The 144,179-nt window shown below is 44.6% G+C and overlaps 2 protein-coding genes, 1 long non-coding RNA gene, 1 other non-coding gene and 2 pseudogenes across 4 annotated transcripts; 4 read left to right on the forward strand and 2 right to left on the reverse strand.

The window, feature by feature from the left end:
• Positions 1–231: 231 nt before the first annotated feature.
• Positions 232–46,825, reverse strand: SPTLC1 (serine palmitoyltransferase long chain base subunit 1). The gene is made up of 15 exons (XM_010986586.3): positions 46,718–46,825; positions 44,060–44,167; positions 41,399–41,493; positions 32,980–33,073; positions 32,331–32,403; positions 25,318–25,450; positions 23,182–23,311; positions 19,657–19,746; positions 15,030–15,137; positions 12,834–12,929; positions 12,382–12,478; positions 11,215–11,269; positions 6,537–6,654; positions 3,433–3,506; positions 232–1,666 (listed from the first exon to the last, which is right to left on the reverse strand). The coding sequence occupies exons 1-15, from the start codon at positions 46,772–46,774 to the stop codon at positions 1,573–1,575; spliced, it is 1,422 nt and encodes a 473-aa protein (XP_010984888.1). The 5' UTR covers positions 46,775–46,825; the 3' UTR covers positions 232–1,572.
• A 515-nt stretch (positions 46,826–47,340) lies between these two features.
• On the reverse strand, positions 47,341–48,038 carry LOC105094546 (profilin-1-like; annotated as a pseudogene).
• A 431-nt stretch (positions 48,039–48,469) lies between these two features.
• LOC135320049 (uncharacterized) lies at positions 48,470–54,305 on the forward strand. Its single transcript, XR_010379188.1, has 4 exons — positions 48,470–48,641; positions 49,900–50,234; positions 53,691–53,883; positions 54,027–54,305. It is a non-coding gene; the product is annotated as an uncharacterized LOC135320049 (long non-coding RNA).
• LOC116149928 (U1 spliceosomal RNA) lies at positions 53,244–53,406 on the forward strand. Its single transcript, XR_004133545.2, has one exon. It is a non-coding gene; the product is annotated as a U1 spliceosomal RNA (small nuclear RNA).
• Positions 54,306–64,409: 10,104 nt separating the features above from the next.
• LOC116149902 (serine/threonine-protein kinase MRCK alpha-like) lies at positions 64,410–102,627 on the forward strand. Its single transcript, XM_064482542.1, has 17 exons — positions 64,410–64,662; positions 66,890–66,983; positions 67,408–67,538; positions 68,957–69,021; positions 71,611–71,687; positions 79,131–79,241; positions 81,934–82,017; positions 83,619–83,724; positions 85,296–85,432; positions 86,074–86,213; positions 88,076–88,157; positions 89,800–90,016; positions 91,157–91,219; positions 93,867–94,463; positions 99,502–99,599; positions 101,063–101,147; positions 102,497–102,627. The coding sequence occupies exons 1-17, from the start codon at positions 64,592–64,594 to the stop codon at positions 102,625–102,627; spliced, it is 2,289 nt and encodes a 762-aa protein (XP_064338612.1). The 5' UTR covers positions 64,410–64,591.
• On the forward strand, positions 72,008–75,352 carry LOC135320077 (fibroblast growth factor 2-like; annotated as a pseudogene).
• Positions 102,628–144,179: the final 41,552 nt, after the last annotated feature.

Consider the following 144,179-nt stretch of genomic DNA (forward strand, 5'->3'; position numbering starts at 1 on the left):
CCTTATCTGCTTATAAAAATAATAGGTCTAGTATTTTTACAGTCGGAAGTGGCCATGGCTTAAATCAGTGGGAACCAAGGAATTCAGATACTATACAAAGAAGAAAGGCACTAAGGAATTAAATTAGTATTTTCTGAACAACACCTCCCTCCAACACAGTACTACCCTAGGTCTACAGAATTTAAAATCAAGACTCTTCTGTTGAACACACTGCATGTGCAAATAGACTGATTATCAGGAATGTAGGTTTATTTCATTAAAAAACAAAACAGATCCATCCCCCAAAGAGTACTGGATTCTTTAAAGCAGCAGCAATCACAAGGCACATACGTACAAAATACCTCAAGCAAAATAGAAACTAAACATTAAAAAATATACGTTATTTAAAAAGATGGTGAAGACCATTTGTTAATATGAACATAGATTATAAAAATGACTTTTTCTTTTTCTTTACAATTTTATTTCTTTACCTTTAATAACAGAAGGAATACCAGTATGACATTTGTCTGCTGTCTCGTGGCACGTGTCACACACATTTCTACCACCTAACCTGGTTTGCTAACGAAAAAACAGCTAAAGCACAGCTTAAAAATTTTATTTTTAGTGCTTTCACATCTTTTTTAGATATCTGGAGTTTCATAAGCTGAAAAGAAATAAAGGTCTTGTTTTTCCTTAGCTTAGAAAAAGCCTGTAGTTGTGTGCCTCTAAGCAAACCCACTATACAAAAAAACAGTACGTTCAAGATCTTCTGAACTATCAAGGACACGGTTTCTGTTTTGGGATCATTACAATAACCCTCTTCCAAAAACAGATTAGAAGTCAACACATAATAAATGTAAAGGTCATTATATTAAAATAAAGTAGTATTTGATTTACATTATTGCTCACTTAGAAAGTAAAACAACTGTCCTCCGGTCAGGGTGCTAGGACTCACTGCTACAAACGGTGTAACATCAGTATTTAGTGCATATAAAAATTCCAGGAGTCAAATATATTATAATGAAAGTCTATAATAATCACACAAAAAGTGTTCCTTTATATATTAGCCACCACTGAGCTTCACAAGACGAGGACTGAACGAGGTGTGGCTGAATTAGACCTTGAAACAAAAGAACACACTTTGTTTCACATACGCTGCAGCGCCTGTAAGCCTTCGCGTCGTGGACACGGTTCTGTGAAGTATTACGGGGTGCTTGCACTGTCTTTGCTATTAGAAGGGGAAGAAGATTAACTGATGCTCCGCTTCTTAAACAATGACAACAAAAGCAAGAATATAAAATGCTAGTGCTAGTAAACCATTTAAACAGTACTAAGTGCACAATTTAAACCTCAGCTGTGTGCTGTCATCAGTTTTCCTCTTAAAAAAAAAAAAATCAGTTCTTGGGCTTTTAGATGTGTTTTCTTTTAAAAAGTAACCAGCACCCTTCTCGGGGTCCTACCACGAGCTGGCACCCACGCCGTCTAGCGACACCCCGTCCAGCGCCCGCAGGCCCCCTTCCGGCTCGCTCCGCAGGGACCTCGGGGCCGGTCTGCGTGTCGCGTGGCGAGCGGCCGCCAGGCCCCGGGCGCGGACTAAAGCAGCACGCTCTGGGCCACCTCACTGATGGTGGCCGCGGCTTTCTCCAGCTCCTCTTCTGTCTGTTCCACCGTGACAACAACCCTAATGCTGAGAGGGGATAAGGGACACACACAAAAGTATTGTCAAATGAGAGTCTGTATCAAGGGCCAGTTCACTACGTGCTGTTGCGAATCGAGCTCTGCTGTTACGCGGCCCCCTGTCCCCGCCGCCCTCTCACCGCTACGGGACGGCCCGGCTCTTGTGGCGGGGACCTGCTGTCCCGTGAGCCCACAGCACGTGCCACCTGGCCACTGCCCGAGCCTGCTGTTCCCCGCCTGGACTGCCAGCGAGCTCATCAAAGTCACCTGCAGCAGGGCTCTGCCCGGGGACGGCAGGGAACTCTGCCCTTTAAATAATCCACCGCTGCAAGCGGTGCCAGGCCCAACGCAGGGGTTCAGCGTTTCTCAAGTTAACGAGGGCACGGCCGTTCACCACTGAATTCAGTAAGTCACACGGAAGTTCTGCAATACTGTGATGCAAGGCAGAAACTTTCAAGTTTTTTTTGGAAACTGAAGACAAGAAGCACCAGCTTGACAGGGCAATGCTGCCTCTGCCCCCCTCACTCCCCTCTGCAAACATCCGCACTGTCCACTGGACACACAGTCACTCCTGGGCGTGGAGTCCCGAGGGCACAAAACGAGGGCGGCCCCTGTCCCTGTGAAACACAGGACACAACTTCGGGTGGATGCAATCAGAGCTGAGGGAGCAGGATCTTTAGGGCACATCCGAGCTGTTGCCAGAGCGCTCTTCCAGGCCCCAGCCTGGTGGTCCACGCCTGCACAGCACTGCCTCCGACTCTGTGTGCTCCCCTGGGTCTTCCCTGGCCTCCCCCGGACTCCGTCTCCATGGTGCTCGCACCTGTGCTCCAGGCCCCCCAGATGCACCCAGAGGTCTCCACGCCACTGGAGACCCTGCTGGAGGTCCCGACTGCCCACCCAGCTTGGCTTGTTGGACCCACGCGATTTTCCATGCTCAGCTCAAGCATCGCCTGCTGCCGGAAGCCTGAGTCCCTCCTGGGCCAGAACTAACCACACCCTCCTCCTCCGGGACCTCCCGGCCCTGTGTCGCGACCCTGAACACTCACGCTCTGGGTGTCTACCTCCTTCGACTACACCGTAAGTGCTTTGGGGCCGAATGAGAAAGTTCTGTTGAGTAAACACCAATTTTATTATCTATTTATCCATCTGTCTGTCTGTCTATCTATTTTTGTTGGAGGGGAGAGGTAATTAGTTTTATTTATTTTTAGAGGAGGGACTGGGGACTGAACCCCAGACCTCGTGCGTGCTAAGCATGCGCTCTACCACTTGGGCTGCCCCGAACACCAATGCTGAATCATGCGTTGAGGCACCGTCTCCCAGAGGGGGGCCTGAAGCTCCCTAGATTTCCTCCACCATCACTTTGCTTTTCCTCGGGTGTTTAACAAGCCTTTGCCAGATGAAGACCGCACAGTGCCTGGGCTGGGACACCGTGCCTCCCGCAGGACGCGGGGCCGCCCGCGTGGAGCGGACGGCTGGCACGGCTCTGCAGCGCAGCGCAGCCGCGGGGCCTGGCCGAGGGGAGCCTGGGCTGTCCCAGCTCGTTGCGGGGCATCTCAGCTCTTCCTTAAGTTAACCGGCGGGGTACGCAGTCCTGAGGGGCTTTTCAGTTCAAACTGGAAAACGCCCAGTTTAAGCCCAGAAACAGGTTTCTCTACCTTTTAATGATACACATTCTTCCTTCCCCTGTGATAGTTTTCCAACAAAATTTCAAAACGTAATATATTTCATACAGACTTGAAAGCAGAAAACAGCAACTCAGGTCGCATTTTAACCAACCTCGGAGGCGGGAGGTGCTTCTCTTCTTTCTCCAAGTAGCGCGCCTGAGTTAGCGCGACGCCTCTGTCCATGCACTGGAAGAAGAAAAGGAATGTGCTCACACCCCGCGCTGCAGACGCCGGCAGTTACAACGGGAAGGGACGCTGAGGTGCTACCCTCAGTGGTAGCTTTAACTCACTTGTCCAGTCGTAACTGCCGGAAGGCAGAACAAAATGCAGCAAGATCATCTCGAGCAGCACTGTCCTCTAGAACTTTCTGCGTGGCGGAGGTGTTCACCCTGCGCTGTCCAGCACGGCAGCCGGGACCCGAGTGGCCCTCGGGCCCCCTGAGATATGGCTGGTGCACCGCGATGCTGGCCTTTCAATCTGACTTACACAGTCATGGGTAACGAGTGGTTACCCTCTTAGGCAAAGCAGAGTCAGGACAAGGGGGAGCAGCACCAGCCAAGCCTGCAGGCTAACCCAGAGCCGGACGTCTAACGCCAGAGGAATCGTTTCAGAGAGAAACTGCTCCCATGTCAGGCATCTGCAGGGCATCTGACTCCCGGGGGCTGCACCTGGGCCTGCTGCTACCAGGCACAGAAGAGTCTGGTGGCACTTTTGCTCAGCTTTCCCATATATGAGCCACTTGTCAACGTTTTTAAAAAGTTAAAAACATTCACTATCAAAACAGAGAAGGCATCAAGTTAGACCAAGGGGATGGTTTATGGAAATTTCTTTGGGGTGTGAAATGGTTTGGAATTAGACTGTAGACTCCTTGGGAGGATTACTAAAACCACTCAGGTGGAGACTCTAAAAGAGTGAACTTCATGGTATGTGAATGGTACTAAAAAACCCAAAAACCCCCAAAACCCAGTGTATGGCAGTGCAGGCATTTGCCCGAAGAGGGGCCACTCTGGAAGCCGCATGGCAGGAAAAGGTGGGAACCACCACCAGGCAATGGCTTTTGCTGACTGTAGACTCTGGAAGTGTCCCTGGAGAAGCTAATTCCTTCTGAAAACGTCTGGACGGGCTGTTTCTAGTCTTGGCAGCCAGGAAACAGAAACCATAGCTCAGTTTGTGAAGACAGTTGTTTTATAAAGCAACTCAACAAACACTTGGCAAAACCTCTCAGTCCTACAAAGCTTAAATTAAACAAGAGCAACGGGACCACCATTCTTTTTTTCTCTTTCAAGTACTGAAAAGAAAAAGCAAAGAGGAACAGGACAGAAAGCCTCTAAGATGGAAGCTGTGACGATGCAAGGAACCTGTGAGGCCTCTGTTCTCCCTTCTTACTCGGGGAGTGTCCTGTTCCCACCCCGAGACGTCCCCCTCATCCGACTCCCAAGATGACTTCCCGAAGGCAGCCGGTCCCGAGCGCGGCCCAGAGACATCTTTTTGGGACCGTGAGCCACCACACAGACTCTCCCACTCTCCCCTTTCGTCCTGAGGCCAATCCTGGAAGCGCAGGCTCCGGCCCCTTCCTTGCACGGCCCCTGCTCGGTCTCCCCCGGAGCAGAGCAGCAGGAAGGGCGCACTGCTGCTCCCCAGGGAGAGGAGAGCAGGAGGGGAGCTGACGCGCAGCCGGCGCCCCGGCAGCCTGAGACACGAGGGGTGTGCAGACCAGAGGGGCCGCCGGGGGGGGCCGAGGGTGTCACCACGGACACTGGGGGGCACGCTCTGCCGCGGTCGGCACTGGCCACACCACCCGGCAGCTCAGTTCAGAAAACAAACGCAGCTGCCATGCGAACACGTGTCATGCGTCTTTTACTAGGCCTGTCCGCTGGGCTTGTATTTAACTTATAAATCTGCCTTGGTATCACATTGTGTAAGAGCCCTAATGACAAGGACGCTATGCTTCGTCTTGTATCTGTTCACACTGAAGCGGAATCACAAAAACATCGAGGCAGTAAAGGAGGTCTGTGGGGCGCCTTGCCCTTTAAGAATCTGTCTCTTTTCGTGTCCGCAAAGCTGTACCTGAGGGGACACCTGTGACACTCAGCAAGAGGCCAGAGTCACTCCGGCCTGATCACTCGGGACCCGACACGTTTCCTCAGTTAGGAATCTCAGATTCTGGGTTGGCTTTATTTTTTATTGTAAGACAGCTGGCTCCAGAAGGCCACAGCTGCGAGCGGCTCTCCATGAACAGACCGCTGCAGGTGACGTGGCTCGCACACCGCAGGACACAGGATGGTGGAGCGAGCCGTGAAGGCAGAGGCTGGCTTCGCACCCCCGTCTCCACGCGGAGGGGCCAAGTGCCTGACCTTGCTGCGCCGCAGCCTGGCGAAGGCAGCACTATCACTGTCACCCTGACCCCTGGCAGCACGCACTTGGGGCAGGGGCCTCCAGAAAGAATCATCAGGACAAGGAAGCAGAATGAAGCCTGTGTTCATTCTCACATACAAACGGCGTGTATGTCAGATTCAAGCACGAGGCGGGCACGCGTGCCCCGTGCTGCAGGGCCACCTGACAGCCCCTCACAAGGGGGAGAGTGAGGGCAGAGGACCTGGGGGAGCGCAGCTGAAAAGGCCAAGTGACCATCCCCAGTGACGCGTTTCTTAGTTAATAACTAAGGTACAGTTAGTAGTAAAGTGACTTTCAGAAGGTAAAGACACTTAAATCAGCCTCCCAAGGCAGGCATGGTAACGAAGTGGCTTTTCTTTCTTCTTTTCTGGTGACAAGAGTATTGTGACCTGTTCCGAGCTAGGCTGAGGGTTCAGCCCCAGGCAGTCAGCTGTCCAGTGCTGTGTGTGACTGCCGCACACAACACTGTCCCGCCTGCACGTACAGAAGCCTGGCTCTGTACGTGGTGAGCAAGGGGGTTTTCTGGAAGACTGATTATTCAGAGTGGAAGCGAGGTGTGGCACAGAACATAGCTTCAGTGTGAGCTGACAACTGACCCAATGGGATAATCTGCAGCCGGCCAGCAGAGGTGTGCCCGGGGCAGGGACACATGCCGGGGAGGCTGGGCATTAGAACAGCTCCATGTCGCCAGAGGGGCGACCAGCAACTTCTGTTTTCCTATCTCCTGGGGCAAAGAGACGGTTCTTAAAACTGACATTAAAAACCGCCTGGGTTCAGGGCAGAAGGATCTGAGGCGATTCACAGGAGTGACTGGATACTTACTTGGTCGACAATTTCCTGAAGTAGCTTAACATCTTCTTCTCGAGACCCAGTGCTCTCTTCCAGCTGGAGGTGAAATGCTGGCGAGATGGACTCCCCCACCACCTTCAATCCAGGGATGCTGGAATGGGGGACACGCGCACAAGCCTAAGTCCAGCCCAGCCCAGACTTCTCGCATGTAAATGATTTTAAAATAAAGCCTGCATGAATGAACGTAACAGGAACTCGGGGCTTCAGTGGGAACCAGCACGTGGTGGAAGTCCAAGTCGGAAGCAGCCAGGGAAACATGCCTGCTCTGCGCAGCGCTTCCGAGTCCAGGCCCCTGCGGGGCTGCTTCTGGGAGCTTGGTGCCACGAGCCAGTGGACATGAGGGCTCCCGTTTCCCGTCGTCCCCAGCCTCCCCGCAGGAGGTCCGCGGGCCTCACCCAGCTTGGCTGGGGTGGTCCCTCCTCACACGGTCCCTCGCAGGCCCACTGGACCCTGCGCCGTGGCCCCGTCGCCTCCTCTCCTCATCCACTCTCTCCCGTTTTTCGACTGCTCCACGTGTGCTCCCAGCCCCAGGGTCACTGCCCGGGGGCCTCCCTCATCACCCATTTTAGGCAAGCCTCTGCACCACCGTTTTCTGTTACTGACTCTGCTTCCTTCAAGGACTTATTCTAATTGATATGGCTGCTTCCTTGCTAATTATCGAAATCTTTGGTTTGCATCTTGTCATTCATGGAATTACAGGGATGATTTCTGACATTAAAATTTTATATCATGACCACCAGTAATATATTTTGATTGTGAAGCTGCATTCTTCTTTGCATGTTAAATTTTCACTTTTACTTAAATTATTATTTTCTCCTTTCTTAGGGAGGGGGAGAGATTTCCTTGGGGGTGAAATCCTGTATTTTCAAATGTTTATTACAGACGTCATGAGAAATACAGGCCATGTTATTTAAGCAGGTTCATTTAAAGTCCATTTTTATCCTATAATAAAAATATGGCTGGATTTTTGGACCTATCTCCTAGGACAGAAATGTCTATTTGATATTGGACTAAATTGTTTGTTTGTTTATTTATTTATTTTTATCTTATCTTACTTTATTTCATTTATTTTTTATATTGAAGTACAGTCGGTTACAATGTGTCAATGTCTGGTGCCCAGCACAATGTCCCCATCATACATACACATACATATATTTGTTTTCATATTGTTTTTCATTAAAGGTTACTGCAAGATACTGAATACAGCCACCTTCCTTGGGCTAAACATCTCAGACTGCTTTCATTTAGCCTGCTTTACCCAGAAAGACCTGCTCTTCCCTTAGCATGAAGCGAGCACAAAAGGCACTTGGTAGCATGTCCCATCCCTCAGACGTGTTTCGACTCAGCACGCTTTACCGTGTGGCAGCTGTGGGACAGGCACCAGGGGCGGTGGGGAAGCTACGCTCGCCTGCCTCCCAGGCTGTCCCTGAACATCACTGACTGTGTGTGTCTCTTTTCTTTCAATGCAATACGTCGTGCTAGGATCTCTCAAAGAACCAGGCTGCAGGTCTGAGTCACGGAAGCTTAGAATCTAGGGCGTCTGGCATGTAGGGGAACCTTACATAGATTAGTTGTTTTACTCATGTAGAGACTAAAAAATATGCTTTCCAACCCATTTCCTGGGTGAATCCTGAATGTGCTGAACTTGTACACAGAGAAGTATCAGCTGTTTTAGGTCATGTACTCCCGGGGAGAACTTAAAACATGGACTTAAAACTTTTCAAGTAGCATTTCACTTGAATTAAATGGATTTCCCTTGATACATACAAGGCACCTGCAGCCTAATCCAGCTTGTTATTTGACACCTGGGCTCACCTCGCATGGGCGGAGCAAGCTGGTGGGAGAAGGGATGAAACAAAATGTCCCTTTTCTGGCTCCCTGGATGCTGAATGCCAGATTAAAGTTTAACTAAAACCACGTGGACACAGAATCATAACTCGAGTTCAGACACACAGGAGCCGTGTTTCAAAGCCTATTATTCTTTAAACAAAATTTTGGAGAACATATTATTTACCATATTATTTTACCAAATTTGTAATTACTAGGCACTGGTCTGGGTCTTGGAGACGTACAGTCAACAGTTCAGCCGTGGTCTCCAGCACGTGCTTACAGTGCCGGGAGAGCATGGACAGCAACAACTACCTGTCAGGATTTAGGGAAGCTTCGAGACTCCAGCAAGGAGGCAAACTAGCACAGACTGCTGATTTCCTCTCCTAAATGCAGCCTCCGAGATGGCAGAGGCAAATCACAGGTTAGAGGAGACCAAAAAAAATTTATGTAGAACTCAACATTGAAAATACTGCCCTTGAAAATGTTTACCTTTAAGGTATTTACTGGAAAATAATAAAACCAATAACCTAAATGTAAAGGTCTTGAAAAATAGCAAAAGCGTAATTCAATGAAACAAGAAAGTAGAAAAATAAGTTAGAAACCAATAAAAGAAAATAAAATATGAGTAAAAAACAAACAAAATTGAACTTAAAAAATTGTGCTAGGCAAAGTCCTGGAAAGAGTATCATAAAAATGAAAATGACAGGACAAGGCAGAGGGGAGGGGACAGCTCAGTGGCAGAGCTCATGCTTTAGAATGCATGAGGTCCTGGGTTCAATCCCCAGTACTTCCATTTAAAAAAAGAAAAGAAAATGACAAAAATAAAAATAGGAGGAATAATACAGCTACAAGAGAGCTGATCCCAGACTACAGCAAATCCAAAGGCCCCGGCCTGGATGGACGCCCCCACCTCCCCGCTCCTGCCACAGAGGCCGCCTCAGTGTCCTGTTCCTGCTCCCCCTTGGCCCTTGCACAACCCGCAGCCACTCCTCTCCTGCGCGTCTGGTACGAGGGGCTGGGGAGGAAGCCACAGGATGGGACACCGGGAGCCCAAAGAGGGAGCGACTGGAGAAAACCATTCTTTGAGGTGCCTACACACGGGTGTCACGAAACGATCTGTAACTCCAGGTGCGGAAGACGGCAATTCTCCAAGAAGGTAAGAGAGGAAGGAGGCGCAGGGACTAAGCTCTAGCGAGAGGGATGGTAAGAGAAAGCCTTCGGAGGAGCCAAGGTGAAGCAATTCAAAGAGGCCGGAGAAGCACCGGAAGTGCGGTGCGAGGGAACCCAGGGAGGGCGGCCGCTGCGCCGGGAGCCACCGCGCTCGGCAACACGGGCCCTGAGAGGCCGGCACGCGGCCTCCGCGGCGCGTCTGCTCGCGCGGGAGCGGAGGCGGGACTGCGGGCGCCCCACGCGTGCGCGAGCGGCGAGGGCACAAACAGCGCCGGAAAGACTGGCCACGAAGAGAGGCAGAGCATTGGCCACCTGCCAGAGGGGAGTGTGGGGTCACGCGAAAGCGGGATTCAAGGCAAGAGAGGACAGAGTGTCCCCGAGTGCGAATCAAATGACTCAGGAAAGGGGAGAGACGGGAGAGAAAGAAGAGGGGACACCCAAGGGCAGTCGGTCCTTCAGGAAGCAGAGCTGTGATGGATGGAGGAACATCTCTTTGGCTGAGACACAAGGGACAACTGGTTCCGATACCGCAGGCGTACAGGTTTGTTAGGAAAATGAGGGCGTTCCCAAGTGACAGCACCAAGCAGGCTGTCAGCTAAGGGGGGGTGGAGAGAGACGGGGTGAGGGATTCTGGAGAGAAAAAAAGGTGTGAAAGAACTGGGAAAAGTAGAGAATTGGACTTAAACATACTAATACTGCTAGACAGAATAGAAGGCATCTGAGGCAGATGTTACTGAATTTATAGTGTCTCCAGTGTGCTGTGCTGGTCTATTAATATTTCATAAACCAATGTAACTGGAAACAACCATAATCTCTCTCTACCATAAATCATGTAAGAACTTTCATCACGATCGTGAAGTCAGACTCAGACTTTAATTACTTCTGCCTTTAACTTTATCTGGAACATCTGTGACCTACTTATTTATCAACTGTCCTTTTCTTTTAGAAAAGTTTCTAGTTTCTGTATCTGGCAAGAGAAAACAGGTCTTCCGTGACTGAAAAGGCAGGTTTCACCTTGGAAAGGCAAAATGAAGTGGGTAAGGCGAGATCATTTGCTGTAAGACCAGAAATCTGCCTGAAGACGTCACCAACAGTTTCCTTCTCAAGAGGAACCTAAAAGAACTACTCTTACGCAGTTAAAACGAAACGAAACGAAACCAAACCAAAAACCAGAACACTCATAAGGTTCACTTCGATTTCACTCGTTTCTTTTTCTTGAAGTCATTTAAAATAAAACTTGGTAATTTTCTAAAAAGCAACATGGACAGTATGAACTCACTGTCATCTAATTACATCCTTTTATCCGTACAGATGTGGAGAGATTCTCCAGCATCTATGCTGGTTATTTCTGGGGGTAGCACGTTGTGTTATTTCCATCTTTACCTTCTGTACTGCTGTAATATTTCACTAGTGAGCTTGTAACATTTTTAGAAAAATAAGTTGTGATTCTTTAAAACGATGACAAAATGGACACTCTGGTTACATGCACGCAGACCAATTTGAGTGATCTGAGTTTTTGGTTTCTTATTTGGAATTCAGTCAGACTGACCGAGGCTTATTAAATGCACTCCAAAACCATTCAAATTTGTCATGAGTCATTTAAATGTGGTGCAGATAAACTTTACATTCGTTGAAAATACGTCAAACTTACCCTTGTAAAGCTTTATGAATTCGTTTGCACTTTTCCTTCAACACTGCAAAAATACCTGAATGAAAAAAAATACATTTGATAGTGTATCTGGGAGATTTGATATTACTAACCTAAAGATAGTTTAAAGACCTGGTTCATCCATTTAAAATGTTGCAAACCCTTCCACCTGCTAATAGCACACACACAGACGCTGGCAACGCCTCTGGAGGCCCCAGCTTCCGTCTCTGGTACATCCTGGCTGCACCTTCCCTGCTTCTCACCCGTTTTCTGTAAAATCTGGGATGAGTTTTCCACAGCAAAACAGCGGCTCTTGTTCTTACCAAGAGTCTGTAAATTCTGCAAGTAATCTGGCTAAGAGTCAAAGGGTACATGTCTATTACTTGTTTCTGGAGCCTCAACAACGTGGGGAGAGCCTGACACTGCGGTCCTGTCGGAGATCTCTTCCTGGGTCCTTTCCCTTTCCTGAAGGAAACGTCACAAACTGAAGCACGTGAGCGGGAGATGGGGACGCGGGGCTGCCTGACCAGCGAGTGCATGAATGCGTACATGGAAACGCTTGTGTCTACTGATTCTCTGAATTAAAAACCCATGCTGAAACTGCAGAAATTTAGAAAATTTAAAATTTAGAAACCCCAGGCCTGCTTTTCCATTTCTGTTTCACGCTTTGACAAGAAGGCGGTATCACGGCTCAGAACACTTTTCAGTTTAGCTCCCGCCCGGCGAGCTGGTGTCAGTGGCAGGTAAACCAGCCTGGCCTCAGCACAACTGATGCTTCAGAAGCTTTAGGGGAAAACTAGACGACAGCTACATTACACGTACCCCAAAGCAGCACACGTCAGCTGCTTTCTCAAAGAAACGACAAGCCGTATGGTGACTGGCCCAGGGCTCACCCCTCCTTTTCCAGGCACCTCTGCCCACCAGCGGAGCCAGCCCCACTTTGGCTCTGACTTCATCTCCGGAGGCAGGAGAGAAGTTCTAAACTGAAACCCTGAGGCAGGGGCAGTGTCTTCACTGCCACTCTTCCCACGAATGCCCGATGACGTGATGCTGAGCCGCAGCTTTGTCTGGTGTGCGAGTTCCTCTAGCTAATTCCTCCCCAGAGGCCACCCGGCAGCAGGGCTGACGCAACATGCGCCGTCTCTGATTTCCTGGGCTTAAAGGTCGTACCTGGGTTCTCTTCCATGATGTTGAGGGCCTCGATGGCAGCAGCGGCCAGCAGGGGCGGTAACGAGGCAGAAAAGCAGTACCCCTGGCCAGAGAGTCGCTGAGGAGAAACAAACAAGCTAAAAACACAGACTTAGCGTTGTTTTTGCCTAAAAAAATCTAAAGGCACCAAATCTCTGCGCCACCTACCAAACAGTGTGTACACACGGTGAGGTGGGACGATCCAGGCATGGACAGGAGCTACCCATGAGACGGAAACTAAACTTTTTTTTTTTAAAGGGCGATCATTTCTAAATGTAAGTGTTCTGGGTGATCCTTTAACAAACTGACTTCTAAATAAAAAATGTGTGATCAACTAAAGTTAGAATGAAATTCTGTAACGAGTATTTACATTTTTTGGTGACCAGAGGAGCAATCAGTTTCAGTTTTTGCTTTTGTTTTTAAAAAGAACCCACCTGATGGTCAATTACGAAAGACCTGCCACAGCAGAATCCCCCAATGGAAGCAAGCGAATTCTCCATGTTGGCACTGATCAGGTCGATATCATCAATCTGCCAGCAAAGGGGGACAGTGGTAGTCAGTCCTCAACTGAAAGAAAAGATCCACCCCAGGCTTTTAAAGAGAGAAAAAGAAAAGAATAAAAGGGGCCAAAGTCAAGTCTAGAGACAGAATTTCAGCAGCAGTCATGTCCACATCTGGACTCAAACAAGCCAGCTATGTGACAGTAAAGGAAAAGCCACACAAAATCAGTCATTAAAAGGAATGACATTTCAAAGCCGGCCTCTGAAGGTGTCTGACGTCGCACTTTTTGCCATTTCACTATGCACTGACAATTTATTTACAGTGGAACAGACAGCGAAAGGATGAAATCTAAAGCTATTTGATGCTAAAAATGTTCAGGGGTACAAGATAAGACCCTTCCTCACTAAGACAGTGGTCTAGCTGGCCTTCCCTGCAGAAGGTACTTGAGAGAAATAAAAAGCAACCTATCAGAGTTTTGAGCACTTTATTCCTACACCCCATTTACCTTTTTCATCTTTTCAAAAATGAAATCAGTTTATCCAAACATCACGGCAATGCATGCTTTGACCAAACTGGACCAACTGAGAATAAACCTAACGTGTGCCCTGGGCTCCTGAGTTCCCACTGTCTTCTCGAAGCCTCAGCATTCCTTCGATCCTCACCTTCTGCTCCAGCCCTCAGCACCAAGTGCCAACCTGGTACACAGCAGCCTTCAGTGCTCACTCACTGGTGGCCATGACAATGACATCATGACTGGTCAGATCTCATCTGGTGTTTTTCTAAGTGATCCACAGATACAACAAGGAAACCTGTGCACTCTCACTCTTTTTTAACCTCTCACTATGAAATATTTCAAACATACACAACAGTAGAGAGAATGAAGACTCCCCATCACCAGATCCAATAATTGTCAACTCACGGACAATCCTGTTCCACAGATAGCCCCCTAATGCCCTCATCATTTCTTTGGAACAAATCCCAGGCTTTATATGTTTTTGTCTATAAATGTTTCAGTGTGCACTTCTAAAAGATATGCACTCTTTCAAAAACACAATCACAAAAACTTCATAATATCAAATACTGAGTGTCTGAGCATCTCTGTCTCACAAAACTTGTTTTTTTACAGTATTTGTCCGAACCAGGGCCCAAACAAGTTCTGCACTCCTACCGATGAGTACCATGTCGTGGCAGCTGCCGAGAGCAGTCAGACACCTGGGGCAGTGAAGGCAGACGGTGCTTCTTCCTTCTTTAAAACTGTCAAGCCTCATAAACTGCTCTAGTGTAAATTTTATTTGAATTTACGTTTCTGTTGACCTTACACTCTCCAGTGCATTTAACCGCCGGATGTGAGTTTGTCTCTGAGGAGCGCGCTTCAGTTAGCTTCGTGCGACATCCGCCCCGCTCTGTGCTCTTCTTAGGTCTGTGTGGGTGCAGGGGTGCAGATAATCTAGGTGATTTTATGTTTCATGTTCAACTCTTCACGCAGGTGCAAACTTTTATGCACAGGATTCGGAGAAAAGCTTCCTTTAACCCAACCACACGCCGGTGGGTGAAGACAGGTTCTGCAGGTGGGTCCATGGCTCTCCTCCCTGAGGCTCTACCAGCAAAGCCACTACGACTGAGGCCAGTCGAGGCTCCTTTGCCGTCAGCAAAAGCAAACGTGACAAACTCCCTCCCGTTGTCTGGGACCGCGAGGGGCTTTGCTGCGTCCGTGCCAGCGCTGCTTCTGACATCACACGTACAAAACTCACCCCCATATACACGCGTTACAGAGCATGCGGAATTCTAAACAGCAGAAAGAGCGTCTTTCTAAAGAACTACTCAGGGAGTCCTCACTGATTGTGAGGAAAAACTGGAAGGCAAATTTAACTGTGTCTAGAGAAGAGACACTGAAAGCTGGGATCAAATGTTACCATGAAAACAACACAAATTCTATGAGGAGCCACCACGGGAAGATGGGGCCAGTGGTCTGGCTGTGCCAACCCTCTGTGGGCTCAGGGAAGCGACAGACACCAAGGCTGCACCCTGCACACGGATGCGGAGCACTGTCTCGTGTCCATGAAACGTGCCCAGGAGGGGGAACTGCGTGTTTTCCACCTGAGGCAACGTTCTGAAAAAGGAGAACTTACATTGATTCCAAAGTGTTCCGTGACTCCTCGGCCATGCTCCCCCAGGACTCCAAACGAAAGGCTTTCCTCCAGAAAGATCCTTGCTTTGTACTTGTATTTTAATTTAACCTGAGTGGCAAATACACACAACTTTAAAATGCTGGGGATTAGCAGCACACAGAACATGGGGAGAACAAAATTAAACTTAAAAAGGAGAAGAAAAAGCATGGACAGTTGATCCTCAATATTGGTGAGTTCATACCCGTGAAAATGCCTACCTGTTAAAATTTATCTGTAACCTCAAAATCAATACTGAGGGCATTCCCACAGCTAGTGAAGGTTTTCAGGCACCTAACGTGCCCCTTCCCAGCTGAGTTAACAGGCTACTGCTTCAGATTTTACTATAAACAAGTGTCCCCTTCATGTTCTATTTACTGCCACCTTTTTTGCATTCTGTGGTTTTGTTGTTGAAGTAATCTGTTAAATAAGGTGGATCATACATACAAACTCCTAGGGAGAGGGACACACTCTTCCCTCAGAGGCAACGTGTTTTAATTTAGATTCATTTTTAAACACGGAAAAAGTTTTCATTAATGTATTTTTTAATCTTTTCTTCTCCCTTTGCTTTCAGGCTTGTAAGAAAGTGCCTTCCCATCAAAGGTTTAGATGTACATTTATCTCTATGTTCTTCTAAGTGTTTCACAATCTTCCTGGTTTATATGCTGGGAAGTTGAACATGCGTATGGAATTTTTCCCCTAATGGTTAACTGATTCACCCCCCATAAGATATGTATGTGATCAGTTTCACAACTGAATTAAAGTAGTGATTATCAATCATTAAATTTTTATAGACATGACATGAGAAATTGGGCTCTCAAATCCTTCCGTGACTCACATAACCCTCTCTGGTGCCAGAATCACACCTTTAATTGTTAAAGGTTTAACCACTAAGCTCTTTTTCCACTGAAACTACAGAAACGGGGCACAGAATGTGTGGGATGGTCTGATGTCCCACATCGTGAGCCTCTGATAATTTATTTTTCGACCATCAAGATTTACAGGCTAATCTTGCTAATCAGTATCAAGTTGGGAGGGGGGCCCACTGGGTTTGTAGCTGGATTTTCATTAACAATGAACAGACGAATTTGGGGAGAATTACATCTTCTCAACACTGACTCTTTCCCATCCAGTAATATGAGATGTATGAATGAGATACTTTTTAAAAACCATGCTTTAGAAAATATTTCGTATTATTATTACAGTGCTGGTACATAAATAGACAAATAAGGGAAACAAAACAGAAGTCCCTTTGTCAAGCCCTAATTTGTATCCTGTAATCTGTACATGCTTACTACTTACATATACTTGATTTGTTCCTGTACTTTGTATTTTGCTTCACTGGCTGCATATTTGCCCACTAGCACTGCTTTATTATTACACCCCTATAACACACACTTCCAGTATCTTGCGGCCCAGTCTCTCTTCCACGTTACTCTGTCAGTCTTTGACACTCACAAACGGAAGGAGAGGAAAACAAGTCATGTCTTCTATTGACATTTATAATGTATCTAGATTTCCTCAGGAAACAGTGAAAAAAACTTAAAAATAAGCCATGAACCCTTGTTTTGAATCCTTATTCAACTGATGGACTCACTCAGATTTGGATTTCAATGGTCAAATGCAACGGTGGTTCAATACAGGAAAAAAAAATCACTGTAATACGCCACATTAATAGAATGAAGGAAAGCCACATGATCAACTCAACCAATGCAGGAAAGCATCTGGCAGAGCAAACCTCTCATGAGAGCATTCAACAAGTCCGAGATAAGAGTGAACTTCATCAGCTTGATAAAGGGCGTTTACGGAAAATCCACAGCTACAGTCGTACTCAGTGGTGACGGCCTGAAAGCTTTCCCCAAAGATCAGGAACAAGACCAGGATGCCCCTCTTGCCACTTCTCGACACTGTATTGGAAGCTCTAGCCAGAGCAATTAGGCAAGAAAGAGAAGCGTCCAAATTGGAAAGGAGGAAGTAGAACTGTCTCTGCTCACAGATGACATGGTCCCACAGACAGAATATGATCCACAAAAGTGGGATTTCAGCTAATAAACAAATTCAGCAAAGGTTGCAGGATATAAGATCAATACACAAAAGTCAGTTGTATTTCTACACCTAGCAATGAGCAACCCCCCAAAAAATTATTAAAACAATTCCATCTATACTAACATCCAAAAGAATAAAGTACTTAGGAATACATTTAACCAAAGAGGTACAAGACTTGTACAGCAAAAACCGCAAAATAATGCTTTAGGAAATTACGGAAAAACCTAAATAAATGGAAATACATCCCATGTTCATCAATGAGAAGACTTTGTATCAGTAAGATGGCAATACTTCTCAGAGCAGTCTAAGTATTCAATATAATCCCTATAAAAAATCTCAATGGCATTTTTTTTTTTACAGAAATGGAAAAGCTGATCCTAACATTCAAATGGAATTTCAAGGGACCCAAGTAACCAAAACAATCTTGAAAAAAAAAAACAAAAATGAAGAACTCACATGTCTTGGTTTCAAATTAACCACAAAGCTACAGAAATTAAGTAATTAAGCAGGTACTAGCATAAGGCTAGACATACAGATGAATGGAACAAAACCAAGAGTCCAGAAAGAGACTCCTGTGTCTACAGTCAACGGATTTTTCACAAGGGTGCCAAGACCATTCAATGGGAAAACAACAGTCTCGTCTACAAATGGTGCAGGGACTGGAGAGCCACACGCAGGAGGAGGAAGGTCAACCCCTCTTTCACAGCACATACAAAAATTAAGTCAAAATGGATCAAGGACCTAAAATAAGAGCTAAAATGATGGAACTCTTAGAAGAAAACACAGGGGTATATTCTCATGACACTGGATTTGGCAGTGAGTCTCTTAGATACGACACCAAAAGCAAAAGCAACAACTAAAAACTACATAAGCTGGACTTTACCAAATTTAAAACTTCTGTGCATCAAAGGATATTGCCGAAGAAATATAAAGACAACCTACAGAATGGGAGAAAAGACCTGCAAATCATGCGTCTGATAAAGGTCTGGGATCCAGAATATATACAGAACCCTTACAACTTAACAAAAAAGACAACCCAATTTAGAAATGGACAGAGGACGTCTACAGATACTTCCCCAAGGACAATACAAATGGGCAACAAACACAAGAAAAGAGGCTCATGTCATCGGTCAGGTAAGAAATTCAAATCATACCCGTGTGTCTCACATCTACTAGAACGGTGAAGACTGAAAAAAAAAAACCAGGAACATATTGGTGGGGATACGGCGAAATGGGAACCCTCCTCCATTGCTGGTGGGAATGTAAAGTGATACGGCCACTGTGGGAAACAGCATGGCAGTTCCTCAATAAGGTAAACACACAGTTACCACACGGTCCAGCAGTTATGCTGTTAGGCACACACACAAAAGACCTGAAAACTGGGGTTCAAACAAATACGTGTACAGGAAGATTCACAGCAGCACTGTTTGCAAAAGCTGAAAGGTGAAACAATCCAAATACTCATTAAACAAACAAGCAAGCAAACAAAAAACCCCAAAATGTGACACATCCACACAGTGGAATATTACTTAGCATTAAAAAGGAATGAAGTACTGATACATGCGACAAATTGGATAAATGATGAAAACATGATGATAAGTGAAAGAAGACATACACAAAAGGTCATGTATCACATGACTCCATTTATCAGAAATACCCAGAGTAGGTAAATCCCATAGAGGCAGCAAGCAGACTGGTGGGGGCTAGGGACAAGGGAAAGTGGGAAGTGACTGCTGAACGGGTACAGGGTCTTCTCTGGGAGTGACGAGAAGGTTCTACAACTGGACAGTTGATGGGTGCCCATCACTGGGCATGTACTAAATGCCACTGAACTGTACACTTTAAAATGGCTAATTTTATGTTATGTGAATTTCACCTACAAAAAAAAATCTCAATACTCATGGTTTCTAAAAACTGCGTATTGCTCCCCCTTGTTAAAAAGCTAAGTTTTACAAAATACGTGTGCTTTCATTTATATAAAATTCTATGAAGAATAAAAGTATAGGAGCAGAAAGTAGATCCATGGTGGCCTGGGGCCAGGGGTCGGGGTACAAAGGGGCATGAGGGAGCCTCTGGAGTGACAGACATGTTTCCGTATCTTGACTGTGGTGGTACATCTATCAGAACTTCTCAAACTGTACAAAGTAAGTGTATTTTATTGTGTGTCAATTATACTCAATAAATTTGGTTTTGAAAAATTCAGTCTTGATTACCCTTTACTTGTGTGTGTGTGTAATATTTTGGGGGGGTGGTGTACTTAGGTTTATTTATTTATTTTTAGAGGAGGTACTGGGAATCGAACCCAGAACCTCGTGCACGCTAAGCATGCGCTCTACCACTTGAGCTACACCCCCCCCTTAAATACTCTTTAAAGGCCAGAGCTGGCATTCAATGTTCATCTGCTTCCCTGGTATGATTCGAAGGAGTTTATGATTTCTGCTTAGCAAAGCAATGAAGATGTTATACATTCAAAGTGGTCATAAACAAAAGGCGTAACTGCCAAAGAGTCTGAAGACTAAAACAGTGAATAAACACGGCTGCTCACCAATTCCGGAAGCGGGCAAATGGTCCCGGTGTTCATGTACAGCCCTTCGACGACAATGAAACGCCGAGTTACACGAGCCTTGCGTGGATTCTTTAAGAGGGAAAAACCAGACACTTTAAATTTCAGTGACTCCAGAGAGAAAATCTGTTACATGCTCTCAGGCACTTCCACCTTACAAGATTTACTCCCCAGGATAAATGAATAAACAGATAAGACAGATAGACTAAATCAATTTCAAGCTCAAGGTGTGAGATCCTGTCATTCTGAAATGAAAAACAGTGCTTTCTTCTCTCAGACACGTTTTCAATTCACACGGTCGACTAGAAGGCCTCACACACACACAAACTGTTTAGACACCGAATACATTAAAGCACAAAACCCTGTAAGCCCAGGGCGAGTGGGAAGGGACGCAAGGGGACTTTCTGGGGAGATGGGGGTGCTTTATGTCATGATGGGGCCATGATACCTGGGCTACAAACGTATAACCACTGGTCACAATTGTACGACCAGGATTTATGTATTTCAACGTCTGTAAGTTTTACCTAAAATAAAAAGATCTATAATGACAATCAGCATCGCAGAGACGGAGCAGGGAGTCAGGTGAAGGCTCAGATGATGCAAGAATGGCAGAATACCAAAAACAAAGCTGGGAGAAGGGTTCGGGGGGCTTCACTATACTACTGTGTTGCCTTTGAATGTGCCAGAAACTTTCCTAATAAAAAGTTAAAAAGGCAGACAAACCCTGCTCTCCCTTGTCTACCAAAAAACAGATGAAACCCTTTTCCGTCCTTCCTCCTCACTAGTGGGTCAAGTAAAACTGGACTATGACCTCATCCAGCCATGTCTGAAGGCAGTCGGGTGGAGGGACTTTTCCAAATAACACATGCCTTCCCACACCCCACTGACGTCAAGCCACCAATTAACCCTCCCACTGCTGAATCTGTGGCTGCTTCACGTATGTTGCACTGAAAACATACTGAACCCACAAGCAAAGTCTGCCACCACCTTTCTACTCAAAGGTTTCCTGCCTCTAAGCCTATGTCTAATGAACAGCTAGAAACTCAAATATCAGAGCTGCTCCTGAAGGGGTATTTTAGAACCCACAGTGGGAACACTCAGAAAGGTGTCCGCTGAAGTATGTGGCAGCTTAACGTCACTGAGCATTCTCAGTCATCTTCACTCTGTCGTTGACTCAAACCTGAAGGCCGCGGGTCTGCTGAGGTCACAGACAAGGACACGGGAGGCGTCCTGCCTCTCCCTGCCTTTCAAAAATCAAGTACTTTTCTTATGATTTTAAAAATATTCAGTGAAGGGATGTTGGAAAATGGAAAAGTACAAAAAAGAAGTTAACAAATTAGCTCATCGCACCCACGCTGATCAGTTTCGGCCTTCTTGTACATTACTTTGTTCAAATCAGGATTTTATTGCAATATTTTTAGGACGTGAGTCTTAAAAACACGACACTGTGAGCATTTCCACGTTATTTAACATTATTTAAACCATGATTTTAGAGGAGAGCTAAAAGCACACCTTGAGGATACACCATGAATTACTGAACTATTCCCAGTGCTGGATTCCGGCTGTTTCCCTCATTCTGCTTTTTTACATCACACTGTGAATATTCCTCGATCTTTGACACTATTTCTGATTATTTTCCAAAGACAGCACCCCAGATATGGGCCCAAGGGTATGGATATTTAAGAATCCTGTCTTATCACACGTCAGTGTGGCACTGATTATTACTACAAAAAAAATTTTCCCTAATTGGACAGGCAGAAACTCCCACCCTAACTTCTCTAACTGTTAGCGACGTCAGACTATTTTTCAGTTGCTCATAGTTACTTTTATTTCTTCTAACTGCTGTTCTTGGGTACTGTCTTTTTTTTTTTCTCCCCCCCAAAGAAGAATTAATATGGGACAAGAAAATTCTGTAAGAAAAGGAATGAGAAAAACATACAAACCACAACAGTTGGGAAAGTGACAGAAAGAGCTTGATCCAAACCCGGACTAAAGCACAGCATTTTAATTCACTTCCAAAGAAAACATAAGCATCTAAGTAGAATATATTTTAAAATACAGTGTTTATTATTTTTGTGAAAATAAAACTGAAAAAGAATTATTTCTAAAAACCAAAATGTAAAGTGATTTAGAAAAGCCCACTCTGGGCAGGAAAATGTGGTACAAGTTAATTAGTAAAAAGGTAAAAACTATAAAATGGAAATGAATTTTAAGATAATTTGATTTGTTATTCATTAAAAAAAAGTTACACGCGTTATAAATCTTATAAAAGACACACAAAACTTGAATAATGTCTTCCAAACCTGTACAGTGCTAACGTGGCAAGATCCCTGCAGCAGGCTGGCTTGCTGGTCACGCTTTCTAAGGCAGTGTTCCTCAGCGTGGCAGCATTCCACCCCTGACCCAGGACAAGGGACATCTTTTGACAATCTATAGAAAGAATTCCTCAACGGAAGGGTCTCAATTTTATGATCTTCCCTATAGATCTTTTTCTAAATTGTGTAACTATGAAATGCTGCCTCCAGCACACCTATCTATAGCACATCTACAGCGGGGGTCTATGCGTGTTCACCACAAGAACGTGACCATTCATGAGGCGCCGCTCCTAGGCGATCATCTAAACAAAGATGACAGAATCCGAAAGGAGTAACGCAAATCATCCGGAAAAGTGGAAATCAACATAAAACTAAGGAATATGATGAGCACTTTTATCAGTTACTCGAGTTATAAACGAGTTGCCCTGGAAAAGTCCACTTGAACGTGGTGTTTGAGACAAAGCCTGTGGTGCCAGGCGCCCAGTGCAGTCCCCACAAGCTGCTTCAGAGCCACGGAGCAGAGCTGCCTTCTCCATCCAACGTGTCGGGGGAAAAGCAATGCGAGTGCTAACAGCAACGCTTTGAACGCGTTCCCCCTGCCACACTCTCCGGTCAGAACACCGAGGAGCAGGCGCTCTGCAGGCGCCTGGGCAGCAGCAGTTGAATGGGCTGCGAGACGGAAGGACCGCGCCCGGGGCCGCTGTCCCCACAGGGAGCAGCCACCAGCGCTCCGGGGTGCAGTGCGGGCAGGGAGAGCGGGCCTCCCTTTGTTCATAAATTCATAAATTAAGATCTGCTGCCACTGTTTCTTCCAGTTAATTGACACATGGTTTACTGTGATATGAATAAACCCATTTTGAATTCACCGGGTGTATCCTGTCCCCACCCCAAGGAGCTCTGGTGTCATTTCTGTAGAGCCAGGAGTACACAGCCCCCTCCCCCGAAATGCGCAGCGTTCCTCTCTCTCTGCCGGATTATCTTCCTCCAAATGTGCCAGCTGTAATGATGGCAATGATGAGGCAATTACTATCAGACGTGGCTCTCTGACCTGAGGTACGTTTAGTAAGCCCCCTTATTTAATATTCAAATGTGATCCACAGGCAAGTTTTCATGACAAATTACCATTTCATTTATAATTTAGCTGGTTAGAAAGTACAAAAGAACCGTATAATTTTCTTCAAAAGAATCATACCTTTTGATCTTCAATCTCCTGTTCTTTCAGCAGTCGCTCCAGGTCGTCCATGTCGTTATGCTTAAACAGCTTAATGTCACTGCGCGAGGCCTGTAATCCTTTCTGAATAGCAAAGCAGGCAGCTTTATCTCTGCAAGGAAGAGAGAGCCATCAAATTAGGGTTTAAAGGGCCTTGTCAGCATTCTCAGAAGAGGAGTGCTTGCTTTTGTAAGCTGACCAACAACCACTTGTTAAATTGAACACTGCAAATAAATAAAGCATGTCTGAACCCTAATACATCATTGTTTACACTTCGCTCTGCAAGTCTTTCCACGTAACCACCACATTGATCCTGTTCCAAGAAGCACACTCGTGCCACATCTCGACCTCTGAGAAATCACCGTGCATCTCGCCATGGATAGTCTATCAGCCACTCACAGTAATTTTCTCTTCCTGAAAAATAAATGAAACACTGGCGCATTTCACAACCAGTGGCATCTCTGGTTTGGCTGCCACACGACTCTGCCATTACTTTGCCATGAAAAGCAATACTGGATCGCTGAGTCTACACAACCCAGGAGAGAACTCTGAGTATGCGGATTAAACGTCAGGAAGACCTCCTAGACGGAGCCCAGGCCGCGTGCTGGCGCGCACCCGGGTAACCACTGCAGGGCCGCGGGAAGAACGGGCCAAAGCGCCCTGGAAACCCGCAGGGAGAGCCAGCAGCCCGTGCCTGAGCTGCTGTCCCACAGGCTCCCGACAGCGAGGGGGAAGCAGCAGGACGGGGCAGGCGCTGAGGTCACAGCGATTTGGACCCCTCTTTCGAGCTCCGGGCATTCACTTACTGAGCTGGTATTTACTGAGCACTTATAATAAATGCCAAACTCCACCCTAGGCGACGGGCTGGTACAAACTGCTGAGAGTGCTATAAAAAAAAGGGCGCAGCGAGTCGGGGCAAGACGAGCAAAAAGCAGGGCGTGTGCACGCGCATGTCGTTTCTAAATCAGGGAGGCCTGAGGAGAAGAGTGATTCTGACAGGACGCAGGGGTTTCTGTGGGCCTGGATCCACAAGGGCACCGAACTCCTCCGGCGGCACAAGTTTGCCCACGCGCAGCAAGGGGCCTTGATCGGGCCTGAGAGCCTGGGGAAGGCTTTCCTGCAGAGGCGGCGCGCGTGCAGGACGAGCGGGAGTTCAGCAGGAGACGAGAGGAGGAACGATGCTATAGGGACAGGGACTTGGCAAGTGCAAGGGCCCTGAGGTGAGAGGAAACGAGCACCTAAGGCTAGTGAGGCTGCACGGCACGATCACCTAAGGGAAAATGGTAGAAAATGGGCCTGAAAAGGAAGTCTGGAATCCATGAGATCATAATAAGGACCTGGATCTTTATTTTAGGAACAGTGGAAACTCTTAAATGGAGTAGGACAAAATCAGATTTGCATTTTTAAAATTCTGGCTACGGTGTTACAAAGGAAAAGGGGAAACAAAAGTCAATCTGAGACCTAAAATTAAGAGTCATTTAATCGTCCGCTCAAAAGATGACCAAGGCTCGGGCTAAAGGCAGGTGCTTCCGACGGGTGTCACCAGCTGCCTGGGCTCTGCCAGCCCTCACACCACTCCTCTCCGCCCTTCCCTCCACAGTCCACAGCAACAGCACGCATCCACTGCATGTGGACACAAGTGTGTAGGTTTGCACGTGGGAGGTTAAGGAAGTTCCTCCAACTCATGGCTTCTATGTTCCTAACAAGTCACGATGCAAGATTGGCAGAGACCAGGAGCTGCGGTGAGGGTGCTGTGACGCGGGGCGACTCTGTCAGGCAGTGGGAGTGACCGTGTGGGCTGTGACCACAGACTCACAGGGGCACCATGCTGTCACAGAGCCGGTGGCTGGCCCCGGCCTGCATACGTTCAGCCTGCTCAGCGTCAAGAGAAAAAACATAAGGAGCAATGATCAAGCACCGACACCTTCAGGCACCTTCCAGAGGAGGTCTCACGCGCTCTGCGGAACTACTTGGCGGGTTAACTATGTATTTCTTTAAAAATGAAAAAAAAAATCAGTATTTCTTTAGGCAGATGACCTCCATCGAAGGAACTCTCTAGGAGGGCCAATGTTATCTCTAAGGGAATTCTGACGGGAGAGGCAGGTGACAGCCACTTACACAAACACAATGTCCCCTCGCTTGGAGTAAGCAGGGACAGCGCTGGCGATCGTGGCAAACCCGTACGAGTATATAATGGCTTCTTCTGTCTTCATAAATTTTGCCAGGCGGTCTTCCAAATCCAAGTGCACATCTATTTCAACAGCGAAAAAAATCACATGGTTAAACCACCTTACAACCCTTGTCCTTCAACTAAAGAAAAAAGAAAAGAACATAAGCAGTTTAGTTATGAACACTGTCACCCGGTGGTCAAACTGTAATTGTTTTTAAGTTATAAGTTATAGAATGTCTATTAAGATACTTCTGGGCCAAAACCATTTCTATACTCTGTGAACTGAACCGGCTACTCATCCATCCGTAAGTATGTGACCAGGACGGCTGACTCTGGGCTCTGCTTCGACAGCACTCTAGCACGGCTTCAGGGCCCAGTGACTCTGCCTGCTTTAACGTCCCTCAAGCAACAATGCTGAAGCTTGACCAATATACGACGTACGTTATTAAGTTATTAATGCCTTTCTGCATTTTAGCAGAAATGAGCAAACCAGGCATTAAGACAACTGTCAACCAGCTTAAAAAAAAAAAAAAAGAAGAAAGAAGAAAGAAAAGGAGTTAATTTAAAAAGAACCCCACGTATACTCTGCATCAAAACACAGAGACTTTTTCAGCTGCGGTGCTCCCTCCTGTAACAGTCTGTGCCAGCGCTCAGCTGTGGCACCTGCCGTCACTCCGCAGGACTGAGCCTCTGTCTGAACTGTTTTTTACGTGTACTGGTGAATTTAAAGTATAGTACAAAGAGAAATACGGTCCTTTTATGGAAGCAGCTTAAGAAGAATGTTGATGTAATTATGGGGATAAATTGTAATTATTAAACTGGTATTTTTTTTTTCTCTCTTAAATCATGGTTCCTCATAGCCCTGCACCTTCCCAGGCTAAGCAAAGAGTCTTCACACCCTGGGAAGGAGGGAGGATGTCTGACTAAACACAGAGGACCCTCGACTGTGAACCGAAAGCTGGGGTAGGAACCCACTGTTGAATGAGGGATGAGAAGACACAGAGGGTCCAAACTAAACCCCAACTTGATGGCAAGAGACGCATAGTGAGGAATAAAATTTACCAGCGACATCCAAAAAATAAAATAAACTGAAGCCCACTTCACTGTGTAGACTTCTTAAAGGATGATACAAAATTGTGGAAATGAGCTAATTATCCCAGTCCAATCAAGGAACGAGAAAAAGCTGGGCGTGCTTCTTCCTATTTGTAAGTTAAAATGTATCAACAGTCTATTGACAAAAACCACATGAAATGCCATTTGATTTCCACTACAAGCACACACAGTCATTTTTACAGAACTGACACCGTCATTATATCAACATTAAATGGACACAGGATGCTGCAGGAAAAATGTTTAGGAGGATGCCTCCCAGGTGACCACAATGGCACTAGAGGGGCACTTAGCTCTTTAAGCATCAAACCTGTGACATCAACACTGCCAAATCTGAGGACCTGGTCTTGCTCCCGCCTGCCTGCCCTTCCACGAGAGGCGCTGCCGGGGAGAGGCTTCAGGCAAGATCTGGCAGGAACGAGGAAAGCAGTGGCACATCAGAGAAGCAGCCACCTTTCACGCGGCTGCGTGCGCGTGCCTTGGGCGTGTCATCTTCTCCCTCCTCGTCGATGCCCTCCGGGCACCCTCCCTGCACACAGGTCCCCACTGCCCTGCTGCCTCTCGCTTCTGAGCAGACGTGAGGGGATGGTCCCCGTGGGAGGCTTCAAACTGTACCGCTGCCTCTAAAGTGGGTCTCACCTACTCCAAATCTCCACCATTCAGCTAGCAGACGGACAGCCCAAGTCACAGCGAACCGCTTTCATTCAGTATCTCCATTTCAAAAAGAAAAACATGCTTTGTATACAGACGAACTGCTTTTGCCAACTACAAAAAGGGATTTAAGTCATTCTGCACACTTAGCGCTAAAAGACTCTTTTCACTGACCAGCAACAGAACAGCCAAACAGTCTTGGCTTTGCTTCAGGGCTTTGGAGTCAGTCAGCTGGCTGGGAATCTTGTCAGGCGTATTCTCAGTGCGTGTGTTCATGACCATTTTCACGTCATTGTCATGAAGTCATAAGAAGAATCTCTCTACAGTAAATCAACGACTTACTGGTTCTCGCCTAGTACCAGAAGTTAAAAAAAAAGACTGGCCTTTCCTCCTCCTGTCTAAAGGCACTGGGTTTTGGCTGACATCAGCCTTGAAAAGCAGGCTTTATGGCAGGTAAACACGGTTAGCTGCGTAACTTCTTTTGATATATGACAGCCACCCTGCAATGAAGAACCCCTCAACCCAAGGGCGGGGGAGGCAGCAGAGAAACGCTGCCAGGGCGTGTTCTTTGACTTTGGACGTCTGTCTTCTGTGTGTATGATCCATTTCAACAGTTGGTGCCATAGATCTGCATGGAGTGCAAACCAGATGCTACATTCTCTAATTCACTGCTACGAGCACACATGGTAAACAAGAGGTCGCGGAGGGAGGTGACCAGAAAAGCCTGTGTCTTCCCAGCACTCACTGCACTTTCTGGCACCTGCTCCCTCACCAGAACATAACAGATGGGAGGCAGGGCCTGTGCACAACGCCCCACACCAAGCCCAGTGCCTGGCCAAGGTGGTCATCACAGGGGGTTCAGATCTGGGATCCCTCATTGCCAGGTGTGAACCCCGGACAGGCCTGTGACGGCTGCGCCTCTCAGGTCCTTCCTCTGTCAAATGGTAAACGGCACCAGCCTCAAAGGACTGTTGGGAGAACCGCAAGAGTTAATGCTTATTAAACACTCAGAACAGTGCCTGGCATGGAAAAAGCCATACGCTGTGTGTTTGTTCAGTTAAATCAATATTTGTAGAATAGAAGAAAAAGCATTCTTTCAGAAGGAAGAAACAGTAATACTATCTCCTAATTAAGTAATCCAAACCCTGCATATTTAAGGACTATCTTACACTAAAGTCACTTGTTCAGTTTCCTATTTGTCAGAACAATAGGAGCTATTATGGCATTCTAGGTTGCTTTCCACAGGCCGGACCATAAAACAGCCAACTTTAGAGAAGTCTAAAACAACCAACCGTATTTTCTTTCTCTTAAGAGCTCCGTATTTTTGTGTTACATACTTTTTTTAAATCCCTGGAGACTTGGACCATTTTTCTTAAAAGTACAGATTTCACTTATGCCCTCATTAGAACATAAATACAGCGCTGAATGTTTCCACACGGACTATCTTATGTGACTCTTACCAAAATGTGCAAAGGCCATTCCCTGGCGCTATGCCCGCAAAGCAGATCCCAGGCACGCGGGATAAACCGCAGGTAAGTGAGATCTGAATGCAGCACAAACAAAACAAACAATCAGAGCAGGTCACCAAGAGAAACCACCAAAGTGCACTGGGACCCCATCAGCCTCAGAGGAGAGGAAGGCTTCATGACCCAATAAAACCACCTGACTGGTTCTCAAACACACATTGAAACAATAAGACGATGAGAAGGTGGGAAAACTGCCGATCTACCTACTTCTTACAAGCCTGTAAGAAATCGCCGGGCCTTTCGGAGGCGGAACATTCAGTCCAAGAAACTAGACGGATTTTAATTCAACCATCAGTTTCCCTTTTCTGTATTAATCATCTAATATGTTAACTGTGAAACAGTAAAAAGAGAATGTTTTAATAAGGAAATTTACTTTTACAGTAAGTGACTTTCATTCGTTATTTGAAAAGTTGAGAAAAACGCTAAAAGAAGGGATTATTTTCATCACTGAAAATAGATGCCCGAGTGATACTTTCAGGGGTGAAAAAAAGATAAAATTAAAAGGAAACTTTTGGTGGTCCAGGGAACGAGACCCCAGCCTCATGAATACATAGCAACTTCAGATGAGAGGAAAGGGGTCTTCCCTTCTGCTCAGCGCAAAGGGCAAATGCAGCCTAAATATTTAGAATAATTTAGTGGTTGAGGGTATTTTAGAGATTTAAAATACAGCCTTAGCTGACCTCAAGTAGCTTCCCTGAGCTTACGTAACGCTGAAATTTCAAGGTAATTTGATATAACTACAATTATTTAATTCCAGAATAAGGAAAAACAGAAAATATCCTGCTGGAAAACCAAGAAGTAAAAAAAAAAAGTATCATATACATATAAAGAAAGGAAGAAAGATGGCAAACAAGCGCGGGCAACTGCTGAGAAGGAAGGAAACAGGTTTGTAAGAATGACAGTACTCGGAAAACGCTGCGCATTACGTCATGTTGCAGGTGTGGGGTCTCACTACAAAACTATCGCGCTGCAAACTACCCTTCGCCTTTGTCCACATACCAGTCTCTTCGAACCTTCAACTACATTAGGGTAAGGATGACACAGTGACCAATAAAGCGGTTTACAGAGGAGCTGATACATAACTGTGTTCATTACACTGCTTCTGGTGGCCCATTCTGACACCTGAAAGATCAAATCCAATTTAAATTTAAAACAAATCTGAACAGCAAGGTACAGAACATGTACGTGGTCTGCTACCATTTTTGCAAAACTTGGGGGGAAAATGTATGGGAGTGGTTCGCACATGCTGCAGAAAGTCTCTGGAAGAATTAACAAGAAACTGCAATAGTAGCTGTCTTTTCTAGGGGGTGGGATGGCTGCGGGGAGGAGAGTTCACTCTTCATCTGTGTAAACTTTACATGGACTGAATTACTCAATCAAGAAAATTAATTTAGCATGGATCTAGAGGGCTTTATAGTAAGTGAAATAAATCAGACAGAGAAAGGCAAATGTTATATGATCTCACTTATATGTGGACTCTAAAAACAAACAAACAAAATAAACAAAATGAGAATAAACTCATAGAGAACCTGGGTGGTTGCCAGGGGGGCAAAGGGACGAGGGGTGCAAGCAAATTAGGTGAAGGGAAGATGTACAAACCTCCAGTTATAAAAATAAATAAGCAATTGGAATGTAATATAAGCATAAGGAACATGGCCAATAATAGAGCAATAACTTTAGGGACTGGCGGTTACTAGACTCATCATGGTGAGTATTTCATAATGCATGCAAATGTTAAATCACTATATAGCACGCCTGAAACCAATGCAGTTTTGTATGTCAACTATATTTCAATTAAAAAATTGATTTAAAAACCATTAAAGACCCTCAAGTTTGAAAGCACAGAATATCCTATTATGCACATTAAATTTCAGGTGATCCAAACGGAGGCTGACTGGGCTATGACAGCACCTTTCCGTAGCTCTGGGAAAACGGGTCTTGAAGATTTGAAACATTTTCCCCCCAACTGCTTGATTTAGCAATACATCTCTTACCTATCTTCTCTGATTAACTCCCCAGCAAGAGCTAAGGTCACACATGCAAATAAAATCTACTAGAAAGAGGCTTTTAAGAAAGCAATGTCTTTACCCCAGCAAGCAGATCATAGAAAAAAACCTTGATCAGATTACAACAAACAACTCTGTAAAAAAAAAAAAAAAATGCCTTCTCTAGTTTTCCAGTTCTTATCAAGGAAATAATAGCCTACCAATAAAAAGCAGGCAAGCAACTCATGTTTGCACTAGGCTAGAGGGAAAAAGGAGACTCCGACCTGAGCTCTTCTTCAAGTCTTTGGTCTTGCCATTAAGACTGGGAATCAGGACACGTGTTTTCTAGTTTTAGGACTGAAATTAGCTGTGTGATCATGAGGAAATCACTTAACCTCTCTGGGCTGTCTAGTCCTCTGAATAGCTGGGATACTGAAACATCAGAGTGTAAACATCCTTTCCAGCTGTAGGAGTCTTGGACACCAACTCCCATCATCTGTTCCAATACAAACAATTTAACCACCAAACCAGCTAAGGGATGAAGAAAGGTGCTCCTTTCAATAAAAACATCTTAACTGTTAAGTGAAGAAAGCACACAGACCCAGAAAAGAAAATGAGCACAGAAGGGAAGAGAGGCTCCCCTGCTGCACTTTCCCACCCTGACTTTTCCTAGAACAGAATGCCATTTCCAGTCATATCTTCATTTGAACAGTTATTTAACAACATCTTCGAAATTTTCAGAAGCCAACAACAATACACATTTAATAAAAACCACCACAAAATTCCAGGGTCTTCTTGATGACTCTGATTTAGGGAGTTCATAGTGCTTGAAAGTCACACCCTCATCCTTCTCTGCAGTCAGCCCATCCCCGGGTCATTCACACATAAGGAAATCAGTGATCCTTCATCTTCATTCCAGAAAGCAAAGGGCCACACAGTCTATCACCACCCGCCCCGCCCGTCGGTTTTCGCCTTCCTCCCGGCACGTGGTGGCTGCCCAGCCAGAGCAGTTTCCCAGTCCATCTGCAGAGAGGCGTGACCTGGGGTACGTTCTCACCAGCGGAGCGAGGGCAGACCGATGTGCGACACCGCCTGCCCACCAAACTGGGTACCGCTGCCCTGCCCTCCTGCTCCCTCACACTCATCGCCTGACTTCAGCCGCGGACAGCGACAGTGCCCTCGGCACCAGAGCAACGAGACGGAAGATCCGGGTTCCTAAACAACTGTAACGAGCAGAGCTAGGGAGGGTACAGCTCCGTGGCAGAGTGCATGCTCAACATGCACGAGGTCCTGGGTTCAACCCCCAGTACCTCCATGAAAACAATACACAAATAAACCTAATTATCCCCCCCCCAAAAATAAATAAAAGAGCAGAGCCGCTCGCTACTGGATGCGTCCCCTAACAACGTCATGCGTGGCAGGCACAGACTGTCTCCTCACACCTCTGCCTCCTGGGGCAAGTGCAGCAACAGCTCAGGCTTCGCCTGCCGAGACGGCGCACCTTCTGTACCGACGGCTCTTCTCCGCAAGGGACAGTCAGCCCCAGACCCAAGCATCCCCCACCAGTGGTCCAAGCTCACCAGCTGAAGACCACAATTCATCAAGGACACCTTTCCCAAGGAGTTTTGCAATCAAACTGTATCTTAATTCTTGCAAGCGGAAGTCTGAGAAGCATGACAGGAAACGTACCGAACGTGCCATAGAATCCTCTGGGGCCACAGGTCCCCACACCGTACTTCTTTAGAGATGCCAAAGCTGCCGCCTGTGCGGAAAAAAAAATACGTAAAAGCATTACAATTAAATTCTAATACTTTATCTTTCAGAGTTCAAAACTGCCATTTCCTATTCTTGAATCCACATAGCTCCCCGGTCTCCAGCTTTTTTTCCTTTCTTAGAACTCAGACAATTCTGACAGGATGTAAAGAAAAGAGGGAGGTGAGACTTCAGTGTTATGACTTAAAATGTGAAAAAGGTTTATCAGCCTGATCGTCAAAACCTGGTTAACTCAACACATTCATAGGTTTTGGCATTTGTGAGCGTAAGTCTTTCCTCAGAAAATGTTCACTGGCCCACAACCCCAGGAGAAGAGTCAGTCCCCCGGACGCGTCTCCCTGTTCCCCAGTCTGGCTCCTTCAGTCCTCTGGCTGCCACCCAGCACCGCGCCCCACGGGACACTCTGACTCCTCTGCTGGAAGCTCAGTCATAGCCCTGTCAGAGAAGAGTCATGACAGACACCCACAGAGCCCTCTCTGACGCTCTGCGTTTGTGTCTTATTTTCCGTCCAGTTTCTTCAGACAGCCATGCTATCTGCCCACTTTTGCACATGTGTGCTCCCTACCTTGACCCTAGGGTTATCCAGCAATCCAAGAAAATTGAATGAGGCAAAGTTGACGCATTCTTTTCCGTTCACCACAATGTTGTGGCTCGGAGGGCTGGGGGAAAAGACAAGAGTGGTACACTTTAGAGTCACTTGTGTTACAGGACACACGTTATCACGCTGTCCCGGACGTGGACAGGACACACAAGGGTTGTCATTCTACTCTATTTGCATACTGGTTTCTCACCCCTCTTAAATTTTAAGGAGTACAATTAGAAAATGGTATATTGGGGTGGCAATCTACAGAGTCAAGGCAATCCTTATCGACTTATCAATGACATTTTTCACAGAACTAGAAAAAAATAATTCTAAAATTTGTATGGATCCTAAATAGCCAAAACAATCTTGAGAAAGAAGAACAAAACTGGAGGATCACACTCCCTGATTTCAACTACACCACAAAGCTACAGCAACGAAAGCAATACGGTACTGTCACAGAAACAGACATACAGATCCATGGTACAGAATAAAGAACCTAGAAAAGAACCCAGGCTTATGTGAGCAATTAATCTATGACAAAGGGAAGCCAGAAAGAGAAAGAAAAATACCATATGAGATCGCTCATATGTGGGCTCTAAAAAAACCAAAAAAACAAAAAAACAAAGCATAAATACAAAACAGAAACAGATTCACAGACATGGGATACAAACTTGTGGTTGCCAAGGGGGCGGGGGGTGGGAAGAGATAGACTGGGATTTCAAAATGTAGAATAGATAAACAAGACTATACTGTATAGCACAGGGAAATATATACAAGATCTTATGGTAGCTCACAGAGAAAAAAATGTGACAATGAATATATATATGTTCATGTATAACTGAAAAATTGTGCTCTACACTGGAATTTGACACAACATTGTAAAATGATTATAAATCAATAAAAAATGTTAAAAAAAATCTATGACAAAGGGGACAAGAATATACAACGGGGAAAAGACAGCCTCTTCAATAAGCAGTGTTGGGAAAACTGGACGACTATATGCAAAAGAATCAAACTATTACCTTCTCACACCATATACAAATGTAAACTCAAAATGGATTAAAGACTTAAACATAAGACCTGAAACCGTCATCAGTGAAACGCAAAGCAAAACCACAAGATCTCTATCACCTCACACTCGTCAGAATGGCTGCCATGAAAAAGACCACAAATAACACACGCTGGCAAGGATGTGGAGAAAAGGGAACTCTCATGAACTGTTCGTGGGAATGTAAACTAGTGCAGCAACTATGGAAAACAGTATGGAGATTCCTTAAAAAGTTAAAAATAGAACTACCATACCATCTAGCAATTCTACTCCACAGTATTTATCCAAACAGCACAAAAACACTAATTAGAAAACACATTTGCAACCCTATGGCATTTCAGCATTATTTACAACAGCCAAGATATGGAAGCACCTGAGTGCCCACTGATAGATGTATGGATAGAGAAGATATGGTATAGATGTATATACACAATGGAGTATTACTCAGCCATGAAAAATAAAATCTTGCCATTTGTGACAACATGAATAGACCCAGAGAGTATTATGCTGAGTGGAATAAGTCAGACAGAGAAGGAAAAATATGTATGATTTCACTTAAATGTGGAATCTGAAAAACAAAACAAATGAACAAACATAACAAAACAGAAACAGTCATAGATATAAACAGGTAGTTGCCAGAGGAAGGGGAGTAGGGTAGGAGAGAAATGGGTGAGGGAAATTAAGAGGTACAAACTTTCAATTACAAAATAAATAAATCATGGGTATGAAATGTACAGAAACAATTATGTAATATCTTTGCATGCTGACAGATGGCAACTAGACTCATTGTGGTGATCATTTGAAATGTGGTAACCATTTTGAAAGTCACCATGGTGTGTAGCAAGAATGAACACAGTGTTTTAAGTCAATTATACTTCAAAAAGAAACAAATAAACAAACTCATAGAAGAGACCAGACCTGCGGCCACCAGAGGCGGGGTGGGAGGAGCGGGAACCAGATGAAGGTGGTCAAAAGGTGCAAACTTCCAGTTATAAGATAAGTAAGTACTAGGGATGTAAAGTACAACATAATATAGTTAACACTGCTGTAAGTCATATACGAAAATTGTTAAGAGAGCAAATCCTAAGCGTTTTCATCACAAGGGAAAACATTTTTTTTTCTATTCCTTTGATTTTGTATCTACGTGAGGCGATGGATGTTCACTGAACTTAATGTGGTAATCATTTCACGGTAAGCCAAACCATTAAGCTGTACACCTTAAACTTACACAGCGCTATATCTCAATGAAACTCGAAATTTTTTTGCTTCTAATTTTTAAAAACCACTTCATTGTGAACAAATGCTAACCATAGTGAGGTAACACAGGGTTGCCACAAACCTTCCATTTATAAAAAGTGCAGCTCTACTGGAGTGCAGCAAAGCCAAGTGTAATGAAATGAGGTAAGTCTATATATTAACACCTGGCCAATGACAGCAGCTGCCCTCACATACTGTGAAGTTACACATAGGTCTTTTTCTATGGAGAAAAATAAAGTTGAATAACCATGTACAAGGGTGAATTCCAGATATATTAAAAAACCTAAAAAATATTTTGGAAATAACACAAGAAAATTTAGAAGCACCTTTGGGACCTTAGAGTAGGAAATGATCTCTGAAACAAGTCTAGTGCCCAAGCATACAACCATGAGGCCAGAAAGGATGAACCTGACTGAGTCAAAGTGAAGAATTTTGGTTCAATGAAGATACCAAAGATGAAATTAACAGACGGGCGATAAACAGATTTACTGTATGTCATGAATCAAAGATGGCATCAACTGTATTTTATCTACCAGTAAGGAAAAAAAAACCACTGCCAAGTAAAATGTAAGGATGTTTTCTTATCATCTAGATTTCGGTTTATATTTCCTGAAAAGGCATCCTGGCAGATTTCCGTCCTCCTACTTTTGTACTTATGAAAGAAAAATAAGCAAGACAAATCAGGCAAGACATTCGTAACCTCTTTACCTGAGCTCTGGCTGTCTGTTCTGTGCTCCGTCATGGGTATCACGGGGGATGCATGCTCCCTGCTAACAGGAGTGTACCCTGGCACTGCTTGGGAGGACGCTCCGCGGTCATCTCTGCGATTACTGGACAAGTCAGCATCACCCATTCTCTAAGTCTGATGCTGGAACTCTACTACTGAACCAAACTCCTAGGTTCATCTTTCCCCAGTTGAATCACATGTTTCTAGAAAGTAAGCTGATGGTATCCAAAGGCAGCATGAGTTTGACAAAGGCATGTTCACAGCCTCAGTCGAGCAGCCACTGTTCACCTGTTCAGAGGTGTCGGGCCCTTTCTCCGACCATCAGGGGACTGACTTAACTAACTCAGCTGAGGTGCTGGCAGTGAGCACAGCCATGACCAAGTTCACGGGGACACAGGCAACGACACCTTCCCCACCCACCCCCAGCTGACAGGGACACTCAGCAGCTCTAAGAGTCATACCCATCTCAGAGATTTTAAAATAGGAAAAAAGAAAAGTGTTCCTTAGGGTCACTGTAACAAGGGTACTACTCAAAACGTGACTGAGGACGAACGCCTACACAGCATATGGAACTCATGCTAATCAAAAGACAGGCTAGGAATCAAGGAGAAAAAGAAGTAAAAGATGTGAACAGGCATTCTCAGGACGCCAGCAGCTAATATAATAATAAGCAGAAGAGATGACACTTGAAGGCTCCAACAATCAGAGAAGTGCAAAATAGAACAACGTTACTGCCAAACACGGCTGTGGGAAACTGGAACCCCGCCCTGCTCACTCAGGGGTCCCCACGTAGAAGAGGCCCCCAGGGAGATGAGACAGGCATGTATCAGTGCCCAGTTCCCGGTTCCACATCCCCAGAGAGACTCAAACAAGTCCACAAGAGGGTAGTAAGCACCAGGTCTCTGTGGCAGCGAGAAGTGGGGACAGCTTAGCTGTGCATCGCAAGGACATGGCTAAGGAAGCCATGGTGGTCGCCACAAGGCGATGATACACAGCGGCCAGAAGACATGACCGGGAAGCGCACCCAGCAGTGCCCCCTCTCTGTCCGCCCTGCTTGACATGCCATCAGACCGCCGAACACGAACTAACGCTACGTTTATCTCAGTCCCGGTCCGCTTGCCCCAAGAGAGCTGACTCTGATGTGGTCCTCAAACACAGCAGGCACTCAAGTATTAGTTGAAAAACTAAGTGCTGAGTAAAAAAGCTTGAAAAAAAAATGAGAATGAAGTCTAGAGCACAAAATTAAAAAATTTATAAAACATTAAGATTATATGGTTTCAAGGGTACATAAATAAGAAAAATAATAAAATGTATGATTTTAATAACAAAACAATAATAGAAAGCGTAACACAAGTGTTACAGTGGGATGGCTCACTGGGGAGGAGCACTGATGCGGGCGCTGGGGGTGGAGGAAATAAGGAATAAGCAAGCGACAACACCGCCTTGCATGGGTGCTGATGACAGTGGCACTGAGCGGAGGGTTAACCCCTTGTGTCTGCAAGGAAGGCCCAAAATGAAGAAAATAAAACAGAGACTCAACTAAACCAGAAGACAAACCTCTGGCAAATCTGAGTGAGAAAGGAGACACAAATAAGCAGTGCCCACAATGGACACACAAATCCCACAGATATGCTGCTGTCAACATCTGTATATGAAGTTCTACGTATATATTTTACACGTAACTGCCCAGGAGAATCCTATGAACGATTTCATGCCGATGCACTTGAAAACATAAGAAGAAATGAACAATTAGTAAATGACAGTAACCAAAACTCACCCAAGAACGGAATGCAAACAGCTTTAAAACCTCACAGAGGACATTAAATTCTTGATTAAAAATCTATGCTCGGCAGAACAAACAACACAGCAAATACACACTGTTGCCAAGAAAAAGTGTGAGACTAACATCTGATACCAAAGCTGGGCCAGCACAGTTAAGGGAAAAGAAAGTAAATGTCTAAACTCATTTTTCAATATTGATGCTAAAAATACCAAACATTAGCAAAACCAATCTAGCAATGTGTAAAAATTAACCAAATATTCATGCTTAAATAGAGGTTATCAGTGAGTCCTAAGAATTCTTTTTATACATTCTTTTTTATATTTTAGGTGCAGGCCTCTTACCAAATAGATGACTTGAAAATATCTTCTCCCATTTTGTGGTTTTTTAAAATCATTTGCCTGGTAGTGTATTTAGAAGCACAAATGTTTTAAATTTTAATGGAGAGGAGTTTATCCATTTTTCTAGTTGCTTATGCTTTTATGTTATACCTAAAACTCTTTGCCTAATCCAAGACTATGAAGATTTACTCTTTTGTTTTCTTTCTTCTAAACTAAGAATTTATAGCTTTTGCTCTTATATTTAAGTCCGTGATTCATTTTGAGATAAATTTTTACACTTGCTGGAGGGGTCAGGCCCCATTAGCATTCTCTCACATGTGTACATCCACCTGTCCCACCACAATTTCTTCAAAGCATTATTCTTTTCCTATTGCATTGTCTTGCTACTCTGTTGCAAATCAATCAGCCGTAACCGTGAGGTTGTCTACTCATTTAAGAACAAGGCCCTGAGATGCTCATTGTAAGCACAGTGTAAATGGGCTCAGCTTCTGGACTGACGGTGGGTTTCACTCTATGATAATCAGACATGGACTTGTTTGTTCATTTGTGGAGACCCTAAACTCGGTATTTTGTGTTCCTTCTCTTGACTTTGAGTTTCACCAAAGAGGAGTCCTCCAGGGGGGTGTGTATGAGGTACAGACTTGGTTTCCAGCTTTCTGAGAGCTGACCTGGAGGATGCAGCATCAGCGTCCCATTATTCCCTACGAGGCTGATACCTGAACGCTGTTTCCAGAATGGCACTCGTCCCCTCATTTATCCTTAGGACTTTCAGTTTACATGTAGCCTTTCCCAAGAGTAAATCTCCCATCTTTCTCTAAGTCCAGAGAGTGGGAATCTGGAGTGAGGACAAATGGCATGGTGGCTTGCAGTTTTTCCTCATTAAAATGTATGTATATGAGTAATCAATTTAAAAAAATCAATCAGTGCAATTTAATATAGCAACTGATAAGAGAAAAGTCATGATCACCTGAATAGATTAAAAAAATTAACAAAATTTAACACTCTGACTTTAAAACAAAAACTTCTCTTAGCAAACTAGGAAGAGAAAGGAAGGCTTGTAACACCATACAAGTAATCCCTTAAAAGCCATCAGGAACAGGACACAGAGGCCCTTGTTACCACTCCTATTCAGTGCTGCGTGGGAGGTATCTTAGCCAGTGCAGTAACACAGCAACAAGAAGAAAATGATGCTCCTTGTGATAGAAATGAAAACTCTCCGGTACCTAGAGATGAATCTATTAAAATTTATGCAATTTCAATTTCCTGACTGTGGTGTTGTATTACAGTTAAGCAAGATGTTACCATTGGGGGAAATGGATGAAGGGTACGTGGAATCTCTTTGCATGTGAACTCTATATGATTTCAAAATAAAAACTAGAAAAAAAAAACGATAAGTAAAGTCTTTATGAAGAAAGTTATGTAACTTTACTGAGGGACATAAAAGGTCTAAACGTACAAGGCACATGGTCGTGAGATTCTGTATCAGCAGTACGCCAGCTCCCTCCAAATTCATCCATAAATGTAATGTGTTCCTAATCACAGACCCAAGCCCGCTTTTTGGTCGTCTGATCAGCTAACCTTAAACTCACAGTGAAGAGTCAAGAATAGTGTCAACAATCTTGAAGAACAAGGAGGTGAAGGACTCACTCTAGTCAAGCCCTATTATTTTTAAAATTTACTTTTATTATTTATCCTTTCTGTCAGTTATTGATTGATTGATTGATTTGGTGGGGGGAGGTAATTAGGTTTATTTTTTTATTTTTTTCTAAACGGAGGTAGTGGGGATTGAGCCCAGGACCTCCTTCCCACATGCTGGGCATGCACTCTGCCACATGAGTTACATCCTCCCCCCAAGCCCTACTGTTAAGATGTGGTGTAAGTGAGGTTCTGGCACAAGCAGAAACAAATACACAGAAAGAATAAAAATAAAGCCAGACATAGACCCTATTTAATAAGGGACCTTGATATACAAAAGAAGGGAAATTTCCCATCAGTAGGTAAAAAAAGGACTATACAACTAATACATGTTGGGACAACTGATTGTCATATGGAAAACAGGCAAATCAGATCTTTGTGGTAAGAAAGATTTCATTCCCTTAACGTTAATGATTGGTAAGTTTGATTTCAGAACAACTAAAACTTTCATAAGACCAAAGAAATTCACACAAGTGAACAATACAAGCCTCTCTCTGATCAGACTGGAAGTAAGAACATGTTGCTTCACACTTTTAAACAGAATACTAAGTACTTTCATGGCAACAGGCATATGTGGCAGAAGTGCAAACATGAGCAAAGGGAAAGCATCCACCGACTTCAAGACAGTGGCTCTCTCGTCTCGGAGGCAAGAGTAAGTGACAGATGGAAGGGGATTCTTTATCTGCACAGCTGACCCTGAGCACGGGTTTGAACTGCGCAGGTCCACTCACACACACAGTTTTCAGTAGCGATGCTGCAGTACTGCATGATCCACAGGTGGCTGGATCCGTGGACGCAGAACCGCACACCTGGAGGAACCGTGTGTCTGGAGGACCCATTATAAGTTACATGCAGGTTTTCGACTGCACTGCGTGTCAGCGCCCCTAACCCCCATGACGTTCAAGGGTCGGCTGTATTTGTAATGCTCCATTTCTTTTTAAAAAAATAGATTTGAAGTAAAGATACCAAAATGTTAACACCATTACTTCTGGATGGTGGATACATATGGGATATTTTCTGCATACTTAAGTAGAGGAGCTAAAAATAAAAACAGATCAAACATTGGAAGCCAAGAGGGAGGTAGCATAAATGAGCTGAAGTCTCATACTTCATACTCGGAGAGTCAACAGGCATTGTCTACCATTAGTCAATCAAGAAATAGCTGTGTAAGCCTACCACTAATAGCCAGGTATGAAGGTAACCTACAACAGACCCAAAATCAGAAACAAACCAGGGGGGTAAAAAGCACGAATGCTGCTTTCCATTTTAACTGTCTCATCCATTGAAATATTATATGTGTGTGTTACTTTGAAAAATGGATTTTTTCTAAAGAAAAAAGGGACAAACTGTAATACCCAAATTGGAGACTGCTAAAAATGCCCACACCGTATCTAAAAGAAAGTTTTAAACTAGGAACTAAAGCAGTTCATTTCTGATCTCCAGAAATTGCTAAAAGTCTTATTTCAGTTTAAAAAGGAACACTATATAAACCACTTGGGCAAGTTTACCTACAGGAAACCAAACACAAGTCCCTGAACAGCAAACCAATTTACCCTGAAACGATGTTGTAGTTGAGAGCAGGATGGTCTTTCGAGACAGGAGGGACAAGAGGTTCCGGCTGCCACTCTTCAATCAGTTCTTCCTTTTCCTACAGGAGGAAACACGGCACAGTGCTCGTTACTGGACAGCAGCTGCAGCAGTACCCAAACTGCTTGTTGTAATGCAGCCGTCACAATGAGCGCCTTACTAGAAACAGAGGTCTAGCTGTTGTGGCTGGAAATGACACAGACTCACTACGGAGTTTTGTGTGCTTACCACTTCACCTCTTTCCCCATCTTAGGAGGAAGGCTCTTTTACCCTACAGCTCTGTGAGTGACTGGGAAATTTTGTAAAATTTTATTTCTATGGTCAGGATTTTTCACTGTGGGAAGCAGGAAGGATAACTGCCACCGGTGTTAAAACAAAAAGAAAATCTCTAACACAAAGGGGAGGAGCATGGCTGCAGGTAAGGGAGCTCGGCCTGTGTCGCACGGGATCACAGACGGCTAGACCCTAGGTTCTTGCAGACATGAACGTCGTGGGACGGGACCAGCTAGAGCCCAGAGCACTGCTTCCACAAGCCACCTGTACGGATTCAGAAGTAACTGAAATATACAGAAAGACTCTTTCATAATAATTGTTGTAAAAGGATTTAGTTGCCTGGAAATAACTCATAAAAAGCCATTTTATTCCTTTTACCCGTTAGCTCATGCATTACAAGTATTTTGACTATTTTGAGCTTTTTTCTCTTTTCTTGAACTAGGCAAAAATGTAATCTTGAAAACGTAGTCTGGGCGTACAGGATGAGATGATGCGCCTGATGAACCTGACAGCCACGGCGAGGCTTGCCTCACAGACAGCCCGCTCTCAGTCCTTCCATTTTCACACTTCCGTTAAATGCTTCTGTGTATTTTCCTCCTAACACGCAACGCCAGGGTGCAGCCGAGAGCATATTCACCCGATGCTCAGGCACTCAGAAGAGCTGGCTGAATAAACCAGCCAGCGAATTCCTCATCTGCTCTTGTCAGTGGCTGCACAGCCCGCGCAGGCTGGGGGGCCTGCCATGCACGCTGCCCGCCTGCTGCCGCGGAGACAGACTGGAGAATCGACTCAAGACTGCCTGGTATTCAAGCGACTCTGCGGGCCGGTACCACTGAGACGGGCATTTCTTCTGTGCCACAGTAAGTTAAGCTTTAAAAACACTCACGTGATTTTTCTTTTCCTTCCACAGCTTTTAGGGTAAGATGTCAGTGATTACTGAATCTTGCTCTAGCCAAGCTCTGCTTTTAGAGGGTTACTCTAAAATTACGTTCAGGTATCACTTTTTTAAAATGCATATTTGTGCAGATCGATATTTTTAAACTAAAACTAAGAATATTATGAATGAACAACCCCTTAAAAACTCGGGCTGGAAACCTGTCCCGCGGCCACAGAATCGTTCACAAGGAGCCCCTAAGCACCAAGGGGGAAAAGCAGAGGCAGGATCCCTGGACTGGGTGACCCAGCCTTGTGCTCTGTCACGGCGTGCTCTAGGGCACACATGTGGCACGGAGGAAAACCACGCGGCACTCTTGAAACAAAGGGGGGAGTGGGGACCTGAGGTCAAGTTTAGGGCATCTCTCCCCCAGCAGAGGTTTAAATACCCATGGGCATGTTGAAGGTTACAAGGAATCACTCAACGTGACATCTCTTTAGTCTGCTTTACCCAGGTTTCCGAAACTTAATTACCCTAAGGACCATGTGCCGTGTGTCCCCTGGGCGGACACTGCCTCACCATCTCATGATAAATGTTAACGATCAGGACAGCGGGGCCCAGTCAGTGACACCAGGGAAACAGCTGCCACGTTCCTGCGGTTCTATTCCCCTTGCACTTTCTCCTGCAAACGCTCCAGCAAGTGAAGAACAGCGCAGGGCTCCATCTTTGGGCTGCACTCGGTGCTCCCTTGTGAACCAGTTTTAGACATTTTTGTGGGAAAAACACCCATCTACCCTAAGCTTTCCGGCACACTGCGATAGGGGATGGCCGGGGAAACCACCCAAGGGACAGAAATCACACTGAAGGCAAAACTGCTTCTCCCCTCACACCTGAGGCACAGTTACTCAGCGTTCCTACCTGCGTGAGAAGGACACGCTCCTTTTCCATAAACCCCTGGGGTTCCTCATACTAACAGGCCCCAGGTGGGCCACACCCCAGCTCCTCGGACACTTCTGCTTCATGAGGTTCACCTGGCTTGGGCTTGAGCTGGGCCCCTCACCACACAGAACCCGTCAGAACTGGGCCTGGGGTGGGGAGAATTCTTCCTGAACTTCCTTTATGGAGGAGACCATGGGGGGAGCTCATGCAGGCTTCAGGGGTGCTTTTCCTGAGCAACGCATGTACTCTGCAGACATCCGAAGTTCTGCAGTTTCCTAAGCTTCCCTTCCTGTGGCTAGTTTCCAGGCTGCAGTTTACTCCCAGCAAAGCACAGCGGCCTGTAACACGTGACTCCTTTGTGTATTTATTTAATCCCTGGCTTCCCCATACTTTACTTACCCTGATATTTCACTCCCCTTGATTTCTTTACATTCCAGAAAATATTTCAACATCTATAGCTGAGCCACCACAAGTTCTTTTCTAAAAGATGCAGCAACTATCATCATACACCGAATAATAAAACAGAGATTTAACTTCTTACCTTGAGTGTAAGATCAGATCGTTCTTGTAATTTGTAAGTTTTAGAAAAAAGAAGTCGGATTATCCAGAGTATTAAAATTCCTTCCAAAATAAGATGATAAGCAGGAGCCTGAGAGTGAGTCAAAAACAAGAGCAAAACAACAACAAAACAAGAAATGAAATAAACATTTCCAAAACCCACACATAAAAAATTTAACACACCTGCATATACTGCTGCCTTTAACCTATTTATTACGTCTTAAAACTAACTTTCAGAGTTCGCTTCATTTCTACTCATTCTTTTTCCCATTTCTAACAGAAAGCAATGTCTTCCAACATGAGAAATCTCTAAAGCTGCAGCTTTAGGAATAAAAATTAATCTTTAAAATAAAATCTGACACAGAATTCTGAAGTCAAACAATATCAACTATCAGATCCTTCAGGTAAGTTGTATTTTTACTGGTAGGAAACGACTGGAACAAATATTTCACAGCATCACAAGGCTTCCACCATCCCCATGTACCATAATGAGTTGACAATTATTTGCAAACCTGTTTCCACAATTCTTAAAGAGTTCTGCACATCTTACTATATCTTCTGTATCCCTGGTAAGCCTCTTTAAATCCTCCTTGGAACATGGCAGAGAAAAAAAGGCTTTATAAATGCTTAAAGAAAAAGCAGGTCTCTTTTTTGCCATAGTTCCCCAAAAGTATGTAGTGTTTTCCATTTAAACAGGCATAAAGGTACCTTAGTGAAATTATCCATGTCAGGTCTTCTTTTCAACTGTGCATTTCCAGGATAAAGACCAGGGTGCCTTTTATGTTTTATATAACTAGACACACTAAGTGCACGTATAAGATTCCAGATATCAACTAACCCTCCATCAGTCAGTTATGGGGTGCTATATTCCAATAGGTTATCATTGGAAAGTCATTTAAAAGAGGTATTTAGAAATGTAACTACAAATTATTTTCAAGCATTAGATAGAAAGTGTTGATGACTCACCATAGTTTAAAAAAAAAAACCCTCAAAAGTAGGGACAAGGAAACTGAGGACATATTCATATATAAACTTTCATGTCAATGTACAAATAACTTTAAAACTACATTCATGTTACAGACGTATGGGTACAAAAGAATATTCAAATTCTACACACAAGGTGCACAGAAATTAGAAGCAAGAACAGAAAGCTAAGATTATTTTTAAAACTTGCTGATCCTCCCCAAATATTATTCATTTAAGAATAAGGACTCTAAAAATCCTTTTGGTTTTCTCAATAATTGGATTCTAGAAGGCAAACATAGGTCCAAGTGACTAGTTAAACATTCCACTCCACAAAAAAATCATCCTAAGAAAACCTGAAATGTTTAGTGAACTAATAAAAATCACAAATACAGCTTCTTTTCTTCCCCAGGAAATGTTATATCCAGGAGGACCTCTCTCAAGACTCACTCATGGTCAATACCAGGGTATAAGAAGTTACATAACCATAGGGCAGTCTTCAAATAGACAGCAACAGTACATAGAAGTTACTCATTTCTTAAAAAAAAGAAATCTTTAATTTTAGTGGCTCTTCTTAAGTCATTTTAATTAGCCTAAGGTTGGACAACGCCAGATTTGCTCTCTTAACTGTTTTTTCAAAAAGTCCTCATAGGTCTTGCAATGATATTCCTTGCATCATCACCCCTGGCAATAAGCAGCGATATTAAGCTTTAAGGAAATTATCAAAAGAAAACTGAGATTCACTTTAAATGAATTTAAGTTCTATCAGCCCAGAGACTTTTGCCTGTTTGTTCACTGCACTATTTCTAGCATCTAGACCTGTGCTGTCCAATACTGTAGCCACCAGTCACCATTCAACTATTTAAATATGTATCTAAATTAAATTAAATGAAAACTTCAGCCCCTCAGTTGCACTAGCCACATTTCAAGTGCTTAAGAGCCACATGTGGTTAGTAGCTACTGTACCAAACAGCTCAGATAGAGAACACGCAGAAAGTTCTATTGTACGGCGCAGAGAAATTCACCAAATGTCAAATGAATGGACACCCTCCAAGACTGGCATTTTGATTTCATATTATCTTACACACCCGAAACAGCTGGTCTTTCAAAAAAAAAAAAAAAAAAACCAACCCTAACTAGTCTTCCTTTAAACATTCACTGAAATAGTTACATCTTTACAAGATAGAAAACGGGACGTATGCGGAAGAATGACCAACCTAAAGTATTCGTCTTCCTTTCGAACTCCAGCTCCCGGCCAAAACAAACTCCAGCTCATTACAGTTCTCTGCCCTGTTACCTGCTCCGCAGTTCCAAGGACCCTACTTCCCGAGGATCCCTACAGAATGAGGTTTTCCACTCTATTTTCACCACCCCGCTTTACCGTCAGCCCCAACCCTGGTTTTTGGGCAGCCTCTCTGCATCTGACAGGACTTAGAGAAGGCCCTGCGTTCGCCAGAGTCCAAAAACCGGGCTCCCGCTTCCGGCTCCCACCCGAGCCTCTCCCTACACTCCGTGGCCGGGAAGTGTGTGCGCCGGGAGCCCTTCCAGCGACGGGCGCCGAGGGTCCGGGCGTGACCCTAGCCAGCCCCGCCCAGGCCTCCGACCCGAAATCCACTCGAAACGTCCCACTTCCCGGGGGCTGAGTGTGGCCCCGGGCCGCGCGGGCCGCCAAGCTCACCTCATACAGCGCCTGTACCATCTCCACCAGCACCCACTGCTCCGCGACGGCCGCCATACTTGGCCGCTGGGGATTCCTTCCGGAAGGCGGGTCGCAGGCGCGTCAGACACTGCGCGGCGCCGCCCAGTGACGTATGCGCGTCGGGAGGCGGGGCTGCTGGGTACCGCCCTCTCGCGCTTGCGTACTGGGCTGCCGGAGGCTGCTCGGGCTGCTGAGGGTTTAACGTTCTGACAGGGCTGACGTTGACCTTAGGGTCTCGCTTGGGTTCGCGGAGGGGCGCGAAGCGGCGGCCTCGTGCACATGTTGGGGGCCAGTAGGTGTCAGACCCGTGCTGGGCTCTCAGGGGGCAGGGACTTTAGTAAATGTCCTTGCGCTTGGCGGGCAATTGGGTGCGGGAGTTAATGTAATCGCAAACATATTTTACTTTTTTTTTTTTGAGTAGGATCTTTTTTTATTCAGGAAAAAAAAAAACAAACCCAAAACAAAAAAGTTTTCCAACCACATACAGGAAGGGTATGGGTAGGAGGAGGTGTCCATCCAGCCCTGGCCCCCTGCGCGTGTGGTTTTGGCAGCAATAAGGGGTGTGGGGTAATGGCCCCCCAAATAAAAATGTGTGTGTGTGCGCGCGCGCGTGTAGGAGAGGGGTGCAGTGGGGAGTGCTGGGGGAAGGGACAGACGGGGTCAGTACTGCGGACGCCGCAGGTGGGAGGCCACTCCACAACGCTTCTTGTTGATTCTACCACCGTGGACACCTTCCTTGCCCATCAGCAGGACTAGCGTCTTGGCTGTCATGATGACAGTGATGTTGAAGGTGGGGGCCCCGCCGGTGCTCTTGGTACAAAGACCCGTGGTGAGTTCCCCGTCCTGCAGCAGTGAGTCCTCCATCACAGGCATTTCTGGCCCCCAAGCGTTAGCCCGTTCACGAAAAAACTTGCCCGGTCTTTGCCAACCAGGACACCAACCTCAGCAGGCGTGACGTTAAGGCGGGTTTTTCCGGGCACGGCGGCCCAGACGGAGGGCGAGTCCTTATGGCCCGGGATGGCCGCGTCCCGACAGGTGCCGTCCGCCGGGGGGTTGTCGGTGCATGAGGTGGTCCGTGCAGGCGTTCCACCCGGCCGGGGCGCGGCTGCTGGGGCTGATCTCGGGCGGCTGCTGGGGCCGAGGGCCGGCGGGCGGGGGAAGGCGGAGAGCTTGTGTGCAGCCGCTCTCGCACCGCCGCTAAACGTATTTTACTTTTAAATTACAGAAGTGATCTAGGAATGTATTATCAAAAAAAAAAAAAAAAAAAGCTAACTCTCATGTAACACCGTGCATAAGGCATAGCCTAAGGCTTTGCGGGGTATTAAGTCGTGTAAGTTTGGTGTGCAACCTTCAAGAGCCTACGCAAACAAACGTGGTGTGCACAAACACTCTGGTTGGATTTCTTAAATATAACTGGGAAAATAGGGACGATATTCTACAATTTGCTTTTTTTCTATTGTTTCCCTTTTTTGGTTATAAATCTCGTGAAGAAGCCTATTTCTTGGAATAATTTGTTGTGTGTATTTCTCATTGCGTTTTATTTAACATTGCTGAACATTTAGGTTTTTCCCACTTTTTCACCTATTACAAACAATGCCGTGGGGAACATCAGTGTGCATGTGCCTTTCTGTGTATGCTGGGATAGTTTCTGACAATATTACTCAAAGAATATGCATGTTGTTAATATTGATAAATACCACCATACGGCTGTCCAGAATGGCTCAACCCAATTTAAAACGTTTGAAAGTGTATTATGAATTAAAAATATTGCCTACCTTTTCAGTAAACAAAGGCTGCTGCGGCCATCAAGTCATCGTCCACTGCTGCTGCACCCCAGGGCCAGCCAGAGGGACCTCAGGATGAAAACATGCAGGCAGCCGGGCCTCTGCAGCCACCCCCAAAGGTGCCCCTTGAGGGAACTCTGGATGGGAAGGAAAGAGATATGGCCCTACATACCTCAGTGCATATCAAAGGAATGTTTTCAGTGAACCCAGCCTTTTGCATCTTCCATTCGTAAAAAAGTGCTCAATTCCTTAGCTTGAGATACATGGTTTTCTTTAATTAACAATAATCTTTTGATGCTCTGACTACCTGGTCTTTTTTCGCAAAAGCGCATCTATACCCTGGCCCCTCCCTTACCCCTTCAGAGCAGTCCCTCAGAGCCATCTGAGAGGCTGTTGTCCTGGGTTTAATTCCTCAGCAATGTGCGCTGAATAGAACATCACTCTCAACTTCTGGGGTGTGCACTTTTTTCAGTTGACTATCCACACTGTAGCCGTGATGGATATTATTAGTCTTTTAACATTTTTGGCCAATTTAACGGAGATAAAATGATGCCTCACTGAGTTTTATTTTCCACACTGCTGACTATTCATGTTTATTCTTATATGTTTCTTAGTATTTGTAGTCCTTTTGTGAATCATCAACCCACACTCCTCGCCCATTTTTCTATTAGTTATTTTTCATTTTCCAGTGGATTTATAAGAGCTCTTCATACATCTTGAATATCATATATTTTCCTATTTCATGTCTGACAATTATTTTTGCCCAGTTTCTGTCTAGCTGTTTATGGTGTCTTTTTTCATACCTACATTTTAAATTTTATGGAATGTGTCAGTCAGTTCCTTTATTGCCTGTGGACTTATATCTTGCTTAGAAAGGCCATCTTCACCACACTTGCATTTTCCTCCCATCCTTCAATAAGTTTGTTGTTCAGTGAGCCCAGACTTTTGCACCTTGCCATACATAGAAAAATCACCAAATTCATTAATTTGAGATGTCTGGTTTTCTGTAATTAGTAGTAATCTTTTAATGTTCTGATTAAATGGTTTTTGTTGCAAAACCTCCTATATACCCTGGCTCCTCCCTTACCTCTTTGGAGCAGCCCCTTAGAGCTATCTGCCTCCTGGGCTTGAGTCCTCAGAAAGCCTGCAGAATAAAATATAATTCTCAACTTTTAGGCTGTGCTTTTTTTTTTCAGTCCACAACCCTGACATCTCCTTGACTAGCAGCACTCAGGACCCAGACACTGGGTTTATAATTTGCTCCAATTATTAACCATTGTTTTTCTACATCTCCTTGACTGGCAGCACTCAGGACCCAGACACTGGGTTTATAATTTGCTCCAATTACTAACCATTGTTTTTCTTTTGTCGCCATAGAAATGCCTCTTATTAAACACCTGATTGCTCACACCCTATCCACCTAACTTTGAGAGCTCACCTGCCTCACCGCTTCCTGAGATAAGTAACTGAACCGACCCACTGTCAGGACTAAGAGGCTGGTTCAACAAGGTAGAAAGCAATCTATCAACTAAACTTATGGACTGTGAAGACTTCTTAAGAGAAGTTCCGAAGGCATCACTGCAGAGGAGCAAAATTTATCACCCCACGGTGTCTCTTTGGCTTGCAGATTACTGTGAGCTGAAAACAACTGAAGCCCAAAAGACTCGGGAAGAAACTCTGACCATCCTCCTAACTACCTAAAGAATGTCTCAGTAAGTTTTCTATCACCATAGATAACGAAGAACTGGGTGTGCAGACAGGGAGGAACTTAGCAAGGTCTGTTTGTCAAAGTTCCTCTCTGTGTCCCGCTGCCTCTGCCTGGTCCAGCAAACATTTGTTTGCCAAACATTTGCTTTTCATTCCCCCCTTTGCAGTCCCAAACCACTACCCTCCAAATCCTATTTTGTCTCTAGCTGAAGATGGTCTTTAAGGGGACGGTTTCAGCCATTTGGGTGAGTTACTCAGTTACCCCGGGTCTCTCCCACACAGACAGGTTATTAAACTTCTGTGCAATTTTCTCCTGTTAATCTATTTCATGCCAATTTAATTCTCAGACCCACCAGAAGACTCTAAAAAGGTAGAGGAAAATGTCTTCCTCCTGACAGAGTGAACCTACAGAGTCCTAGACACCCCACCCTTGGACCCTAGCAAAGGCTGAGTTCCAGGTTCTCCTTCTCTCTCTTTCTGTGTCTCCCTGCCTCCCATGACTTCACAATGTCACCCTGGAGCACACTGTGTGCCCTCCAAGACCTATGAGTAATAAATCTTGCTCCTAAAAGTTCCCCGATGGTTTTTGCTGAAGTGCATCCTGCAATCTTAATAAGAATCACAAGGACTGGACCAGTCACACCATTGGCTCAGGGAATCTGTGGGGGCTGGCTACTATACAGGCCCTGGGCAAGTGTCTCAGGCATCCTTAACCAAGAGCTTCACTATCAATAGACTAACACAGCACACACACACACACACACACACACACACACACAAGCATTATACATAGTAATGTTAAACATTTTAAAGTTTAGTCTTCCGGGTACTAGGTACTTTCTTTCAAGCTGAAGAATGATGTCTTTCTTCAGTTCTTGAACAATTGCGTTGACTACTTCCGCCTCATTATTTATGTTATCTTTTGGGGAAAAAAAAATCTATTCTTGGGAGAAAATATTTGCAAGCTACATAACTGATGAGAGATTAACATCCGAACTATATAAAGATCTCCTACAACTGAACAACAGCAAAAACAAGCAACCCAGTTAAGAATGGGCAAAGGACTTGAACAGACATTTCTTGTCCACAAGCACATAAAAGGATGCTTGATGCTACTGAGTTATACACTTAAAAGTGGTTACAGTGGTAAATTTTGTTGTGTATGTGTGTTTTGCCACAACGAAGAACTCCTTTTTCTTTATATGTATATGTTTATCTTTTATATAAATTAACTCCCCCCCCCCCAAATTTCCACTTTTTGACCTTTTCTGCTTCATTTTGGTAAAATTCCTGGTGTCAGTATTCTGGTCCACCGTGCGTCTTCGTTCTGCTTGTGTTATTGGTTGACAGTTCATGATAGACTCCTTTGCTGGAAGTCATTTGCTTGAGAAGCTGGGAGGTACCGATCTGCTGCTAATGAGAAGCCTGATGCCGTCTTTCCGTGGATCCTTTTTATGTGACCTGTCCTTCTGTCCCTCCTTGTAGGAGATTTAGGAGCTTTCTGGTTTTTCACTTTCCTTTAGCTTTGCAATAGTACAACGAATTGCGGGGCTTTTTTATAATCAGTATGTTGGAAGCTGGAGGGAATCTTTCAATCGGGAAGCTCACGTCCTTTGGGGAATTTTCTTCTGTTATGTCTTAGGTTGCTCCCTCGCCACCTTTTCCCGCGTGCTGTCTTTCTGGAATTCAAGTATTTGCATTGTGCAGTTCCTAAGCTGCTTCTCTCATCCGTGTGTCTTTTGTCCCTGTTTTCTCTCTCTTTGCTTTTTTGTTCTACTTCCCAGGACGTTGCTTTATCTTTCAAGATTTTTAGTACCTTCTTTCAGTTCTGCTTCCATATTTTTAATTCCCAAGAGGTCTTCCTTGTTAACTGGATACTCCTTCGTACGGCATAAGGCTCTTGCCTCATGGATGCAACATATTCTTATTTTTCTAAAAATATTCATTGTATTTTTCCTTCTTCATTTCACAGTAACCCTGTTTCCCCAAATTATTTTTGTAAGCTTTTAATTTTATGATAGTTTTAGATTTATAGGAAAGTTGTGAAGATAGTACAGAGACTTCCTGCATAACTCACAACCAGGTACCCTGTCATTAAACAGCTTACGCTAGTGTCACAACTGAAAAGCCAGTTGTGCCAAGTTCTTTTGGTTCTTTGTTTCGGTGCTTTTCTTTCATGTTAAAGGCTTTTTTCCAACTCTGTGGTGACTCTCCGGTAAGTATTTATATTTAAGAGTTAGGAAAATCCTGATTTATAAAGGAAATGGGTTTTCACTGGGCTTTAATAAAGCCTTCTCAGAGACTACGGTAAAGTCTGTCACTATGTTAACATTAACTTTATTCAGTGTGTCTGTGTGGGCAGGAGTCAAAGGTAGGAAAAAAATAAAATTTTAGAAAATGTTTTTAGATTTTTGAAATATTTTTCCAAGTATACTAGAAATTAATACCCGATATGATCAAATAGAAGTAATATCTAAGGAAAAATGATTAATAGGGAAAACGGGACAAGTTTAAAGTAAATTTTTAGGGTGCCCTAAAGCAAAGCCTTTGTATCTATACTCATGTCCACTTCTATTCCTGACCTCTGAGACTCAGGTCCAAACATCCACCTGCCTGTGGGACATCTCCATGTGGGTGTCTAACAACCGCTTTCAAACTTGCTCACCTTCAGTCTTCCCCGTCTTAGAAAATGGTGATGCCATTCACCCAGCGGTTCCGGTTAACGACCTTGGAGCATCCTCGATCCACCGTTCTCTCCCACCCCACAGCGGGAAGTCCTATCCGCTCTACCTTCAAGGGATGTCTCTGTAGGACTGCTCCTCGCTTCGTCCAGCTCACCTGTGATGGTGTGGTGTCAGTTTCACCCTGGCTGTCAGTGCTCTGGCATGAAGGTGACAAGCCACTTCTGCTCACGTGGCAAAGGGGTGTGACCTTACCCCGTGTCTGGAAAAGAGCAAGAAGCATTTAGTGAATAGCAAACGGCTCTGATGCCTGGCACACAAGTTCTTAAGACCGAATCTGCCTGGCAGGGGAGATACGTGATCACAAAGGTGGTTTTCCCAGGGCGAGCCTTATCCATCGCACTCCGGACGTGCTGACCCCTGCGATGTTCCCAAACGCGGGAAACTCGACCGCATGACTTGTGGCTGTGGGGGACTGAGTTCGCGCTTTCCCCTGATTTTGCGGTGCAGAAAATAGAGCTGTTGTTGTGTGTCCTTTTGCTTTCCCGTGCAGGCACCCCTCGGCTTTACAGTTAGTGGCGAGCTCTTGTCCATTCTTCCCGGGGTCGTAGGCTCACTGTGTGTACCACTCCTTTTTGTTCTATAGGCAGTTTCTGGATCACTCACCAAAGGTCTTCTCACGACTCCTGGCAGAAATGAACAGAAGCTGCCCACCCGGGGCACCGTTTTGTGTCGCTTGGCAGCAATTGCTCAAGTTTTTACTTCCTTAAATTAAATCAGGTCGTGGCTGCAAACACCTGGTGCACCACGCTGCTCTTACGCAACGCCTTGGCCGCCAGGAAGCCATCGTCCCTGCCCAGCCGTCCAGAGCGCCTGCGGCTGCAGGGCACCAAGGGCATTCAGAAGCCACCAAGTTCAAGTTCAGCCATTTTTCAGAGGGAACAACTCCGGGCTGGAAGGAGAGGGGATAAAGGTACCTGTTCAAGGTCACCCAGCTAGTTAGAGACGGCGACGTGTTGTGAAAGAAAAGCAATTGTCCGCCTCTTGGTTTTATGGTAACAGATTTTGTTTTATTATATTGACATTGTGTTAATTTGTAATTTCATTTTTTTCTAGGAGTTGCAGTTACTTCCTGTGGTCTGGCTGCCACCCATCCAGGTACAGAGAAGCAGGGGTAAATCAGTTGTGTGGACTAGCACCCCTGAACCCTTCACCGTCTCTTAGGAGGCCTGTTACAGACGGTGCGTTTTCTCTGGTCCTCTCAGTAGGAGCCGATGGATTGGCGTTGCTCTGGGGAGCCCTGGGGCAGAGGCCCCCCCCTGCTTCTGAGGTCACTGCGAGGACCCAAGGTCAGGAGTCCTGGGTCCTTAGCAAATTTCTGCCTCTGTTCCCTACAGTGAGTAAAATATAAACATTCTTTCGGATGACTGTTGTTAGTGTTTAATGAGAACCAGTCTTCTCTAAATCAGCGATCTTCAGTATTTCCACTGAGCATCTAAAGAGAATATCTTTATAAAGAGCTCAAAGGCCATAAAAGATAAATATCTGGAGTGCAGACAATGATCCTCGTGGCCTAACTTCTCTTGAGGGTTCACTGAGGCAAGTAGGGGAGCCCCGAATGGGCCCTGTGTGACCCCTGAGTGAGCTGGCCGTGTCTGGACTGGAGACAGCAGGGCAGTGCTTAGAGTTCCAGGTGTCAGCACCGGGCCCTAATGTGCCTGGGCCCCCAGGGAGACTCACCGCAGCAGCAGTCATGGACCTTCATCGCCCAGATGGACAGTTGCTCAGTGTGTCTGACCCTGAATCACCGGGCACCGCAGCTGACCTGACGCCAGCCATTCCTGGCCAGATCTGCCCTGGCTTCCGCGGGAGAACTTCACTCCACCCCCTGCGGAGAACTGAATTTTACCTGCTTGAAAGTATGAACACCATTCTATTCCTTCAAAGGAAACAAAATTTAGTCAAAATCAAACGGCCAAAAGAAGGCATAACTAATCTAATTTCAGGGGGAAGGAAAGAAAGAATGAAGATCTGGCGTGTTCATCCCCATAACTCCTCATCACAGCCTCAGCAGTGACAGGAGAGCAGAACTCGTCATGCGGGGATTCAGACAAGAAGAGAACCGTGAGCTTGTGTTGGTCAGGAACAAATTTCCTAGAACAGAAAGACTTAAGCTGGTCCTTTTAAGGAGGAGGAGGACGAACTGAGAAGGGTTTTTAGGAGATGGGAACAGCGTGAGCAAAGGCATGAGGCTGGGATGGGCATTTTCCACCCAGCACAGTCAGTGACCTTCCCCGGTGACTGGGAAGAAGAGAAATCAGAGCTCTCATGTCCCACCGGTGGTCACAGGGATGCCCAGGTGTCCCCTCTTCCTGTTTCACTGGTTGAAACGCATGATTTGGATTTGTCATTCAGGGAGCAGCTTTTCACATGTGGTTAGCGTTTCCATTTCAATGACCCACAATCACGTATTAGCAGTCCTTACCAGTTCTGTATATCAGAGTTAAGTATAAAATTACGCATGTATTCATGTCTGCACACCACTGCACACACACGTGCATCTGTGTCCATGTATGTGTGCATGTGTGCGCTGACACACTGCTATGAATACTCCCAGGGGAATGAGATGTGCTGATACAGAGAAGTTCTGCTTTAGTATCTTCCTCTCTTCCTCACTTCTTTTCCTCTCTTTTTCTGTCTATTACATTTCTTTATTAGATGAAGACCCTGAAAGAAAGGAATCTCATCGGTCCTCCATGTTCGATTTTCAAGGAGCCTGGGCTCTGGATCCAGTTTAGGTTCCAGGTGGGATGTGTTCATGGAATATATTTTTAAAAAATTAAGCTTGAGTCTTTCAGGAGAGCTGCAGTGGGGGCAGGAGGCTGCAGTCCCCAGAGCTGAGGACTAAGTGTACCCCAAGCCCAGTTGGCCGGGTCTGGGCTGCTGTCCTAGCTTGAAGGCTCTCAGCACATTAAAAAAAAAAAGTGCCTCTGCGTTCTTAGTTTTCCCATTTGTACCACAGGAATGACCATGTCCTCTTAGATTATCATGAAGATAAAATGGTTTCATAACTATGAAGCACCTGGCGCAGTGACAGACAGTGATAACTGGCAGTTGTTATCATTGGAGAAGTTCCAGTTTTACTGGGGACAGAAGGGCAGGGGAGCCATTACCAGAAAGTTGGAGGATGCGTTCAGAGCCAGTTCAGGGAGTGACCAGGTGACCGGCCTGGGTCTCCGGCTGAGAAGGGTCAGGCATGCATTCCAGTGGCTTCATCCGGGTGTTCTAGGCTGAAGAAAGCAGTCACAGGTACTCTGAACAAAACTATGATCAGATCATAATGCAAAAGATCTCCAGGTCATGGTTCTGCTCTCACCTCCCTTCTCCCTCCCACATCAACAAGAAAGGTTTAAAAGGAAGGAGGCAGAGAGTTGGCACAGGTGGCTTTGTCACAGTAAACAAGTGTGACCTGTCAGTGGCTGTGCTCCCTCCTGTGCTTGGTGCTTCACGTGCCTGGGTGAGTGTCCCAACTTTCTTGACCTCAGTTTCCCGATCTGTACTTGAAGGGGCTTTGACAACGTGCTTGCTAAGATTGCTTAGATGGGTGGAGATAATCAACAAACCAGTCTGCAGTAAGAACAGAGGAGAGTGGGCAGCCTGGGGAGAGCTCCGGGGAGGGCTCCAGTCAACCATGGTTTTCAGGACAGTTTTACGTTTTGTCAGAACAAAGAATATCAAACATGATAGATACACAGTCCTTCAAGGTTTCACAAAAGTCAGATTGGCACATACACAGAGCATCAGTATGGCCGTGGTGCCTGGAAAGGGAGCCTTGTCATCAGAGCATGATGTCCCAGGAAGGGGGGAATTCATCCTGTCTTCAGAACGGACGCTCTACTCCTGGACAATGCCCCCTTGTCTTTAATGGATAAAACTGACATTCAGTGCACGTTTGATAAGCCACAAGACAGCCTGTGTTTTAGTTAGCACAAAGTTCAAGCCAAATTATGTATAAGCTGGAATGCCCTCCACACACCGCAACAGGTGAACATTTCTTTCACCACTCCCCACTGACTTGCCTCTGTGGCCACCACAGTGAACTCTGTCTGCTTGGGCGAGCCTCAGGGTTGCTTGAAATGAATGGAGTCAGCCTGGGAGACAAGGTAGAGCGAGCCAAGTGTGCAGGGCGTGCAGGGCAACGTAACAGCCCATCGCAAGCTGCCGTGTTGGTCCAAGCAGCAGGGCCTCCGAGAAGGGCTCAGAGAGGAGGTGATGGAAGGCGGGCAGTGCTGAGGGAGCCCGGGGGGGCTCTAAACCCCTGTAGTCCTTACCCTGCCCACTCCTCACAATCACTTGATTTGAAAGTCGACTTGTTCTCCGTCTTGTACAAATTGCTCTCCAAATCCAAGGTCTAAACTCTCCCAAGGTGGAGCCCCAAAATACTTCCTTCACCCAGAGTCTGGACTGAGCTGGACTCAGTTTGATTTTTTAAATGAAGCCCCATTGTACTTTTTTTTTTTTTATCTGTAACCGCTCTTTCTTCATTCCAAGCATATGAGTGTTCAGGGGTGTGGCAACATTTGTCCTGAGCCCAGAGTGCATCTTGTTTGGGAGGGAAATGGTGAAGGAGCCAAGGGAAGGAGGAATGTCCTGATTCTTGAAAGACCTGGTTAAAATGAAGTGCCAGTTTTCTGGAGTCAGGCATTCCGGATCCACAAGGAATAGGACAAGTTTGACAGCATCCCGATCTCCTTTGCTGGATTCCTCTGGGCTGGATTTCTCAACGGAAGGTTCACACAGTGGCATTTATGAGGTTTACAAGGCTGCCCACTGTAGTACTGTGTTCCTTTTTATCCCTGTGGTTAAATGTAGCTTTAGATTAAAACTGCATTTCCTTTTAAAAAAAGTATTTATTTCATTATTTTTTTGTTAATGGAGGCACTGGGGATTGAACCCAGGACCTTGTGTATGCTAGCACGTGCTCTATCACTGAGCTGTACCCTCCACCTCCCTAAAACTACATTTCTACGGAGAGTAAGTTGTTTTCTCAAGCCAAACCACTCCTGTTGACAGCAAGAGTTCTAAAACATTTTTCAAATTTCCAAGGGAATGAGCCGGTGGTTAGAAATTTGCTACCATGTCTAAAACACTTCCGCATTCCCTGTAAGGAGAATCAGCAATGTAATCACCATAAAAATAATAATAGAACAATGTTGTTCATGTCTTTGTTACTTGTGGTTATTTTTTTTTTAAAAAAGAATAAGCTATTTTTCAGAGCAGTTTTAGGTTCACAGCAAAACTGAGCACAAAGTACGGAGATTTACCACATATCCCCTGTCCCCACACAGGCACAGCCTCATCCACTATCAACATCCCTCACCAGAGAGGTATGTTTGTTACAACTGGTAAACCTACACTGATACATCATTATCACCCCAAAGCGCAAGGGTTATACTGGGGTTCACTTTTGTGTACATTCTGTGGGTTTGGACAAATGTGTAATGACATGTATCCACCATTATAGTATCATACAGAACAGCTTTACTGCCCTAAAAATCTTTTGTGCCCCAGCTATTTATTCCTCACTCCCTTCTAACCCTTGGCAACCACTGATATTTTTACTGCTTCCACAGTTTTGCGTTTCCAGAATGTCGCATAGTTGGAAGTATATAGTTTGTAGCCTTTCCGTACTGGCTTCTTTCACTTAGTGATATGCATTTAAGATTCCTCCATGTCTTTTCATGGCTTCATGGCTCATTTGTTGTTAGTGCTGTATAATATTCCACGGTCTCAGTGTATCACAGTTTATTTACACATTCTCTTGTTTAAGGATGTCTTGGTTGCTTCTAAGTTTTTGGCAATTAGGAATAAAGGGGCTTAAGCAACCATGTGCAGGTTCTGTGTGGTCATACATTTTCAGTTCATTTGAGTAAATACCAAAAGTTTGATCACAGTATGTCTTGGTGTGGGTCTCTTTGAATTCATCTTAGTTGGGAGTTTACTGAGTTTCTTGGATGCTTATATTCATGTCTTTCTGCAAATTTGGGAAGCTTCTAGTCATTATTTTTTCAAGTATTCTCTCTGCCTCTTTATCTGTCTTCTTTTTCTAGGACTCCTGCAATGCATATGTTGGTTCTTTTGATGGTGTTCCTCATTTCTTTTAGATTCTGTTCGTTTTTCTTCAGTCTTTTTTCTTTTTGTTCCTCAGCCTTGATCATTTCCATTGTCCTACATTTAATTTAGTGTTTCTTTCTTCTGCCTGCTCAAAACTGTCTTTGAATTCTTCTAGTAAATTTTTTTAATTTCAGTTTTTGTACTTGTCAGCTCCAGAATTTCCTTCTGGTTTCTTTTTAGGTTTTCTATGTCTTCATTGATATTTCCAATTTGTTCATAGATGGCTTTCTTGACTTTCTCCACTTCTTCCTTTAGTTCTTGGAATGTCTTCTACGCCTGTTATTTTGAGGTCTTTGTCTAACATATGTTCTGTCAAGTGTTTTTCAGGAACAAATTTTGCTGATTTTTTTTTTCCTTTGAATTGGCCATACTTTCTTGTTTCTTTCTATGCCTTGTAATTTTTTTTTTCAAAATTGGACAATTTGAATTTCATAATCTGGCAACACTGGAAATCAAGGTTTTCCTCCTTCCCCAGCATTTGCTACTTTTGTCATTCTTTTGGTTTATTTTTAAAAATATTAATCTGGCCTCTCTGTGCTGAGAAGCAGCCTGTGGTATAAAATCAATGTCTTCTTCGGCTTTTCTGAGTCTTTCCTTGGGTATGCACAGCCACTTTCTAATTTTTTCCTGTATGTAAACTTGTTTTTGAATGTCCTTGTCTTTAATGTCTGGCTCCTGAATGAGGAAAAGCAAAAAATGTAGTGGGTATAAAATGGTACCAGCCACTGAAATCTGGAAATCCCATTAGCCAAAGGAGGAGGGGCTTGCAACAATGGGAGGAGATGACACTACAATGGCGCCCTGTCTCTTCAACTGCGTCTCTGTAATCAGAAGCAGCTATCAACAATCAGAGCACAGATCTCCCACATTTGGAACATAGAGTCCGTTTTGCTCATCCTGTCTCACACAAGTTGTATTCAAGTTGCTCAAGGAAAAGGTGTGCATCTGCCTGCCACATGGCTGGAGTTGGGGGGTGGGTAGATGCTACTGTGTTAAGAGCTGAAATTGCCCAAAATTGACAGCAATTTACCATCCAAGACTTTCCCCAGAAGTTGCAAGCCTTCAATAGGCTCCAGATTTCCAAAATAGTTACATCAGACAGGCTCTGTCAGTGCAACTTTTGTCTAGGTGGAGAGACAGATTCCTGGCACATCCTTCTCTACTGTGTTCCCTGAATTCCTCCTTCTAGACTTTTTTCTCCAACAATCACACCACTGCGTAGTCCCAGGAGCAGGGTATGAGGGTTCCAATTTCTTCACATCCTTGTCAACACTTGTTATTATCTCTCTCAATGAATGTTTCACGATCAATGAACAAGTGATGGGGAGGGACCAGAGAAACAGAAAAGGACCGTTGAGGAGAAAATGGATTAAGTGAAAATTCTTAAAAAAAGTGAGCAGGGGGGATGAGAAGGAGTGGTAGGGGCTGGGTAGGAAAAGGCTGGAGGAAACTAGAATATGAACAGGGGCAAATATGAAGTAAGAGGAAAGACAAAAGCAAATGTGGGGGCTGGGGAAAGGCCACAAAAGTGGAAACATCTGGACAGCTGTGTTTAAGGTGCCCGCTGGAGGCTGGGGGACTAAGAGGCCAGAGGCCAGAGCTGGAACTGAGTTTGGCTGTAGCTACACTGACACTAGTTCAGGACTTTATTAAGGCAACTCAAGCGCACCTGCTGCTCAGTGACCCTAGGAAAATACCCCTTTGCAGGACAAGACTTTTGGTTACTTGCGCTGTAACAATTCTTCTTTCATTGCAGAAGAGAGAGATCTGCTAAGCTGTCACTCGAGAATACCATGAGGCTGGACCCTTGTCTCCCCAAAAGGCAATTTATGTAAGTTACACGGGAGGGAATAAAAGCACGAATGGTCTGGTGAAGCCTGTGTGTCTGTTCTTGGTCATGATAACTTTGATATGCTTCCTATTTGGTGATATTTCTTTTAGAGGTGGCCCACCTCTCTGAGTCCCAAATGAAAAAAAAAGTTCTTTTTTCCACATACACTCTCTTTTAGGATTTCAGGGACACAAATTTTCAAACTTCTGGTATTGTCTAATGGGTCTGAGGCTCTGTTCCTTTTTTATTTTCCAATCTATTTTTCTCTCTGTGGTGCAATCAATCCACTGCATTCAGTTTTCTGTTGCTGCATGACAAAGACCATATATTTAGTGGCTAAAACAGCACATTTATTAGCTCATAGTTCATGTAGGCCAGGAGTCCAGTCACAATTTAGACCCTTCTGCTCCGGGTCTCATTTAGCTGCAGTCAACGTGTTGGTTGGACTGTGTTCTCATCTGGAGGCTGAACTGAGGAAGGATTCACTTCCAGTTCTTTCATATTGTCTGTAGAACTTATTTTCTTGCAGCTCTATGGCTTTCGCTGGCTGCCCTCGGATATTGCAGATTGTCTGCTTTTGTAATGTGAGCTTCTCCAGCATGGGTACTTACTTCATCATGCCCTGAAGGAGAATCTGTGCTAGCAAGGTAGAATCTTATATAACGCAGCATAATTACAGGTGGGAAAACCCATCACTTTTGGCACGTTCTGTAGGCTAAAAGCAGGTTACTTGTCCCACCCACCTTCAAGAGAATAAGATTATAGAAGAACATCACAGCGGGCACAGGATGGCAGCCAGAGACGTTCCGGCTCAAAAAGGGGGGAAAAATGGAAGGTTGAACGAGGAGTCACTTATCCATACAAGTTCTGAAATCCAGGCAGATAAACATCGGTTTCAAGGCTTGGAAATAACTCTTGGCTCTACCTCTTGGCCCTTGAGTCTCTCCTCTGAATCATCCTTTCTTTATTGTTGAAGGTAGATTAGAAGAAGAAAAAAAAAAAAAGCTTCTCTTGGAATTCATTCTATTTACACCCGGTATGCAATTTGAGGTTTCAAGCTGACTTTGAATTCAGGCCAGGAGACACCTCGGAGGGGAACAAAAACCTCAGAACCTCACCGCTGAATTATTCTTACTTGCCTTCTGATTTCTTTCTTCAATTCACCTTTTACCACTTCATTTCAGGGTCCTCAGCTAGTTGTTCCATGTATTATGTCCAAGGATTTTATTTGCATTGAATGGGATGGAAGGTGCTAGTTCTATCTTCAACAGCACTGGAAACTTCCACTGTTGACTAACAAATTTTAAGTAGACAGAATAGATAATAAATTTACATGATGCAAAAGAGCACAGAGTGAAAAATCTCACTCTGTGAGTGTCAGGTTCAGGAATCAGATATAAAATGCCTATTTTGTGCTTCGCTTTACTATTTTTTTTTTACAAAGTTTATGTACATATGTATGTATGTGCCTTTGCATGTGTTGGTGTGTGGTGTATGTATGGGTGTGCCTGTGTGGTGTGTGTATGTGTGTGGTATGTGTATATGTATTATGTGTACACACCCGTAGCAATGAGCACACAAAACGTGCACAAATTCTTTTCTAAATACCACTCCCCGTAAAAAGAAATGGGTCCTTGGAAAATTCTTGGTTCCATATCTAGGGCAGTGAAAGAACAAGACAACCTCAGTACATCTCATGCCAGAAAACAATAAAGTCTTCGGATAATATCAGAGCTCGTGAAAAGGACTTAAGAGTCAGCTTGAAGCGCTTCCCTCTGGCCAACAGGAGGGAATTGTCCGGAGGAGATGCTATGGGATGAATATTTTTGAATATATTCTCCTCCCAAATTCATATGTTGAAGCCTTAACCCCTAATGGGGTGGGGTTTGGAGGCAGGGCCTTGGAGAGGTGACTAGGTTTGATGAGGTCATGAGAGTGAGGCACTTATAAGAAGGGACACCAGAAGCTCTCTGTTTCTCGCTCTCTCTCCAGATGCACGTGAAAAAAAGGCTATGTGAGCGCCCAGTGAGATGGCAGCCACCCACAAGCCACCAGAGGAAGCCTCAGAATGAAACCTACCTTTACGAGGCCTTGTTCTTGGACTTGTAGCCTCCAGAACTGTGAGAAATAAGTTTCTGTTGTTCAGGTCAACCAGTGCATGGTATTTTGTTATAGTACCTGAGATGACTAATACAGGAGACAACTGAGCATCAGAATAAATTAGGAATAAGTTGGGATAGGAGCCCATGAGTATATACTGATATAAATCAATTAGTGAATAAATAATAAGGGAGAGAAAAGGAAAAGCTGTTTCTTACAGTGAATGTCAATTAGTAAATGTAGAAGGAATAGTAACATTGGATTTCTGTCTTGACAGCCTGTTAGTAACATTCAGGTAAGGAAGATCAGTGGATGAAGGTTTGATAAGGAGCAGGATAACTGCTTGATTTTGAAACACTTTCCTATAAAACAGCGTATTTGTTACAAAAGGAAAAAAAGGAAATTTACAAAGAATTAAAGAAATAGCCTGATTACCCAAAGTGAATGTCACCAAGAGTGGGACAAACGGACACCAAATATCCCCAGGGTGTGTGCCATCTTACAAGGTGCAATAGGACAGAACATCAGTTTTAGGTGATTCCTCCCCAAACTGCTAGCATGGATCTAACCACATGGAAACCAAACAAAGTAACTGATCTGTAGTCTTCAAAGTCTCCACGTCATAAAAGACAAGACAGACTGAGGAATGTCTGCAGATTAAAGGACGTGTCACCCAAATGCAATGAGCCGTCCTGGATTCGACCCTGAACCTACAGAAAAATAATTACGAAGGACGTTATTCAGAAGATTAACTGGATGTGAATATGAGCTACGTTTAGTCAATAGTGTCGTCCGGATGCGGATTTCCCGGTTTTTATTTCCGTACTGTTGTTCTGTAAGAAGTGTTCTTCCTCTTCTTCCGTATTTAAGGGGTGACAAGGTGTCTGAGACTTACTTTCAAATGGTTCAGAAAAATAAACCAAACATGGTGCGAGACAGTGAGAGAGAGAGAAAGACAAAGTAAATGGGGGTAAAATAGTTACAATGGTAAATTTGATACAGAATTTACAGGAGATCTTTGTCCATTCTTACACTTTTTTTTTTTGCTAGTTTGAAATTTTATCAAAATTCACGGTTACCAAAAGGAAATGTCTCAATAAAACAAAAGGTAATAAAAAATTATAAAACAACTTGTAGGAATTCCTACTTATCCTATATACATATCTATTCATATATATTTCAACTATGTGTGTGTGTGTGTGTGTGTGTGTGTATTGAAGTTCACAGTTCAGAGGCCGTGTTAAATGATGTGGTATCATGATGTCCGCACCAGAATGCCCTCCCGGGTCTCTCCCACCCTGTGATACAGGGAAGGCTTTCCTCCTTTCCCACAGGCTGGGCCGTGACACACGGGTGGCCATCAAGCCTGCACAGCTGCGTCTTGACATTTAACTGCCCCTGAGGCTGGAGCCATCTTTGGAACCCTGGGGCAGGACCCTTCCAGCCCCAGGGAGCAGCAGTTGGCCTCACACCGGCAGCTTCTCTGGACTGCTGGAAGGCTTGGAGCTCGACTGTCAGGCCTCCCTGCTCCACCGAGACCTCCAGGAGGGGAAACCCGGGGACTGTTCGTGTCACTATGAGCAAAGACAGAGCTCCCTTATTCTGTCGGATGAACAATTATAAGCCCCTACAGGATGCCTCAGGAAGGTATGTAAAGCCCACGCCTGCAGTGTTTTTTCCATTAAATTTACCACTAATAACACAAGTACACTGAAAAAAAAAAACATGTAAGTGTGTTTATTCTTAGAGCTGGGTTTCAGGGCTTCTGCTTTCAAAAGAATAGTTTTCCTTAGATAAATTTCCATTTTCTTTTCTTACAAATTGTAATGGGAGATGGTGCTTTGACACACAGGTAGCACTATGTTTAAAACACATCATGAAATTAATGAATTAGGAAATTAACTGTGTTTATTACTGTTAAACATTCCTCACCTCACGTTCTTGATTTATCAAGTCTAAAGTTTTGACTGAGGCTTCAAATTATAACAGTTTCTGTAAGTTAACTCTTTTTTGTGTATATTTAGCAATAAGAACAAAAAGTTGTGTGCCTGCAACGTGCAGATGTGTCTGTCTGTCTGTCTATCTCTGTATCTCCTGTTGTGTATACACACACACAATTTTTTGAATGTATATATTTTGTATCCTTTTAACTACTCTGCCAGTTAAATACACATATATGAATACCCCATTTTGTGTCTTTATTCAGAGATTTTTTTTTTTAGCATACTTAGGCTCACATAAATCCTAGGAGCTAGAACCAAATTGGTTTTCAGGAATATGTGACCCGATACCTACATTATTTTCACTGTTGTGTTTCTTTCCTGTGCGTATTTTGGCTTGTGTTTGTCTTGTCTAAACTTACCTTTAATTGTGGTCTGTTCATGGGCAGTTATTTCCTTTTAATTTCCGTAAGAATTTGTTCAAACATTGTGCCCAGTTTCCTTCTTTGATTATTCACATGCTGGAAAGCCCGCCCCAGAAAATATGTATTTTTTTCTGCTGGAAGCCCTATATATCGTGTATTACATGCAAGTATATTTGAAATGCAGCCTTATTTCAATAAGTCCCACTATCATTACACTTATCACAAAAGCATCAGAATTGAGCCTCACAAAGTTTCTGTAGATCAGCTTCGAAGAAATGTATTTTTCAGGTACACCAGGTTCAGTTATATGAGAATCCGTGATGTTGCCTCTTATGGTAAGGATGCAGGATGCTCTAAGTGTCATTATCCTACGAGGACTGCTGCTTTCACGAAGATCAGATGGAGTAGGGCTCCTGTATTCTTCCTGCATTTGGTCAAGAATTTTGAAAGTTCCACCCTAGTCCTCGTGCTGATATCATCTGGAATTTTAGATCCAGATTGTTATTTATTGACAGTATTTTAGGCTTAATCATAAGTTACCAGTTACGTTGTCCCATGTTTCCCTCTTCGTGAATTCAGTCTTTGTTTTGCACTAGCGTGCATCCTGGAGCAATTAATTCTTTCAGGAAAGTCTGTGTATAGTAAATTTTCTATCTCTTTATGTGTTCAAAAGTAACTTCAGTTTGCTTCTATACCTGAATTTTTATTTGCCAGCCTCAGAATTTGCTAGGGAGTGTAGGGCTAACCAGCTCAGTGACTGGGCAATTCTTCTGGGAATGAAGACTTAATGCTGTTACATTAATAAGTGGTGTGCTGCGTACATGACGCTTACCGGTAAGCTATGCCACAGGTGGGCATAGTGCAGATTTTCAATGCCTACGTTAATAATTAAATTAATCTCTAATTAAGAATAAACTGGAAAGGGATAAATGGAAAGTTTGAGATTTGCAAATACTACTATATATGAAGTAGATAAACAAATTTCTACTGTATAGCACAGGGAATTATATTCAATATCTCGCAGTAACCTGTAATAAAAAAGAATCTGAAAAGGAATATATGTATGTGTATGTATGACTGAAGCATTATGCTGTACACTGGAAATTGACACAGCCTTGTAAACTGACTATACTTCAATTAAAAAAAAAGAATAAACAGTTTGGAATAGTGACTTTTCTTAAGTCAATAAAACTGTCTTTTCCTTGAAATAATGATTTCCTCAACTACAATATCTGAACCTAGGAAGTTGCCTACTTCCACCCAATGTGCCTTAAGTGTAGCCAGCCACTGCACATCTTCCAAGAGCATTGTGAAAACCCAGGTATATATTTTGGTAGCATCTCTAGATTTACACTCTTTTCTGTTGTTTGTAAATTATTTTTTTATGACTCCTTAAATAGCCTTATGCTAAGATTTGCTGTCATATATCTTTCCTATATCTTTCTTTAGGTTGATTTATTTTTTCCCATCTTTGCATTTTACATCTGTCTTTTACTTTCTATATTCTAGCATCAAGGATGAAAAGGATGCTCAAGACTTGATCTTAGAAGAGAACAAAGAAGTGGAATCTTTAAGAAATTCCAGCTTGGTTACAGGAGCAAGAGTGAGTGTCAGTCTCAGCCCAGGAAGGCTCATAGAATGGAAAAAGGAAAGCTAAAATCGATGATAATAAAGTTGCTGAATAATGTCCGTTTCTCCAGATCTCAACCTACAAAAAGCCTTTTCATAAGAAAGCAGCCCTGCTTTTTGGGGGGGAGAGGGGGAGTGGGCAGCTATCATAGTTATAAGTATAAAAGCCTTAATATAAATTCATGCAAACAGTTCATATGAGAACTGTTCATGAGAACTGTTCATATGAATCTTTAATACTATCCCCAAATTTAATGAAAAATTACACATTTTAGCAGTTTTTCTATTTGCTATTCAAGAAAAGTAATGGTCCTGAGAACCTCCTGTTTTTTTAGATGTGATTTTAAATTTTGTGACTATAAAGATGGAAATCAAAACCTACTTACCTGATTTTGTAGAAAATGCGAGGGGCAATGGAGCGACTTGATAAATTGCATATGTCAGCTGTGCTTAAGCTGGAGTCGGCTTTGGACAGACAGCGAATTTCCAGGAAGATCCCCCCAGAGGCTGCTCCAATCTCTCTAACCTGGTGAGCTTGGCTGATCCATAATCCAGTTGCAAAATACTTAAAGTTACGTGTTTAGTCTCTTCCTATGTTATAAAGTTCAGGGTTTTTTTTTTTTTTAAAGAATAGATTTTTTTTTCTATGAAGTGAAAAGTAATGAAAATTTGAAAGCAATCAGTTACTTTCAACAGGAATTAGTTGATTCCAGCATCTTTACAAAATGGTATCAATAATACCAAATAATACTGGAGACTGAATCATCTGTGAATAAAGTTTCTCTTGTTTTCTCCTGATTTACAAAATTTCCTTGATTGACAGGCACCCAAAATCCTCTAGTAAGAAATACCTTGTATATGTAGAAAAACATGCTTTGAACGAAAACAGAATGAGGCAAACGCAAAATGTGGCTGATTTCCCGCAGACCTTTAACTTCCAGAGGGTCTACTGGTGTTGGTGTCCACGTAGTTTTCATCATGGCTTGTGACTTGCGTGTTGCATTAAGTGTATTTTTTAAAGGGTGCCTCTCCCCATTCTGTTTTCTGGTTAGTGGAGCAATTAATTTTATTCCTACTACAAAAATAAAGCAAATTAAACTCCATCGATGTGAATGACAATATGATAACCATGCAAATAGACCGCAAACGTAGCGAATGAACACATCAGTGTAGGTGAGGTGGTGCAATATTGAACAGCAAAAGGAAAACAAAAAGAAAATTCAAGCCTGTGCGAAAATATAAATACGATGCCTGTTTCCTACATAAATGTGCCCTGGAACAGTCATTTTAAGAGAGATGAAAGCAAACATAAGTCTCTCAGGGACACTTTCATACCTAAAGCCTTATTCACTTAACTGTAATCATTAACATTTGGATCAACTTCAATGCAAGAAGCTGAATTACTTAAAGCCAAAAAGCTTTAAATGTTACAAATGATCCAGTTATGAGACCAGTATACGTTAAACATGAAAAGAAAAAGACATTTCTCAGCATATGAATGAGACTCTGTGAAGAGCTATCTGGTAACTTCTGTGTAATCTTCTGGAATCAATATGTTATTTTATCTCATGCAAAGGGCAAAAGTCACACATTGGCCCAAAAGTAGGCATGAGAATCAGATTGAAAATGATACATTATATATATAATATACATATGAAATTTATATATAACATTAAAATGTTAAAATAAAATTTGTAAAATTTATTAAAAACATATAATATATAAAGAATGTACTATCCCATTCCTCCATTGTTTTGGTTCCCCGTGAAACAAACTCTGATGCAGCTGTCAAGTCTGTCTTATCTGGAATGTTGTAAATGTGAAACTCAGTTTGACTGCAGGTTCTAGCTGCGTTACCCCGCGTTCTAGCTATGCGCGCTCCAACAACAGACCAGTCTCCAGCACTTAGTACTTAATGGCGTCTTCCCTTCTTTCTGCCTCTTTTAGTAAAATGAAAGCCAGAGAGAAGTACCAATCCGACCTGTGGTTAGAAATTGAACACCTGAATAAGGGTGAGGACCTCAGATCTAACAGAGTGTGGGTCTAATTGTTGCCTAAATCAGCACTCAAGTACCATGGGTCCAGCTGGCTCCACGGGGCCAGTTTACTACACAGGTGGGCGATTAGCTCTCATAAGCCAGGCTGGAGCCCAAGGTTAGTGTGTGTGTGTGTGTGTGTGTGTGTGTGTGTGTGTATTGACTCTTGATAAAACATTTGAACAGCCATTTGCTTTGGTTTTATTTTCTACAATTGAGAGACTGTTCTATCATATTTTGCTTTAAGTGGAGCTGCCCTTCTTCAGCATCATGAAAGAGCCCATAAAAACATTTCCGTAGTTGATGAAAACATTTTCATTTCATACCAATCACTCCCCAGTTTGGGAATGTTCCCATGTGTTGCAGCATGAGGCAAAGCCACTCCGGCGATGTGAAAGGCTGCTGTTGTCCAAACTGGAAAGACTGGGGAGACGTCATGGGAGGCTCCCTCGGATTTGCATTGGGACGCTCATGATTATCCTCCACTTTTGAGTCTCAGAGTGCCTGCTTTAAGCCCTTTTCAGCTATTAAACTTTTTTTTCTCCATTAAGATTTCCTGGACATTTCCCGGTGAATCTGAAAACTAAGAATGTGTCACCCTTTTTAAAATACATGAATGTCTTAAATATTTTTCATTATAAGGTTATTAATAACATGAGAATTTAATAATAGAAAATTAGCTGTGGATGTTACCTGTAACTGAAGGGATATTGTATTTTCTTAACAGAAGCCATTTCTTAGGCAAATGAGTTAGTGGAGCTTCTGCATGTCTGAGTTCCCCTTTCCTTTCATTCTGCAATTTTTTGGTTCACCTTGGACTGGATCAGACTGGGGTGAGCCTACACCAGCTGGTGGATATGCTGGAGGGGAGGGCACTAAGGGACTCAGGATAGGCAAACTCGAGAAATAAATATTTGTCCAATAAATATTTGCGGGTCAACTTTTTTATGGGCAATAGGAGAAACAGTTAAAGAAAACTTGAGTACCCTTGCAACTTGAGAACCAAGATAGATTCTAACTCAAGAGAAGTGCAAGGAGGCACTGAATGTAGGATAAATGATGTAGTGTGTTCAGGTGTTGGAGGCCCAGGGGTGGGTCCTTCAGCAAAGGAGTCCAGGCTAGAGCACTGCTTACTACCGAACACCAGCGGATGGGGTTCTTCGGGTCCCAAAACTCTGATAGGTGGGGGTAGTGATAGATTTGACATTTTTAAGAAGGAACCTAAAAGAGAAAGCCCCCGTATTATCACAATGCTTTATGAAACTAATTTTTTAACCTGGAGTTTTATTTTTACGATCATTTTTCCTCTGAGTGCTGCAGAGCAATAAAATCCTTGTGCGGTATTATGTGACATTTATGAACACACTTCCTTATTTGACTATTAGGCAATGTGTGTTAGCAATTTACAGCTGAAAAATTCACACTCCTGGCAATGTCCGTTGCTCAAGTTACGCTTGTTAGAGAAAGTCTGGATTTGTGCTTTTTCTTCTCTAATAGTTAAATTACAATTACAGCCATACCTGAAGACTTCATTTTGCATACCATATACTTAAAGTTAGTACAATTGCCAAGTGATAACGTATGGAAGTTTAAAAAAATTCCTTTAAGGGGAGATATTTTGTAGCTGGGCGCTTTATTCTGCCTAAATAAGTAAAACCTTGATACTATGATAAAAATGTTAAGTATAATTAATATTTGTTTTATATCTGCCTATGTTCTTTTTATAGATAAGTTAAGAAATGCATACACTTGGTCCTCCATATCTGTGAGTTCTGCATCCGTGGAGTCAACCACCCACAGATCAAAAATATTTTAAACATTCCAGAAAGTTCCAAACAGGAAACCTTGAATTTGCCACGCACCAGGAACTATTTACATAGAATTTACATTGTATTTACAACTATTTACATAGTAGTTACATTGTATTAGGTACAGTTGGTAATCTAGAGATGATTTAAAGTATACAGGAAGATGTGTGTAGGTTGTATGCAAATATTGCATCATTTTATACTAAGAGCTTGAACATCAGAGGAATTTTGTATCTACGGGGGGTACTGGAACCAATCCCCTGTGAATACTGAGGGATAACTGTGCTAGGTACCTGGGAGGAATAATTTGAAATTGGTTCCTGGAGTGGGGAGAAACTAGCAGAGAAAAAGTCGCCATCATTGGCATGACCATACTGCCTTAAATCCTCTTTTGGGGTTTCCAAAAATGTTGCAGCTTTTATTTACATGTAATACTATTAGGGAAAAGAAAGCAATGATTTGACATACCGGAGTTAATTCCTGAAAACTTAACATAATTTATTTATTCACTTTCATTATAAGTTTACCATAACTTTGCTAAAAACTGTTGTTTCATTTGAGGTGCAGAATGCTTAGCTATATTAAATGTATTTAATATATAAAAATAAATATAAACGTAGTTTGATTGAAATTTGTATAGCTGATAAATCAGATGATCCCCAAAAATATGGTCTGAGAACAATTTTAAAGAGACTAAGGCTAACAAAGGCATGAACGTTAGTTGCAATTTAGTTAAAAAAACGCTGTTGTCTTCCAGGTTTAATGCAGCCAGACCCAAGTTCGTCCTCCTTGGCACTTTTTAATACAACCACCAACGCTGTGGCTCAGTGTGAAGTAAGTACCAAGCTTCTTAAGTATGTTTTCCAGCCACTTCAGAAGTCAGTGATGTTCTCAAAACAGCATTTTCTTCCTGCACTAAAACTGTTTTAATATCATATTTCCATGTCAGAGGACTGAGGGCTTGAAATAAGCACATAGGAAAGAAACAGTTTTCATAGAAATTCAGGCTGCAAGTTCATTCAAGTTGTAAAGTCATCTGTATTAGAATTAAAATCACAAACAAAACATTTCACATTGTGAGCTATGACACACAGACAGCAAAGGGTATAAAGCATCTCTAACCCGCACTCGGGAGAAGACGGGACACATGGCTGATGCCGCAGAAGCATGTCCTTCCCGTCGGCAGTAAGGGGGCGTCTGCTCCTCTGTGGCTCATGGTAACCATGTCCTTGCTTTTTGTTACATTTTCACACCCAGTATATGCATCCCGAAACAAGAGGATTTCATTTTAGAATGCAGGTAAGTTTCTAAAATCATCCCATATACATTCTTTTTGTCACAGCATTGAGTTTGTGAGTTTCACCCACTTACAGCAATAAAATGTTCAACTGCCTTTCAGTATAATGATCCATTATATGAATATACTGTAGTTTATTAACCCATTCTACTTCTGCAGAACCCTTGGCCATGTGTCTGACTCCAGTCAGTCAAATAGGAACTGTAACAGTTATTTTAATAGAGGCATTGTATTTTATTTATTTATTTTAAACAGCTGTACTTAGGTGCAATTGTTATACAATTGATGTACATACTGAACGTCTACAATGTGATGAGTTTGGACATATGCATACACTCATGAAACCATCACCACAATCAAGGTAGTAGGTATTTCCATTACCCCCAAAAGTTTCACTGTGTTTCTTTTTTATTGTTGCCGTTGTTAGAACACTTAGTAGAAGACAAACCCTCTGAATGAGTTTTTAAGTGCCTCATACGATACTGTTAGCTATTGGATCTCTTGAATTTATTCACGTTGCGGAACTGAAACTTGATGCTCATTGGCAGCCAGTTGCCCATTCCCCCTCCCCCCCCCAGTCACTGGCAACCCCCATTCTACTCTCTGCTTCTGAGTTTGACTGTTTTAGAGTCTTCATAGAAGTGGAGTCATGCAGTGTCCGTCCTTCGGTGACGGGCTCATTTCACTAAGCATAATGTCCTCTGGGTTTGCTCATGTAGGGGAGACATTGGAAAACAGAGCATCAGTTAAACAAACAACGGAGGACTAAGAAGGCAAAAAGCAAACAGTGAGGTAACACAGGTGGAAGTTGCAAGGAGCAGCTGTCACCTCTGGAGCTTGAGAAACAAAATGAAGGGGTTGGGGTTTCAGAACCTAGAAGCTTAGATGTCGGGGTTGGTTCACAGAGTGTTGAAGGGAACTGCAGACGAGAACCAACTGGTGCTTGCAGGGAGAGCTCTGTGGGCAATTACAGAGCCATTGTGCCCTAGACAAGAGGAAACACCCAGGCTTTACAGAGATTATGAGCATGGCTCTGTGTTGATGCTAATTTCTGGGACCCAAAGCACCAGTAATGTCCACCAGTCAGCTCGAAGCTATGTCATACAGGTGATAAATGACATTTTGGGCTGGGACTGTCTCGCAGTGGACTCAGTGTGACCATGGATCTAACCTGCAGTTACTGAACATACAATGGGAATAAACACACTAAAAAAGTGATATGATCCACGCATGATCCCTGCAGCCTGGGGAGTGAGGGAGGCCTACTATGGGAGGAAGAGCCAGGTGGAAGCCCTGAGACCTTCTCTCTAGGCTGGTCTGGTAGAATTCTAACCGACCTTTCAGGCCTTTGCCACCTGCTCTACATGCCCTGTACGATCTCGCCTTGAGTGTGGGCAGGACCAGTGAAGGTGACAGCATCTCATTCTAATGATTAAATTACTAATCAGTTGACTGAGTTAATGAAAAGGGAAGCTATCCTAGGTGAGCCAGACATAATCAGGTGAAGGCTCCATAAGAAGTGTGAGTATCAGAGAGATGCTGTTCAATTGACCTTGTGAGTTTTATAGCTGCAAGGAAATGAGTTCTGCTAGTAGCCACATGAGCTGGAAAGAGGGCCCCAAGCCTTCAACGGGATGGCAAACTTTTTGACACCTTGATTTCAGCCATGAGAGACCTTGAGCAGAGTACCCCGCTGTGCCAGGCCCAGATTCCTGACATGCCTAACTGTCAGATAATCAATGAGTATTGTTTTAAGGCGCCAAGTGTGTGGTAAATTGTCACTCAGCTGTAGAAAACTAATGCAAATAGTAAAGCAAAAGCAATGCTAACGTCCTGGGGGCAGTTTGCAGCCGGTAGTGTGAAGATTTGAAAAATGCAGGACTAGGTGTCTTTGTCAACCTTCCTTTAATGACCTGTTCGATCTGTGCAGAAGCACACAGATATTGCAGCATGCAGTTTATTGAAGCTTCATCAAATGGGGAGTGTCATTGAAACTCTTATTCATATCTGGAATATATTTACTGGAGAAAATACAGAAACATTCTTTGAACTGTTGTCTGAATTGTAACAGGAACGTGCATGGCTTCGACAGTGCTGACAGCAATGGCGTTCCTCGGAACGCTTCAAAGACCACTCATAAGTGGTTTTCAGCATATTTCATCATTTTTGCCCAAAGGTGGAACAACTTCATAAAACACGTATCAAATCTGACCTTTTGTACACTCTTAGCTAGACAATGGGAATTCCCATGAAATACTGAACAAAGAATTCTTTTAAAAAGCATTGTTAAATGGGGCGAGACCAGCGGACGCGGTGCCTGCGGTTGCAACCACATGCTGGGCTCTGCAGCTTGGGCAGGCGGCCCTCCCGAGGGCAGCGGCCGCGGGGACACTCGGCCCTCACCCCGCCCCGCCCCCCCCCCCCCCACGAGCCCAGGCGCTGGGCTCACCCAGCTCTGGGGCCGGGCCGGCAGAGAGGGAAGCTGGGAACAGGGAGAGGCTGCAGGCCCGCGGGGCCGGGGGGGGGGGGGGCGGGGGGGCGGGGAGGGGGCTGGGGAGGGCGGGGCCGCGCCCCAGACCGAGTAGGAGGCCAGGGTCGCAGGGTGGGGTGGGGAGAGGTGGGAGGTGGGGTGTGTGGTGGGGAGGGGTGGGGGGAGGGGGTGGGGGGGTGAGGCGGCTCCCCGCGCAGCTCCAGGGCCCTGGGCATCCCGGCAGGGCCTCGGTGCGGCCGCGGCGCCATCACCCAGAGCATCACCGCGCTGCGCGCCCTGCCGGAGGCCGGCGGCAGCGGGGCCTCCCCGCCCGGCCACTTCAAGGACCCCAAGCGGTTGTCCTGCAAAGGCTGGGGCTTCTTCCTGCGCACCCACCCCGACGGCCGAGTGGACGGGGTGCGGGAGTAGAGCGGCCCTCACATCAAACTACAACTGCCAGCAGAAGAGAGAGGGGTGGCGTCTATCAAAGGAGCGTGTGCAAGCCGTTACCTTGCTGTGAAGGGAGATGGAAGATCCCTGGCTTCTAAATGTGTTACAGACCAGAGTTTCTTTTACAAACGATTGGAATCTAGTAACTACAATACTCACCGGTCAAGGAAATCCTCCAGTTGGCCTGTGGCACTGAAACGAACCGGGCGGTGCAAACTTGGACCCAAAACAGGACCTGGGCAGAAAGTTACACTTTTTCTTCCAATGTCTGCTAAGAGCTGATCTTAATGGCAGCATCGGATCATTTCACGTGAAAGAAGAGGTATATTTTAGAAAGTTGTTAATGAAAGGAGAAAAATGTGTACAGCTATCTGCTCAGTTTGGATAACTGGCTGGATAACCTTTGATAGTAAAATATTTAATCTTTGCCCTAATTTAAAAAATTCCTGGAAAATGTATAGATTTCCATTTTTTATATAGCATTTGCCGTTATCCAGTGAAGCTTACTTAGAGCTACACTCTTTTCATACATTTGCTTCATTTGAAAAGAGATTTTTTAAATGTGCACACACAAGTTTTCTTCATGGAAATCATAGACCTTAGAAAATTAAAGTCAGATATTTAATCCAAATGTCCACTACTTATAAATATGAATTTAACACATTCCTGTCACAGTTTTGTAATCGTCTGGCAGTTCCTTGTGATAGAGTTTATGGAGCTAGCCTGTGTAAGCTGCTGGAAGTTCTTCCATGGTCAGATCAATCCTGTCAAATCCTTCTGTGTACCCACACAGCAGTCTTGACCAGGCCACTGAGACCCAGCCACTCACCGTAAGCATTCTTGCTGGCCAAAATTTATGGTGAATGAATATGGCTGTAGGCGGCAGATGAAACACACGTCTTGACTTCCCAAAAGCTCCGGGATTGGTGTGTTGTTGCCAAATACTCAGGAGGGACCTGAATTCTGATTTTATACCAATCTCTTCAAAACTTCTCGAACTGCTGTACCTCCTAAAGAAAAAAAAACAAAAAACAAACAAACAAACAAAAAACACCGAAAAGGTAGGGTCACATTTTTAGAAATTTAATCACCAAGATTTTCAGATAAAGTAGCATTACCAAAGGGTTCAAAAGCAAAACTTTACCCTAGGAAAGTAGTTTCTGATATAACTCTTTGCCTTCTGGACATGATGAGATACCAAAGAATTTTCTTAGCACCGTGTGTCTGAGAAGCTTCTGAAGTCGTAGAGCAGATTCCTTTGTAACCATTTGGTCACGCTCTTCTGGCTATCCTGCCAGTGGGATCCCACCGTGGTAACTTTTGGCATTTTGTGTTTTGAGATTCCAGAGAACTTGGATTCGTTCCTCCAACACTAAAAATGCCACAGTCCTTTATCTCATCAGAAGTTTTTAAAAACTTGCAATTTATAGAATTTTATAATACAGCAAGGGTCTTCACATTTTATAAGGCTGATTTCTTTTTTAATAATAGGCAAATTTCTGGGGCAGTATTTTTATTGCCATTAACATATTTTTTGTAGTGCTTTTTCTGAATATCCAGATGAACCTCCTACGTGGGACTTCTCTAACCCTGATGCTTCGTCACTGTCTCCCAGAATGTTTACAAGAAGCCCTTAAATTAAATACCCTTTAATGCCTCCATTTCCTTGTCTGTCAAGTTGTAAATTATATTTACCTTTTGAATAGTCCTGCTGGTGAAGAACAGGCAAGGAAGGTAAAGTGAGGGGAAAATGTCTCAATTCCTGTGTGCTCTGAAATAGACTATTTTACCAGTTCCCTGGATATGCTCTTGTTTACGCCCACCAAGAAACAGCTCTGGAAATAGACACAGGAAGAGTAAAAAGAGTTTAAAAATGCAGACAAATGTCTTTTTTAAATTATGCGCTGACTCCCCTCATAACTGAGATTTGCTATAGATTAAGCATGGTTAGAAATTACATTTTTAAACTATAAACATAAAATAATTTATAAGAAAAAACTTGCCTTAATAGGAAAAATAATTCTCAGTGGTATACATGTTTGTTACTCAGTTTGTTACAGATTGTGGCACTGATCTTGAGTTTTACTTGTTATTTGTTGATCTGACTTAATCTGAATGCTTATTTTTATTTAACCGCTTTGAAAAGTTGACCATGGCGGGGTCTAGTTTAACTCCTAGTACCGCTAATCAAGAGTTTGGCCTTTGGTTCCTGAGTCTAGCCTGTGGGTTATGGAAGCACAGAATGGGGCTAGTGAGCAAATCCATCTTGCTCAGCAGTGACCACAGCTGTTGATTCAAAATCAGCGTGGCCTGGGTAGTTTGATCAGTTTAATCTGCATCATGGTACCACGGACTAGACCAACAAGTGAATGGGCGACGTAATACTTCTGTCTCTAGAGGGGACCCTTCCATCTCAAGATCGAAATCTGTTTTCCAAGGATTTTACCGTAAATTTAAACTTTTTATCCAGTTCCAGTGCTTTATTCTCTTGTAACATCATTATTATTATTTTTCTTGTACCATTATTATTTTAATGTACTGGAAGGTAAACTGAAATGACATTTACTATTTTATAGGTTTGAAAAACACAGGAAAAATCGAGAGTTTTGTTTTTATTTTTGCTGGTTGGAAGATATGTTTAAATACATCGTAGTGCGTTTAGATGGAGTTTATATTTGTTATTTCTCTTTTGTGATATTTAATAGGATTAGGTTGAAATAAAAGATAATAGGAAAAACTGTGGGGAAAAAAAACGTTGCTAAATGGAACCCAGTTGTATATAAAAAATATAATACAGCATGGCCAGTTTGGTTATGATCCCAGATATGTGAAGTTTGCCTTTAGAAAATGAATCCGTATAACATACTAACAGATTAAAAAATAAAAACCATATAACTTCAATAAAAGCATGAGAACATCTGATAAAATTCAAAAGCCTTTTATGATACAAAACCAAAAGCAAAGCCCCTCTTCCCAAGCCGGAAATAGAACTTTCTTAATCTGATGGAGGGTACTGGAGACAAAATCCATGGCAAACAGTGTAATTAATGGTGAAATGCTGAAAATTCCCCATTTTTATGTCTACGAACAAGACAAATAGGCCTACTATGACTATTTCTATTCTTCAAGATGAAATGGAGGGCCTTTTCAAATAATTATTAGAATTAACAGAGTTTAGCAAGGTGCTTGACTATTATGTCAATACACAAAAATCAGTATACAGAGTATATCGTATATACAAAATACATTGACTACAATGTCAATACATAGAAATAAATATATATCATGTCAATGAACTGTAACCAAATGCATTTATATATGCCAAGAAGAAATAGTAGGTAATTACCTTTTTAAACACAACACCATTTACAATAGCATAACAAATCAAGTATTTAGAAATAAAACTAACAATAGCTAAATGAATTCTCTAGGAAGAAATATTATAAAATTTAAAGAGGGACATTTGAAAAGGCCTAAATTAAATAGGGAATAACACTCAAATTCCAGATGAAAGGCTCAATATTATAAATGTATTAATTCTCCCTTAACTGATAGTATATCAGTTCAATCAAGATTCCATCAAGATTGAAGATTTGATACAATATATCAAGATTCAATATAATCTCAATAAAAATACTGATTTTTTTTTTCATGGAATTTGCAATTTATATGGAAATGCAAAAGGCCAAGAAATTAAAAATGCTTTTGAAGAACAAATTATTCCATCCCATTTCCTCAACAGCTTTGCCATTCTTTTAATGGCTGTGCCCTGCCCCCGTCCTCCTGTCTCCACGGTATTCCACACAGGATGGAGTGATGAATGAGAAACAGCACGTGCTGAAGTGAATCGCTCAGAGGTGCAGGCAGGAGCAGCTGCACCTGCTTCTGTAGTGTCGTGGCCACTGTCTTGCATGTTGACATTCTTCTAACAAAAATCCTAAAATTACAGTTTTGCCACCCATCATTGAGAAACACGGTAATGTTCATGACTTCCATCGAGAGTCCTGAATTCTATGCAGTGATGGCTTGAATTTTTGTTTCCCCAAACTTGTTTTTCTAGGCTGATCCAGTGGAGAACGTATTTGAACAGGATCTAAAGATCAAGTTTTACATCGGTTCCGGGTCCACATCTCCGTCCTCACACAGTGGAGACGAAGCCGACCCGGTTAAGGTGCCTCCGTGGGGTAGTTTTGCCTTCGAACTTTCCACCTGCAAAGCGAGAATGACTCCTATCAGAAATAGTGCCGTTTCTCTCCTAAGCGAATGTATCGTTTAGTTCAGGAACAGTCTGTAGAGAGTATTGGGTTTACCTAATAACACAGCAAGATTTGAAACTCAAATGAGAAAACTGTTCCTGAAACTTAGTGAAAGAAGACAAAATTCTACCAAATTCTTGAGCAAAGAACTTAATGATGGGCTCCTGCGATGAAGTGAGGGTTTAAAAGAGCAGAGAGCACATTTCAGTGAATTCTGGAATGGTCAGTAAAACCTGCGGTGCAAAGCACGAGGGGACGTGGTCTGGCAAGGACAACTCCCTTGCTATTTACATTGCTTCAGTTAATATTAAAGAGTCATGCTGTCACAGGAACATTTTACGTAATCATCATAACATCAAGGCTGGTATTAGATACAATTAGTAAGATATTAAAATACATTTGTGACTGCACTTATTAAAATTAGAGGTAACTTCATACCTCCTACATAATGGTACATGAAATAACTCTTCATTGGCCCTTCATGTTAATCAGAGGGCGTGACACTCTGCAAAAGGAAATATTTCCTCCAGAGGTCAAAGGGTTTAGTGTCACCCAGACCGTATTCTCCCTCTTCAAAGATGCTCTTCCCTTCCTTCTTTGCATCTCACTCACCATGATTCATCTGGGCGCGCAAGCTTTGTTGCCCACTTTGGAATCCTCGGGACGGGCAGAGAGTTCTCACGAGGGTATGCAATTTGGTTTGGAAAACTTCAGTGTGGTTTATAGCCAGGCCAGACCTTGTTTTCAAATTCTGCCCAGAGCCTCTAACATTTTGATAACTTTATTTTATCTTATTGTTTTCAAATTTTAATATTAATTTAAAAATTTTCATTTCCATCACACAGGAAGGTATAAGAAATAGTCTACCACAAACCTAAATACCTACTACACACAAATTTAGCAAAACAGTTGTCATTTTTGTTTCTGACCTGGTGTGCATTCTTCTTGTCCACCTTTTCATACTTTGCATCTTAGGCAAGTATCCTTCAAGCTCACAGGATTGCTTGGTTTGCTTAAAATACAAAGCATTAAATACACAAATATTATCCCTATTGCTTTACAACTTATTTTTTTCACACTGTTTATTCATGTCAAGACCATTCATTCATTTTTAACTGCTGTGTAGTATTCCACTGTATAAATATACTTAGGTTCACATAACCATGCTCCTTTTGATGAATTAATGCATTTTTTCCACATTATAATTTCTCTATTATAATGAGCCTGTTGGGACCTGCTTGCCTATATACACATGGGAGAATTTGTTAGCTATTGGCTAGTAGAAATGCATATTGTCAATGTAAGATTTTGCCAACTGAGTTATTTAATTTTTTTGAAACAATCATAAATTTTACAGAGATATTTCAAGCACAGTATAAAATTACTTTTCCTGGACTATTTGAAAGTTGCCACTTGATTTTCCATCACCTTGAATAATGCTTTCTCTTGTACTTCTTACAAATAAGAATGTTCACCTACATCATCATATATATATATACATATATACACACACACACACACACACACACACTATAACCATCATCAGTAACATTGATACATTACTGTCATCTAATCCTCAGACCCCTTCAAGATTCACCAACTGTCCCCATGTGACCATTATAGCAAAAGAACACAGTGGTGGGAATGCAAAATGGTACAGCCACTTTGGAACACAGTTTAGTGATTTCCCACACAGCCGGCAATCACGCACCTTGATATTTACCCAAATGAAATGAAAACTGATCTCCACACAAAATTCTGTCCATATATAGCAACTTTATTCATAATTGCCAAAACTTGGGCGCAACCAAGATGTCCTTCAGTAGGTGAATGGATAAATAAACTGCGGTACAACATCGAGACAATGGAATATTACTCAATGATAAAAAGAAATGAGTTTTGAAGACACGAAAAGACATGGAAGAGTCTTAAACGCATATCACTAAGTGATTGATGCCAATCTGAAAGGGCTGTGTATTGTGTAATACTTTACCCCCAGCAACATTTGTGAGCACCTGATTCTTTCCATTTCAGAATATATTTTCTATAATTCCCTAGGAAAGAAAAATTGTATTTCATATAGACAGCTAAATTTTATGATTTTGAAGTCTAATTTAAAAATGTCATCTAAATTACCCAAGCATATTTTTAGATTATTAGTGTTTGCAAAACCTTAATGAACCCCCTATAATTAATTTTAGTATATTTCTACATACTTACGGTCACAAATCCTTTCTACATTTATAAGACAAGTAGTCCAAAAGTCTTTTGAAGATTCTAATCACATACCTACTCATTAAAAGTATTCTTCAAATATGTTTATGATCAATGTTCTTCTTTTAATGTAGTCTGCATGTGATGACACACATTTTAAAATAGCCAAGTTGAAATAAAGTATATGAACTAAACATATATTTTGTTTGTAGAAATGGAAGGCTTATATTTGAATTACTTAAAGTGTATATTCAGCACTGTGAGAATTTTAGCTTTCCTGTGTTTTTGTCTAACACGTATAATTCTTTTGTCTTACTTGAGAAATAATTTAATTCTTATAATTTTGGTGATATGGACTGCTTGCCTACATTTATTTTTATCTCCTTGATTCAGATTACAGATTCTGCTCACCTTCCAGTTCACACCCCAACAATAAAGAGAAGAGACTGTCACAATAGAATCCTCTTTCCAGCAAAGGTACTTGATTAAGTTCCAAACTTAGCAGGTCCTTGAAAACCGAGAATAAGTTGGTTTTCATCTTCAACCCACCCCTCCCTCCCTTCTTCCCTCCTTTCCTTCCTTCCTTCCTTGCTTGCCTCTTGGAGACTTCTGGTTAAACATAGCAGACTCAAAAATGCATACTTTCTAATGAAATCCTCTAAACCGATAAAAAGAAAAGTAAGTTACATAATTTTGGAAGGTGGAAGAGGCTGAGTGAGGGGTTAGGAGGGCTGGGAAATCTGAATGTCAAGTGCTTAGAGAGGGCTTGCCAAAAAGCCACAAAACACTTAGCATCTCAGAAGCCTACAAGGATTCGAGGACTAGCAACACTAAGTCCTTCCGGAGGAAGGGGTGATGTGCAGTGCTGAAAACAGGGGAGTAAACTGAGGATCTGAATGAGAGCAAGTCGCTCCCGTGCACACACAGTGTCCACAGCAGGGACTGCAGTCAGTCTGTTTTACAGATGAGGAAACAGAGACACGAAGAAGGGGAGAAAATTTACCAACTTGTATTTGGAAGAACCAGATTTTGTTACAGTTTACATATTGCTCATTTATGACAACAATAATTTCAGGTCAGAGAGGCATGGTACAGAAATAGAAAACCCATAGTGGATTGCCCACTTGTTGACAATTCTGGGAAGACACCTGGAGTTTTAGCTGTCAGGGTTCCAGTTAGAAATTTGAGGGTGCCTTCTGTCTCGAAGGTACAATACAGCCTGCTTCACAGGAGTGTTCCAGTCCCTGGGGAACAGGATTTATTTTATTGATAGTAGAAAGTGAAACACATCATGTGCTCTAGAAAGCACATTTTGAAATTATTCTTTCTTTCTAAAGAAGGGATAGAAACCGTATTATTTTTGTTACCCCTCTTCAATAAAAATATGTAACACAGGCAATTCTGACTCCATTTGTTGTTAAGAAATCATTTGAAGAATTTATCAATCTACAATATTTTAATGTCAGGGTATATCAGCCCATATAAAGCCCAGGCTATATTTATTTGGTTCCAAATAGTATTAATGAACATTTGATCACCTCTAAATAATTCTCCTCCTCCTCCTTCTCCTCCCCTTTCTCTTCTTGGTAATTTTGGGATCACTTAATCAGTATTTTCCAGTTAGGAAGTGATTAGAGGCAAGCATCCTAAGTGCTGGTGAGAAAGGAGGGAGCTGCTTTTCTTGCATATACATATAAAATGGTATTTTGGGCAGGATGGGTTGAAGGAATCACCAGAATCACCTTTTCAATGTTATTTATTTGTTTACTTTTTGAAGTACAGTCAGTTACAATGTGTCCGTTTCTGGTGCACAGCACAGTGTCCCAGCCATGCATGTATAGACATGTATTTGCTTTCATATTCTTTTTCATTAAAGAAGAAGATTTTGAATATAGTTCCCTGTGCTATAGAGAAGGATTTTTTTAATCTATTTTTATATTCAGTGGTTAACATTTGCAAATCTCAAACTCCCCAATTTCTCCTCTCTCATCCCCTTTCCCGCAGTTATCATAAAATCGTTTACTGCATCTATGAGTGTTATTTACCATCAACGCATGTTTGGTCTCTTTGTTTTGTAGAATAAGACCCACCGGTTTTTCCTCACATCCTTCACGGCCCCTACCAAGTGCCACCAGTGCACATCTCTGATGGTGGGTTTGGTAAGGCAGGGCTGCTCCTGTGACGGTAAGACCCGAGGAGGGGCTGTGTGCGCTTGGAGCCGTGGCACCCACACCTAAGTGTTCTCACTCAGCTCGGTGCTTTAGGCAGCTGCTGTAACCAAGCACGTAGGCTGGGTGGCTTCTAGACACAGACCTGCATTCCTCACAGGCTGGGGGTCTGAGATCTGGGCGCCCGTACGGCTGGGTTCTGGAGAGGAGCCCCCTCCAGGCTGCACCTGGTGGAAGGGGGAGGGGTAGGGAGCTCCAAGGGGTCTCTTTTCTAAGGGCGCTAATCCCAGTCACGAGGGCTCCACCCTCAGGACCTAATCCCCTCCCAGAGGCCTCACCTTCTCGTACCGTCACATGGTGGGGTGGGGCAGGGCGGGGTGCAGGAGTTAGCATTGCAAAATACCAGTTTTGAGGGAATCCAAACATCCAGCCCATTGCACTAAATGACTAAGCAGAAATGTGCTCTCTGGGAACTATAGAAGCATCACAGTGTCCTGATCACTTCTCTAAAAAATCTCTCTGAATGTGTTTCGTATCAGAAAGACTGGACCTGTAGTTGTGGGTAGACTTTGGGGGGATCTCTGCACTGGGCAACTCCAGAGAGCCTCCTGCCCTCGCAGCCTGTGTGAACAGCGCCCCCAGGAGGTGTGCTGTGTAGCCTGCAGGCAGGGCCCCACTCCCTGGGAAAATGTATTTAGATACATTTTGTTTTCTGTGGCACTGGGAGAGTTTGAGGACCACATCCACTGGCCCACGTGACAGGAAAACGGAATGCTGTCCTTTGTCATCCTTTTACTTGACTCGTTTAATTTATTATGGTGAATATTGCTGAAGGAAAGCACTATATTTTTGCAAATGTCTAACAGTGGATCCCTGTGCCGCACAGACACCTCGTTCCTCACCCGAGGGAGCCGATTCTGCACGTGTTGGTTTCCTCAGTGAGTCCTGTCAAATGCTCACTCTGGGATGCACAGCGCTGAGCAAGACAACTGTCCTGCACTCAGCACTGTGACAGTCAGAGGTGCCTTAACTGCGAACACATCCTAAAACATTGAACAAAATGGGATGTAAAATGAGGAGTCATGTGCTCACACACTCCTCCGAGGGCAGCGGAGCCAGGCTCTGAGCTGAACTCACGGGAGCATCTCTCAGCCTCTGCTGAGCCTGGGACGGCTGCTGCCCCTGCTGGTGCATAAAGATGGCCCACGGCCACCACCGCTGCAGACCCCAGAACCTGCAACTTCTGCCAGGGCCAGGAAGGACCCTGCTGCTGCAGAACTGAGAATGTGCGCACCAAATCTGGAAGCCACCACTGCAGCCGTGGCTTCACACTCCCTCTGTCAAGACCCAGCCAGTAAGATGGATGTGGTGCCTCCAGCACCACCCGGCATGACCCAGCTCAGCATCTCATAGAAAGCCGTCTTCTGAGCGGAGCTTCTAAGGTCCAAAACTTAGTTCCAAGGGAGTCCAGGAAATGTAGTTTTTAGCATTTTGGCCTCTACAAGAGTAGACGGAATGGCAGTGGGAGTCGAGGGAATCAGACCATTGTATCCTCACAGTTACCTCTCTTTTATTTCCTCCAAAAAGTATGTGGGTTCTCATGTCACACAACCTGTGCAGAAAAAGCTCCAAGAACTTGTCCAGTGCCTTTGCATCAGAAGAAAGGCACCTTCTGTCTAGACCCACAGAAAGGCACGGGAACAGCCTATGAAGGCCACGTCTGGGTAAGTGTCAATGTTTTGGGCTCATATGAATCTTTTCACAATGTGTGCACAACACTTGTCAGAAAGATTTATGCTGTGTTGTACAGTAATAATTATATACAATTGAAAATATTTCTTCCATCCTAAGAAGATGATTTCAGAGCAAAGTTTAGCTGTCCCCAAGAGGATATTTCCACATGTCCCCAAGTTTTCTGTTTAGACCCCACCTTGCGATGAACAATGGCTGAAATCCCTGTTAGCGATGTACCTTTGACTTCCAGCCAGCAGTCATAAATTATGAGACTGGGGGTGAGAGAATCTTCTTGAGAAATACTTAAAATCTGAGTTGAATCTGAGGCTACCAAATTTGAATTTAATGTTACGTCACGGCAAAGCTGTGACTGTGAATGAACTGCTAGTGTTCAGTGAAATGGTATTAATCTTCTTTTCACAACGCAAGAATCATCCAGTCCTCAAAGGGATTGCCTTTGTTTTAAAAATTTCATTTATGCGATCTAGTTCTGTTCCCACCTTTAACAAGGAAAAGTGGCAGATTTATAACATAGTATAATTATTTGAGTTTTATATATAATCATTGCATAGTATTTGATGTTTCGACTTGGATTGCCTTTGTTTGTTTTTTTGCAAACTAAAAACTAAAGATCCCAAAGAAAGCAGGAATGAAAAAAGGATGGCAGAGGGCACTGGCTGTAGTTTGTGACTTCAAACTCTTCCTGTATCATGTGGATGAAGAAAAAGGCTCAAAACCCAGTGTTGTAGCAAGTCATGTGATTGACTTAAGGTAAGCTTTGAAAGGGAGAATATTATTTTATCCAAAAAAAAAAATTGGGAATAAAAATGCTTTCTGATATTTTCTTTAAATAGTGTTGTCATTTAACTTTATGCTAAGTTCATAATTTTCTGCACTGCCAAGCCCCTGTAGATATCTCAGTTTCTATCCTTTCCTTCTAATATTTTTGGTTGATCTATTTTTGCCAACTGTTAAACACCTCCTCGGCAGCTGTGCCGTTAAAATGCTTGCACTTAATTGTTTTCCGTAAGTGCCCCTTGGGGAAGTGAATTTTCACTGGGAGCGCCCTAGCTCTGCACAGATCTACAGAGGATCTGGCTCAAGGATTCAGCAGATCACTGATCAGCACATGCATGTGAGGAAGACTACGAAACGTGAGCAAAAAGAATCCAATATTATGTAAAAATTATACGGCATCTGGAGCCAGTGTGGTGTGTGTTGGGAAGGCTGGTTTAATGTTCAAAAATCAATATATTTTACCATATCAATAAAGGAAAAAGATCCTGTCAGTAGATACAATAAACACATTTGGCAAAATCAGGTATTTATTCTTGATACACACTTAGAAGAAAGCGTCCTCATCCTGATGAAGGGCGTCTATGAAAACCCCACAGCGAACATCACAATTAGTGGCAAAAGACTCAGTGCCTTCTCACTAAGATCAGGAACAAGACAATGATGTTTGGTCTCACCACGCTTATTAAACATTGTACTGGAGATCCAGGATAGGGAAGAGAAAGAAATAAAATACATCCTGGTTGTAAAGAAGGAAGCAAAATTATTCATAGGCAGAATGAACATCTGTGCAGAAGTATCTGTGCAACCTACAGAAAAAGCTGTCAGAACGAATAAATGAATTCAGTAAATTTGCAAGATACTTGATCAATAGATACGAAAGGCTAAAATTAAAAAGACTGTTTCAAATGTTGGCAGCAGATGGAGGACCTGGATCTCTCAAACATTGCTTTGTAAGTCATTTAACCACTTTGGATGAAAGCTTGGCAGTTTCCTAAAAAGTTAACCACACACCTAATATATGATCTAGTCATTCTACTCCTAGTATTTCCCCCAAAGAAAGCTTATGTCCATACAGAGGTGCATGAACATTCATAGCAGAGCCCCAAACTTGAAACAACCCCAATGTCCATTCACGGGCAAATGGATACATTGTGGCTGTGAGATGTTGCTCGTCAACAAAAAGAAATGAAGTTTTCATCCGTGTGGCAACACATATGGACCTCATTATTATTATGATGAGAAAAAGCCAGACAAAAAGAGCACATATTGTCTGTTTCCATTTCTAGAAAATACTGGAAAATGCAAACGAATCTGGAGTGACAGGAAGCAGATCAGTGTGGGGGAGGAGGGAGGAGTGCCCAGGAGGGAGGGACGGCAATGGTTACAAAGCTGTACCAGGGAACTTTCAAGGGTGATGGACTGTTTCATTGTCTCCCCCGTGGTGACGGTTTCACAGGAGCACCCATAAGTCAGGACTCATCTAATTGTCCACTTTAAATATGCATAGCTTATTATGTGTCAAGTATATTTCAGCAACATTTAAAAAATATACAAATGAGCTGACCTGAGGGCACATGGCCCATATTCTTGTGGCTTTGGGGTCAGACAGGTGCCCGTATCCCCGTTCCCACGGGAACTGTGAGTCAGGGTTAACCACGAGGGTTTTCTGATCACGTTCAGTGGGCCGGGTCCCGCGGCTACAGTGTTTTGATCACTGTCAGTTACTACCGAAAAGAATAAAAATCAGGGAGATTAAAATCGAGGATTATGTTAATGTATCATTTACTCATTTTCAGGTGATTCTGCTCACGCCCAGTATCTTGTTTTTCCTTCAGGGACGGAGCATTTTCTGTCAGTTCAGTCTGGCCCTCAGATTTTATTCCCGTAAAGAGAAGGGAAATGCCTCGTATGTTTAAAGTAAGCCTGCATGCTTCTGTTGGCCTCCTTATAATGTTTTGTTTCACCCCTTCCTTGCCTGTCCACAGGGGTCAAGGCTCCTTGGGCTGCTGAAGGTCACTGGAGGCTGAGGTTTTAAAAGAGCCGTGGGATCATTTCCACCTCCCTCCCACTTGCCACAAGAACTCTATCCCCTTATTCAAAAATACTATAAATAATAGCTTTTTGCATGTGTTACGGTCTTTTCATCCTACAGTTAAATTGAAGACTTAAAATGCAAATGTTCCTGAGGGTGTCCATTCATTCTACACTGAGGTAGCAGGACAGAGCTCAGATTCAGAGCTGAAAACACTAGAAGCTTACAAAGCGGGATGGGTGGTGAAAAAAGAGGGGAAAAAACAGTAACAGGGAAAGAGAGATGACATACGTCCCAGGCAGACGGACACAGCTGACCATTCATGGACCCGCAGTGGCATGAATGTGCCGTTTCTAAAACTAGAGGCATTTGTAAAATAAGTTCCCTCTGAGGCAACATTTTGAAGTCATATTTCCGATTCAAACCAAGAACAAAGTGGAAAAGTCGGGGAAGGATATAGTTTTGCAATCTCTTAAAAAAAATGGGCTAAAGTGAAAATTAAAGCGACTCTGGAATGTCACTTAAAGAAAGAGACAGAGAAAGCGAAAGACTGCTGTCCTCTTGTGAACCCACGTGGTTACAGTCAGCCTGTGAGTCTTGTGTGTTGACAAAGGCCAGAAAGGAGGATACTCAGTTCCTTAGTCATGGATGTACGTCTATTTAGACCCCACCCAACCGCCAAGAGAGCTTACAAAGACCTGGCCGTTAGAACTGCGACTTACAGAGTGGGAATTCATTATGTCACTGCTCCTCACTGGGTATTCCCCCCAAAGACAGTTTTCTCTATCAATTTAGAGTTCTCCTAGCCTGATGATATAGTTTTAAATTGAAATTTGATTTGCCATTTACTAGTAGTGATGTAGGTTACAAGCATGCAGCAGACAGGAAATCATAGGTATTTCTGAATATTTCTAACTTAAAAACAAAAAACTCCTGAGCGTTTTCATCATATCACAATTGATTATGATGATTGCAACGGCAAAACACGTTGCCGATTCAGACATGTCTCTAGGTGCAAAGCTGTGTGTTAGAGCTGAGCGGCTCAGAGTGGAGGCTGTGGTATCAGATCGCCTGCACTCTACCCCCCTGTGCCCCCGTCTTCTCACTGATAAAATGAAGGGAATGAATGATATCTACCTACCCACTGGGGTTTCTGTGAGGACTCAATCCATTAACACACATGTAAATTTCTTAGAGCCGTTCCCAGTACAGCGTCAGCTCTCAGGATACAGTCCATACAGAGTAAGCATTCAACAAATGGTAACTGTTTTCATTTGATGAAGTCTAAGATTTTAGGTTGTCGGGGAACACTGGTATTTTTATGAGGCTCAAAGTGGAGGTGATTCTGACATTTTGCTTTTGGCTTGGGTTCCACGTTCCTCCCATCACTTATGCTAAGAACCAGGAAGAGGGTGATATTCTTGGAAGTGTCATTTACTAGTGGTGAGTTTCATGAGAACTGCTAAACAGGCTGGCATAAAGCGTGTTTGCTTTCTTATAACCTAGCTCTTCCTTAAATGGTTCTAGGTCACAGCTTCCCAGCTCTCAGCGCCTAGTGACAGATATTCAGTCGCAATATTAGCAGACAGCGAGAATGAGAAGAGTGAGTGGGTGGGAGCGCTGAGTGAGCTGCACGAGGTGCTGAGGAAAAGCCATCCCCGAGACCGCTCAGTCTATGCTCTGAAAGAGGCTTGTGACCGCCGTCTGCCCCTGATCAAAACCACCCAGACAGCTGCAATCGTAGGTACGGATTTACAGCATTTATCCCGCTAGGTTTGCACCCCTCCCCACAGTCCCCACATTGGAATCTGAAACCCTTAACTTTATTCACAACCCACTTGTCAGCAAAACCTGATGGAATGAGGCCATCGGCGGTGGGGGTGGGGGGGTGGGTGGGGGTGTGGTCCTTCCCCCTCCATCCCATGGCTACTTGTAGGATTCTCTGCAAAAGCGCATTTGATTATATGATGGTTCCCAGGCCCTGCCTAAAAGGGTGTTTCTTTCATCTACAGTCGTATCTTTCTTGTCTGAAAAATTCTGAGCTCCCAAACACATCTGGCCCCAAACATAAAGATCATGGCCATGAATGTGACTATGAACTGTCTACCCGGGGGGCAGAGACTTGCATATGCCCCCGCCCAGTACTCAGTAAATAAGCAAAAAAAAAAACAAGTGAATCAGTGAATGAATTGCTAAGGTCAATGTTGAACTTTGTAGCAATAAACAAGAGCAGTTGGATTTCTCAAGCAGCATTTCTTTTGCATCAGATAATGGTGACAGTGAGGGCCACTTAGCTATTTCCTCCTGGGTGACATGGAGCTGGTTACTAAACTTCATGTATTAAATGCAGATAATCCCAGTTTTTCAGTCGTGGCGATGATTTGAGCTAATATACGTAATTCTGTGCTTTGGACTCAGAACCTTCCCTCGGTAAATGCTCCCTTTGCACTTAAAGTTTTCGCTCTCCCTATGTTCTGACACCTCCCAACCCTGTGCTGTGACAGCTCAGGCCAAGGTCACCGACAAATTCATTTAGGAACGTTTTTCATTCATGAAACATCACTTATTAATAGCAAATTTGAAAGTATATCGTTACTTGAATATTATACTTTTTTTGAGTGTCCATAAAGATTACTTTATCATGATCTTTCTAATTGAGAGAAATATGTTTTGTTACGCTTACTTCTGTAATCTGAAAGAAAAATCGTAGCGCAAGTTAATTATTCTTATTATGTTTCTTTTCACTGTAATATTGCTATGTACGTATTCAGTTTGTCTTCTAAAGTTTTTTAACATCGATACATTTGTCCAGTGTATCCTATTAACTTCACTTAATGCTTGCCCCCCAAAATCCTTGACATTTTTATCTATGTGTCAAATACAGATCGCAAAAGAATCGCTCTGGGAAATGAAGAAGGGCTGTTTGTTGTCCACGTTACCATAGACGGTAAGGAGAGTCTTTACTGACCTGGAATAACTTGAAACTCTAATAATAATAATAATAATAATAATAATAATAATAATAATAATAATAATAATAATAATAATAATAATATCAGATTTTTTTCTTTTTTCCTGTAAAAGAAATTTTCCACGTCTGGTTTGATGTGCATTCGAGTCAAATGATGACTTCCGTGCTTTCAGAGATCTATAGCCCGCCCAGAGCCTGCATTAGCTTCACAAGCGATTTCCTATAACACGTGCACTGTGAGGTCTTAGTTTATGGTCTTCACGTTGGTGCATGAAAGATAACACATTTCTGCTTGATTCCCCTTCTCGCCGTTAGTAAGCTGACACCACAAATAGGGACGCCAGAAATTGGCTATTTCTGAGAGAAGACAGCAGAGTTCTTGGTTTGTGTTTTGTTTATTTTTGTTAGGATCTCATGGTTGTTGGAGGGAGAAATGGGGGTGTAGATGAAATGAAGAGGAGGCATACTAATATAGCTGTTTTTCTCTTGGATGTCCGGCATTCTGATGTAGGTGAGATAAAAAAGAATGCTCATTTGAAGGACATTAGCTGTGGTCCCCATTGAAGGCCTCCCATGCTGTGTGGGTGACCCAGTCCTGGTGAGGAGGCCCGTGGAAGGTCCACTAGGGGCCAGCATGAGAGCAGGGACTTGTCTATTTTGTTCAGCAATGATTCCCATGCACTTAACCAGTGCCTGGCACATAGCAGTCACTCAACAAACATTTGTGTAAATAAGGATCATTTTAGTGCCAGAAAAAAATAAGACTTTTTTCCTCAAAGAAGTAATATGTTTCCATTTGTCAGACATTGAGAGATCTGGAATCTTGCTCTCTGGAATCTTAGGACTAAGTTTAGTGCTTTATTATTAAGGTAATCATATTATCTCTGGAATAATTACCTGTTTTAAAATCCATGTGATTTTTGATCTCTTATCCTTCTCTTTGTATCTTTTTTTATCCTTCTCAGACCTACCCTTTGAGTTTATGTCTGTGATTTTATTAGAACCGGACTTAAATCTATTGGAGTAATAATTGGAAAGAATTTAAAAATAGGAAAACATTTTTCCGTACAGCAAAGGAAACCATCAATGAAATGAAATGCTAGTCTACTGAATGGGAGAAAATGTGTGCAACTCATATATCTGATAAGGGGTTAATTTCCAAAATATATAAAGAACTCATACAACTCAGTAGCAGAAAAACTAAGCAATCTGATTAAAAAGTGGGCAGAGGATCTGAATAGACATTTTGCCAAAGAAGACGTACAGGTGGCCAACGGGTACAGGAAAAAGTGCGCAGCATCGCCAGGGAAATGCAAATCCAAACCATGATAAGATGTCACCTTACACCTGTTAGAATGGCTGTTATCCAAAAGCCAAGAAACAACAAATGTTGGTGAGGGTGTGGAGAAGGGCGAACCCTAGTGCACTGTTGGTGGGAATCTATATTGGAGCAGCCAGGTGGAAAACAGTATGGAAGTTCCTCAAAAAGTTAAAAATAGGAACTACCATATGATCCAGCAAGTCCACTTCTGGATTTTTATTCTGAAAAAACACTAGCTGGGAAAGATATCTGCACCCCCATGTTCATTGCAGTATTATTTGTAACAGTAAAGGTATGGAAACAACCTTCGTGTCTACTGATGGATGAATAGATAAAGGGGTGTGTGTGTGCGTGTGTGTGTGTATGGAATATTAGTCAGTCATGAAAAGAATGAAATCTTTCCACTTGGGACAAAACAGTTGGATCTTGAGGGTGTTAAACTAAGTGAAATAAATCAGACAGAGAAAGACAAATGCCATATGATCTCACTAATATGTGGAATCTAAACAAACAGGTTCATGGATCCAGAGAACAGATTGGTGGTTGTCAGAGGTGGGGGTAGTGGGCAAAATGGGTGAAGGGGTTTAAAAGGTACAAACTTCCAGTTAAAAAAATAAATGAATCCTGGGTATGTAACCTACAGCAAGGTGACTATAGTTAATAATACTTTATCTCATATTTCAAATTTGCCAAAAGAGTAGATATTAAAATTTTTTATTACCAGAAAAAAAATTGTAGTTATGTCTGGTGTTGGATGTTAACTAGATTTATTGTGGTGACCATCTGGCAATATATACAAATATTGGATCATTATGTTGTACATCTGAAACTAGTATAATTTTATATGTCAATTATACCTCAATAAGGAAATTTTAAAAAGTAAGGAAACATTGCTAATTTGAAGTTGACTTGTCATCTTATTTGTAGAGAAATTACTCAAGTTAATGACATTAAAATTTATCAGATCATTTTTATTGGGACCTTTTTTTTAAACTTTTTTATTGAGGTATAGTCATTTTACAATGTTGCGTCAAATTCCAGTGTAGAGCACAATTTTTCAGTTATACATGAACATACATACATTGTCACATTGTTTTTCTCTGTGAGCTACTAGAAGATCTTGTATACATTTCCCTGTGCTACACAGTATAATCCTGTTTATCTGTTCTACATTTTGAAATCCCAGTCTATATTGGGATCTTTCTTAATTGCTTTTGGGTAAAACTTGGAGAACAGCTGAATTAAATAAATAGAAATTATTTCGGATTTGACCGCTACTTACAAATCTGTTCATTTGTGTAGAAATTGTTCGAGTGGGTGACATGAAGAAGATTCATCAGATTGAGCTCATCCCCCATGGCCAGATGGTTGCAGTGATCTCGGGGCGAAGTCGCCACGTGCACCTGTTTCCCATGTCAGCTCTGGATGGACAAAAGGCTGATGTTCACAAACTGGCAGAAACCAGAGGGTGCCAGACCATGACTTCCGGAACAGTGTGCCAGGGGGCTCATACATGCCTCTGCGTAGCTAGGAAAAGCCAAGTCTTCTGTTATGAACTGTTTCAGAGCCAGAAAATGTCTCACAGGAAATTCAGAGAGCTCCAGACCCCAACCAACGTCCAATGGATGGCCATCTGCAGCGAGCAGCTGTGTGTGGGATTCCAGTCGGGGTTCCTGAGATACCCCTTGAGGAGAGAAGGAGCTCCGTACAGGATGCTGCATGCGCATGACCCGACACTGTCGTTTATTGCGCATCAGCCGGTGGATGCTCTCTGTGCCGTTGAGGTCTCTAGTATTGAGTATCTGTTATGTTTTAAGAGCATTGGAATTTACACGGACAGCAGGGGCCTCAGGTCTAGGCCAACTGAGCTGATGTGGCCAGCAGCTCCAACCTACTGCCGTAAGGCCACCTTGCAATTTCTTTCCTTGTCTCTCTGTATCTTTCCAGCCTTGTTATTGCAGTTCTATACCCTATGGCCAAATATTGTTAATGATAGGTTTTTTAAAAGTCTTCAATTTATTTATTATTGTATTATTTGTTTTATTTTGGCAGAGGTGGGGAGGTAATTAGGTGTGTTTAATTTTTGGAGAATTGAACCCAGGACCTTGTGCATGACAAGCATGTGCTCTTCCATTTGAGCTATACCCTCCCCCTCTAATGATAGGTTTTATGTACTTAATTCTTTCTTTCTTTCTTTTTTTTTTTTTTTTGTGGGAGGAGGTGATTAGGTTTACTTATCTATTTAAATTTTTTTTAATGGAGGTACTGGGGATTGAACCCAGGACCTCGTGCATGCTAGGCATGCACTCTGCCAGTGGGCTGTACCCTCCCCCATGATGGGTTTTAGTTTTTAAAACAGCATTGCTAAAAATGTTTCCTAAGTTGTCTCTGCCTTTTAAGGCGAATAGCTCTAAAGAAGTTATATCTAAGTCTATGTGAAATACCTTAGCCTTTAATGTTTTACTATATCCATAGGATAGTTTACCTTGACTATACTCTCAAAGTTGTTATCTTTTGTAAGCTCCTAAAAAGGTGTCTTCATGATCAATGAAAATCACAGAGGCATTCATTAACCATAAGGAACAGCTACTAAGTAAATTACTTTATACCTTATACATTTAATGCTCCTAGATCACTTGAACCCATTTGATATTTTATTGGTACAGGCCATCATTTTATAAGTTAAATATAGCCTTTTAAAAATTCAATTAAAGAATAGTCATTGAGCACTTAATGTGAGGACCATGATAAAGGATAAGGGCGCAATATTAAACACGGTAAAGTAGACATAGTCTGTGTCCTCAGGGAGATCACAATCGTGATATGAGAGCAGTAATTAAGCAAGCGTTGTGACCCAGGAATCCAGCATTGTGCAGAAGCACAGAAGAGGGGTGCTTGGTCTAAACTGGGGGTGTCAGGGAAGGCTGGCTTAAAAAAGAGGAGAGGAGTTTTTTTTTCTTTTGACACTTTAAATACGTCATTCTGTGGTCTTCTGACTCCCGTTGTTTCTGATGAGAAATCAACCGTTTTCACTGTCCTTTATGTCTTTTCTGTTTGGCAGCCTTCAAGATCTTCTCATTGTCTTTGGTTTTCAGCAATTTGACAATTATGTGTTCACTTTGTATATATTCTGCTAGGGGTTTTCAAAACTTTTTGGATTTGAAGATTGATACCTCATTCATTTTGGAAACACTTTTGCATTCTCTTTTCTTAAAAAAAAAACTTATTTTCTCTTTTCTGGAGATCCAATTACATGTATGTTAGGCCTCTTGAGTTTCTTCCACAAATTGTTGAGGCTCTGATTTTTAAAAATCCTTTCTTCCTTCTCTGTTTCAGTTTGGGTAATTGATATTGACTCTGTCTTCAGTTCTGCAGACCTTTTCCCCCTGTTTTTTTCAGGAATTGATCAGCATTTCAGGTATTATATTCTTCTGCTCTACAATTTTAAGTGCTTAAAAAAAATTCCACTTCTTTGCTGAACTTCTCCTCTTTGCTAATTTGTTTATATTTTTCACAAAGTCCTGAACTGTTTCTAAATTTACTTGTAATGATTCCAACATATGGCATCTGTGGGTCTGCTTCTATTAAACTTTTTTTTTTTTTTTGGATTAAGGATGCTATTCTCCTGCTTTTTCACATGTCTTTTTATTTTTTTATCCATTGCTGGATGTTATGAATGCTATGATATAGGGACTCTGGATTGTGTTATATATTCTTCTAGAGAGTGTTCTGTGTTTTGTTCTGATAGGCAGTTGATCGGCTGATGGATTATCTTAGGTTGGCTGAGACTTGGGTTTTGACATTGTTGGGGTGGCTTTTCATTCAGTCATTACACCTAAAGAATGGCCTTTCTGGGTCTCAGCAGAATGCCCAGGGTTTTTACCCATGTCTCTCCATTCTGCCTGGGTCAGAAATCTAAAGCCTTTCCAGCACTGCACTGCCTGTGAAATTTCTGTTCATCTCTCAGTGCTCCTAGCAGGTGTCATGGAGTCTTGCTCTGTCCACGTGGAGCTTTGAACTTGGCCTGGAACTTCGAGGGCAGCGCTGCATGGATTTCTGGGATGTTTTCTGCGTGTGGATGTCTCTTCCCTCTGTGTGCTCCGCCTTGCAAATTTCAGGCCTGTTAGAATTTTTTTTTTCCTCTGTCTGGCAAACGTCAACTCTCTTCTTAGGCTCCGTTTTCCTACACAGCTGTTTTGGAGATTTTCCCTTAGGCAGAAAAATAGGGGCATGTGGAACCCACTTCATGCATTTCTCTTTTAAGGATGGCAGCCCTGTGCTGTCTATGAATTAATGCTTAAAAACAGTTATTTCGTATGTTTTGTCTAGTTTTAGAATTATTGATGGTGGAAGGGTAAGTCCAATTGCAGATAACTCTGCCGTAACTGGAAGAGGCCAGCCACGCTGTGTTTTGTGAGGAACACTGAGTCTTTTAGGCGTGGGGTTCAAGTGGAAAGGTTCTTGTGAGCCAGGTCAGAGAAGCACTGACACAGATTTGCATTCAGAAAAATCCCTAGGCTCCAATGGTGAGATTAAAGATAATGCCAGGTGAGGCTGGAGCCCAAGGGACCAACTAGGAGGCAGGTCACTCTAGAAACTGTGGGTTAAAATTACGTGCGGTAGAGGCAGTTGGGATGGAAAGGAGAGAATCGGAGGGATGTGGAGGAGCTGTAATTGACAAAACTTCACACTTGATCAGAAGCGGAAGCTTAAGGATGAAAGAATCAGGAGTGATTCTCAGCTTTCCTTCTTGAGCAAATGAGTGGATGCCACTGATATTTACCGAGCTAATAAAACACGAGGTGGAAAGGATTCAGATGGGCAGGAGGGGAACGGATTTGATCATTTAACTTTTTCCCCTTTTGTTGTGTTGTTGAAGTACTTGGAAACAAATCCCAGACATTCTTTTCTATAATGTCTATACACTTGAGCTCTATACTCCTGAGCATTCGTCTCTGAAAATGCAGACGGAATTTTTCCCACAAAACCACATTGCTGTTATCACCCCTGAAGAAATTACCAGTGAGTCTTGCTTACCACCTAACAGTCCATATTCACGTATCCCTGGTTATCGCAAAGACATCTCTTTTGACAGTGCATTTCTTGGAATCGGAATCCAAAAATGGTGCATATGTTGCATGTTGTAGTTCCCTCTTAAGTATCGCATAATCTTGGGCGGTGGTCTGTGCCGCTGATCTGTGGTTCCGTGGGGCTTTCTACAATCTGGATCTGTCTGTTTCCTCGTGGTGCTTTCTAACTTCTTCCTCGACATCCTGAGTTTCCTACAACTGACAATGAGCTTTGAAGGCTCTGGTAGGAATACTCTAGGAATAGTTTTGTGTACGACACACGGAAGCACGTCAGGGCACACGATGTCTGGTCATCTCACTCCTGGTAATGAAATCAGTGACTGGTTTCTGGCATCGTCAGCATGATTCCTTGGACATGCTGTTTGTCCTGCCGGTGCGAGAGTTAAGACAGAGTGAGAAGAGAAAAGGGTGAAGGTCAGAGGACCAAGAAACGCAAATATTAGGAGGATGGTCAGAGAGCGAGAGGCCCATAAAGGAAACTGAGAAGGAGAATTCTGGGAGGCAAGGATCGCTGAGCTGTCAAGTAGACAAAGACTGAAATGTGTCCATTGATGGTTGATGGTTTGCAGTGAGAGCCATTTCAACGGAGACGTTAAGGCACAGGTCAGATTGCCATGGACGGAGGTGTCGGTAGGGCTGAGCAGTGGAGGACAGGAAAGGTGAATGACACTTTCAAGAACTGGCTGCAGGAAAAAGGAGAGAGATGGCATCATGTGAGCGTAGGAAGGTTTGTTGGTTATACTGCTGTTATTTTAATGGGGAGACATATTCATGGTGAGGTGAGTGTTTAGGACTCATAAAGAGTTGTTATGAATAAAATAGAAAGGTCCAAAAAATGTCACTGGCTGGAAGTTTTCACTGTTTTGTTCATTAATTTCATTCTCCACACATGCTTTTTAAAAATTAAAAAAATTTTTTTAGAATGTTTTAATTTTATAATATACATAATATAATTTTAGAAGAGCCATCAGCAACAGCAGAAATTTCCCAATTGTGTTTTATAATTTCATGTCCACATTTTCATCCTTCTTTATTCTTTCTTTCTTTTTTTTTTTTTTGACACATACTTTTTAAATCTCATACCGTACTCTTCTTGTGAGCTGACCTGGTTTAGCTGCTACAGATTTTGAAATGATATGAAATGACTTAAAGCTGCTGTTAGATGAAGATGTTAGGGAGATTTTTGTAATTTGACCCATGTGCATCATTTATTTGCTGTTTTTATTAATGTCAGCCTTGTCTATTAAAAAAAAAGATTTTGAGGCAGCTACTCTATGATAATTAGAATATTATAATGAGAGTCTCTTCAATTTCCAACCTGATGGCTTTTTTTTTTTTTCAATGTATTTGGGCTTAGCAGATATAATTAATCACAAATACTGTATGATTTGATTTATAGAACATTTTTGAAATGACAACATTTTAGAAATGAGTACAAGTTATACTGATTCCCAGGGATTAAGGAGGGAGGGGGAGATAGAAAGGAGATAGATGGGATTAGGAATCCTTGAAACTATTCTGTATCTTGACTGTGGTGCTGGGTATAGGAACTTACACAGGTGATAACATCGCATAGACCTTCACACACACACACACACACACACACACACACACGTGCTAGTAAAACTGGGAAAATCTGCCTGAAGGTGAATAGATTAGCTCTGTCAATGTCAGCATGCTCGTTTTGCAAAACGTTACATTGGGGAAAACCAGGCAGAGTGAGCAAGAGATCCTTCTGTATTATTTCTTACAACTGCGTGCGAATCTATAATTATGCTAATAAAAATTCCAATTAAAAAATGAATCATGGAGCCCACGCTTGCTGTCGCTTCCTCCCCTTCTCCCAGGTTACAAGGCCCCGTATCTCTCAGTGTACAGTGAAAATGCGGTGGACGTCTTTGATGTGAACTCCACGGAGTGGATCCAGACCATCCCCCTCAAGAAGGTGATTTGACCTTGAGACCATATGACTGATGAATTACAGACGGAAAACGGAGGCAGGACTTCTCAATTGTGCATTTGCTGGGCTTGCTAATGTGTCCTTGGTCATTTGGAGGCTTAACTAAAAGTAAAACTAGCCAACCGAAATCAAATTGGTTAATTTTATTACTAGTACAAGAGCTATTTTGCAATATTTAGTTGCATTATTTAAAGTAGGATTGTCATGATATAAATAAATGTACTGTTTATACAGATAATATAAGGTGAATATTTACATCATACAATGTGGTTGTTACCTCCCACATTCAGTTTAGTTGCTTGTATGTATCACTAACTTTCACTTGGAATAACCTTGCATCCTGAGAAGGTAAATTTTACTGGCAAAAAAACCAGGAAAAGTATATTACACAAAGCTGTGTTTTAGGATCATCAGTCAGGATTTCACAGATTCACAATAAAATAAAAAACATTTCTATCTCTACCACAAATAATTTAAAATATAGATAAAAAATTAAAAGTAAAAAAACCCTGCTATTTTGTTAAGAGCGAACTGAAGTGGTTTAATGGAATTCATCAAACCACTGAAGATCTAAGAATAATTAAATTCTGGAACATGTGGCCTGTACACAGCATGACTCATCCAGAAGGAGCTGATGCAGGAGTAGGATGGACGAAATAGTCAAGTTATGTGTGAGATTTTGCTCCACTTTATTTTTTTTCCCCAGGGAGATACACACAAAGTTGACAGCGTTTTTACTTATTAATACTTGAGAGTCCACAGTGACTCAGGGGAGGAGAAATCGTACAGAGGGCCCACATGGAGTTTGTCTTCTGACGTTTGATGGAAGAGTTTTATTTGCATCAATATCTAGAAATGAGATCGGAATGTATTTCCTTTTCGTCGTATGTTACCTTGGTCAGGTTGGAGTGTCAGTATTATGCCGAGTTCACCATAAAAGGTTGGAGCCCCTCCTTTTAGGTGCCCTGGAAGATTCCGCTCCACTTTGAACCACACCAGCAGTGGGAAAAGCTTTTGTAAGGACTGCCCCACTGTATACACCATTAAAATACACATTTCCAGCATTCTGAATACGAATCAGTCACATTTGCTGTTTGATACAATGAATTCACAAGGCAGATGCATCTCAGGATAAACTTTTAATTACTAATAACTTTTAAAAAGTCATTTTGGAAATTAAATGTATTTCTATTCAAGTCAGTAATGTTCTAATTTCTTTAACCTAGGGTATTCAAATTTCTGAAACTTTATCAATGTGAGTTTTTAACACCATTTATTCCCTTTAAGTAATATTTTTCTGTGTTTCTTTTGAGACACCGTTATTTTGAGGGGGGCAGTTTAAATAGACTATCCTTCTACTTAATTTTTTATACATAAGCAAATAGTCTCACAGCTTAATTTTTCACAAGTTTGTGTTAAGATGGTAACCGTGTCTTTTGTTATTTTAGGTTCGACCCTTGAATAGTGAAGGATCCCTAAATATTTTACTTTTGGAGACAGTTAGATTAATATATTTCAGAAATAAGAAGACAGGTAAGAAACAATTTCTTTTTAGTAGACCTGTTGCTAAGAACCCACGCCTCTAGCTGACGGCCCCGGGCCGCAGAGCCAGCGAGGGGAGAGGGCCTGTCAGGGGCACCTGTGCCCTTCACCCCCAGACCCGGGATGTGCTCGTGATGAAGGGTGGCTCTCTTTCACCCCCGGATAACTTTGTAGATAAAAGCACTGACTTGTGGCACACTCCAGTTACTTTTTTTTTTTTTTAATTTGAGGTATAATCAGTTTATAATATTGTGTTACTTTCTGGTGTACAGCACAGTGATTCAGTTACACACATGTATGTTCCTTTTTATATTCTTTTTCATTATAGGTTATGACAAGGTATTGAATATAGTTCCCTGTGCTGTGCAGTAGGACCTTGCTGTTTATTCATTTCGTATATGGTAGTTAGTATCTGCAGATCTCAAACTCCCAATTTATCCCTCCATCCTCCCCTTTCCCCGCTAGTAACCAGAAGTGTGTTTTCTATGTCTGTGAGTCTGTTTCTGTTTTGTAAATAAGTTCATGTGTGTCCTGTGTCTAAATGTCCTCTTTTTATAAGGGCACAATCATATTAGCTTAGGGCCCATCCCATGACCTCATCTTAACTTGACCATCAGCAAAGGTCCTAATTCCAAACAAATTCACATTCACTTGCATGAGGGGAGGGGTTAGGACTTCAGAATCTTTGGGGAGGACACCATTTAACCCACCACAAGCTGTTTTATTTTCTTTCTGGAGTGTAAGACAGTTTTGCGGGTTTCTGAGTGGCAAGTCTGTTGGTTTCTAGACGTAAAGACCTAAAGCAGAGCTGGTCGTGGGCTTGTGGGTTCTAAAGACGATGGAAGGAGGCAGTGAGCAGAGTCTCTCACCTCCAGGAGAAATGCGTTGCTTGGTTACAATAATTGCAAAAAGTTTCATCTACACAATGATCGCCCTCTACACTTTACCCTGCCACGTAACAGACTATTTTGATATCCTTTAGTGACAAAAACCAGTAGGAGAAAAACGCAGCATAGAAATAAGAGGGCAAATCAAAGTGGAAAGAGACCAAGACGATTGTTCTCTCCTTCCAATGACATGATGTCGTCTTAGAGATAAATGTCACGCTAGATTTGTTTTTAAGGATGGCTTAAAATGAACGTGAAATTCTGTTCATGGACGCTCTGTTTATACTCCTGATACATTCGCCACAGTCATCCATCTCTAACTTCAAAAAACCAGAGTGGTGTGACATTTGTGCATTTGTGGGATTCATGTGAGAAAATGTGAGGTTAAGGGATGGGAGGCATCTTAACAGTTTAAAGGAGGCCGTTGTTTTGTCTGTTTTAAAATACGTGTAGATGGAGATGAGCTGGTGTTCCCCGGACCATCAGAGAATCCTCAGGAGCAGATGACCCGACACGTCAGCGGCAAGCGGCTTTCCTCCTCTAGGGTCCCCAGAGGGAAAGCGAAGCCGTCCTCGGGGCTGTGACTTCACCCCCTCGTGTGTGGGCCGGGGGGACCACTTGATGGCCCCGTGGTATCTGCTGTAATTTGGAAGAAAAGGAAAGAAATAAACCTATGGAGCTCGGGCAGAGACATCTGTTCGCAGCAGCGCCGTGTTTATTTTTCGGTGCGACTTTAAAGAAAACCTTTATGAATGGAAGTGGCGTGTGTTTCTTTGTGAAGGTGGAATGATTGAAATTCGGCGTGTCAGCCGCCGCCTAATGCAAACAGAGCGTCCGTCCCTCAGTCACTTTGCAAAGGAACGAACGGTCTTGCGCTGCACGTGGATTGGTTGCTCTCTGACCCTGAACGTGCCTTCCTTTGACTTGAAGAGAACCTTTGTTAATGAGCCATCACTCAGTGGTAATTTCTATAACTGAATAGGTAGAAAAATATGCTGACCTTCTTTGGATTACAAATAAAAACATTTTCAGAGTAATGCTGGATCTTCTAAAAGTTACACAAAAATATATATAATAGGACGAAGCTTCTCTGATGTCTGTGGCGGTTAACGGCCATGTGATTTCAACCAAAAACTTCAAGATATGTAATTTAAAAAAGTATCTGGGGAGCGTAGAATAACTGAATCGTCTCTCCAGCCACCACATTTGTACTTGGCCAGACCTGTCAGCTGCCCTTGAAAAAGTCACCAGCACCATTTTGTCTTCGTCTTTTAAAGTTAATTGCAGGGGCAGGTTTGCTGATTAATACTTCAAGTAATAATTTTTAAGGAAGTAGTACTTTCCAAAGTGGAGCTGAGGGTTTTCTCGTCTCAAACACGAGGATTCATGAAGTCTTCATCTAAATGGGTGTCTTCCATCCTTTCCCTCTTCCGTCGTCAGAGGAGAGGCAGAGCTGGGGTCGGCCGCCCCACCCGACGCGGGCCTGTTCTCACGTCGAAGGATGCAAACATGAACTCGTTCCCAGGCACGTGTTTGATGTTGAGGTGTTTCTGTGTGTGCAGTAACTCAGTCTGGTCGCTTCGGAACTTTTTTCTATGAACGATGCCTGGGGCTCAGTGGGGAGCTGAGCATCCACCCCAGCTGGGTGCCCACAGGTGGGACAGGTGGTGGAAAGAGTGCCCCTCCTCCATCGGGAAGGTGTCAGTAGAGCCAGGAGGGAGCTGGACATCTTGCCCACCCTTCAGCAGCATGGCAATGGGAGTCACCGTGCCAATTTTGCCCGGGTGGTGCCAGCAAGTCCTTGTAGGATGCTGAACATACACACCTGCCTGGCTCTCATGCTGTTCCTCAGTGTAGGGCCTGTCTGCTAAAATAGGACATTGAATAACATCCAGGGTCTCTAACACAACACCCCAAATGTCCGAGCCACAATGGAAAGCCACTAGTCACGCTGAAAACCAGGAGAGCCACAACTTGAATGAAAGAAGTCCATCCATCACCATACACCCCACGTGGCAAGGAATCAGATGTTGGAATTATCCGACCAAGATTTTAAAGCAGACATCATAAAAATACTTCAAGAAGCAATTATGGATTCTCTTGAAACACATTTAAAAAATAAAATATCAATTAAAAAAAAAACGCAAGTTGTAATAAAGACTCAAATGGAAATTGCAGAACATAAAAACGCAATAAAAACAAAGCAAACGCTCTCTGGATGGCCCCAGTAGTAGTGTGGAGGTGACAGAAGATGGAATTGGTTAATTTTAGGACAGAGTAACAGAATTTATCCAGTCTGAAAAACAGAGAGGAAACAGACCGGGGTAAGAAATGAAGAGACTCAGGGACCCACAGGGCTACCAAAAAAAGAACTAGCGTGCATATTATTGGAGTCTGAGAAGGGGAGGTGAGAGGATGAGAGAGACTAGAGGAGTATGTAAGGAACCAATGGCCACAAATGTCCCAAATTTCGCTAAAGACCCAAACCTATACTTTCAAAGGCAGAACAAAACCCAAATAGGTTGAGATGGATCAAGATGTGAGAGTAGGAAGACATGGGGTGATCTTTGCGGCTAAGCATGGCCTGACCCCTGCCGCCTCCTTGCCTCCCTGCCTCCCTGCCCTGCCTCTCTCCCTTCCCAGCCCTCAGCTGGGGGTGGGGTGAGGAGACGTAATTAGGTTTATTTTTATTTATTATTTATTAATTAATTAATTTACTTTTAATGGATGTACTGGGGATTTTTAAAAAGTTTTCTTTTATTGAGTTATAGTCAGTTTACAATGTTGTGTCAAATTCCAGTGTAGAGCACAATTTTTCAGTTATACATGAACATACATATGTTCATTGTCACATTTTTTTTCGCTGTGAGCTACCACAAGATCCTGTATCTATTTCCCTGTGCTGTGCAGTGTAATCTTGTTTATCTATTCTGCATATGCCTGTCAGGATCTACAAATTTCAAACTCCCAGTCTGTCCCTTCCCACCCCACTCCACTCTGGCAACCACAAGTCTGTATTCTATGTCTATGAGTCTGTTTCTGTTTTGTATTTATGTTCATTTGTCTTTTTTTTCTTTTTTTTTTTTGAGCCCAGGACCTCGTGCCTGCTCAGCACTCACTCACTCTACCACTGAGCTATACCCCCCAGCTCTCTTTTAATTTGGAAATGACAGTTACACCTCATGAATATGAAACAGTAAACCTGAGCAGGCAAAAATGAAACATTCATGTATTTCATCGTGCAGTGTTTTTTTTTAGCAAAATGCACTTTGGAACGGGTAGAAGTGTAGGTGTGCGTCCTAACGGCTATGCTCCACGGCAGTTAGACACTCGGTGGTAAGGTCGCCGATCCCTGAGCAGTGTTGCTTCGCACACATCAGTCAGGAGTTTGTATCTCTTTCTCTTTCTGCTTTGTTGTCTGTTAGTGTTCACTTTATCTCTGATGGTTTGTGGTTGAGTGTCATTGAGCCGCCTCAGTGATTACAGCTCTAGACCTCCAGCCATCCCATCCATCTGTGTCCTAGACACGGTTTCTGGCATTGGATTGGAATTCAGCAAATATTTGTCGAGTGAGTGAATGAACCCCATTTCAGTTTCTCGCCAGCTCTGGTCCGGTGGTCTGTGGCTTTTCTCTCTGAGTATTGCACAGACTCAGGTGCCTCAAAGCTGGCCTCTGCACCCCAGAAGATGGATTAAGACTCAGAGGCAGAGTCTGGGGAGAATCCAAGAAGAGCAGCTTGATTGCTTTGCCAGGCAAAGGGGAGTCAGAGCGGGCTAATGCCTCAGAGGCTGTGAATCCGTCTGGGGTCGGGGTCTTGAGGTTTTACAGACAAACTGGATGGAACAGAAAAGGTGATAGCCATCAGGGCGTTTTACAGGGTGGAGCATTCCCTTTAACCTCGAGGAATCTGGGACTCTGGAGGGTCCGTCCAGTCTTTGGAGCTTATCAGTGTGTTACCTCGTTCCCGGAGCGCAGCCCCCGGGTTCAAGCTATTCTCAGCAAAGGAAGAATCAGCAGACACTTTTAGCATCAGGGACGTCGGTGTGTGAGCTGGCTTCCTGCTCCCTCAGACCGGCTGAGGTTGAAGCATCCTCCGCCCTGTGCTCTGGAAGTCACCCTCCTTCCTCACTGATGAAGAGCCCGGGTCAGGCTCAGGTGGAGGAGGGAAGGCGCACGGGAGTGAGGAGCGGCCCTGGACCCCAGCGTGGGAGCATCTCCAGTCCCCTCTGCCCAGCCGGGGCCCCGGACCCGCACGTGGGAGGGGGAAGCCAGTGTGCAGGGCATCCTGAAAGCATCCCTTCCCACCACCGCCAATGCAGGAAATGCTCCCAGAGGATTTGGAACCAGAAGAATAAAATTCTGCCATTTTCCGAAATGAACATGTACGGCTTTTATAAACAGAAAAACAGTGATTAAAACGCACCACACACACAGCCTGCCGTAAGTCTTAGGAAAGCAGAGCTGGTGGGGAGGGTAAGAGGTGTGCGATATTTTTCTGCGTCACGTTCTTTTCAAAACCTGTCAGAATTTAACTCCAGGAAATGGAATGCTTTAGATTTTCGGGAATATAAAGCTCCACACATCACAAAATATTAAAATGTACCCGACGTGTTATAAACATGGAAATGTCTAGTCCGTCTGTCTTTGCGTGTGTGTTGTGTATGTCTAGCTGCTTCAATGGTTAACGATTCTTTGGAAGATCTTTAATGTGAATTTCATTTTGGGTTGTTTGTAATGAAGCATTTCGCCACGAGGTGGCGGTGTCACACAGCGCCTCGCCCGTGCTGCCCAGGCAGGACCCGGTTACGTGCGTGATCGGCAGATGCCTGCTGGGCCAGCGAATGGATGGCAGATGTCAACAACGCTTAATGCCATGACTCTCATCATCTCCTCCTCCTCCTGTGTCATCATGATCATCACCATCACCGTCATCACCCAACGAGGCTGCCCAGGGCCTCTGCGTGCAGCGGGGCGCGTTGGGTCACTCCTGGGCCTCTGCACTCAAAACAGTATCAGATCTGACTACAATACACCTGTTTTCAATGTATTTTTTTTTTGAGGATATGCCCCTGGGATCCCTCCTGTTGACTGAAATAAAATGCACAGCCTGAAAGCTGAGAGTTGTATTTTATTCAGCAGACTTTCTGAGGACTCAAGCCAGAGACACAGCCTCTCAGATCGCTCGAAGTGTCCGTCCGTTCCAAGGTGGCAAGGGAGAAGCCAGGATATGTAAGCTTTTGCAACAAAGCCCAGGTATTCGGAACATCAAAAGATTAGTGTTAATTAAAGGAAACCAGCTATCTCAAGTTAAGGAATGTAACACTTTTCTGCCTATGGGGAGGTGCAAAGGTCTGGGCTCATTGAAATCACTCCTCTGATATGCCCTTAGCTGTCCAGGGCCAGTGTCCTGATCTTTCCCATCCTGAGTCCCCTCGGGGGCACCGCTGGGGCAGCTGCAGAGGCCGGGCTGCCTGCCTGTCCCCATCCTGAGTTCGCTCTGCTCGCTGTCTGGGGTGGCGGTAGCCCCTGATGACGCGATGGTGGCAGCATTCTTTGTTTACTCATGTGGCTGGCAATGGTTTTCACTCACAGGCTGAAATGACTGTGTTTTCTCAAGTTTACTCTGTTATTAGCCACACTCGCGTGGCAGTGAACAGCTTTGAGGGGGACCGTGAGCTCCCTGTGCTGAGTCCTCAGGTGAATGTGCTGCTGTCCCGACCGCACATCTGTCTGGGTCAGAGGGGCCTGTGGGCCTGTGGGCTGCACCCATTCGTCCCAGCCTTGTCCCTGGGCTTGCCCTGCCCCCGCTGCCCTTCAGACTTCAGGACCCAGTGCCCAGGACCCCTCGCCGTCAGCTGGGGGCGTGGCCTGTGGAGCCACCTGAGGGCTGTCGGCTCCCAGATTCAAGAGAGAGAGGTGCTCGCTCCGTCTCAGCCCTCTGCTGTTAGGGTCTGCAAACTGCAGGAGCGCGGAGGCCCCCTAATGACCCATCTCTCTCAGTTTAGGAACCTGGGATCCCCCAAAAGGCTGGACTCCCTGGAGTTCTGCTCCTGTTGTTGGCAGAGCCTGGAGAGGCACCGGGGACCCCAGACGGCCAGGTTAGATTTCCAGCAGAAACACCTGGGGGCCTCACCTCCAACCGCTCTCACCCGGGGAATCTGAAAATGATGCCTTGTGCTTGGGTCTTGGGCCGTCCCCGTGTGACTTCAGGAGTATTGGACATCCTATGGCCATGGGGCCCTGGTGGGGGAAGAAAGCACCAGAAGACCCGTCCTCTGGACCAGCAGGGGGACGGGTGGGGAGAGGCAGACACAGGGAGGGAGGGAGGGTTTATTATTGTGCGAGTGTGAGCAGATTTCTAAAGTCTGCTGAGAATTTCACACACATTTGTACAAGTAGAGGAAAAAACAGTGGAAATATTCTTGATATTCGAGCGGTTGCTTGTCTCTGGCACACCTGTGAGTGACCCTAAGTTAATTCTGGAGGTGTGTGACCACGGTTCCAAGGGTCAGAGGCCTTGACCTTGAACTATAGAACTGGGATGTCGGGTCTCCTACTGAGGCTGTTACTGTGTCTTCAAGGAGACACCCTAAGGAGAGGGTGGGGGAGGAGCACGTCCTTCTCTCCTTTCAGTAAACAGAGAGTCCATCATTTAACCCTTTCAAGCCTGCATTAGGTTCTGACTGCTGCTGTGACAAATATATTCTTTCACAGTATGGAGGTCAGAGTCTAAAATGGGTTGGCAGGAGACCTGGAAGCAACCTAAATGTCCATCGACAGATGACCGGGTAAAGAAGAAGGGGTGTATATACACACAATGGAATACTACTCAGCCATAAAAATGACAACATAACACCATTTGCAGCAACATGGATGTCCCTGGAGAATGTCATTCTAAGTGAAGTAAGCCAGAAAGAGAAAGAAAAACACCATATGAGATCACTTATATGAGGAATCTAAAAAAATGCAATGAAACAAATACAGACTCACAGACATGGAAAACAAACTTATGGTTACCAAGGGGGAAAGAGGAAGGTGGAGGGATAAATTGGGAGTTCAGGATTTGCAGATACTAACTACTATATATAAAATGGATAAACAGCAAGGTTCTACAGCACAGGGAACTGTATTCAATACCTTGTAATAGCCTGTAATGAAAAAAATATGAAAAAGAATATATATATGTGTGTATAACTGAATCACTGTGCTGTACACCAGAAAGTAACACAACGTTGTAAACTGACTATACGTCAATAAAAAAAAATAAACAGCAAAAAACAAATACATATAATGGGCTGGCAGGGCCGCGTTCCCTCTGGGGGCTGCACAGTCGGTTTCCTTGCCTCCTCCGGCTGCCAGAGCCCACCCGCATCCTCTGCTATGGTCCGTTTCCCCCTTCAAAGCCAACGGCACGGCATCCTCAAATCTCTTTCCCTCTGTCCATGTCGCTCCCTCTGTCTGTGGTCAGATCCCCCTCCGCCCCCTCTTATAAGGACCCTGATGACCTGCACGGGGCCAGCCCAGGTACGGGGGGGTCGTCTCCTACAAGACCCTTAACTTAATCACATCTGCCACCTAGGATGCCACATTCGCACCTTCCAGGGATTAGGGCACCTTTGAGTCGTTCTGCCTTCCACGTCCCCAAGGCCTGCGCGCTCTGAGGGACTCCGCCGTGGCCTGGTGTGGGCCTCGCCCCAGTGTCACTGGCCTCAGCAGAGCGGGCAGCTTGGGCCGTGAGAGCACATGTGAGGGCAGGTCCTTTTGTGTGTCCTTGGCTTCTATGCAGACAGAGAAGGTGTGGGTAGGGGCTCCAAATTTGAAGCTGAAGCCTATTGGCATGCCAGCAGTTAGAAATGCTTGTTTATAAATGTTTTTAATCTCTTGTCGGGGTAGCGATGGAATATTCTCTAAACTTCCACAGAGGGAAGGATGCAGCCGACGTGTCGCCGGCAGATGTAGCCGATGTCCAGGTTCTTGTCCCGTCCCGGAAAGAATTCAGAGACGAGACGTGCAGGTTAAGAAAGTAAAGTGGGGATTTATTAAAGGATGGACAGCACACTCTCAGGGGGAGGGCGGGCAGGCTCCGGTGAGCGGTGGCCCTGAGTTTCTTCGGCAAGTTGGTTACACAGGGTGTCAGAATAAATGGGTGGAATATTCATTAGGGAGGGAAGGGCTGGGGGTCGTAGTCCCTGATTTTCATCCTAGCCCCACCTTCCCAGAGGGAGGAGGGGTTTCTGTCCTCATTTAGTCTGGATCCGAAGTGCCATGGTGTCGGCGCATGATGGGTACCTCTGATCTGCAAGGCTAATTTTATTGAAATGAGGGCGTAATGAGCAAAAGGTTACATTTGGACCCTGGAGATTCCTGCCTTTTCCCACTTTTCTTTGTTGGCTGGCCTCCTAAATGATTTTTTTTTAACACTTTTTTTTTTTTTTTTTTTTTGAGTCATAGTTATTTTACCTAAACGTTTGATTTCTGTCTGTGTAACAGAATCGTGGATCTGGTCAGCGTCCATTGAAGGGAAATGCTTGCTGTGCAGGGATTGTCCACAAGAGGGAGCCAAAGACGGTCAAATGTGCCAGGATCCCTGCGCTGTTTCCAGGGAAGATAGGAGGCCCCTCAAGGAATCCAGGCGTGGGGCCTCTCCCCTTCCCCCGGGGGCCTGCTGCTCTCGTCCCTCCCTGCAATGTCTTTCTCATCATCTTCATAAACTGTGTGAAAACAGTTTGCTAATTTCTTGGGCAAGTAAACCTACCACCTGAGTTTGCTCCAGCACTCCCTTCCGGGTATTTACCCGAGAGGGATGACAGTGCGTGCACATGACGACGTGCGTGGACGTGCAGAGCAGTTTTATTTGTCACAGATGAAAACAGGACACAACCCAAATGCCCATCAGCAGGGGAGTGGATGAGCAGAGCGTGGCCTGTCAGCACAGTGAAGTACTACTCAGCAACGAAATGGGGCAAATGCCTGATGCAGGCAGGGGCATTAAGATTTCTCGGGCAGAAGGTCTAAACTAGCAGTTCTCCAAGGAAGAAATACAAATGATCAACAGGCACATGTAAAAATGCTCAGTATCACTAATTATCAGAGAAGTGCAAATCAAAACTACAATGAATTATCACCTCACATCAGTCAGAATGGCCGTCATTCAAAAGTCCACAAATGACAAATGCTGGAGAGGCTGTGGAGAAAGGGGAACCCTCCTGCACTGCTGGTGGGAATGCAGCTTGGTGTAGTCACTGTGGGAAACAGTATGGAGATTCCTCAAAAGACTAGGAATAGACTTACCATATGACCCAGGAATCCCACTCCTGGGCATCTATCTAGAAGGAACCCTACTTCAAAATGACACCTGCACCCCAATGTTCATAGCAGCACTGTTTACAATAGCCAAGACATGGAGACAGCCTAAACGTCCATCAACAGGTGACTGGATAAAGAAGATGTGGTATATTTATACAATGGAATACTATTCAGCCATAAAAACTGACAACATAACGTCATTTGCAGCAACATGGATGTCCCTGGAGAATGTCAGTCTAAGTGAAGTAAGCCAGAAAGAGAAAGAAAAATACCAGAAGAGATTGCTCATATGTGGAATTAAAAAAAGCCCAACATAAATACAAAACAGAAACAGACTCATAGACATAGAATACAAACTTGTGGTTGCCAAGGGAGAGGGGGGGTGGGAAGGGACAGACTGGGATTTCAAAATGTAGAATAGGTAAACAAGATCATACTGTGTAGCACAGGGAAATATATACAAGATCTTATGGTAGCTCACAGCGAAAAAAATGTGACAATGAATATATGTATGTTCATGTATAACTAAAAAATTGTGCTCTATGCTGGAATTTGACACAACATTGTAAAATGACTATAACTCAATTAAAAAAAGTTAAAAAAAGAAACAAAGGAAAAAAAAAGATTTCTCAATAGCATTTTGCTGAGATAAAGAAACCAGACACAGAAGAGTATATTCTATATAATTCCGTTTATATGAAATACAAGTAGAAGAGGCAAATCTGACTTCGGGCACCAGAAAGCAGATAGGTGGTTGCCTAGAGCTGGGGGCAGGTGAGACTGTAGCGCAAGGAACTTTTGGGGATGATACAGTGTTTGCATCTTGATTGATACGATGGTTACTCAGGTGTATGTATTCACCGTTGTTTACCAAACCGTATCTTTCAGTGAGTGTGTTTTATTATATGTAAATCAACCTCAAAGTGGTTGATTTTTGAGCTGAAAACAAATTGAACCAGTCTCTCCGCACTTCTGTAAATGCGCTCAGGAACTGGTAGGGACTGTGTTGAGTCTATAAATCAATCTGAAAAGAGTGGGCATCTTAACAATGTTGACTTCGGTTCAGTGCTTTGAATCTATTGTTACGTGATCGGTCTATTTCACTAAGAGGACGTTAATGAAATTCAGTCTAGGTCCTGAGTTATGACTGCAATTAGTAATGAATCTTAATTATCTGGGAATATGGAAAAGTGATTAAATAAGGATTTAATAAAATCGACAAATAGGAGGTTGAGATGGGGTGGGGTGGGGGGTCAGGAGTGGGGCATCCTGGCCCCTGAGATGGCCACAAAAAGAGCAGCCTGGCGTCCTTGGGGGGTGGGTGAGGCAAGGCTGGGTCCCGCTGGTCGTGTATCCAAGATGGGTTCCTTGCGGGGCACAGGGTCTCAAGGCAGTGGAAAGACAGCTAGAAAATGTGTCATAGGGTCAGTGTCGCCTGAAATGGTGGCGTTTGTTAGGGGCACAGGAGAGTGGGCTGGCCGGTCCGTCGGTGGGACATGACCGAAGTGGATTTGAGAGGATGGATGGGACTTGATTCCCCAAACAAAAGTTGTAGAAAAACCAGGGGTCTGAGACATTAGGTCCCTCCTTTATTAGATGTGTGAGGAGATTTTGATCTGAGGTGGAACTGGGGAGTATGAAGGGGAGAGTCCCGTGCATGGACCCTCAGAGGAATGACACTTCAGAATGGGGAGCCCGATCTCCCACAAACGCCTGGGTTACAGAAGACCCTGAGTTATTCCTCGGCCAGTGAACGTCCACCAAGGACCTCTCCCCATCCTCAAGCTGTCGAACTTACTGCTTGGACTTTGGCCTCCCTCCCCCTCTTTGTGCTCCTTGCCCAGAGGTACAGCTGCCCCCGGACCCTCAGAGGACTCACCTGTAGTGCTCACACTGCTAGGTTTCCTGAATTACAATTCTTCTGCTATTCCAGAAAAAACTCAGTTTCCGGTCATATGAGCTTGCCCCGGTTTACTTCTACTTTTAGGCTGACTGTCTTCATCTCATGGGCTCATATTAATCTTTCCTTCCTCTGCACTCTCTACCCAGTGACTCAGCCTCCGTCTAGACAGTATTGTCATGGCCTCTCATGATCTCCGAAAGATTTAAAAGACTTTCTGCACGATTTCAGCACCTAGTCAATGGCTACTCGATGCCTGAATGGTCTGGAGTCTTTGCAGTTTGTGCTCTTGTTTTGCGATCTGGTGTCAGCAGCCCCCGCGAGCCTGCTTCCCCTTGGCTTTTCGGCTCACGTTGCCTGAACTAAGGTTTCAGCGGCAGGCACCTCAATTTCCCTTTCTTTTACTGCTCTTGGACTTCGTTTTCATGAATAGCTGTATTTTCCGTGAGCGTGTATTCTTTGGTAAGAGATCCCCTTTCTGAAATGAGACCGACTTTCCGGTGCAGAGAAGTTCCCCGTCTGTTCAACAGAGCATCTCCTGTTTCTTTTCTAAAACTCCACTCTTGTGCTGGGGCCCCATTAATCATTGAGAAACGTAGTACAAAAGGTCCTGGCTGAACACCTGTCACCCAATCTTCCTCAAAAACGAACCGGGAGAAACCAAATCATGTGGTCAGGTGAGTCAAGCTTGGTTCTGAAAGGACTGGCAGTCCTTTTAAACATGATTTGGTTTTGAACTGGGAGCATAACAGAAACACACTAGGATTTTTGTGTGTGTGTGGTTTTCTTTCTTTCTTTCTTTTTCTTTTTTTGCCTTAACGGGGTTAAATCTGGATTTTTGAGGTGATATTATATATTTTTGTTTGGCAATGAAATAATTTATAATAACTTTATAATATTTCTTTAAAAGTTGCAAAATATGTTTTTCTCCAAGTGGTTTGCTAATATTATTATTATTATTATCATTATCATTATTATTATTATTATCATCTGTATATAAAGATGGGGAACCCAGAGCACTAAAAATGGTATTTCCAGCCATGCCACCTTCAGGACAATAGAGCTATCTATTTCTTTTCAGACCTGGTCAGCCCAAGGCATTTCTAATCTCTGTCTATTGTTCCATTTTATTCCATTTATTACCGGCCTAGGGAAACATAAGGCTCAATAATTTGTAGACACAGTTGAAATTCCTAAAAAAGGGAGGCTCGGAACTAATTTTAGAATAAGAAGAAAAACTACCATGTGTTTCTCTTAGGTTTCTAGGTGGCATGGCTGTGTTCATCCCACACATCAACAGCTTATCCGCGTTCTCCCGTGATATTATCGACTGAGTTCGGCTTAGCACAATACTCACTCACTGAGTAGGTGAACTTGGGGGGAAGGCCTTTGCTCACGGGATCTGCGAGGCCTGAGGTGAGGCAGGGCTTGGAGCCCAGCTGCCCGCCGCCTTGCCCTCACTCTGAACCTCTCCAGTGCCCCGTTCCTTCACGTGTGAAGTGGAGCACAGCACCTACCACACGACTCAGGTTTATCAAGAGGATGAGATCGTGTCTGTAAAGTGCTTAGGACCTTATCTGCCTCTTTGGGAAGCCTCTGTGCAGGTCAGTCCACACGGTGACCATTACTGCCCTGGCCAAGTGTCCAAGCTTCCGGATGATGTAATGTTGGAAATTGCAGAGCTCCTACATCAAGGTGATTCATTTATGGACAAAAACACAGACCCAGGGAAGGAATAGGTGATCACAGAGGGTGGACCTAAAAGATGTAACAATCAGTGGGAAAGTCAACCCCAAATGACTTCTGACCCTGAAGCTGTAACGCCTTCCATTCAGAAATTGTATGTGTGTCAGAGGCACCAAATGAGGCTTTGTGAAAATTAATGAACAGAAACCTTAATTAAATAGAACTGGGAGGCCAGCGGGGGGCGCTCCCATGCCCCGCGGGGACAGCCGAGCCTAACAGGAGGAAGAAAGACGCCGTCTCTTTCCCCGCAAGGATTCAGCCGATGAAAATGCGCGCTCTTTTTGTTCACTGCGTCCCTCCCAACTTTTGTTGCCCTCTGTAGAAGAGTTCTCCCTCCTTTGCCCTGTGGGGACTCACACATGGCCCATCACGTTTGCATTACTTGATCTGCAACCCACTGCTGACCCCAGTAAACCCTGTTTGCTGGAGAACTCTCTGGCAGCCTGTGGGTTTCAGCAGCTGCAGTCTTTTGACCAAATGCTGACCGTGACAAGCTCTCATGGTTTCCCGAAGCTGCACACTGCGCTGTGTTGGGGCTGAACGGCAGAAGACAGGTGAGCACAAGTGTGTATCAGAGAGCCGGGGTTTTACAGGACTGAAAACGTACACGTGAACCAGCGGGCCAGCAGAGGTCAACACAGCCCCAGTGGGCGCACTCCAGTCCAGGTGAGCCGCGGCGCCTGCTGCTGCACCAGTCCACCCGCACGGGGACGGACCGGCCTCAAGACCCACCCTGACCGTGCAGTGCTCCCAGTGGCTCCTTGCACCATGATGCTGGAGATCTGCATGTTTTCGGTGAAAAGTTGGAGAAGAAGAAAAGACACGGGGCTGGGGCTGGGGTGGAAGGAGCCGTAACCCCCTACTGTAAACCTGTGAAGAGAGACAAGGAGGGAAGGCTTTGGCTGCTGTCAGGAAGACCTCACCAGGGACTGAGGAACCAGACCAGAAAATGCGTCGCTCCCCAGAAACGCTGAGTGTTCTGTCCCCACGAGGACTCAGGGCACACTTGACGGTCCTCTTCACAGAGGCTGCAAGGAATTTCCTCTTCTGGGTTTCAGGCTGGGATGAGAGTGTCTCAGTTCAATTCCTTTCCTGCTCTGTGGCTCTGTTTCCAAATTACCTGCATTAGCCATAACACAGTTTGATTTTCTTTCTCCCCAGGGATCGTTTGCATGCCCCTGTACCACTGCACCCTGCTGAGGGTCTCACCAGAAAAGAAGAACCAACTCTGCTTTAAGGGAGAACTTTAAGTTACATAATGAAGATGGTGGTTATCGTGTATAATTGCAAAAAAACCAAACCGCAAACCAAACCAACACATAGCATGACATCAGCAAAATAAATTTTGTAAACAAGCCAAGATTAAAAAAAAAAAAAGTGGTTTCATTGCAGGGATAGGGTGCGCCTGGAGCGGACAAGCCAGGTGGAAGACTGAGGCCATCTGGAGAGGCATAACGGGGGTTACCGCCCCTAGATCGCCAGGCCCAGGCAGGAGGGAGGGCTGCTGATGGTCAGGGCCATTGCTGGGAGCTGGTGCCACAGGTGGGCTCCTTCACCAGGACCCAGAGCAACGGAGCAGCAGCCAGAGAACCCTGGTTCTCAGTGTCCCACCAGTGCCTTCACTGTCAGAACCATCCAGAAGCCAAACGTGGGTGCCTGGGAAATGCAGCAAGCAGGAGCCAGTCCCCTGCATCGGTTTGTTGTTGCCAAAATAATGCAGAGGACCATTCAGATGGAGGATCAACTCTCCGGGCAGACGAGAAGTATGCAAGTCAGAGAGAGCCAGTGGGCACACACGTGATGCTTAGAAAACACTTGCTTCTGATGTCAAATCCTTATTTCTGGGGGTAAAACTGTACCTGGTCACGATCCCAGAGCAACAAAATTCAGCCCACCAGCAGTAGATAAAAATGTTGAGAAAAGTATCGAGCAGTTATTCAATTTTAGAGAAGAAAATTATGACGAAATTTAAATTTGTCCGGAAATAAAGTAGTGTTCTCATAAACAGAAATATGTAAGAATTTTGGTGACTGTTAAAAACATTTCTGAAAGGTCAGGCTAAAACTGCCGGCATCTAGGCCAAGCTGGAAAATCGTCGCTGCAGCTTGCCGATAGCAGTCCGGCAGCTCCTGGGAACTGTGGCCCTAGGACGGCTCTGCACGCGCGAGCACACGGTGGTGGCGGGATGAACTGGAAGACCGCCACGTGAGGGACCACCACTCAACCCGAGTGCGTTACGGAAAACATCAGCGGGGCGAGGGAATCCCACTGATGGCGTAAGTGAGACTCCTTAATGATCACGGAGAAAGAAAAATCCGGAGATCAAAAAGTTGACTGGAGGCAGGGGACCTGGGTGGAGTCTGGAGCCCTCTCCAGGTGGCGCTGGGCTGTGGCTCTGACCCGGCTGGCTGTGCCCAGTGGGGTCCGACCCTGGGCTCTTCCACCGCCCGTGGACATTGGGTTTCTTCTCGCGCCACACTTGTGTGTCCATCTGTCTCCTTGCCCGGCCATCGCTGATTCTCTGGGTGTGACCAAGTCTCATGAATGACACCTACTTCGTGTGAGGAGAGATACAGAGATGTGAGGTGTGGCGTCCTTCTTCAGTCCCGACCTCTAGCAACCTGACAGTAGCGACAGTGATGCTGTGTCACTGAACTGAAATTCTCTCTGCTCCAGGAACACTGTCTCGTGACTCCAGGTGCATCTGTTTCTGTTTTAAACTTCTCGAGTACTCTCTGGCTTTTTCGCTTTTTCTGTAAACAGCATTATTTTGTATTCTGTATTTATCCCACAAATAACTTCTTAGCTCCGGGGTGGTAATAACTATATCTTATACTCTATGTTTCTCCCGTTTCTCTTTATTACTATTGAGCGGCAAACACTTACAAGAAGAGAATGTGTCGGGTTAGAAGAAGAAAACGTGTCAGGATGGATTAGCGGAAACCGGAAGTGTAATTCCATGAATTCAGGGGACACATGTAGGTTGGGGTGACGGTCCCCGGAGGGGCTGGGTAGGTCAGCTGGCGCAGAAGTTTAGATTATCCTGCCAGGTCATATATCTGATACGGTCACAAAAACCTAAGTTTTGCTCTTCTGCAATGTTCTCTCCCTTATAATTCTGATTTTCTGAACGATCTGCCTGACCTGCACGTGCTCTCTGTGTGATTTATCATGATCTATTGGCACCAAGTAATCTGGGTTTTTTTTTTTTTTTTCTCTCTCTCTCTCTCTAGGCAATGCTTCCCACTCAACAATTATTTGGGAGACAATGGAACCAATTACCTCACTTTGAATATATTTAAAATCATCCGCAGTTTTAGACAGCATTTCTTCAAGTAAAGAATGTTTGATTCCATTGTATAACTTTTAAGTTCATTGGTAAAATGCATCCTTCCCGTTTTTGCTCTTTTAAAAGGAGGCTGTAGGCTCACACTTTCTGAAAACAAGAAACTCATGGAAAGGAGCCATTTGCTCTCTTTAAAGCAGTCAGTCCGTGGTAGTCTATTTTGGGCAGGGGATGGAAAATTGCTTTCATCCCTTTTATGACATCTGATTATTCATTGTGGTGCCTAAAGTGCCACCTCATCTCTGCAATGACTGAGTCGTCACGTCCGCCAGGACAGGTGCAAAACATGCCCGCGCGTAAGTAAGAACGTTGGACCTCAAGTCTCTGCTCTCAGTATTGAAGATGCGGCTGAAATCAGATGATGACGCTGTGCGGGAGTGGCAGGCGGTGAGGGAGGGCAGTCTTGGAAGAGTGATGCCTGAAAATATCCCAGCCTTGATAACCTTAGATTCTGGAAGCATAACGAAATTAAAACACGGTAAAGCAAAAAGAAGCCACAACTGGGCATATGAGAGTGAAACCCCAGCGCACCTCATTCTACTGTTCTTTGCTCTATTGTGCTGTGCAGACATTGCAATTTTTTTTACAAATTGAAATTTCGTGGCAACTCTGCATCAGGCAAGTCTATTTCTCCCACTCACTTCAAGTCTCTGTGTCACATTTTGATAGTTCTGAACAGTATTTCAAACTTTTTCATTATTATTATATTTTTATGACAATTTGTGGTCAGTGATCTTTAATGTTACTATTGTAATTATTTTGGTATTTTTAAGCAAAAAACTATTTTAAAATTAAGGTACATACATTTTTTTTAGACATAATGTTATGGGACACTTAGTAATAGACTGCATAACTTGTATAGAGACTGGTAAAAAAATTTGTGTGACTTGCTTTAATTTTTTAATTAAGTATAGTTAATTTACAATGTTGTGCTAGTTTCTGGTGCACAGCACAGTGATTTAGTTTTATTTATATATATATATATATAAATAATTGGCACCAAGTAATCTGGTGCCAATCTGGTGCCAATACATATATATATATTCTTTTTCATTTTCTTTGTCATTGTAGGTTGGTGACGCACTTTATTACAAAACTCACTTTATTGAGATGGTCTGGAACTGGACCTGCAGTGTCTCTGAGGTGTGCCTTCTGGAACAATAAAGGTGAAATGGTGCATCTTAAAAATCTCCATAAAACACTCCCCCAACAGATTAACTACAAAGAAAATAGGTTGATGGCGGGTAACTCACAAGCAACCATGGAGGCCAGAATGCAGCAAAGACTATTAAAAGCTCACAAATGTACCCACGACGAACATTTTTGTGGAAAAAACTGGTTGTAGTGCCAATAAGCCATCAGTAACGTTACTTGCGAAGGAAGTATTAGAAGAAAAAAATGATTGCAAAAGAAAGAGCTGAGATACGAGAAATAATTCTGAAAAATTAAACCAGTATCAGTAAGGGAATCAAAATGAAAACTGACTGTTTAGAAAAATGGGATGTTTAGGTTTAAAAAGACAGCACTCAAGTTTTGAGTTTTTGTAAGTACATAAAAGGGAGAGGGATTGTGTTCAGCGTTTTACATTTATTTTAAACAGAGTGTAGAAATATTGTTAAACTTTGGACTCTTAAGCATGCATTTTTAAGTATAAGTATTAAAATTATCTGGTGATCAATGACAGAATAAAACTAGAGGATATGGCTTTCAACGCAATAGAGGAAAAGCCAGACTGAAGCACAGCAATTCATTCAAAAAGAATGTCGGAAAAAAAAAAGAAAATCATATAGGAAAGTCATAAAAATGAAAGCCCCAAATGTTATGCTCCAGGAAGGCCAATGGATGCTTGTTGGTAATTCCTGGGCCATCTCAGGTGTCACGGGTCCTTACAGCAGAATCCTGGAAACCAAGGCGTTGTGAAATGATTTCTTCTCGCACCCTCACCACGGTAGCCAGGTGTCCTGGAAAGGGACACCTGGGGACCCCACACTGCACGCTCGCAGCCCCAGCAGCCCCAGGAAACAGCCTGGGTCCAGCCCCAGCAAACGCTGAGGACGCCTCCCCTGTCTGTGCTCCGACTTGACCTCGGGCGGGTCGGATTCGGCGTCCTCCGGTGCTGGTTGCCTCTGTGAGCTGCTCCTCCTTACCTCATGACTGGCTTTCACCTCGAATGTAAACGTGTGTAGTATTATTATTACTTTTGGTTGTTTATTTTTATTTTATTCTCTTTTTGTTTTCTCTTTGTCCCGATTTATCCCGACTTGCTACACCATTTCCCAGACTTTTAGCTTTGACCTCCTCCCATTCACAGTTTCCAAATTGTTTTATTCCAGGATAGTTGGGATTTGCTTGGCAGTCTCTCTGAGAAAATTTTAAGAGCTGGAGTTATTCCGTTTTGACTTACTAACAGGTCAGGTATATTTAGTTTTAATCCTAGTATCTGTTTGATGTTTTCTGTTTAGAATCTTCCTTTATTTCCTCTGTATTGCTTTTTATTTTTTGTCTTTATAAGTCACTCTAACAATTTTAAGGTTTAGTGATATTTTTGGCTATTCTGGAGATTAACTTCTATAATGTTTAAGTGTATATATTTTAGGTATATGTGGTAGATATGGACATAAAACTCGATTTCCTGATTTCTTGACTTCTGCCCTTTGCTTCAGAGCAAATGGCATTAATGACATGGCCTTGTATTGGAGAGTATGGAAACCAACAGACTGTGAAAAGGAAATTATCTTTGAGGTAGGCAGACATCTCTGGGAGACCTGATGACAGGTGGCTGTTTCCGCAGGTATAATCTGCCATTGTAGTAAATTTTTATGGGTACCATTTGAAGCACACAATGTTTGACTCTCTTGATGATTTTAATTTCTATAGCATATACTTGAAATTAGGCAAATTGATCTTTTTAAAAAAAAATTAGTGGAGGCTTTCAAAATGCTCAAGTTTTAAAATGCTAACCTAGAGGAAAACAGCTCATATGAAGAAATTACTCTAGTGAAAAATTATTCTCTGGTTCTAAGTCAGAAAACTGAAAAGGCCTATTTGACATTTGAAGCCACTAGAGTGTCATTTAATGCATTGTCAATTATGAACCAAATACCATAAATATGAATGTATCAGAGAACACAAATGCAGTAACCCAGTGTAACAGGCAGCTGTGGAGATCAGGTAGGGAGGGTATTTAAAATAATTGAATCATGTTTGGCTACTGGCCTTGAGAAGCTAAAATTAGTTTTAAATTCATATGTAAATATATAACCGGGTATAAATGTTAGCATACGTTGCTGGATGATGATTGAGATTTAGCCAAAGACACATTTTCAGAGGAAGATCTTTATTATGAATGAACCATGGTGATCAAAAGGGTACAAAATACTTAGATAATGAAGAACCATTTAATAGACCCAAGAAATTGGGCTGAGATCAAATGTAGAGAGGGAAACTTGAATTTTGAAAGGGTATTATTTCCAGATTTTGTGAGAAAGCCCTCCTTTTTCTTATTTTCAATTGTGTTACAGATTCCCCAGCGTGCATAATGATCTATGCACATTAAGTGCGTAGATTTCTGTAACGCAGAAAAAATAAGTGTTTGTTGTTCCTTATGATTTAATTGAGAGGATAAATCTGCAAAATGATAATGTGCCTTCCTACTGCTATTTTAACTCTTGCAAAGACTCTTTTACACTTTACATGCATTGGTTGTTGATGGCAGGGGTGCAAAATTGTAGCTAATGAAGAAGAGATGCTTTCACGAGCCTTTGGATCAAAGGCTACGTCAAACAGAGCCTGCACTTACTCATGATTTTCCAGCTTAGTGCAAGGAACCTTTCACTTGGCTATGAGCTTCTCTGCCCCCGAGTGTGGTTCCCACTCTGCGTACTTTGCCGTGAGCCCAAAGGTAAATACAGCCTGACTCTTGTCCTCAGGGAATTTGTATGAGAGCTAAAACATGCACAAGAATAACTAATATTAGGTGGGATGTTCTATGAGCCATAAAAAGGTATCATTACGATGTCGAGTGGTCCCCCAAAGATGTTCCCATCCTGAGACTCGCAGCCTACTCTACCTCAACATGGCAACGGAATTTTGCAACCGTGGTTAAGAATTTTCAGAGGAGATTATCCTGGATTATTTGGATGGGCTCGATGTAATCGAAAAAGCCCTTAAAAGTGAAATAGAGTGGAAGGAGAGCCAGTTATCAGAGTCAGAGAGAGATCTGAAGATGCTACGCTGCGGACTTGACGCTGAAGATGAAGGAAGGGGCCAAAAGCCAAGGTAAATAGAGGCACTTTTAGGAGCTGTAATAAATAAGGACACAGATTTTTCCTCCAGAGCTCCAGAGGAACTCAGCCCCACCAACATCTTGATTTTAGTCTAATAAGACCCATTTTAGACTTCTGACTTCCAGAAGCAAGTAGAATAAATTTGTGTTATTTCAAGCCACCCTTGGTGATATTTTGTTACAGCAGCAAATAGGAAATGAAGACACCCAGGAAGTGCAGAGAAGCATTCACATCGGCAGCCGGAGCAGAAGCGGCAAGTTTACTGGTGGAAGAAGCATTTGAAGTTGACTTGGGAGGGGAGGTGCAGCTGTCTCTTCGATATAATGTTTTTATCTCCTTCCATCATATATCCAGGAGTGGACTTGTTGGATCACATGATAGTTCTACTTTTAATTTTTTAAGAACCCTCCAAACTCTTTTCCATACTTGTGGCACTAATTTACATTCCTACCAATGGTGCATAAGGGTTCCCCTTTCTCCACATCCTCGCCAGCCTTTATCATCTCTTGTCTTGTTGATGAGAGCCATTCCAACAGGTGTAAGGTGATATCTTATTGTGGTTTTGCTTTGTATTTCCCTAACGATCAGTGATGTTGAAGTCCTTAAAAAAAAATTTAGCTTGGATATTGTGAAAAAGTCTAAAGAAAGTGATTGGAACATTCCTTCTCTTGGTGTCCAGTTCACCATGGCTATTCAGGATGGTGACACAAAGCTAAGGAGTTCCATTCTGGGTGACCTCATGTAATTAGTGTCCAGTGGTGGATGGCTCAGTATTTGCTTTATGCCTCACTCCTCACCCCTCATCATACACACAGACTGGGAAACCGTCAAAGAGAACTAAGTATATAGTACAAAGGCTCAGCTCACAGCCTTTATATTACACATGCTTAATAACAACAACAGCAATAATAATGACAGGTGTGTTTGAGATCCTTTTTCCTCCTTTTGAAATAAGGCTCAATGTGGCATTGAGAAAAAAGTGCCACTCCTCAATTTCCTTTTCTAGTGATTTCATGGGTTAAGTTTCTCCAAGACCCTAGTTAATAGAAGGGGGCTCAGAAGCCAAGCCTGAGACAGCAAGCCCCCCCCCCACGCCCTGTAACGTACACACAGGTGCAGACCCACGTCTGTTCTCACTATCGCTAGTGCCTTGTAACCATCTGAGGACTAAGATCACTTTTGTGAACCTAATTTCATATTCTCTCAGGGAGACTCTTGACCCAAGAATATAAAACTCCAAACCAGTTTCCTGTTTTCTTCTGGAAAATTCGGCAAAGCGGTTTATCTGGACAAGTAACTCTCATTTTAGGGCAGTAGCTTGTTCACCCCACAAACTGTTTGCTGATTAGAAGGATTTCTTAGGAAGACTCACTTCCCTTCACTCTTTCCCACTGATCCTAAATCCAAGTCAGTGCCCTGTCTTGACGAAGCTCTTGTAAGCCACTCAAGGGTCGATGCTACAAGCTCTCAGTTCCCTCGGGATGGATACCACTGGGGCTGTCGAGGCAATGCTTCCTCCTTGCAGCTGACAGTTTTGACCTGCAGACTTTCTGCTGGTCTATGCTGGGGCAACAGTTGGCAAACATCACGGCATTAAACAATGTTTCAGTGAAACATTTGTTATGGAAGTGGTTCTCAGAAAGATACTTTCTGTAAGTCTCTCTAAATAGCAAGCTTACTCAAACTATGTCCACCCCATTCCAAAGCAGGGGCTCTGGGACGACCGCTGGAGGGTGGGACAAGTTAGCTGTTTAGTTCTCTACCAAATCAAAATAATGAAATCATGTCAGTGCATCTAAAGATAAATAAAAAAGGAGAGAGAAGAGATAGATGGGCAGAAAAGAAGAAAGAGGAATTTGAGACCGAGTTGTGGTGTGTTTTTCCATTTTAAGAAGCTGCAGAAGTATATTCTGTCTTCTTCTTTCTCCTTCTTTTCCTTCTAAGTTTGATCTCCATCCCTAGAGGAGTGAGAAATAGACAGCGGGCACTAAACTTACTGAAGAGATGGCATGGGAATATTTGAATGGAGAGGCTGAGCAGAGCTGGAAAGATAGAAGTTTGAAATGCTGATCATATGTGAAAAAAATGGCAGCCCGTCACAGAAATTAAAGGAAATTTCGCGGGCAGGTAGCAGCACCAGGCTTTAAATGCACCTGCCGGTGGACGATGCACCTGCCGGTGGGCAGTTTTCCCTTGTTGGCCTTCCACATTCTTATCCTGCCCTCTTTCCCACATTTGTCCCCTGTCCCCATACTGCACACCTGCCTCTGCTAACGGTGCAAGACCTCTCCGTGTCCATCTCTACACATTCAATCTAACTTTTCTTCTTCCTTCATCCTGTTTTTACTGAGTACTTCACTTTTCTGTAACACTACCAGAGCCATTCTGCTAAAATAAATCCTATTAATACATGGAGAAAAATTGTTTTTCTCCTTTGGATAATGAAAAACAAGAGTCTATTAACAGTGATTATTTCCATGACTCCAATTTATTACTTTTCTTGAAAAAAATCACATAAAAATTCATCATATCAAATAGCTGTTCTTTTTCTTCACAGAGATCCATTTTTCTTACTAATTAGTGTCTTAATTCTCTCGAGGCTGCCGTGAACTTATTTGAGTATCTTTTATGAAATCTTGCCGGTGCACATTTTAAGATAGAAAGACACGTGGATAGGCAAGAAACAGGAAAACGAAGCTCATTTTAAAGTCAAAATAGACAGCAGCAGGGAAGTCTGCGGGAGGGCTGGTCCCTTGTCTGTCTGCACCCCGCAGGACTTTGAACTTCTTCACCGCCTTTTCTTCGGAGTCCCTTTAAATGCTACATAGTATTTGTACCTCATTGTGTAAACCAGCTTCACACTCATATTTTACTAGAGCAGTTTGCCGCAAAATTTTGAGCATCATCCTAAATGTGTTTGAATTTATTTGTCATTTAAAGATTATACATACATATAACAATTTTATTCATAACTTGTTAAAACTTGGGGGGGAAAAAACCCAAAGGCTCTCAGTGGGTAAATGTACAAACAAACCAACCAGGGTACATCCAGACAATATAATGCTACTTGGCCATAAAAAAGAACAGTTTGGTCCCCCTGAGCAACATGGTGAAATCTTAAAAGCATTTGCTAAGCAAAAGAAGCCAAACCCTCAAAATTACATAACACAGAATTTCATTTATACGACATTCTGAGAAACTATTGGGTTCGACAACTCAGCGGTTGGAAGGGAGGGGAGTGGGAAGGGGAGGTTACTATGAAGGGGGACAGGAGGAAATTTTGGGGGGTGATGGAATTGCTCCCTAGGATAATTTTGATGTTGGATATGTGACTGAATGTATTTGTCAAAATGCCGAGAGCTCAACACCAAGAGAGTCGATCACGGTTTCTGCTTCTTTTCTGCATTCTTTGGTTTCTGTCTTTGCTCTCAGGCTGGATTCTTGGGGAGCAATGTTCGTCAGTGAGGTAGCGTGATTCTTTGGGTGGAAATTTCTCTTAAAACTTCCCTGGCATTAAACATTCCATTTCTTGCAATAATATAAAATTGATTTTTTTTGAGAAAGGGATTCAAGCACACTGTTATGTCTCACTTGAGAAACATAATTTTTCTGGGGTAGATACTTAGAAATACAATTGCTGGAGAGTAAGATACGCATATTTTTAGTTTTAATAGGCATGGTTCAGCTGACTTCCAAAGGGGTCGGGTATGAGAGTTTCTGTTTCTCTAAGGTTAAACCAAATCGTGATGGTTGGAAGTCTTGCTCACATTCTGAATTAAAAAAAAAAATCATATCACATGGTTTGAGTTTGAATTTTCCTGATGACTGGTAAGATAGAATGTATTTGTCATATATTAATAGTGTATGCTTTCACTTATATGTGGAATCTGAAAAAACAAAACAAAACAAATAGACTTACAGAAACTTTCATCAACATAGAGTGAAATAAGGGAGGCTTGGAGTCAACATTTATATGATATTCCCCCAATTCAATTACATCTGTGATAATATTGCCACTTCAGAAAAAAATTTTATCTTTATCAGTTAATAAAAATGCCTCTAGGATTTCCTCATTTGAAATATTGATGCAACTTCCTCTGACTTTGTAAGGAAATGAAATCACTGTTCTTTCAAGTACTCCCCAACACCAGCACTAATTATGTCCTTGGGGGCTGGGGAGGGGGCTTCAGTAAAGACGTCCATTTTGCAGAATTGTACATTATGTGCAAACATGCAAAGTGAGTTAGGCTGTTGAATATGTCATTACTCTGTTGCTGTTTTATACTGATGCAGTCAGATGAGTCTGGACAGTTCCGTTCTCTGTTTTCAGCAATCCAAAAGAAAAAATAAACCTATCTCACTCTAATTGTTTAAAGGCGTTTCCAAAGAATGAATGCCACACCGGTCACTTTGATCAAACTCTGATGTGTTACCCTATACCTCATTGTCTATTTTGTATCAGATTCATTTCAAGAAAGTTAAAAGAGATTCTGTTTGGATGTTTGGAGGAAAGTGTGAGATAAAGAGGGCAGGGCAGGTACACGATGGTGCTCAATCAATGGACCTGCTCCTACAGCCAGGACTATTGCTTCCCCCACCCCCCCAGGGCTCCTGCAACCCATCGCATCACCTGTGGCTCCCCTAGTGATCCCAGGTGATTCCCGTCCATGCTTCTCAAGCCTGAAGATTTCATGGATGCCTCCTGTTTCATCCCTGCAGGGTCCATCAGCTGTCAAATCCTTCTGGAGACCCTCGAGGGGCACTGCGGGGAGAGCATGAGGAGCGTGACAGGGGACACTCACAGCCAGCTCCGGGCCCTGCTGGCTGCGCTGTCTGCCCAGTGGGTCCCAGATGCCTGTCCCGGTGCAGTGCGGCTGCAGGTCATCAGGGAAATGGGAGTCAGAAGAAGGATGACGTGATAGGTTTCTCACAGAACGAAGTTTGTTCAATTAAAAAGCCCCATCCTTAATTCTGTGAGTATACTTCACTTCTGTGAAAAGTCATTATTTTAAATGATTTTGTGTCTTTATCTGGCCCAAAACAAAACCCGAAAAAGCATCGCAAAGCATCAGCAGCAGGGAAGTCTGTGGGAGGGCTGCTCTCCTGTCTGTCTGCACCCCAGAGCGCTTTAAGCCCCTCACCTCTTTTTCTTCAGAAGAGAACAGTGTGGCCAGAAACAGAACCCCACACGCACGAACATGAGCTCATTTGAGGACAGAGCTGCCTCCTGACGAGGGGAGAAAGCCTGTGTTGGGACCTCGGAGTGATGAAGAAGCAGTTACTCATGACACCTGTAAGGCTGCCTTTATTCAAGGGAAGGGGGTGGCTACGACAGTGGGGCTTTGTAGTGGAGGAGAGAGATGGGGCTCAACTCCAAGTGCAATAAGGAGAAATGGGAACTGATAGCCAAGGAGCAGGGGGGGAGCCTGTGGACGGAAAACCGCGAAGAGGTAGCATGAGGGGTAAAGGGGATTCTACCTAAACCGGCAGGAATCGTGCTGAAGGCCGGCCAGGGTGACCAGGCCCCGCCTGGGAGGATGAAGAACCAATCGGATATCGAGGCTGATCAGATACCAAGGAAGGGGGATTCTGGCGAAACTGACCCAGCCGGATTCTTGCTAAGACTGGACTCTGCAAGGAGGGACACGGGAGCCCAAGTTTGAGCCTAGTGGAAAAGACTGTTCAGGAAAGCCTGACCAAAGTTTACACAAAGAGAGAATCTTTGTCGGTGGGCCTGCTGTCCCATTCATTGACTCCAACTGGAGCAGTTCCTAGGACACGTAGGGAGGAGCCGGGGCTGGGCTGGGTCCCTGAGCTTGGCCCTGGCTGGGCCTCCGGGGCCCTGGCCCAAGGACCACCAAGACAGCATGCTTGCTGGGATGTGTCTAAGGTTTCAGGGCAGGGGTCGACTCCGCAGAATGACCTGGGCTCTGCTGGACTCCAGACGTCCCTAAGGCTCCCCATCCGTGTCCCATCAATTGTGGTTCCCCCTCTTTTCCATGTTCTTTTTCATTGTAGGTTGTTATAAGATGCTGAATGCAGTTCTCTGTGCTATAGATGATGACATTATTGTGTGTCTATTTTGTATGTAGTAGTTTGTACCTGCTAACCCCAAACTCCTAATCTATCCCTCCCCTTGCCATGTAGCTAAACGCGATCGTATTTATTATCTGAAGGAAAGCACAGCCAAGCGCCACAGCACTGGTAACAGCCGCCACTGTCGCTCTGCTCTGGGAGATCTGTCACCTCTCGGGGCTAAAGCATCTCAGTGGGAAGCCCTGTGGGGCGGACCAGCCTCAGTTCCGGGGATACCCTGTCCTGCTGGTTTGTGTGCAGCACCCGGAGCCGTGTTCTCTGCACAGAAACTGTGTCCGCTTGTCAGGGGTGCAGGAGCCTGCCAGACACTTGTCAGAGGGTCTACCCTTCAGTGATCTGGCTTTTCATTCTCAGCTTCTTTCTGTTCCCGAGCTTCCAGAACCTTTCACTGACCCATGAGAAACATCTTGAAAAGGTCAGGTGACCCCCAGCATCTGAATGCTTCAACCTGGTCTGTCCTGAAGGCTGACTTTTCCCCCCAAGAACTCCCTCACCTTGGTGACGTGAAAGTAGAGACCTTAACATAACAGTAAACACGCAAAATACCCGCTAGATACTGGCATGTTCACAGTTCATTCTTAATGTATATTCTGGTTTTTGAAACCAGAAAGGAGGAGGAAAAAGTGGTAAATATCTTTCTAGGTTTAAGTGCCAATGTTACATAAATAGATAATAGCTAAGCCTGAGTTCTTTAATTTCCAAATTACATAAAAATGTATAAGCTTACATCTTAATTCTTCTTCCTGGGGATGAGAAATGCTCTTTCCAATGAACTGGTCGAAGTTGGTACCAAAGTTGGTTGAAAGTTTTTTAAAAATCTTATAAATTCAGTTGCCATTACGGCAGCTCAAAGGCCTAACCCCAGTCCTAGGAGTTGAGGGTTTCCTGATGAGAAAATAAAGCTCCCCCACCCCAGCAGTGCCTGGAAAAGAGGGACTGATAGAACGTGCACCTCACGTGGCTGTGCCCCAGCAGCCTTCTAGGACCGTGGGGACGGCCCAGGGAGGAGGAGATGGACTAGGGTTTTTAGAGAGGGTTTTCAGGGTTGTGTGAGTGCACCCCCAACAGGGAGCACCCAGTAGCCAACACTGAGAACCCGCCTGTGTCCCCCTGGCGTTTGGGAAAGCGGGGCACGACTGTAGGACCATCCTGGATGAACTGCCAGGAGTATGTGCTGTCCCAGCCTCGGGGTTGAAGGGGTCCCACGCTGTCCTGGAGTGGCCCAGCTTGAGACACCTGCCACGAGGACTGCCCAGTGATGGGGAGCCCTGGGGACCAACCAGAGAGGGTGCTCCCCTCCCCCAGCGAGGCGCTGCAAGAGTGAGGCCCCTGGAAATGGCGTAAAATGCCCACAAGAGAAAGCACCCTGGGAACCGCCGCCAGGTCCGTGCGGCACCACAGTGGGTTTGCAGCAGTGCTGGGCAGGTGACAGGAGCCTTTCTTGCCCTTTTGTTCTTCCTTCCTTCCCACCTTCTGCTTGCTGGGCTAAGAGAGGTCAGAATTCAAGGCCAGTCATCTGGGAAGCAGGAGAGCCCCGTGGACCAAGGCAGGGAAGAAGAGGAAGCAGCAACAAGTGCAGATGACGTTCATGTGCTCCCGCTCCGCCTGGCAGCGTTCCGATCAACGGCCAAGGTGGGCTGTTAAACGGCCGCACAGAAGCTCTGCGTGGAAACAACGTGGCGGGTGGAGGAACAGCTCGGTGGCAGAGCGCCTGCTTAGCTGGCCAGGGAAACACTACTCAGCCTGATAAAATAATAAAATAATGCCATTTGCAGCAACAACAAAGGACCTGTTTCTGTTATGTTCTCTGTTAGCTTGTTTTTTTGGTATCCATTTCTGTTGGGTATATATTAATGGTAAAACATTTATAAGATTTACCATCTGTGAATTTTGGCAAAAATAAAATATGAGTGGCCATAACATCTGGAAATATCGACAATTTTTTTGTTTTAATAAATTGAACCCCCTTGATTGTTTCATTTAGGGTAAAGGTGCAAGTTTGTGTTGCAGAAATCGGACATTTTAATTCAACTTTAATTCAAAGGACTGGATAGTAATCCCTCAGTTGAATACTGGTCTAATTTAGTTAAAATAAGCGACTTGAAAAGGATATACTACTCTTCGTAAAGCATTTCTTGTATGAAATTTTTCCTCATTGGACCCATTTTTTGATGATCGTGAAACTTACCCGCATAAGTTGTACTACAAAAACAAAATAAAACGAAACAAAACCCAATGGGATACTACAGGACGTCCAGGACCATTTTCCATCATTTTGTGATTCAATGATATTGTGAGGGAGTAAAGCAGAAAATTAGCTATAAATTTGTAAATTATGAAGAACAGAAAAAGGGAATTTTTTTTGGTTGAAATTGACAGGGACTGTAACCCTGTCATTCTGATGGGTAATCTGAGAGGCTCAACCAATGACACAAGCTTGACAAGTATCGTTAGAGTTGATTTTAACAAGCCAAGGAAAACTAGTTGCTTATGAGCAACAAGAAATGTGTATGTAGCAACACTGAAAGGGCTGGGTATGTAACATGGGAAGTCTGATGACCGATGTACACTTTGTGGACAGTAACTTACACTCGATTATTAACGTACACTTTTCTCAGTTCCAATGTTAAGACGTGCCTTCTGGTAGTTTTATGAGACCACATGCACGTCTCAAGCATAGATTAAGTGACACGTTTTGTAAGATTTTAGATGAATCTAGAAAGGAGAAAGGAGAGAGGAGAGAAGAGAGAGGAAATATGAAGCAAAGGGTCCTTTTTTAGCCTTATAATGAACATGAAATGAAACCCCGTTGCTTGTGTCTTGGAAAATGTCCATTTTAAAAGAGTTATTTAAAACCCGAATCCTCCTAGTCTATCAGTTTAAGCCATGTTAGCTGCACATGAGGACTCTGTCACACTTTGGAAACAAGTACACTGCTATTGGAGGGCAATACCACATTTTTAGAAAAAAAATTAAGTATAATTTTGCCGGAGGACAAAAAAAAAAAAAAGGAATACTGTCAGATACAGGACTCATTGGCAAAAAAGATCTTCACATAATTGTTAGCCTGTTTCATTGAAAAGTAAAACAAAACCCACAAGCCTGACACAAGTTGTTACGTGCAAAGTGATGTCCTAGTGGCATGGCCCACGGGGGTGGGTGAGACGCCACAGGCCTTTCCGCTGGTTTCTTTTACTCCTGGAGCCCACTGGCTGCAGGCTTTTGCTTCCACAGTAAACAAATCCACCCTTTGGAGATGGATCTTGTCCCCAGTGAAATTTTTTAAAAATCTGACACTGACGCCACTGGACTGGAAGATGACTGAAACTGGACAAATAAAGTTTTTTCTCTCATTGAAGGTTGGCAGCATTTTATCCACATTGAAAATCTGTGATTCTCTGAGCTGGGGGTCAGAGGTCAAGCTAACAAAAACCTGTGGAGGAAAGACCTTTGCAGGTCTACACGTGGTGTGTGTAATTCCTCTGTTGAGGGGCAGTGATGTTACAAAAGGCTCCAAATTCAGGAGCATTTCCCCAAGCTGAGACCGCCGTTTGGGGCAATGCTGACAGTGTCTGGGGGTCTGGGAGTCCTCAGGGAGGGGAGGCAGCCACTGGTCCTTCCCCTGTGCTGCCCATTTGTTAAGTGGCATCAGATCCACCAGGAGGGAGCTGACAGTGGGTGGCGACTCCGATCCTAAAGCCTGCCTGTGAGGCCTGTGCGCAGGGTCTCTGGGAGGGGTCTCTGTGGGGTGCTCTGTCAGAGCTCTCTGGCTGGGTGTCTCCATGTGGGTCTCTGTCGGAGGTCTCTGTGTGGGGACTCCTAGCGCGGGGCCTCCACTGCTGGCCTTACCGCACCTCACGCAGGTCAAGGGCAGAGGGACTTGCCCCTTCCTGTTCCTTGCTGTTCTAACGGTGTCCCCTCCATGTGGCTTCTCCCTGCAGGAGCCTTGGGGTCCCCCCACACCAGCACTCACCTGTCGGTGGCCCTGAGAGGATGCAGCGGCAGCCAGGCTCAGGGTCCCCACTCTGTTCCCTCCTCCCCTGAGCTCCCAAGGGTGGTCTGTTGGCCCGAGTCCCAGTCCCTCCCACAGGTCCTGAGCCCACCCTGCAGGATGGGGCCCGAGGCAGGACCTGGCTCCAGAGAGAAACTGCAGGCCTGTGCCTGCTCGTGCCTCCGCCCCGGGTCCCAGTCCCATGAGTAGGGGTCTTGACGGGCGTGGGGGCAGGGCCATCCCTGCTGTCACCTGGATGAGGGGCCCCTCCTGGAGCAGGACTGGCCGTTGTGGGAGTGACTGTGACACGAAGCACCGATCGCTCTAGAGCATTGCTCCCCTTCTCCCAGCTGCCGTGTGGCCGGGCCGGGGAGGAAAGCCGGACGGCACCCCAGTCGCCACAGGTCACGTCCGCCCGCTGTGTGACAGGTCCTGTCTGCTGGCCTCTTCCCGCTCCGGGCTCTGGGTCAGCAAGGCTGAGAGCCAGGTGAGACTTGCTAGGACCCCGGGACAGTCTCCGGGCCATTTAAGTCCCGTCTGTCCCCTGGGAGCCTCCTTGGGCCCCGTGTGTAGGTGAAGGCCGCAGACCGCCAGTCTGTCCCGAGCTCCCTGTCCTGTGAAAGCTTATTACACACTCTGGAGAAGTGAACCTTCTTGCTGGAGGCTTTGCTGCCTCTGTGAGCCTGGCCCTCAGAGCAGGAACTGCAGGTGGCTGCCCTCTGGGCTCGGGGAGCTGGAGGAGGGTGGACACTCCGGGGTGAGCCCCCGGGCCCCATCTCCTCCCCTCTGGGCCTGTAGATGGTGGTGGGATGCGGGCGCCCTGTGCCACCTGCCTCCTCCCCATGAGCCCCCGCTGGGTGCCCAGTGTCCCACCGTCAGACGGTGAGGTGACTGCACAGAGTCACAGCCCAGGGGGTGAGGTGGGCACTGTGGGCAGGGCTGCCCCCTCCTCTGGGGCAGGCTGGACAGGCCCTCGGAGGTTTTGGGGCTCCCGCCGCACACACCCAGAGCTGGGGGAGCTGCGCTCCAGATCCCGAGAAAGGCGGGGGGGGGCACTCCCGGCCCATCTCAACCCAGCTTCACGGGGAGGGGAGGGGAGGGCTCAGGGCAGGTGTCACCTCTTCCCACCAAGACGTGGCGGGGGTGGGGTGCAAGGTTTCTCCCAGTTCTGGATGCGGGGCCAGCACTGCCCCCGACCCCCTTCCTTAATCTGCCATGTGAACTTGTCTCTGACACTTTCTGGAGACTGAGGGGAATTTCAGCCTCTGCAAACCCCTCCCCTCCAGCCGCACAAGTTCAAGGTAGAGAGCACGTGGGGGGGAGTAAGGCTGAGCCAGATCGTGGGAGAGGGGAGGTCTTTAGGCTTTGTTCTCCGTGACAGGCCCTGGATGCTTTCATTTGTTTCTGTAATGCTGGTATTGCGGGACTTAAAGGAGCAACTGGGGTGAGGGTGAGAATTCCACGCTGGGGTCAACCTCCCTCCATGGCCCCGTCGTCCCTTCTGGAAGCCAAAGCAAGCACTTGGCTTCCCTTCCCTTCCCTTCTCCCCAGCAGGACACAGACAGACGCCACACCTGTCATGGGAAAAAAATATGTATTTGGAGGGAACAATAAAAGTTGTGGTTGGAAGGAGCCATCAGCACACAGAGGATGTGCTAACCTGAGAGAAAAAAGTTCTTCTCTGCACGGCATACATTTTTCCCTGGGGAAGAGTCGCCGTCCCAGGAAGGACGTAGGGAGCATACCTCGACGGCGCAGGAGAGGCGTGGTTCCGAAGGAGACAGTGCCTGGGACAGTGGGCGAGGTGGCCGCGTCCGCCTGGCGGCCCTGGCTCCCCGGGCGGGAAGGGCCACTTGCCGCCTCCGCGGCTGGGACTGGCCCACCTACTCCTGCCATGACAGCTGTGGCCCTTGGGGGGAGCTCGGGGATCGCAGGCTTTCTCTCTCATCACTCTCCTGTGCTCTTGGTAGGAGACAACCCTGTAGTAGCAGTAATGCTGACCCAAAGGGGCCTGGGGGTCTCCTTTGTGCCGGTTTAACTCTGAGGCATGAGGTCCACGTCCAGGGTGAAGGTCCAGTTTGTCCTCGAGGATCCGCCCCACAGCCGTCATGAGAGCCTCCGCCTCGGCGACCGTGCTGTCCGTAAGCGACCGGCTTTGGGCGGGTTCTGGGCTCCGGGCAGTGGTTGAAGTGGGCTTGCCTTTTTGCAGGGGTTCTTTGGGTCCTTTGTCTTTACTGGGGAAAACCCACTGGAGAAGGAGCTTCATATTTTTCCTGAAGCAGGTTTCCGACGGAGCCTGTCCCTTCCTCAGCATCAGCTGGCGGGCCTTGCCTCTTTGGGAGTCTGCTGGTCCCCCTTTCCGGCTGGGGCGGCTCAGCCCCCGGGCCTGGAGGGCCTTGCGCTCCGCCAGCCCTTTTTTGTGCTGTCCTGGCCGGGGCCTCCTATCATTCTCTCGCGCATCAGTGGGGCCAGACTTCTTCCTCTGGCTCTTTGATGGGGCCTGCTGTCCCCAGGGCTCCTGCGGTCCCCAACTTCTCCCTCCACTGGAGCTCAGGTCATACAGCAGCTGGGAAACTGACATGTCCCCACTGGACGAAGTCTGGGAATGAGACGGAGCTGCCTCAGCAGCCAAGATGTCTGTGGCAAGGGACATATCTGAGTGACAGTCTTGAAGAAGGGTGCTGGTGGCACAGTCTTGAAGGAGCACCCCAGTTTCATAGTCCCGAAGGAGCACCCCCGTGTGCTGTTGCTCTGGTTTTGCAAACCTTTGGCCCTCAAGCTTCCGAAGCTGTGCGTCTGAGTACACATCTTCTGGAGTTAGGACCATGGACTGTGCACTCGATGAGAGGCTTTTTTTGGACCTGGGAGACCAGGACCCCTTCCGATCCACATTCGTGGTGTGGGACCTAACCATCCTACCAGAGCCCAGAGTACTTTTCCAAGCAGGGTCCTTGTCTTGGGCCTTGGAAGACCGGGGCCACGTGTCCAGGTCCACTACTGTTACGCTACCGCAGGAGTCTGGTGAGGCCCGTCCCCCAGTCTCTCCCCTTGGCTCATCCCTGGCCACTGGCGGACTCGGACTGGGCTGTTGCAGGCTGCCTTTCTCAGCCCCCATGACAGACTCATTGTGCCAGATTCTGCCTATAAACTTGTATGTGACAGCCTGAGAAGGTGACTTGCCCCCCTGTCCAATCAGAGAGGCCTCAGGGGGCTCACGGACATCGCCAGGTAGGATGCCTCCCAGGTCCCCTGGGAGTTTCTCACAGGGACATGAGGGGGCAAGGAGGGGACTCAGCAGCGTGGAAGCTGGCTCTGTGGTTCTGACGCTCTCTTCCGTTTGGGGCTGAGGCGGCTTTTCCAAGACCTCGGTTAGCTGGGGTTTTGCGTGGTCCCCAGATTCACAGGTGACTTCCACGATGGAGCTGGGGACGGCTATGGGGTGAGCTTTTCTCAACTTAAAGAGACCTAGGAACTTGAGGGCCTTGCAGAGTAAACTCCAGCTGTGCTTCCCCCGAAACCTGGTAATATGGGCTTCCAGCACCTGCTGAATGCACGGATTAAGGACCAGAGACTCACGGGAGGTGTTCATGCAGGGTTCCCAATCCTGGGGAGGTTCTGGACTTCCTGCTCCCTTAAGAGCATTTGACTCTCCAGGAAGGTCTAAGACAGGGTTGGCGGCAGGCCTTGAACAATGTACACTCATATGGATGTGACCCTTGTGGGTCTGCTCTGCCATCCTGCCCAAAAGGACTCCCAAGACATTTTCTGGATGCTTCCTGCCTAGGCCCAAGTCTCTGTTTGACTCAGTCTTTACGCCCAAGTTGCTTTTTGACTCAGTCTTCACGCTTGGAACCTTGACTAAGCTCACATATGTATCTTTTAGGATCCTTCCCACACTACGGCCTACTTCATTGTGCAGGTCCTTCCCTGGCGGGATCCTTGCGGGGCAGCTGGACCCCATCTTCTGTGCATCCCAGCTCCCCTGGCCTATAAACGCAGAGGGCTTTGAGAGCCCCATCGTGCGCTGTGCCTGGCAAGGCCCTGGGAATCTGCCCTGAGGCTCCATCAGTTTCTGAGACACTTGGCTTCTGAAGGGCAGTCTGCTCTGTTGTGACATGAACCTTTGCTGAAGGTGTTGCTCCAATTTCTCCCGAACCCCAGGGCTGATGAAGTCCCTGGGAGGGACGGAGATGGTGCTCTGGGCCTGGGAGGCCCTGCCACCCTGGGGGAGGCGAGGAGGGCCTTGGCTAGAGACTTGCTGGGATTTTTTAACCATAGAGGGTAGAATCTTCTCCCTTTCTAGCTGCTTTCTCAAAAAGTGACTTTCCAGATTTTGCACAGCAGTTGACATGAAATATTGTGCCTTATTTTGGACTGTAGGGCAAAATATGTCATAGTACCTAACCTGGGGCTGAGAAGAAGGTGGTAGGATTGGAACAGAGGGTGTGCAGGGGGCCACCTCAAACTGAGCCAGAGGTGGAGGTTGGATTTGCAGCCTGTCTCGGGTCAAGGCTTGGGGTCGGGCCTGGGTCTCCATCTGAGCCAGAGGTGGGGGTTGGAATTGGGGCCTGGCTGGGGTCAAGCGTTGGGGTCGGGCCCGGGTCTCCACCTGAGAGAGAGGTGTGTGCTGACATTGGGGCCTGGTTGGGGTCAAGGGTTGGGGTCGGGCCTGGGCCAGAGGGTAGGGCAATGGCTGAGCCAGCGTGAGATGTGAAGCGACTTTAGCTTGATTTTGGAGTGGTTTGGCATTAGAGGGTTCATTGAATACGACAGAGGGTTGCTTTAGAGAGGAATCAGCAACTGTGACAGGAGCCACCAGAGACTCACTGTGCAGAACGGGGAGACCCCAGAAGAGCTGGCTGCATGTCTGCTGTAGCTGGGCCCCCCGAGTGTGGAGATATGGGGACTTCTCAGGACCAAGCAGCTCTGCTGGTTGGCCTTTTATGCTCCAGAAGTGTTGGCAGCACCTGGGGTCCAGGGACTTGAACGTATTCGCCGATGAATCCAGGTGGTAGCCTGGTCCCTGCTCCTTTCCCTTCTCCTTCCGAATCTTCAGTCCTGCCCTCTTGGTGATTAGTATCTCCAGCAGCTTCTGGACGTCTGGGGTGACAAAGGGCAGGCCACTAGCCTTTACCTGTCTGCTTGCGGGGTCTTCCCAGAACGGGGCTTCTGGTGGGTGACGAGACAGGCGCCCTTGCTGGGACTCAAAGCGTGTCAAGGTGGAGAGCCTCCAGGCTTTAGAAGCCACCTGCCACCAAGGCAGCTCTGGAATGGGACAGCTGGAGCCGCCGAGGCCGGAGATGGCTGGTGCCCACGTGATGCGTGGAGACGAGCTGCGTGGGGTGGTGCCCCGTGGGAGTGCCAGTGGGTCACGCTGAGGTCTTGGAGTGGAGTCTGGCGGCAGTGGGGCAGAGGGGGCTGTCAGAGGGGGCGAGCAGGCCCTGGCATCAGGAGGAGATGGGGGCGAAGGGGAAGGAGCAAGCGGCCAGGATGAAAGGCAGTCCAGGGAAAGGAAAGGCTCCGGTGATGGACAAGCACTTGAGGGTAAGTCCAAATGAATGGAAACTGGGGCGATCACTGAGTCTGGCAAAAGGGTGGAGGCCAGAGGTGGAAGGTGCTTGGTGAGAGGAGCCGGGAACATGGTGGAAATGGCCTCTTCCCTGCACGGCTGCTGGGCTCCAGCAGGCTCTGCTTTGCACACCTTGTCAGGGGGCTCTTGGTGGGATTGCTGATGAGAGCCGCCCTTGTCAGGGGACCTCCCCAGGTGGCTGCGGGAGACAGGAGGCACAAGCTGCAGCCAGGAGCTGGCAGGCCCAGGACACCCCCAGGTGGGGGTGGGCGTCTGCGGCCCATGGCCCTCCATGGCCCCCATGCTGACTTCACAATGCTCCTGCTGTCCCTCCCTCCCCCAGGGCTTTAGCCATCCCCTATCCCCAGGGCTCCCCCTCCCAGGTCAGCCCCAAGCTGCCTGCAGCCCTGGGGTCACCCCACAGGCTCCGGGAGGAAGGAGAACCCGGGAGAGGAGAGGAAATTACCTTTGCAGAAGTAAAACCAGGTCCCGAACCTCTTCCAGCTCCTCCTGACAGTCCCTGCAAGCTGGAAATCAGGAGGCTGGGTCGCGGGGTGAAGGTGGGAGCCTAGGGGCCTCGCAGGAGGCCGAGTGCCGTGTCCCTCTCTAGGGGACATCACTGGGAGGCTGGAGCCCAAGCACCAGCACCCAGGGCTGCCTGGTCCCTGACAGTGATGGAGATAGCTCACGAATGGGTTTATCGTTTACAAAGCGCTTCCACATCCATCCCCCCTGCTGCCCTGCCAACCGCCTGTGGGGGCTACAGGGCAGGGGTCACCTCACGGAGGAATCTGAGCAAAGTTTAACAGCACAGTTACACCTCCCCGCCCAGGCCCCGCTGGTCCCCTGCGGCCCGCACGCCCGCGGCCCACACCCCTTCCCGGGCCCCTCACAGCTTCGTCCTGAGCGCGGAATCTGGAGAGTATCTGGGTTCTGCTCTCCTTCCAGGAGCCGCCCTGAGGGTTCGGTTTCTGAGGGACAGACTCTGCCGCGGGCGTCCTCGTCCTCGGAGACCGCGGAGCTGGGTCCTCAGGGCCCGGGGGTGGGGGCTGACTGTCGGGCACACGGGGCTGAACAGAGCTTACCTTTCAGAGCTCCGTTTTTCTTCCGACTCCTGCCCCTGCCCTTCGGCGGATGCTGAGAGACAAGGGGGACCAAGGGGCTGGGGCCCGCCTCTCACCCTGCCCTCTCCCGACAGGCGTCAGACCCGCGTCCACGCACAGCACAGCTTTCTGCATCTAACGGGGCTCTGTGGGTTTTCTCCCCTTTCACTCTCTTTTAAAGTGGATAAAAGTACTTTCTGTTTTCCTTCACTGGAGAACGTGAAGAAGAAGGATTTTCTACGCGAGGCCCACCCTGGATTTCTTCCGTCACTGCTCCTCTGCTCAGGAAATACGCACTCAGACCTGCAGGTGCGTCTGGGCTCCGTCAGGTGGGCCCTGCTTCCCGAGGCCAGGGCCCCCCTGCAGCCCCAGTCGGAGGCTCTGGGGGTCTCAGCACTGCCCTCAGATCAGCCCTGACCAGGGAGAGTCTTGTCCCAGCCACCTGTTCACGGCCCGTGAGCCGGGGCTCAGGGCCCTGACCTCTGGCTGAGGCTGAACTCCCAGCATCCAGCCCTCAGCCACCGGTCACTGCGTTTGGGACTCGCCCTGGAACCCTCTACCCTCCCTGGACGACTGGCCTGAGCTCTCTGGCTGGAAATCCTGGTGCCCAGTCCAGCCCCTGCCCAGCCCGGCTGGTCCCTGAGGGCTGCTATTCTGTTCTTCCCCGAGAATAGGTGTCCTAGCCTTTCCCATCTCAGGAGGCGCTCTCCTCGACTCAGAAAAGTGGAAATAATGATAGGAAAAAGGAGGGATAATCAGGTGCTTTTGGGTCCGAGCCAAGCGTTCCTTACCTTCCTGAAGCTTCCATGCTTCCTAGGAGGTGGTGTGGGTGGACCACCCTGGAGGTAGGAGATTATTAGGAAGAAGAGCCCCAGTCCGCACAGGGCACCCAAGATGATGTCAGGCACCCGAAATGTGCAGCTGGAGCTCAGCCACGTGTTCAAAGTGCTTTTCAGAGATGAAAGATAATTCTCCATCCTCTGAACCACACTGCTGCCCTTAGGCAACTGAGCACAGGGGGTTGGGGAGTAAAGTCCTAGGCCCGCATCACAGCTGTGGTCTGGTCACAAAGGGCTCCTGAGGGTGGGGAGGGAGCTGGACCACACCCCAACTACCCAGCCAGGCGGTTTCACTCATCCATCCTATTCTGAGCCAGCCAATACCACCTTGTCGCCCTGAGACAGGCATTAGCCAGCTTTCTTTTAATTCCACCTGGAACCCAGATAACAATGGATTCCTTTAAGATCTCTAATTGAATTCCATTAATAGCTCTTAAAAAACCTGGAGTTGTCCCTGGAATTTTGGTTAATTCTTGGGGATTTTTACTCAGGATGGCCTTGTCTGTAACTCCAAATTTTCCACATAGTATGTTTATGGCTAGCATCAATCCAGACATAGAACTTAAACTTCTTTCTTATTTCTTGAGCCATGTGACTTTTGAAAACTTTCAAAAATTTAAAAAATTTACAGCTAATCTTCACTACATTGAGCCACAGGGAATTAAAACTTAAATTAATAAGCATTCAAAATGTATAGAGCTAGAGAATTATAAAGCAAATTGAAATAGTTAAGCCTTCAAAGTATATTTTTCATAAATTTCTAATATCTTTGCTTCTGAGTCTTGGAAACTAATAATAGCATTGTAAGTTTATAAGATCATTTTAATAGAAAAAATAGACAAGAATACAATTATTTTAATTATAATATTTCTAATAGTAGGGTTAGAAGGGGGGTGTCCTATTGTGGTGAACAACACAGCATGTTAGATTTCTTTTTGATCATATTTTACAAGGTTAAATAAATTATTATTTAAAATTCATAAACTCACATATTGTTTTGTTTCAAGGTAAATTAAACTCTCCTCCTAGTCTTGAAGCGTTGGCCTTTCATAGGACTCTTCAACACCGCCCTCGCTCTCGGTTTTCTCTCAAATCTCCGTGATTGTCCAAATGGCCTACTATACTTTTAATAGTTCTCAACAGCTGAGGGTATGCCAAGACCTGTTGAGGCGGGAAGCCCCATAAAAAGACCGGCAGGACCCCCAGGCAAGGCCACTGCTCTCCTGCCGGCGCCATCCGGTTCCCTGGCCCAGGGGCTCTGTCTCACTTTTTGGCTCTGAAACGGCTTACTTCTAGGAAAGCAGAACTTACCCCTAAAATTCTATTGGTTCCCTGAGCTAACTCCTGATTGGTCCATTTGTAGTACTTCATTTGCATGGAGCTCACTCCTGATTGGTCCACTTCTCTTACTCCTGATTGGTCCATTTCTACAAAGCTTGTTCCTAATTAGTCACCGTTGTTATACCTTATTTGCATATGATGTTACAAAATGTTGCAAAGTCTAGACTGGCAGCCTATAAAAGCCTGTGTAAACCTACAGACGGGGTCCAGAGCTTGGAGTGTTAACTCTTCTGGGCCCTGCTGGCGTAATAAATAAACCTGAGTTCTCCAGCCCTCCGAGTGCTGCTTGGTCTCTCGCCCGGATGCACAACTGAGCTGTAACACGAAGCTCTAACACGTTTTTCTGCAGCATTCAGTGCCCACAGGGGAGAATCTCAGTCAGCACCTAGACTTAGGCTGCTTAGAAACTTGACCCCCAGGCAGTAGTGTTTAAAGAACGCAGATGTGTTCAGTCCTGTGGGACTGTCTGCACATGCTCTGCTGGTCACCAGTGCCACTGAGCTGGAGGCGTCTTCCCAGCAGCAGCCACAAAATTCAAGGCTCCAGAAAAATGTGTGAGCTCGTTTCCGGGAGACACTGGCCAGCTGTACTGAGGCAGAGGGAGAATGCTGATATGGCTTCCAGTGACCTACGTTCCCTGAGATCAGCTCTGTAGACCCTTAAGTGTGTGCCAAGCTTGAAGCCTCTCCCTCAGGCTGAAGCTCCTAGCCCAGCAAATAGGCCTCTTTCAGAGAAAGACTGGGGAGGTCATTTCGTCTGCTGTCTGGGCAATGCCCTGGGGGTGGTAGCCTGCCGAAAAGTGTCTCTCTGATTGAGACCCACAAATGCAAGCCCCACCTTGTCTCCAGAGCCAGGTGATCAAGGGCTAAGGTCAGTCATAGGGGCCCTCCATGCCTATGTGACTGACCCCCAACAAAAACCCTGGACATCACGGCTTGGTGAGCTTTCCTGACTGACACTATTTGCACATGCTGTTACATCATTTGCTGGGAGAGCTAAGCACTGTCTGTACAATCCCACTAGGAGAGACACCTGGAAGATTCCATCTGGCCTCATGCATCTTTTTCTTTGGTTCTGATCTGTATCCCTTTGTTGTCATAAACCACAACTATACATGTAACAGCTTTTCTGGGTCCCATGACCTAGTCCTAGTGAATCATGGAACCTGAGGGTGGTCTTGGGAACCCCAGACCACACACTTTGGTTAACATGTCTGCTTATTAACTAGATGCCAGAAAATACCCATCACATAGCAGTGGTCTGCCTGCATTCATCCCTGTAAGAAGGCAGCCTTGTAGCTTTAACACGTTTTTGTTTCCAAGACAGACAAGAAAGGCTCATCTTTGACTCGTTTATACTCCATCAGTCAACAGCAAACAGATAATCCCTAAGGGCTCAACCTGGCTAAAAGTTCAGGGCAGGGAAAACAAGGATTATTTTTCTCACCAGGAATAAGATTCTTTTGGGCCACAGAGGGGTGCTCAGAGGACAAGAGGAAGCATCACAAAGGGGTGGGAAGTCTCCATCTGGGCCCTAGATAAATGAATTGTTTTGCTGTAAATACACACCACAAATTTCTCCTTCAAGGGAGCAAGTTTTTTTTGTTTTTTTTTTTTTAATTCTCACACATGTAGAAATATCTTCCTTGTTTTAAGTTCAAAACATTTGTGTAACTTATGCCAGGTTCATCCTTCTCAGCTTTGTTTTCATTTTCTCTTCTGGCAAAGTCTATGGTGTAAAGGTGATAATCCTCTTCTTGTCATGCAAATTGCTTCAGCTCCCACAGTGGGAAGAAACAGCACCAAGAGGAGGCTCCCTACCCACCCCCCCCCAACCCAACTCCTTTTCTGCCCAAAGTTCTGCCTCCTCCCCTCACACCACCTATTTAATCTTCCCTCTGGCTGAGAATCTTCTCTGCTCCTCTCACACTCTCCAGATAAGAATGCTGAGTGCCAGCATTTAAAGGGAAATAATTTAGAAGGAGCTAGCAGAGCCAGAGACCAGTTCCCTCTGCGTCAGCTTCTCAGTTCCCAAGACCTTCTGGCTGCAGAAGGGCGTTCCTGACGCTCACTCTACAGTGGGTCCTCCCAGCTGCTTACCACCCTGGCTGTTTTCTTCTCTTTACAGTCCTTGTCACTAACTACAATTGTCTTTTTCATTTCTGTCTTTTTTTTCCTCTTTTTTTTGTTTTGTTGATTGAAGTATAGTCAGTTACAGTGTGTCAATTTCTGCTGTGCAGCATCATGTCCTAGTCATGCATAGATACATGTACATATATTTGTTTTCTTATCTTTTTGCATTAAAGGTTATTATAAGATATTGAATAATTCCCTGTGCTATACAGAAGAAATTTATTTTTTTAATTTATTTTTATATATAGTTGTTAACATTTGCAAATCTCAAACTCCCAAATTTATCCCTTCCCACCCCCTTTCCCCTGGTAACCATAAGATTGTTTACTATGTTTGTGAGTCCATTTCTGTTTTGTAGATGAGTTCATAGTGTCCTTTTTTTCTTTTTAGATTCCACATATGAGTGATATCATGTGGTATTTTTCTTCTCTTTCTGGCTTACTTTGCTTAGAATGACAATCCCCAGGTCCATCCATGCTG

Source organism: Camelus dromedarius, chromosome 36 (genome assembly GCF_036321535.1).
Source record: "Camelus dromedarius isolate mCamDro1 chromosome 36, mCamDro1.pat, whole genome shotgun sequence".
In the NCBI taxonomy this organism is placed as follows: Eukaryota; Metazoa; Chordata; class Mammalia; order Artiodactyla; family Camelidae; genus Camelus; species Camelus dromedarius.

Bases quoted from the DNA above. Each gene is read 5' to 3' on its own strand.
- SPTLC1 (XM_010986586.3), bottom strand. From the start codon at position 46,774: ATGGCGGCCGTCGCGGAGCAGTGGGTGCTGGTGGAGATGGTACAGGCG. The intron at 41,494-44,059 runs GTAAGAAGTTAA...TTCCTCCTGTAG, and splicing joins GATCTGATCTTACACTCAAG to GAAAAGGAAGAACTGATTGA. The intron at 19,747-23,181 runs GTATGATTCTTT...TCCCTCTTAAAG, and splicing joins AGGAGATTGAAGATCAAAAG to AATCCACGCAAGGCTCGTGT.
- LOC116149902 (XM_064482542.1), top strand. From the start codon at position 64,592: ATGAGCAAAGACAGAGCTCCCTTATTCTGTCGGATGAACAATTATAAG. The intron at 85,433-86,073 runs GTAAGTGTCAAT...TAAAAACTAAAG, and splicing joins CCTATGAAGGCCACGTCTGG to ATCCCAAAGAAAGCAGGAAT. The intron at 90,017-91,156 runs GTACGGATTTAC...TGTCAAATACAG, and splicing joins CCAGACAGCTGCAATCGTAG to ATCGCAAAAGAATCGCTCTG.